Genomic DNA, 110,628 nt, shown 5'->3' on the forward strand with positions numbered 1-110,628 from the left:
ATGAGATAAGTATACAGTATCAGAATCCTGTATGAAAACCAGAACTAAATGTGCAGCTGACACAATGACAGGGTCATTATGGATTTCTTAGGATAATAATGATAAGATTTTGCAATAATATTTTAAACTGCTTTTGGGAACACACCAAACTGATGCTTATCATTAGCACAATTCTTTCAGAGTTTGAAGAGTGTTTTATCACCTCCCCTACTGTGATTTTGCAACTCTGATATCCATTTCTAAAAAGCATTTCGAATGTGGTAGCTGAATTAGTAAATGTTTTGCTTCCAGCTTTAGAATGTTAATCATGGAGCCTGTGGAGATATATATTTTTATATTTATGTATATGTATGTATGTATGCACAGTAATCATCATACTTTTAGATCTCTAGTTGTCACACCAGGGTCTTATGTTAAAGTTTTCTGATTACATATAGTTGTAACTAATTCTAGGCAATTTATTGTGAGGATACAAAGATTTCTCATGGAAACCAAGGAAGGCACCACACAGATGTCCTGGAAGCTGCTCTCTCCCTCTCTTGTCTCTTTGCTACTCTTTAGGTATGGGCTTTATTCTTCCCTTCCTCTCAAAACCAAATTCTTCCTTTTCATGGTGGAAAGTCTCCATGGTGGAAACTGATGCCAGCCGCATGTTCCAAGCTTACACCTCCACTCCTCAGGAGAACAGCCAGACTCTGGGCTCTCAGAACTACAGATACCCTTGGGAAGCAGCCCATTGGGCCAGCGTGGATCTTGTGCCTGACCGTGAACCAATCAGTGCAACAAAGGCAGAGTCACATTATGCAAATGTATTTGCCCCCACGCAAATATGAGAAAGAAAGGAGGGGAGACAGTTCACAGAAACAAATGGACTGGGAGAGTTATCCATAACGAGTCTACCATGGTATACCCATCTGGCCATATTCCAGAAAATAATTGCTAAGCTGTGGCCGAAGAGTGATATGATTAATTGAGACAACAAAGCAGAAGTTGGAGTGAGGGGGATTAAGGGAGAGACGTCTCATCTGGTTCTGCCAGGCTGCCAAGGAATCAAATAATTTCCAAATTTCAAATTTCTGTCGATGTTGGCCTTACCTCTTTGCATCCCATTTTCAATACAGCAGCCAGAGTGATTGATTCTCTTAAAACATATGTCAAATCATGTCACTCCTCCACTTAAAACGCTCAAATGGTTTCTCCTCTCACTCAGAGTGGGAGCCTCTACCATCTTGCTCACAACCACCTTCCTGACCGTATACCTTTCCCCATCCCCTTTGTTCATCCCTCCAGCCATTTCCAAGTTTAAAATTGTCAACAAGTGCCTGCCCGATCAATCAACAGACACACCTCTATCTCAGGACCTTTGCCCTGGCTTTTGCATTTGACTGGAATGTTCTTTACCCTCAACTTTCTCAGATCATTTCTTAAAATGCCACTCTATCAGTGAGACCTTGCCTGACCATTCTTTCAAAAATTGATTCCCAGGACTAACTGTCTCCCTTCCTGTATTTCCCTTGGTAACACCATCTTAGATAATGAAGTTTATAGTCTACTTATTTATTTTGTTTATGGCTATCTTCTCCCATCAGGATATAAGTTCCATGAGGGTTTTCGGTTTTGCTTTCTTCCCCGCTGTCTGCTCAGCTACAGGAACATGGGAGGTATTCAGTAAATATTTGTTGTTCAAATGTATTAATGCATATTTTATAGACACTGTCTAATAATAAGGACAAAAAAGGGAATGCATGTTTTTGAACAGCTGTGGGCCAGCTACTATAGCACATGCTTCTAATGCCTTAAGAGAAATCTAAGATCAAATCAATGAATAAGGGATTTTTCCCACCCTACACTTGTGACTATAGAGGCCCCTAACATGAAGTAGCACGTCCAAGCGAGGTGTCAGAAATGGGGTGTAAACCTATGCCAGTTTGACTGGAGTTTTCCAAAAACACGTTTTCTTTCCATACTTTTTGTGACTAATCTGCCTCTTCCTTCTCCTCTTCTTCTGCTTTCTCTTCTTCCTTTATATTTTCTGCTCCTCTTTTTCCTCTACTTTTCCATCATTTTTGTCTTCTGCAAAATACTTCCTCCTCCCTCGGACAATGTGGTGTTTGCTTTCAACTTTATGAAAAAGCCAAAGTTCCTTCCTTTGCATCTTTTCAGAATTACTCCAACTAATTCTAAGTTGTTGGAAAAAAGTAACATCAACAACAACGTGCCTTTGACATTTCCTGCCTCCCCAGACCTGTTCTCACTTGTCTCTCTATGTGCAAATCTTAGTCTAGTTGAAATGGAAGTTCACTGGGAGCAACCAGAACCCAACCTTCCTTTCTGCCTAATTCCCTGGTGACTCACTAACACATTACTTTGTTTCATATACAAATCAGCAAGATAATACAGCTGTCTGAAGGAAGAATGTACCATCTGAAATACCATTGAAATACCAGGTTAGATTAGATAATATCTTTCTTTTTTCTAAAACTTAAAAAAAAAAAGTTTACAGTTGATGTACAATATTATATGTTACAGGTGTATGACATAGTTATTCACAATTTTTAATATATATATTCCATTTAGAGTTATTACAAAATGTTGGCTATATTCCCTATATTGTACAATATATCCTTGTAGCTTATTTTATACCTAATAGTTTGTACCTCTTAATCCCCTACCCATATATTGCCCCTCCTCCCTTCCTTCTCCCACTGGTAACCACTAGTTTGTTCTCTAATCTGTGAGTCTGCTTGTTTTTTGTTATATTCACTAGTTTGTTGTAATTTAAACTCCACATATAAGTGATATTATCTAGTATTTGTCTTTCTCTATCTAACTTATTTCACTTACATAATACCCTCCATTTGTTGCTGCAAATGGCAAAATTTCATTCTTTTTTATGGCTGAGTAATAACATTTAGACACACATCTAGACATACATATTGCATCTATAACACATGCAGTGGAAGTATAAGAGAATAGTCTTTAAATTATTTGATAGACTGATGCCATTTGAAGTGTTAATAAAAGTTTGAGAGTTTAAAAATCACTATAGAACCTAATTTTCAGTTAATTATTTTTTAACATTCCTGAAATATATTTATTTGAAAATGATGTATTTGAGGTTTGACAACTACAGCTGGAGGAGGTATGTTCATAAGTAAATTAAATTAAAGCACTTCAGCTATGATGAAGTGGTCTTATGATTTATTACAAGGTGTTATATATTGAATAACAGTATTTTAACACATCTCTTTGCATCAACAGAGGTCAATAAAGTTCTGTTGTGCTCATATGCACTGATTAATTAGAAATTGACTCAGGTTTATTTGCTTTGCTTAATTCATCATGCCCAGAGCAATTTCATATTTCAGGATACAGTAAAGATGCTGAATAGTGCAGCTCAAAAACTCGGTTCCACTCTTGAAGACAGAGTAGTAGCTATGTAAAAGAAATATTTAATAGAACAGTGAGCAGAAAAGAGTTAAAGCTTTTCTCTAGTCCCCTGTGTTAGTCCAGTTCAGAAAAGTCTTCCCTTTCATTTCACACTCTGAAAGTGAAAACAAGAGTTGCCTTCTTTAGATGGCATCAAATGTTGTTTTGAATGTTTAGTGTTTCTCACAAAAGCAGGATTCCTGAAAGGTTTAGGAGCAGAGTGAGCTGCAAATAGGGATAGAGTCACCATCTGAAACTGTCATTAGGGTCATTCAATCTCCCCCCATATCTAGGCTCAGTTGTCCTGGGTTAACTGTTGATAGGCAGTTCTCATCTGTAGGGGCAAGATAGCGGCCAGCTGTTCCAAGTTTATCACCTACTAACACAAAAATATTCTAGAATTGTGTCTCATTGCCTTTGAGCCTTTTGCGTTAGGTCATGTGCCCACTCTTGATACGTGGGAAGGTTCTCTTTCCCACCAGAACCACGTGGTCTGAGAGTGAACAAAGTATAACTGCAGTGTTGTTATCTTCAAAAGGGGAAGGAGCTCTGAGTCACCAAAAACCATAGACCTCTGCCTTACTACCTGTAACTCTATGACAGGGAGAGATGGAGAGGATCACCTTGCTTCCTGCTCAGAGAGAAGGCCTTATCTCTTGCTAAGCAGACAGAAATTTTGACTTCTCAGCACACTGACCTACACACACACAGAGGTAGAGAGAGGATAAAAAGAAAAAGAAAGTAAAATCTAAGAAATAGTAATGGCATCAAACTTCAAGAAATATAATAAAATGTGGAGAAAATCTGTAAAGATCAGTGTAAGTTTCCAAAAGAACATATTAACTGGCTAGAAAACTGCTAAAAACTTGCGAATCCCTAGTGAGATGATTAAAGTTAGATTTATGCCTAAATAATGACTTTAGCTTTATATGTATATGCCCAAGTTAAATGTTCATAACTTGCACTATATAATTTTTTCACATGAATTCTTTGAAAGTCAATTTAACTGGTCTTAAATTTCAGTAAAAGATTCCATTCAAGCAATATTAAACCAAAAATATTGAACCTACAGAGTCCCAGTTGTCACTCAGAAGTCACTCTTCTGGGATTCATGAAGAGATCGACTTTGAGTATATTGCTAGCACCAGTTGTGTGTATCTATATTTTTGGTATATTTCTTCCTGTGTTCCTCCCATTTTCTCGGTGAGACTAGAAAAATACTAGAGTGGCAAGAATTAGCCCAGACAGAATTAAAATGGTTAAACTAAACAAGCTCTAATAGAGAGATTTGATGGGAAGAAGTACAGATTTAGAGACTTCTAAACTCTCCAAATATTTCAGTGTTTGTACACATCATGGCTGATTGCACATGGTGCTGAAGTGTGGTGATTCCATTGATTATTAAAAGCACTGAGACTACAACCATGGCTCTTGGAAATCTGATAATTCTACCATTGGCAGTCTTCCTCAGCCTTAAAACAAAATTAGGAAGGAAAAAAAAAAGAAAAGAAAAAACAAATGATCTCTTCTTCTGACCTCTTACCCTAATTCCCAGCTGTTTCTTACTTCTCTGGGGCTGTCCACAGTTTCTTCTTCTTCCAGTTTTGACCTTTAGCATCCTTGTCAATAAAAGCAAAACCCTATCCCAACTAGTTTCTTATTTCCTTAGAATCAACATCAAATGGGAAATAAGCAAAAGGAATAAACTTCACAAGAGAATTTGCATTTCAGAGTTCAATTAACTCAATGAGCTCTCCCAATGGTGGCATCTGCAAAGGAGCTACTTTTGAGTTAGAATGTTTGTTCTATCCCCCAACTATGCATCAGGAAATAAAACACATAGAGTTGGCCAGCATCTAGTCCCTTTGCCAGAGACTTACATCCCAAGGAACTCAGTAACTGAAAGGTCCTTTGAATAGAGTGTGTGCTGATTTTTCACAGTGCATAAGAGAGGTCACTGAAACTGCAAACTATGAATTCCACAAGTTCTGTTTAACTCATGGTTCTAAGTAATTGTGACATTTTTCCTAGCATTATTTATTCCAGATATTGGGTCTGATTGACTTTCCAAAATGGAGATCTTAGCCACTTAGCAGAAAAGGTTAATTTTAATTCCACCTTTGAGGTTGAAGAAAAGTAGATCATCTGGGTCAGAGCTATAAGAAATTTTTCAATTCTTATTTATGGTGATATCCATAATATCCTTAAAATACTATTATGAACTAAAAGAGCACATCAACATTGAAATGTTTTATTTTTATATTCATACCAAGGACATTAATTTACACTGTTAATTTTTTAAGTATCAAAATTATAAATTTAGGTATATTATGGAATGCTTTCATTCAAACCGATCAATATTTTTCTAAATCAGTATATAAATACTGTTTAAATAACAATTATTTCTTTTTAAATTATAGGCAAACAAACTACTGGAACACTGCCTAGTTGTTATTGCCCCAATAGTTTATAAATGATAGATGTTTGAAAAGTAATAAAAATTCCATGGTGCTTCATAAATATGTATGTATACATATTCATTTGATCATATTATTACCCAAATATAGTTTTCAGATGTCCTATCTTGAAATTTTTTTCCTGTTTTCCAACAGCAAGTAATGTTTCATGTTTGAACTAAGTAGCTTTAGCAATAATGTTTTACATGTGAACTAAATAAGTTGTTGTAAATGAGTAGTGTTAGAAAAAACATACACTACAAGGGGCCTTTCATATCTTTCAGATGGATTTTTAGATCAAACATCTCTGTAATGTAATTATCATATCAGAAGAACTGGCCATGTTCAAATTGAAATTAACTTCTGCTTGCTTCCTATTTCATTAGCAGAATTGAAATGAAACAATCTGTTACTAGGATATTTTTATATTCACACTCCAATCCCACCCTGGTCTATTCTACATTTACGAAGATTTTGCTTTTACATTTGAACAATGGACTATTTTGATTAAGTTTGAGCTCAGTTGCTATAAGTTCTTAAAAGTAAATTGTCTAGTTTTAATTGACCATCAGTTCATTCAAAGTGGCAGATTTCTTAGGTCTTTTTTGACATAGCTTAACATGAGTCAAACTTATTGATGGAAAATTAATGAAGTAGAGGAATGAACTATTGACATTCTGTGTTTGTCAGAAAAGGAAAAATAGTATTTAAAGATAACTTTGTTAAAGAAACACACACTATTTGTTGATATTATAAAGTATTCTCTAAGTGCTTATTTCTATAGATGAATATATTAATGGATGAAGTATGGCATATTTTAAAAAGAAAAAAAAAGACATTAGGTATATAAACCAGACAGTTGTAAAAGTGAAACTTAGTTACGGTGTTTAAAAACAGAATCCAAGAAACATTAATAACATTTCTAAAAGAGTGAGTACATTTGTGAAAAATTATTCCTTCCAAATACTCTGAATGATCTGGGCCCCTGCCATGACCATACCTGAATTTATTTTGGATGTTGACTACATAAAGACCATCAGTAATTTAATCTTGCATGGTGCCAGAAGACAAGCACATTAAGATTGTCTTGTATATTAAAATATAGAGGTAAAAATTAAAAATTCAATAAACACCTAGATGTTTTCAAAGAGCCAGATAATTAGCATATATTCTTAACAGATGTAATTTTCAACAAAGAAAAAAAAAATTCAGTTTTTCTTGAAGATGTTTTTTATGTAATATGTCCACAGTCTTAAAACATTATCTAGAGATGACTGCAACATTTATTATGGCAGAATAGCTATTTGTAGTATTTTTTTTTTTTAGTTTTGAAGGAAGCATATAAGAATTTAGAAACTCATTTGTGACTAATCATTTGTCATTTGGATTTTAGAATTCTATATAAGTTTTTTTTAATCCCTCTCATTATTTTATAGCCTTATCTCATAATAAAGGGGGATCTAAATCATCAAAAAAAACCAAAAAACAAAAAAACAAAAAGAAACCTCAACTCTATATGGACCAAGAACATCAGATTCACAAACTAACTTTCCTTGTTCTCCCTAAAAATTGATTCCTGTACATGGCTATTTATGTCATCAAAGATGCAGAAGTAAGGCCAATGAATAACAATCAAAGCCCCTTGATTCAATTGTGCAAACTGAGCAAAGGTAAGAGATAGGAACTTAGATGAACACTTGTGTTAATGAGCAAAAAATATATTTATGTTTGTAAGATAGTGGATAAATGGAATATATCCTAGTTTTCTAAATAATCCTTCATTTGTTTCCTCTAGTTATTACTGTAATAGATATTACTATATTCATTTATATTCAAAGCAGGAAATAATTTTTCCTTCCATACTCCAATAGATAACACTCTCTGATAATAAGGAATTCATGAAACCCTCTGCTAGATTACTACCAGAAGAAAATTTGCTCTACAAATTTCTAACAAAAAGTAGGTTTTCTTAGGTTCTGGTAAGAGTCATAAAAGGTAAAATATTTGGATATGTGGGGTTTGTAAAACTGTCATCAGTGTCAATAGCATAATAGTTGTCTTTTTTAATAGCAACATAACAGTAAATTTCTGATATTGTGTGAAAATCAAGACTGTCTCAACTCCTGATATAAATACTTGGTAAATTAATGGACATTGAAATATCCTTGGGTCTTTGAGCAAAAACTCAGCAGAAAAAATAGGAGAATACCTTGGATTTAATATTTCAACTCTACTACTTAACAGACTTTGACAGAAGCCATTTGACCTGATTCCTCCTCATTTTCCTCCCTGGAGAATTCTCCACCATCAGGAAATGACGTCCTTTTTCAGGTGGTGTGCAACATAAAGAGAAAGGAACATAGATTAGTGATAGAGGAAAAGGACTCCCCTATAGTCTCACTGAATTTTGGGGGTCAATGGAAAGATAGATGTCCTAATTCTCATTTAGTTTTCCCAAGTTCTCAATTAAGGGTAATTTGGACTAGATGATCTCTATGGTCTGTTCCTTCTAATTTTTATTCCTTAACGTTTTGTGAAATATTTGAAATGACAACAGCAAGTGAGCAAATCAAATGTTGCCATAAAGTAATAAAGTCTTCCTTGTGTTGCATATTGGACGGAAAACACTGTCAGTGGTTCATAATGGATTCAGAAGATGGCGCACTGGAACAGTCCATTCAGTTACAGAATAGTTACCTCCTATATACTGCATCACAGGAATGCACCAATCTGAGATTCTGCTGTAGTTTTCATGGTTCACATAAAGATGGACAATCATTTTGATATTTATTAACTTTTTAATTTGAAAAGCTGGCAGAGGTATTAACGTTGGACTCCGGAGCCAGACTGCTTGGGTTCAAACCCTGGTTATACCACTTACTAGCTGGGTAAGAAATTAGACAAAATACTTAAACCTCTGTGCTTCAGTTTCTCTATCTGTAGGGAAATGATAAAAATAATACCTACATCAGGTAGCTGTTATGCGAATTAAATGAATTAATACACACAGAGTACTTAGCATAGAGCCTGGGGCCCAGGAAACACTATATAAGTGTTTGTCATCATTGCGCACGCTAACCTTCTAAGAACTCTCTATAAACTCTGAGGGCCGGATGAACACTTCGGCATATCTTTCTGAGTGCCCTTATCAGTGACATTTCAATAGGGCTGAATTTTCATTAAATAAAAAGTTGAGAATAATCAAAATGAGCTCCAGTGGCTGTATTAAAAGGCATGCTTTTTTCTCTTAGTTAAACTGGAATGGTGAAATGCCATTCAACTCTGATGTGAGCTCTGATAGAGTGAAACATCTTTACACTTTTCTAAGAAATGAGATCTGAACCTTATATGTAGGAGAATTCTCAGTCTGGAAATACCAAAGTAGTTTTACAACAAAGGTCACAAATCAATGTGTTTGATCCATACACTGTTGAAAAAATATTGGAATTACTTACTATTTTTTAATGAGAGTTCACATAAATATCTTGATTTCCCACTTCTTTTGAAAGAATCATAAACCTGGCAATATGTGCCATGATAATGACCAGCTGAGTTGAGCAGATGTAGCCCCCTTTGGAGTAGAGGAGTAGTTTCCAGAATGCCAGTCCCCAGCATTTCCTCATTCCCTTTGTTTTTCATACAGTGTCTAGACTGTCCCTCCAAATATGTTTGTGTTCTTGCTTCCTTCTTTTAGTGTAAAATAATGAAAAATATAAATAGAAACAAACGACCAGCAATCCGGTCACATAACACACAAATGATGATTTCCTTCGAATTACATGGCTGGCTACTCTACGCGTTTGTTGCTTTCTTGGCTATTCCACATTATTGCAGAGACTACGAGTCATATTTTTCAAAATGAGGCCCTCCGTTTCTCACTGCAGCACAACAGCAGGCTGATCTGTCTCCTGCCACCAGCTTCGCAAATGTCCCACCCTTATATCAGAGTAGAAGTTGAGCTTCAGAGTGATTTTTAAAGTTTTTTATTTTCCGCTTCAGGTTAACGTTACAGAATTTGTGATGCTACCATGATGTCACTCCCTTGTCACATGCCTGAGTTGATAACTTGGACGTATAGCCTCAAGACCCCTCATTCTGGGACGAACACCTCAAAATCTGGTTTTAAGTTCGACATTATTAATTAAATTTTTGCCGTTATTACTGTTCTTATCATCACCACCCAAATCGAGTCCTATCAACTTCTAATGGGAAAAATATGGATAGTGACTGATCAAACAATTGATAGATGAAACAGAGTAAGTTTGAGGAATGATCTTCTTTCCCAGATGTTTTAAACAATCAGAGACTAGTGCTCTGTGAAAATATGTTCTCCTCATACTTTCCCAATTTATGTCTACAGTTGGGAAAACTATAGTCAGGAAACAGTCATTCTAGCAGATCTGAAATTAAGACAGTAGCCATGTGACAGTTGTATTAACAGCTGTATCATGTGGTACTTGGTCCTGAGCAGGGTGTAGAGGCAGAGAATTTTCCAAAATATCAGAGTCTAAGATGACTCATTGCAATCCTTACCCCATTTCAGAAACAGGGATCTAGAGTTTTATCCATCTGATTCATTTCTGATGTGACTAATATCTAACTCTGTCAACAGCAAGAAAATATATTTCTAGCCCTATAAACGTATGTGCACAGTAATTATATAAACACGTGTAGGCATTTGAATGTGCAAGTGTGTGTACAGGCCTTTAAGAATTTGGAATTGTTTATCAGGATCCACAGCTTTTTTAAAATGCAAAACATTAATTCACTCCTTCTTTATTCAGAATATTTGGGTCTAATTTACTTTCTTCATTTATGGTAACAGACTAAAGAAACAACTATCCGTCTCTATTTTCCAATGACTGAAAACTGGAATCTAATAGGAAGCAAATTTTAAAATACTGCTCACTTCCTTACACTCTAGAGAGTCTCAACCCTGGCTGCCCAATAGACTCATTAAAGGAATGACTTGTAGTTTCTCTGTAAACCAAGAAGAGTTAAGATTTTTAGGTTTGTAGATATTAAAAAAAAAATCTCCATTTGCATAAAAGTATTTCTGCATTGACTTATTTTCTCTCTTTCTCAAATAATTCTCTCACCATCATCTTGTCTTGTGATTCTCAGTCCTGGCTGTGCAAAAGAGGTTCCTGGGAGTCATTATTTTCCTTCTTGTTTCAATATCAATGTCAGCCCTATCCTGGAAGATTCTGATTTAATTGATTAAGATAAAGCTGAGCATCTTGTTTAAAACTCCCTAGGAGGCTCTAATTATAATGTGCGAATCACTGGTCTATTCTATAATCTAACAATTGAATTCTCTTTCCATTTCTCTGTTCTTTCTGCCTGTCTTTCCCATTAATATTTCAGATTGAGAGTTTATCTCCCCTCTCTTATTGTTTAACAATTCATTTCCTATTTCCTAAGAACATTAGAAGCCCAGGAGACAACTTTCCAGCTCAGAGCAAGTGGAACATACAGGCAACCCTCCTCAAAGGCTGAGAGATGTTAAAAGAAGTTTCCAAGGAATCCAGGATTAAAGCATATTTCCCAATCTGGTCATAGAATCAGAGAGGTTTGGGGCTTGAAGGGACCTTATCTATTAGGCTGCAGAAGTCTTTTATTTTGCAGATGATGAAACAGAAGCGTGAACATGTAGAGATCAAAGAGCTAGTGATGGCAGAGCCCAGATGAGAACCAGGGTCATGGGGCAACCAGGCTTACTCTGACTCCACTCCATCCCAAAGCCACCCCTGTTATAAAAGAGCAGATGTGTCACTTCAGATAAGTATCAAGGCAGAGAAAAGTCCCAGTCTTTCCAAGCCAAACTACACTTGTGAAGTTTCTCTGTGTGTTAAGCACTCAAAGGAAGTAGGAAAAATATTGTCAGCATGGCAACATTTCAAAGTACTACTTACTATGAAGAGATAGATCTTGTAAGTTTTAGAACTTCTAAGTTGCTAACATTCTAAGTTAGATTATATTCTATGATCCAAACTTTAATATCAAAGAGTTCCTTGTTGTTTGAATACCAAATACTATTATTTATTTATGAAGCTATTGTTTTCAGTCATGGTATTAGATATTAATGTAGTATATCCCACAAGTCTTGTAAATTAAAAACATTTTTTAAAATATTCTTTTTTGAAGTGTATTATTGACATTCAAGAGATTACAAAAACATTGAAATCATCAAGAGGAGTGGAGATGAAGATGAAGATCAAAATGTACATATTTTTTCAAAGTTACATTTACTTACTCTAGGATTAGTTGCATAAGGAAGCATCTTTTGTTCAATTTCTCTGGCAGTTTTCATGTAAAAGTAAAGTAAAATAGCCATCTCCAGTTGGTTTCTACCTGCAAGTGATTTCTTATTTAAGGTTATGTTCAGCACTAGTTATAACAATTTAAAGGTTCTATAATGGTAGACTAATACTTATTTTTTTAAACCAAAATTGTGATTCACTTCCAAATTGGTGTTAGTTGATGAAGCTAGAATTGGGGAGAAAATATGATGTTTACATGTTTTATTTGGACCACTTAATTCATCATTAATGACAAAAAATGTCTCCTTTTCTAACTTAATGGCACTTTTTCTTTCTCTAACTATGCCTTTCTCAGACTTTTAGAGACACAAATAAATCTACTGGAATTTTCTTGATTGCTAACAGAACAAGTAAAGTCTGGTATTAATGATCTTTTAGGTCATGACATACAACTTCATATAAAAAAATGCTACACTAAATTTTCCCCAAGGGTATAATGTATGGATATTCTACCTTTAAATATATATTATGTTTCAGATTGATTTATGCATGAAAGTAATAATATCTTATGCTTTAATAGCACCTTTTATTCCTTTTTTCTTATTATAGGGGGAAGATATATTTGCAATATATATAGGAAAAAAACCCAGAAAATATAGACAATAGTTTTTAAGCAGAATAAATAACTATTATCTCACCACCCAGAAACAAGCAGTAAAAACATCAGTCAACAGAAACATGAACTATTGAGAACATTTCTTTCAGTGCCTCCTTTCATTCACTTTCTCTCATGCCCTCCCATCTATTTTATGCATTTATAGTATTTTGAATATTTCTTTTACTTAAAAAAGGCCATAAACTATCTTCTCCATACATATGGACATCTCATTCTCTTCGACTGCTGTTTAACACTCCACTGGGTGATTGTTAATATCATTTATTTTATGAATGGGTATGTGAGTTATTTCTAATTATTTGCTATTATAAACCATGTTACAAAGAACAGAATTCTATGTACATCTGTATCCACTGATTGAGTTGTTTCCTTAAGATATTTCCTAGATGTGGACTTGTGCATGAAAGAACGTGTACATTTTCAATTTGAGAGCAATTTATTTTATTTTTTATAGGTTTTTTAAAATATAAATTTATTTATTTATTTATTTTTGGCTGTATTGGGTCCTCGTTGCAGCAAGCGGGGGCCACTCTTCACTGCGGTGTGCGGGCTTCTCATTGCAGTCGCCTCTCTTGCTGCAGGGCATGGGCTCCAGGAGCACGGGCCTCAGTAGTTACAGCATGCGAGTTCAGTAGTTGTGGCTTGCGGGCTCCAGAGTGCAGGCTCAGCAGCTGTGGCTCACGGACCTAGTTGCTATGTGGCATGTGGGATCCTCCCAGACCAGAGATCGAACCAGTCTCCCCTGCATTGGCCAGCAAACTCCCAACCACTGCGCCACCAGGGAAGTCCCTTTTGAGAGCAATTCTAGATAGCAAAAAAAAAGTTTATATTTGCCAAGAGTGCACTAGAGTGCCTCTCTCTCTCCTCATTGCCAGGCCACACTGGGCAGTACTTCCTTTTTAATTTCAACAAGGAAAACTGTCTCATTTTAATTTGCATAGATTTGATTATCATGGAAACTGAGCATCTTTTGCGACTGTTTGCAATGCTTTTTTTGAGATTCACCTGTTTGTATTTTTTTTCCACTCTTCTACTGTTTATTCTTTACATCATCGATCTGAAACAGTGTTATAGATCACAGATTTTAAGACTATGGCCCCTGCTTACCTCCTTAGGGTCTTCTGTAATCTTATCAAGTACATGATATTGTTTAAATTTTGTTCTTTATTTTTTAAATAGAATTTATTTTTTTAATTTAATTTTATTTATTTTTTATACAGCGGGTTCTTATTATCTATTTTATACATATTAGTGTATACATGTCAATTCCAGTCTCCCAATTCATCCCACCACCACCCCTCCCCACTTTCCCCCCTAAATTTAGTTCTTGTTTTTTTTTTTACTGGTAGGCATTTTCTCTAGTTATTGTTCGGACTAATGCCCATTTTTAAACTGCTGTCTGTCCTCCTTAATTGTGTGATTATAGTCATCTCATGTATAATAAATAAAGTACTAAATCTGCAATGGCAAACCAGCAATCCATGGGCCAGATCCAGACCACTGACATATTTTTTTTTGGCTCATGGTGTGGCTTTATGTTTTTTAATGTTTTGTTTCTGCGTTTTAATTTGAATTGGTTTTCAACATTATAAAATTGATTTCCAAAATTTATAAAAACCATTACAAAACTGGTTCGCAACAATATAAACCACCCATTAAAAACCCAGATTCCTTTCCTCTCTTCGTAAATTGTCATCACTGGGCCCACATTGCTGTATCCCAGCTCACCACCATCCCCATGATGCCCTATTGATCCATGGCCAGCTTCACATTTACTGTTGTCCATCTGAGCCCATTGACCTTTGAGTGCGATTTCTAAATCTCAGAACTATTGACATATTGAGCCAGATGATTCTTTGTTGGGAATCGGAAGACTGTCCAGTGAATGTTAGGATGGTTAGATGCATCTCTGACTTTTACCTACTAGATGCCAGCAGTACACCCTCTACTACTCAGTGGTGACAACCAGAAATGTCTCTAGCTGTTGCCAACCTCTCCTGGGGAGAGGGGTCAAAAATAGCCACTCTGTGAGAACCACTGTCTTAGAGTTTGGGAGCTCTGATCTAGATTGGTTAAAGCCTGTAGAAGATTTGAACCTAGCCAGCATTTGTGTTGGTCACTTTGTGCTATCCCCTATGGAAACTGTCCCTCCTATGTTTTCAGTGTGGAGGAGGGCTACAGAAAACCAGGAGTGAGCCCGAAATTAGGACCTGTGAGTAGATGGAGATGGAACAGCTGATGGACTTTCCTTCAGAATATGTGTGGATCAGGAGCAATCAACAATTGGGTGTCCTGGTGCCCTTTTTCTTCCATTAAGTAAGGTACTTGACTGTGGGATTCTCTAAACGGCAAAGCCTCCATTTCTGTCAGTTGGCCAACCACAAGAGTAAAGCAGAAGTCCAAGTTATTAAAGGTGCAATGAAGCTTGGCCCTAGTAGAGTTCACAGAGTCTTTTTCTTTGCTCCAATGCCTTCTAATGGTATCACTGGAGAGTGTATTTTCTTCTAACGGTATCACTGGAGAGTGTATTTTCTTCTAACGGTATCACTGGAGAGTGTATTTTTCCTCCCAGCAATAATTATCAGTGGGAGGTAGAAAGGACATTTCCAGAGAGAGAACACTGAGATTTTACTCCTGGGCTGAACCAAGTTTCTTCCTTTGTTTCTTTGCTTTGGAAAACTGAAGGGAGCTGGTGTTGAGGGCAGTGTCCTTGTTCCCTTAGTCTTTCTGTTGGCCTTCACCCACTGACTTAGTCCTTGCCTTGCATCTGGTATGTGGTGACCCAAGATTGGACATTTTCCTGGAACTTGTTGAGAAAACCTCTGCATCTATGGCTAAGGCGGGTTCTTTCTTTTCTTGACTGGATGTATAGACTGGTCAACATGGGTCAGATATTCTCTCAGGACAAATCCATTATCTTTACATCCTCTTGACATTTTTCAAGTTTCTTGCTGAGGATTTTACCATTTTCTATTTTCCTAAACTGCTCCAGATATTTTATTTTTATTTTTTTTTTAAAAGAAATCTCCATTTTAATTTATTTATTTATTAATTTATTTATTTTTGGCTGTGTTGGGTCTTCATTTCTGTGCGAGGGCTTTCTCTAGTTGCAGCAAGTGGGGGGTCACTCTTCATCGCGGTGCGCGGGCCTCTCACTATCACGGCCCCTCTTGTTGCGGAGCACAGGCTCCAGATGCGCAGGCTCAGTAGTTGCGGCTTACAGGCCCAGCCGCTCCGTGGCATGTGGGATCTTCCCAGACCAGGGCTTGACCCCGTGTCCCCTGCACTGGCAGGCGGATTCTCAACCACTGCGCCACCAGGGAAGCCCACTCCAGATATTTTAAATCTTTAAATTCTTTAGTTATTTCAATGAAATATGGAGCAAAAGGAGTATAAACATGTAGGCTCAATTTACCTTCTTGAAACCAGGAGAAGTCAGAAGAAATTCCCTGGCAGAAATGAGGGACGTTGGGCTGCCAAAGAGTATAAGGTCTAAATGGACTGGTATCATTCTGCAAAACTTTAAGTAGCCTCCTGGACATAGCAAGAGGAATGGTCCAAGGGCTTCACATCAATGTCATTCCAGTCTAAAATCTATGTTGATGGAGCGTGCACAGATTGGAAAGGATACGCTGGAGGTGAGCAATCATGTGAGAAGTGATACCTTACCAATTCCTCAATGGCAATCTTTTGCTTACCAAAACATTTTGACTTAGGCTAACACCCATTTGTTCCCTCTTTCATTCATTTTTTTCCAGTTAGTATTTATTGAGTGCTTATGTTATATCTGGCATTGGAACTTAAATACATCAATGAAAAAAATACAATGTTTCTTCGCCTATAAATAAATAAATAACTTAGTTTCACAGAGTGATGATGCTTACCAGGAAAATAAAGGTAGTGAGTAGAGAAGTACAAAAATTGGGGAAGGGGCCATTACAGATAAGGCAATCAGGAGGTCCTTGGAGGGGTTGGTTTTTGAGCAGAGGTCTGAATAATATGGAGTAGCAAGCTATGCAAAGTTCAGGAGGAAGCTTATCCAAGGCAGAAGCAGGTTGAAGCTTGGCTGGTCAGAGAAAAAACAAACTGGCCAGTTTACAGTACAGGCAAGGATGAGATGAGAGAAGTCACACAAGTCCTTGCGAAAAAGAAAGGAGCTTGGATTTTTTTTTTTTTTTTTTTTTTTGCCTAAATGTAATAAGTAGCCAAGAACCTCGTATGGCCTTTCAAAAAGATCTCTCTGGTGGCTGTGGGGAGGGGGACAAGAGTGGGAGCAGTGAGACCAGATGGGAAATAATTTCAGTTGTGCAGGAGGCAGTGGTGATATGCAATGCATTAAGAGCAGCAGAGACAAATAGAAGTGAACAGATTTGGGGTGTTTTGGAATTAGTGTTGCCAGATTGGCTGTGGGAGCAGAACAAGAGAGAAGAATTAACGATGACTTCTTGGTTTTGAATTTAAACAACTGGGTGGATGAGGGAATTATTCACTAAAATGATGGTCAGGACAAGACTGGGAGTTCATTTTGGGATGGAGGAAATCAACGGCTCTAGAAGGCTGGGATTTCTGGTGGTGAAATCAATAATTTTGGAAGGTTTGAGCTTCTGGATATGACAGCATTAAACAAGCATGAAGAATGGTGGGATTAGACCCGATGAGGGGGGATGTGGGTAATCAGCCCTAATTATAGCTTCCTCTCCTAGACTGGGTGTCTTATGGGCTCTTTTTAATCAAAGTGTGGTCAACACCATCAATGGCCTGGGGGCTTGTTAGAAATGCAGAACCAGATAAACAATGAGGACCTACTGTATATCTGTATAGCAGAGGGAACTATATTCAACGTCTTGTGAAAACTTATAATGGAAAAGAATCTGAAAAGGAATATATATATATATATATATATATATACACACACACATATATATATATATATATATATATATATGAATCACTTGGCTATATACCTGAAACTAACATAACATTGTACATCAAATATACTTCAATTAAAAAAAAAGAAATGCAGAACCAAGAATCTCACCATAGTCTTATTAGTCAGAATCTGCATTTTAACATGATCTCTGTGAGATTCCTATGTACCTTAAAATATGACTGTTATTTTGAGTGGTGTTATAGGAAGGAAGGGGGAATTCTCATCAAGTGTCAGAGAGGTAGCAAGAGGAAAAACTTGGGTGGACAAGGGGGAAACTATGGCATTCATTCCCAGAAAAGGCTCTACGAGAAAGCACCATAGAAACATTTTTAATTCCGGATCCCTTTTCCTTCGGGTTCATGTTTTTTTCCCCACCAATGCATAATGGTAAAACGTTCTATTTGTCTTTTTCTCCACTTGTAGAAATTTATGTCTTTCTATTTGAAATTGTCAAGGTACTACCCTAGGTATATCTCCAAAGCACAAAACAATTTTCTCAACCTTAAATGGTAATGATTTGGAGTCCATATACTTGGAGAATCCATGAGTAGGTTTGCCTTTACCCAATGTGGTTGAAGATGTCCCTCTCTGAAAAGACTACAATCCGGTAGTGATGCCTTGGAAACCCTAGCATGAGATTGTGAGTTTAGAGATCATGTGTATCATGCCCTGAAAACGAAGGGCAGATCATTCTTAGAAAATATTAATAGAGTTGAATGTGATCTCAAGGTTGACTCACCATTCACTAAACAGGTACCTTTAGTGGTTGTTTGCCGCGTAAGTTTCCAAACTGAAGATCAGTTTCAAGAGATTGGGTTTCATGTTGAGTAATAAAAGTGCTTCAGAAACCATGTATTTTTTACCCCATTGGAAAATAAAATTTAGGTCCCCAAATGCATGGATCGAATAAGTAAACACTGCTCCATTAAAAGCATGCATTTCTTTCTCATAAGTTGAGACAAAGCAGTTACATATGAAATTGTGTTCTCATTTGTTTTTGTGGCTCAGTTGCACAGCATCTGATTTAGCTGCTTCTTCAGGATGAAAGTGAATGATGTATTCAGTCCACTGGATTTTCTTGCAAGCTGTGAGATTTCCTTCAGAGATATGAAACATTTTGCTGCTGCTTCCTTATTTGTTTCCGATGCCCACATCCTGTGCTCAGAGGAAAGTCACGTTTTTTGAGATAGTGTTGACAGCCAGTACAGATAAGCAATGTACTCAGCCTTAGGTCAAGGACCGGAAATCGTGCTGGTATCTGAGTCATCTGCTTAACTCAGAACTCGCCTCTTCTTAAAGAGATGAAGCCTGTTGTGACACGGAAACTATTGTGTGTTACCTTGTGGGGGGCATGTAAGACTTTGATTAGAGGAGCCGTCTCTCTTTTTATCTCCTTGTTTAGGTAGTCACTTTGATTTCAAGTGTATACAAGCATTGAGGATCCAAATAACAAATGAAAAAATTCAGCCTACCTAACACTCTTGGGTGCTTAAATGTATGCCTAATTCAAAAGTTATTATTACAGGAATTATCACAATGAAAATGATCATAATAATGATTCTCTAGTTCAGGCTCCTTCTTTTCTGTTAGGTCTGTTAGGTGTTAAAAAAGCATGTTTTCTTCTCATCAGTCACTTGAAATGTTTCTCACTTCTAAGGTGACCTACACATGGAGAATGTGTTAGGAATAAGATCGCATTTACCTGAATGGATCTGCAGAAAGATAAACACGTTTCTAAGACTCCTATCAAAGAGGGGAGAAGTTAGCAGGGACTGAAGCAGTGGCAGATGGGGCATGCTTTTATCACTACCAGGCAGCCTCTGGTTAGTCTGTGTATTTTCAAAAATATTTAAAGTTTGTTGACCTAAATGTTTCTAAAATTGCTTGCTTCGTACAATAGTGTAAAGAGCTGCTGGTTGTCTCTACTTGTAGGAGATACATTTTCTTCTTTAATAAAGGCATTAGACGTATGACTGCTCATACCAACGCAAAGTATCTGCAGATTGTAAATTCTTACAATAAAAGGCATGTGACTTTCATATAACCATATCTACGTACTTCATTTTGGATACCCTTTGCTGTTAGGCGCTATGAAGCAAATATGAGTTTCCCTGGAATCTGAGGGAACAATTGACAGCTAATACTGACCTGTGGCTTCTCTTTGGGTTGATTAGTTGAAGTTATTGCCTCTCATGGATCGCATAGAAAATTTCAAGTTCCATTTTGCAATCCTTACATCAAGAAATAGTCTTCATTTAACAACTTTTCTGCAGTCATCTGCTCCTGTTAGGAACTTGCCATTCTCCTTCTAGTTGCTAAGTCTAGGGAAAACAAGAAGTCACCAGGATTGTTTCTGCAATCAATGAATCAATGAGTGGTGGTAAATCCAATCTTCATCAGTTCCTCAAAGCCATACCAATTAAACCTATCATCTACAAAAAAAAACTAGCCTTCTCATTTTGCACACTCATTGGGGAATTTGTATAATATCTCACTCCACCTGAACACAAATTGATCAAGTTTATGAAGGCATACTAGTCCCCTACTCTCCTTCAACACCTCTTTGCAGGAATTCTCAAGTTACCCTTCTGAGTGTCCTTTTTTTTTTTTTTTTTTGGCTGCGCCATGCAGTCTGTGGGATCTTAGTTCCCCCGACTAGGGATTGAACCTGGGCCCTCGGCAGTGAAAGTGCAGAGTCCTAACCACTGGACCGCCAGGAAATTCTCTTGAGTGTCTTTATAATAGGTCTTAATATGTAACATGTAATCCTTCTCATGCTAGAAGCTTATCTTGCTCTCAGGGACCTTACAATCTGGTAGGGGAGAAAACACAAATAAATAAGAAACAATTCGGGTGTTACATGATCAATCAATTCAACATAGGTTTTGTTATCAGCTGTATTTTTCAGAGGAAACTATTTGAGAAGGTGGGACCTGATCTGATGCTGTAGGAATAATACATGAAGGATTTGAACTAGTCAAGGTGATGGGTTTGGTATCCATGAGGGGAAGGAGACCTAAACAAAGATACTGAAGTGGAAAGGAATTTGCTCTAACAAACTGTGAGGAAATTTATCCCACTTATGTGAAGAATTTACGTGAGAAATTACTAGATAAGAAATATCAGATTATGAAAGTGAGGCAGAAATGTACGTTTAATGCTGTAAGAATTAACAAACCAAATTTTGAGAAATGGCGGGACATGATTAAAAAACCCACACTTACACATTAAGCTAACTGAAAGAAACCATACTAAAAAGGTTATATACTGTATGATTCCATTTATTTGACATTCTTTTTTTTTTTTTTAATTTTATTTATTTATTTATTTATTTATTTTAGCTGTGTTGGGTCTTCGTTTCTGTGCAAGGGCTTCCTCTAGTTGCGGCAAGCGGGGGCCACTCTTCATCGCGGTGCATGGGCCTCTCACTATCGCGGCCTCTCTTGTTGCGGAGCACAAGCTCCAGACGCGCGGGCTCAGTAGTTGTGGCTCACGGGCCTAGTTGCTCCGTGGCATGTGGGATCTTCCCAGACAGGGCTCGAACCCGTGTCCCCTGCATTGGCAGGCAGACTCTCAACCACTGCGCCAGCAGGGAAGCCCATATTTGACATTCTTGAAAAGGCAAAACTATAGGGACAAAAACCAAATCAGTAATTGCTAGGATGTTGAGGTCAGGTAGCGTGGAGGGTTTTTTTGAAAAGATGGAACTGTTCTGTCTGACAGTGGTGGTGACTAAATGACATTTACCAAATACATTTACCAAAACTTGCAGAATTACACACCCAAAATGGTGAATCTTACTGTCTCTATATTATACTCTTAAAAAATAGAAAAAACCTTATTTAAGGACAAATGTGGGTTGAAAATGATAATGAATGTTGACAGGAGCAAATAGAAGAAAGAATTGTTAAAATTAATGACAATATATTAATCAAAAACTTTGAAATTTTCAAACCTATGAAAGAAGATAACATACTTGGAATATAAATACATGTCTGAGGACTATATACATGTAATTTTATAAAACCTTTCGGATGTATAACGGCATAGTTAGATTAGCTTTCAGGATGTTTTGTTAGTTGCTATCAAGCTGGGATGGTTAAGAGAATAGGAAACATGAGTCTCTAACGTTATGTTTGATCTGTTACAGACTAGAAAAAAATAACATTCAAAAAATTAAAGGATCACATCAATACTGACCTGCTCAATATCAGAAATAAGCATTCTAGGTCTCTTATAAGCAAACAAGAGTAGGTCTGAGCAAATTTGACTTGACTAGAAGATGGTCAATTCTGAATTGCTGAACCACTTTCTGAGGTTTAGTTAAATTAACTGGAATTTAGTTTTCATTTAACTGCACTTGTCCTGCTTTGAGATAGAGTCCATCATGTGCAGTGTCAGTATTCAGAAAAAAAAAAAAAAAGTTTCCAAACATTGATGGGCACTGACTTTGAAGATAATCTTCTTTCATGAGGGTTAAACTTATCATGTAGGAGTGGGCAACAGAAGAGTTGGGCAGGCTTTGTATAAGCCCTCATCTTTTTGCCCTAAGAACATAACCTCCCCAGAAACTTGCAGCTTCACAGGGGTGACCACAATAACTTGACTCATACCACTCACCCCAAGCCTTTGACAAAACCAGCTAGTTTCTTGACTCTGTCAATATGCATACCATTTGACAGCCAGCTATGGAAACAAGCTTATCTTATTCCTGGTGAATGCGTGTCAGTAGTGATACCTTTGTGGGATTTAAGTACCACCTGCAATGTCTTGTTAGTGATGTACTGGTTTTGTTCTTGAACACTCAGTGGGGAACAGACCAAGTTTCCCAAGCCCTTCATCTACACTTGCATTCCCAGATGAGTTCTGAAAATGGGGTAACTCCATGCTGCACTGCAGAGCACACACTGTGAAAACCACCCATGTCTGACCTAAGGGGAAAAAAGAGTTCAGAAAATAAATAAGAACTTAAAATTCATCTTATTATTTCATCACCTCAAGGGATATCATCTCTCTCTGAACATAGACATACATGGTACTAAGCCTGGGTCTTTTAGATCTTTTTCTTGTCCCCAGTCTTCTTGTATCTTTAAAAATTGGAGTTAATTTGGCACTATCTACATGTTAAACATTGATAAAAAGTAGTAAAAAGCCAGAGGAGCTTCCATTATAATGAAAGTAAGGTATCCTGTAAGAATAAACAAAATTGGTTACATATCATGCCATTATGAATATTTAAAATTTGTTTATTGTTCACTACTTAAGGTACTATACTTTCCTTGTACTCATCTGAATAAATTCAATAATGCTGTGGTAACAAACAAGTCCCCATCTCTGAGCAGTTTATTCCTTATTCACATATGATCTAGGCGACCCTTCTGGGCAGCTGTCCTCCGTGTGTTTTTCCAGCATCCCAGGCTGCTGTGGTCTCATGGCATCTCCAACTCAACTCATGCTTCTGTGGTCCCTGAGGCAGAGTGGGCACCAGCTCAGAAATGTTTCCTCCTGAAAGTGGCACACATCACATCACCTCTGTCTATATTTCCCTGACCCAAACCAATCACATAGCCAAAGCAGACCTCAAAGAGCAAGAAAGTGCCACTCTTCACCAACACTGAAGTAGAGAAGAACTAGCTAGTGGGAAACATCAGAAATTTCTACCAGTCATCAACAAGTAAAGATGCCACAAATCAACGTATTCAAACAAAGCCAGTATACTAGTGAATGTGTTTTAAAAATATATTAATTTATGATTGATCAAGCAGTTCTTTACTGAATAAACCAAACCAATTTATTTTTTCCAATCTATGGTCAAAAATGTAAAATGATTATCATGTGTACATAAACACATGTACATAACTTAAAAAGCTTCCAATTTTCAATTAGAATACCCAGTTAAATACTCCCACCTCACTAAAGTAACACAATTAATATGAAATATTAATTAAAATAACAGAAAAAATATGAAAAGTAATCACAATATCTAGCCGTGCTGAAAAATGAGATGGGCGTTTACTAGACCAGGAACTATAACAAATTGCTAAGAGAAAGCAAAAGAAAGTCCACGATGCTAAAAGGAGGCCACTGTGAAAAGATGCAACCCAGGGTCCACAGAAAAAACTTTTCCTAAGGAAAGATAGTTATTAGAGCAATTAATACGTGATCAAGTCTTTCGAATGAAATTTTCCCAATTAGACAATAAACATTGGTTTAAGGCACTGCAGTTTGGAGTGATTTATTATATTGCATTATTGCAGTAAAAGCTTAACCAGTGCGAAAGTCAAAACCAAGGGTTTGGAGTCAAACATGCTTAGAAACACTTTTGTGAAATAGACAGCAGTTGATTATATAAAATAATTATTCACTTCAGTACAACACCACATTGAGCATCTACCTACATGCCATATAAGACACTACTAAAAATGAAGTATAAATATTATTAAATAGATCCCACATTAAGATTAATTTTTTTGGAACATTGGGCTATCTTTCTTTAATTGCTTTGTAGAGTACACTCATGCCCATTTGTGTACAGATAATCCTATTTTGGATGACACTGATTTTGAAAAAGCTTAAAGAGTTAGGTTTTCCTATTAATTAAGAATCTAAATAATCATAATTTTATTTTTCTCACTGTCCAGCTTTTCAACATTTGTGTAAGGTGAAGTTTTAAGAATATTGATCTGAAAGTATTATTGAAAATATACCATGTGAGAACAAATAAACATCTTCAAAATATAAAATAGAAGAAGCAGTGCTTATAAGGCACCCCACACTGAGGGAGTCAGAGTAAGAGGAAAGGAGTTAAATAAAAAGATGACGGTGTCTCTTTTTTTTTTTTTTAATTTTATTTATTTATTTATGGCTGTGTTGGTTCTTCGTTTCTGTGCAAGGGCTTTCTCTAGTTGCGGCAAGTGGGGGCCACTCTTCATCGCGGTGCGCGGGCCTCTCACTATCACGGCCTCTCTTGTTGCAGAGCACAGGCTCCAGACGCGCAGGCTCAGTAGTTGTGGCACATGGGCCTAGTTGCTCCACGACATGTGGGATCTTCCCAGACCAGGGCTCGAACCCGTGTGCCCTGCATTGGCAGGCAGACTCTCCACCACTGCGCCACCAGGGAAGCCCGGTGGTGTCTCTTTTAAGGGGTTACTATTTAAGCCTAGTTTTATGTTTCTGTTCTTTTTTTTAGACAGCTTTATTGATGTTTCACTGACATAAAATAAACTGTACATAATTAAAGTATACAATTTGATAATTTGACACACGAGTATATGTACTAATGAACCTTCACCACAGTCAGGACACTGAATAGATCCACCATGTTTAATGTGTCCTCCTGCCCATTTGTAATCCCTTCCTCTTTCCCCACTCACTTTTGGTAAGATTAAACTTTGGGGTTCCATTATAAGGCCTCTCACTTAGTAGGCGCCACATAAATTTGGTTGAACAGAACTTTATTCTAGGAAATACTGTGCTTTCTCATTTTTATTATCAGAAATATCTATCAAAGTATTTTCAGGCATGCAACTCTCTGGAAGAGTTATTGTTATTATTCTTATTTCTTTATATAAAAGGGGAAACAAAGGATTAGAGAAGTTATGCAACTTATTCGAACTAATACAGTTTTGAAATTCAGACTCAGAACCTCACAAAATTTGTAGATGCTCACTAAACACCTGTTGAATAAATATCTTAAAAAGTCTGCAAAACTTTGTGAGCCCCCTGAACCCCTGCAGTTGTAAATTTCTAAAGACCAGGAATATGGCTGTCATATAAATTTTACTGTTAAGGAATCTTTGTATCCCCAGCATCTAGTCCATTGTTTTTATATAGTCAGTGCTCAGCGACGGTGACCTGCAACTAATGCATTTCCTATGAAACAATGAATAATTATTCATATAAGAATAATTCATATAATTATTCAATATTCATATAAGAATCTAGATTGATTTATTGCTTTTCAGTTAGCCTTCCTGTGCTTCATCACCCACCTGAATCACTCAGAAATAGCTACTTCCTAAGCTTTGGGTGGGAGAGGAGATTCTCTGTATAGTGATGTTCACTCAATCCTTATATATCAGCTTCATACCACGTGTCTCCAACGAATCCTTCACCCTCCCCTGTGTCCCCCATGCAGGGACTTAGAGGGTTCCCGCCACTCTGCTAAGGCAGTGAGCACACTTCCATCTGCTTGCTAACGTCAAAATATCTGTTGCCCATTTCTCTTGTTCTTGTCCTTATGCATTAATACCTTTCTAATTCCTTCATTGCCATTTTATGGCGTTTTGGGATGGAGAGAAGATAAACTTGTATTCAACAGGACTTCGGGATCTAGAAAACATTTAGATTAATGGTTGGCAAACATAAATGAACTGAAGACATGAGTTGCAGTGTTCACTTTTTTGCTATACATGATGATATTTCACTATCTATAGAATGAGTGAATTAAACTAGATGAAGACTTACAGATGTTCTGGGAAGAATACTTCCAGGAGACGTGAAATAGGAGTTTATGAGTAAAGAAAGTTTATTGCCAAATTACTTAGGATAAGACAGGCTTAATAAGATTGAAGAATTTTTTGCTGCAGACACTTCAATGTGTTTGCACTCATTGTGAATTTAAAGAGGCAGTAGCAGAAGCAGTGTTTCCCAAAGTAGTCTGACTAAGGAACGCTTCTTACACATGCACACAATTAATACCTCTCCTATATAGTGTTCCTTGGAAGAGAGTTTAGAAAATTCTGACCTAGATGATTGCTTTCAAATTTTGAGTTTCTGTGACTCCAAATTAAGTAACAAGGACATTTTAGGAATTACATTTGTTAATAACTTTCTTATTTCTAATGATTTAAAGATAAAATGAAGAAGGATTTTGTGTAAGGAAAAAATACATACAAATATGTGTGCATATATACACAAGTAGACACACATATATACATATGTATATGTATACATACATATATAAATATACAAAATAATGGCAAATAAAACCAATAACTTAAGACTTTTTTTTTAACCACTTCTTGATGCAAATGATAATTCTAAGCCTCAGCACAGGGAATAGAATGAATAAAGAAGCATAGTTCCTTTGTCATCCTCTGCAATTATGGCCTTAATTGACATAATTCAGAGAAGAAACCGGATGTCATGGCATAGAAATATATTATTACCCTTTTCTCATGTTGCTGTCAGTGGTGGCTTTTTTCTCTGGGGCTCTATGGTCCTTGTCTATCACTGTGGTGAGGAATGCCCCAGCCCTTGAAAGGGTTTTCTTTACTCCTTTCTCTATTCCATCTGCTTATTGAAAAAGAAATAATAAGATAGGAGTTTCTTGTCTCTTCTCTTGTCTATTTGAAGCAGCGGTAAGAGAAAAAATTTTAAATGTAGTATGCCTTGCTATGTGCTGGACATCACATTAAAACTTTTATGCATTTTATTTCATAATTAAAATCACCATAAAGGATAGATATTGTTATGTTAATTCACCTCAAATCAACTTTTGGAAGGGGGGTAGAAATATCCATATTTGAACATCTCCAGTGTATAAAAAAGAAATGGAACAATAAGGTAAGGTAACTCATCTGTTTCAACACAATTGGTGATTGGTAGGGTCAGAAATGGAATTTGGGCCTGTCAGACTCTGACAGTTGGGCTCCTTCAATTCTAAGCACCCCACATAGTGCACCCATGATTTTAACAAAAATTGACCTCTACTGTGTATATTGTTTTCAATTGCTTGGTTCATATGTATTGTGAATCTATTTTCATCTATTACACATTCTTTTACAGTAACATTTTAACGGATTCAGTCTTGCATCAAATGGATAAACAAGAATGTATTATGGTCTACTGTTGGGGACAACAAACTTTCTTTGTAAAGGGTCAGATGTTAAGTGTTTTAGGCTCATGGGTTACTTGGCAACTACTTTGTCACAGCAACTAATCAACTTTGACATTGTAACGGGAAAGCAGTTATAAACCCAGATTTATGATCCAGATTTATTTACTATAACTACTCTTCTTGAAAAAATCCCGTATATGAACATTAAGAAGCTTGTGCATGCATATAGTGGTCAATTAATATTTGAAAAGAAAGTCAAGAATACTCAGTAGAGAAAAGACAGTCTTTTCAATAAATGGTGTTGGGAAAACTGGATATTCACATGCAAAAGAATGAAACTGGACTCCTACCTTTCTCCACTCACAAAAATTTACTCAAAATGGATTAAAGACTTAAATGTAAGACCTGAAACTGTAAAACTCCTAGAAGAAAACAGGTAAAAAGCTCTTTGACATTGGTCTTGGCAATGATTTTATGGATATTACATCCGAAGCACAAGCCGCAAAAGCAAAATAAACAGGTAGGACTACATCAAACTAAAAGGAAAGTGATCAATAAAATGAAAAGGCAACCTACAGAATGGGAGAAAATATTTGCAAACCACATATCTGATAAGGGATTAATATCCAAAATATATAAAGAGCTTATACAAATCAATAGCAAGAAAACCAAATAATTCAATTTATAAATGGGCAAAGGACCTGAATAGACATTTTTCCAAAGAAGATATTCAAATGGCCAACAGGTACACGAAAAACTGCTCAACATCACTAATCCTCAGGGAAATGCAAATCAAAACCATGAGATATCATCTTACACCCATTAGAATGGCTAGTATCAAAAAGCCAAGAGATAACAGGAGTTGGGGAGGATGTGGAGAAAAGGGAAGCCTCGTGCTCTGTTGGTGAGAAGGCAAACTGGTGCAGTCACTATGGAAAACAGAGAGTTCCTCAATAAATTAAAAATAGAACTACCATATGATCCAGCAATTCCACTTCTGGGTATATAACCAAAGGAAATGAAATCACTATCGTGAAGAGATATCTGCACCTCCTTGTTCATTGCAGCATTATTTACAATAGCCAAGACATGGAAACTATCCAAGTATCCATCGATGCAAGAATGGATAAAGAAAATGTGATGCACACACACACACAATGGAATGTTATTCAGCCATGAAAGAAGGAAATTCTGCCATTTGCAACAACATGGATGAAACTTGAGGGCATTATGCTTAGTGAAATAAGTCAGACAGAGAAAGACACTTTTGATTCCACTTAAATGTGGAATCTATAAACACCGAACTCATAGAAACAGCAGATTGTCAGGGGCAGGAGGTGGAGGGGGAGAAAATGGTAAAGGTGGCCAAAGGGTACAAATTTCCAGTTATAAGATGAATCAGTTTCTGGGGATGTAGTGTAAGATAATGTACTGTACGTGAATATAGTTAACAATACTGTATTGTATATTTGAAAGTTGTCTAAGAGAGATTTTAAAAGTTCTCTCCTCACAAACACACACAAAATTGTAATTATGTGAAGTAATTGCTGTATTAACTAACCTTATTGTTGTAATCAGTTTGTAACATATGCATGTATAAAATCATTACATCGTAACCTTAAACGTACACAATGTTATATGTCAATTACATCTCAATAAAGCTAGAAGAAAAGAAGCTCATGGAAATACCTTTGGTTAACTCGAGGGCATAGGACGAAATGGAATAAGGGAATTTATGGCTTTTCTTTATGTGTTTTTACATTGTTTCACCAGTTACAATGAGGAAATTCTATTTTTAAAAAAATTAAATTTCAAACAGTGATTCCACTTCAGTGATCCAGAGCATATTACCCTCTGGCTACTTTTTATTTTTAACAATCACAAGATACACTTCTTGGGTGAGCTACATCTACTCCCTCCTACTGCATACCATAAAAAGACAGGGATTGTTAAGCAATATAATGCAATTTTTTATTTTCCCAACATAGGATTGACATTAATAGAACAACAACCAAACCAAAATATTAATATTCTGAAACCAAATTCATCTTTTTACTAGACATATTCCAACATTTAACTGAGTTAACTTATTCCTTTACCTGAGGATATACAATACAAATTATTTATATTGAAGGATACTGAATGAGGTTATGGTGATCCAGTTTAAATGTTTAAATGTCTGTGAGTTGGGGCTGCAGAAATGTAGCTGTTATTATTTTGTGTTTACATTTGATTTCATCAGTTTTTATTAACCTTTATTTCACATACACCCACCCCCCCACCCAAGGAGCATTTTCAGTTATTTTTCCCCCTAATTGCCCCCCACACCATGAAATATTAATACCACAGTTATACTGTATATCTGTTTATGTGCTGTATGTATATCTACGTTTTATACATAAAAAGAGTAAAATTATTTCACTCTCCAAGAATGAATTTCATCCACTTACGGGTAATATTGTTCCCATTGAAAATGCATGGATTAAACCTACTTCATTTCTTTTCCAAGAATTGGACTGATGGTCCATGAAGTAGAACTTCAGGGACGTGATGACTGTTTAGTAGCGAAGACCCCACACTGCTTCTTAGGAGCCTCCTTTGGTTTAACCTGGAGCAGAAATAGGGAACTCTTCTATCATACACACACCCATGCCAAGCTTCTCAGCTTTCATAACAAGGTGTCACTCTTTCCCTCATTGGCTAAAGCCCATGGATTCTCATTTAACCAGCAGTATAATGGTTGCTGTCTATGTACTCCTGAGGAGATATAGTCTGAAATCCACTTGCCTCAGGACTTATCAAAATCTATGTACTGAGGATACAGTCTATCAATTCCGTACTCTCAAAATCAATTCCTCAATTAGATTAAACCTGCAAAGAATGCCATTTTGTGAGCCCCTAATTTGCCCAAAGAACTACTTACTTACTTTTAGTGAATGAAAATCTACTATTAATACCATGCTTCTACACTAATGGCCATTTTAAGAAATCATCCCACACAATTCATTATGGTATTTTACTATCAGAAAGTTCCAGAAGTCGTAGCTCATTACATAGGATGACTCCTCTTTACAAGCATGGGAGCAGAGATCTTAATACTATGAATGGACAGGTGTCTCTTGAGCAACACATTTGTTTTTTTATGGACATAATGAATTATATTAACTTCATGGTCTCTAACAAATATAACAAATGTTAGAGAAGGTATTTTTCTATCCTAGTCTAACTTCTGACTTCATCCGTCCATATTCTCTTTTTCACCTTAATCTGATTTCAATTTTCACTTGCTGTTAATTTATATTTTAAGATAATTTTATGGTTGAACAAAATGCATGCAGAAATGTGTACAAATTGCACATATGAGCCTGAGTAAACTTCACAGAACAAATGTGTCTATGTAACCAGCACACAAATGAAGAAATTGAACATCACCAGAATCCCTCTCCTGTCTCTTCTCAGTCAGTACCCCCAAACCCGAAAAGATAATCACTGTCTTGACTGCAAACACTATTGATTAATTTTGCCTGACTTTGAAGTTTATATGTATGAAATCCTATAGAGCATATGGTTTAGTGTCTGGATTTTCTCATTCAGTATTTTGCCTGTGCAATTCGCTAATGTCACAGGTAGAAATACTTTATCCCCATTGATGTGTAATATTCCATTTTATGAATACACCTAAGTTTAATTTTTATCTTATTATTAATGGACATTTAGGTTGTTTTCAGTCTGCAGCTACTACAAATAGCTCTTGTAAAAGACTTCTGGTGAACATACTACAAAGTTCTACAAATCATATATTTAAAATGAGCCATATCTCTGCTCAAGTTCAGTTTTCCAAAATAGTCAAACCAAGTTACACTCCCACTAGCAGTAAATAAACATTTCATTTGCTTCACGCCTTCACCAACACCTGGTATTTTGTTTTATTCATCCTAGTAGATGCATAGTTCTATTTCATTATGGTTTAATTTGCATTTCTCTGATGACTAATGAGGGTGAGCAACTTTTCATGCTTACTGGATATCTGGATTTTCTCTTTTTGTAAAGTGCCTTTTCAACTTTATTACCCATTTTTCTATTAGGTTATTGATTTCAATTTTATTTTTCTTACTGGATTTAATGTAGTTATAAAAAAACTATCATCTTCCTAAAACTAATTTGGGTATAAACAGACACAAATAAGTGAAAAAAATGAAGCAGGTGTCAAATCCAAACTAACCATAAGCAAAGCATTTGGGGCATAGGACTTGACAGTTTAGTACTAATAAACTGTAGAGGAGGCTTGAAGGGTTAATAGCACGATTTTTATGCAGAAAGGACATAGCATATCCATCCTAAGTCTGATGTTATTGTCAAAGGATCCTCCATGATCCTTTATGCTGATCAAGGTTTAGTTGTCACTGAAGAACTTCATGAAACTTATGCTGAATAAGTTAAGAACCATTGGAATTGGGCAGTCACATATGAGAGGTACAGTTAGTAACAACATTCTTATGCCCAGTATACTGCAGAATTTCATTGTGTAAATTACTATTCATTTAAAAATATTTATGTGCTAAAGGATAAATCGGCAGCAGTTACCTTTTTGGGGTTAAAATGATAACTTTAAAAAATATAGTCTAAATTTTCGACTATAGATTAGTCACAGTGTATAAAAAGTCACAGTGTATAAAATTAGTCATAGTGCTAAGCTATGGCTTTAGGAAAATTAATCAACCTAGAACTAGGAACTCTTTAGTTATAAAAGGACATTATAGTTTTAATTTAATGGATAAATCAATTAAGCTAAGGTATACAATAGAATGCTTCATATTTTCAGGAAATATGAAAACATTTTTTTAATGGTCAAAAACAACACTGAGGACTCAAGAAAATAGTTATGATTATTACATGGGTCCAAGAACAAACCATATTATACTTAATTTAATACCACCTACCAAAATTGTTAAAAAATTACAACATTTCAAAGAAAGAAATTTAATAAGAACTGTTGAACAAAAGTATTTGTTAAAACTCAAACCTTTCCCTCTTACCAGTAGCACAATAATCATGAGAGCTATTCAGTCAAACAATGCAATTTAAAAATTATAGGTAGATATTAATTGAATGAAGAAACATGCATTAAACAGGGACCCCCTAAAAAGACAAAGTGGAGACTAAAGGGTTTTATTTTGAGGATCAGTAAATAAATAGATGAGATAATTATTCTAGCAATGGAATCCAAAAATATGAATTTCAATTTTCAAGGTTAAAGCACATAAATGCTTGACTTCTGGGACAACGTCAGGGAATTTGATATTCTACTTAGTATTTTTAATTTATCAACTAAGTAAATCTTGTCTTTTTAAATACAAAAAAATTTTTGTCTTAGTGTTTGTATTTATTAAATTTGAATATATAATCCTTTGCTTTCTTCAACTGGTTTATTGACTATAATTTAATTGTTTTTGTGAAAACACAAATTCAGCCGTATAAATGAAACTATTTATGGTTTCTATTAATAGGGTAAAGCACTATTATAACATGCAGAGGTGTAAGTAGCAAGCCCTTTTAGAGTTACTGTGGAGAAACACATTTGGTAGTTACATGTCTTAGCTAAAAACCGTCATTTGTGCCAGCAAGAGTCCTAGGAGGGTATTAAGGGACTACAAATGCTTTATGGTCCCCTAGGACCAAATTGAAAGCAAAAAGCCAATGTCAAATCAAAAATAACTTACATACAATAATAGTTGGAACTACGTGAATCATGGGGTCATGGAGTTATGGGGTCAGGAACTGTATTCAACTTTGAGATACTTTACAAATTTCCAGTGTTATCAAAAGGCTTTATTTGTGCTATTTTTCAATCTGTAAATATAGTTATCCCCAAACAACTGAGGAATGGCCATGTGTGGAGCTATATACTAAATTTTTCCTCTAACTTATTGGGTGTTTATTGATAATTGAATGAATTATTTAAGCAAACATTTCATTTTAATTTAATTCCTAACTTTAAAACAGAGAAGCTTGAAGGATAACATTTTTGTCTTTACAGTGATAGTCTCAAGGAGGAAGAAGAGATTAGAAAACTTGCAATCACTTGCCATTAGTTGGAGAAAGCAGATTCCAAATTGTGATGACCAATGTTAAAAGATCTTAGATCATTAAATGCAAGTTGGGCCGTGCATTTCTGATTGTTACAGATCCAGTTTTGTCACTGATAGGATGAGTCAAGGCTGAGGGTTCCCAGCAGTAGCCAAGGCATTTCTGTGATTTATTTATCTTAGGTTAAATAGTAGGAGAGGGAGTTGCCAATATGTTTACCTTTAGTTGTGACATAAGGTCATAATAACTAAAATGAGAGAGTCAAAGTCTCTCTTTCTAATTTTCATTGAAAAAAAAATGTACACATTTGTATCATGATGCCTCAAGGAGTTTCCTTAATTTGCTATGAACCCTTTTATTTCAAATCACGTTTACTTTGAGAGTCCGATATACAGTTCCTTGAATCATTTTCACAAATCTATTTTTCCAACTCTTAATATTTCAGTTATGAAAAGTAAGATTTGATGAAATACAAAGGACAGATGGACAAGAGACTCTTCTCTGCCCCACTGCCCCCCAACGGCTTTTTTTTTTTTTTGAAAACTTCCTAGCTAAGGATGTCAAGGTAGTGAACAGATTCATTTATTTATTGACTCATTCAACAAACATTCATTCTTTGGACACCTATACTGGTGTCAGACATGAAATTTTTATGAACAGAACAAATTATTTTAAACCCCTGTTTCTAACATGTAAGATCAAAGAAGAATCATCACAAATGTCTTTTGGCTAACTATGGAGTGAATGTCAAGCTTTTTGATTTAGAATTCTTGTTCTAAATCAAAGCAAGTTGTAACATTGCTTTTCCCAGGTTTGATATTTTATTGTCCCCGCTCCAGGGCATGCTGGCATAGAACTAGAGTTATAAGCCTAAAAGCATTCGATCATGTAATTAGAACACCACCATGGGAACCACTCAATGCTATTGCATCCGGACCCTGCATACTGCCACCCCTGTCATGAGTACCCGACCCCTTTGACTTTTATAGGGGACTCTCACCAAGACATGAATTGGAGAAGACCTCACAAACAAAAAAGGGGTTTGAAGGCCATATACCAAGAAGATGACTAATATTTACCACATTTTACAGGTGGAGAAATGCAAGAAAGTGAGAAGTTCTTATTAGCTGTTGTATCTTCATTCTGATCATGTGTTCTTTTACCAGTTCTTTTAAAACTGGTAAAGAGAGTCTTCTTTCCCGAGACTCACACTAAATATATGACTATAAAAATAAATTATTTATAATTTATTTAAAATAAGTTGAATAGTTCTAATGAAATATATATTTTATATGAAGTACACAGAGATTTTCTTCCATTCCTTCAATCTACAGTAGTAATAAAATATGTAGCTAAAAATTCCACAGAATGGGAACCTACTTAGTGGTTATGGCAGCAATGCATATTTCAGGAAATAATATATGGCTATGGTACTTAAAATTTTCATGTTATTTTGGAAATAGGACATTTAAATATATCTTAGAAATATAATAAAAATTATTATGGGTATATAAACTTTTACCATACTGATTACAAAAATAAATTAGATGATATTTCATGTAATTATAATGTAAGATTGTTCAATAAGACAGTCTTACTATTTCTTAAAAATATAGTTTTAAAAAGTAATCAGTTAGCATGGGATTCTTGGCTATCACCAAATCTTCATTTGCTAGTTGTTATTTTTGCAAATTATCTTTTAATATCATACATGATCAAACATAACCAACATCATTTCCCAAATTATACCTTAAAAAAGAGATGTTTATCTTATATGGATGTCATTATAGATCTCTTATAATGGAACATTCATGAAAGAACTTTAATTTGATCAAAAAAGTATTTTGGGAAAAAGACATACTTGCCTGAAATTACATCAATCAATGTTAGTTTGGATACGTGGACAAATTACCTGATAATTTGTTAAAAGGCAGACAAAAGAATTTAAGACAGATTTAATTATTCCTAAGTGTATGGCATCACAATCTGAAGTGTTTGCAGTTAAAAAGTAGCAAAAGTTGTAAAGAAGAACACTGTTTTTTGATAACATATTTTGGGAAAATGAAGGAATCACCATACAGTTGTTTACACTTATACAGTAGGCTCATATGACATTTTATTTTGTAGCTCACTATAAAGCTAGCATTAAGCATATATACGTATATACTTTACATGTGCTTGTAAACGACTATACTTATGTTCACACATGCAATTATATATGTAGATATATGACTATATTTATGTGTATGTATATATATAGTCATTACATTCTTTTCTACATTATAGAAAAGAATGCTTAGTTTTTATGAATATGAATTTATTAATATGAATTATTTTTAATTAATAATAAAATTATTAATTTTATTAATATGAATTTATTTCTCCTTAATCAATTTGATAAATTGATTTAAGTTTTATAATTGTAATTTTGTCCATAATTATAGCATTTTTTTGTTTTTTGTCTATATGCAAGCATTACTCATGAAACCATTTGTTCCTTTCCCACAGAATACTCCTTTAACATAAAAAGAGAGAATTAGACTAAGTTACATAATTTCCATATAAGATTCCAGTGTATGTCCATTTCACATTTTAAGAAATTGAGTCAAAATGAAATTAGAAGTGGGGAAGTTAAGACCTCACCATAGAATAGATGATGTACATATAATTATGTGAACAGGTCCACTTCGATGCCTAAAATAGGTCTTGGATATGCTACACATTTAAAGTAATTTGCCAGTAAAACTTCACTTAAGCATATATATTCCTTGATGTTATATCTTTAAAAGTAGTTAGGAAAACTAGCATGACCTGGGAGACCAGACTTGTGATTTTAAGCCATGCTGTGGGGTTTCCTCAAACTGGGGAGGGGTTGATTTTTATTTGTGATTGGACGACATCATATGAACTGCAAATCAGCAGAGGGTGGAAGCAAATCCGTGTGTGACTACCTGGCAAAGCTTTCACTGCAATCCCAGGAGTGGGGTGAGTTAGGAAACCTCTGATCTCATCAGCGTGGGGTTCAACTCAAGAGACAAGATGGCAATTTTTAAGAGTATTTTGAAGGATGAAAGGCAATATCTTACCCTAAAAGTTAAGTCAGTGGCTCATGTCACCTAGGACAAGAGAGAAGAAACCAAATGTATTTGTTCTTTAAAGCTTTAACATGCTCATTTTCTCAGAGTACCTTATGTTTTTCCTTCATGTTCTCCACTTTATCCCCCCCATGCCTGATATCCCCAAGTATCAGGCACATGTTACTTAATAAATGTTTGTTGAGTGAATAAATGACTGTGCAAACCTCTGAAATCTATCTTCAGTCTGCACCCTAAATTCACTTTCTCCATTGCTCATAGGTTATTATGCAAAAAATATGCAAATACTTTAATAATAAATTGTAATGTTTTCTCTATTGAACACATATCTTTTGTTTTCCTATGTATATTTTTAAACTAATATTATTTTTATTTTTATTAAGGTAAAATATCTCATAGTGTTCAAAAAAAGGGTCTTCAAATTCTTAAAAACTAGCACAGATTTCCTCTTAAGTCCCAGTTTCAATCCCCACAGGAAAACATTTGACTCTTTTTAGTGGATTTTTATTGTAATACTTACATGTGTATTTCTAAATGGTTTGCTTATCCTACTATTTCTTTATTTAGCAATTTCACACATTGTTTATTGACTGTGTTATAATAGTTGAGAATTTAATTGTCTTGCACATACATATACCGTCTTTCCCTATGCCCACCCTCCCTATGCAGTTATGTTGTAGTTTATGGTTACTCTCTTGTCAGTGTTACCATTATTCTGATTATATTCACATTTGAATGAAGTGCTATATTATTATTGTTTCTTTTCTCATAACCTTTTGTTTTTCCTGGAGTTATTAATATCATTTTTTCAATTTGTTTAGTATACTTTGTACCTACTGTAAATGTTTCATAAATGCTCCCAAATGATCTTTCAAACTGAAACAATCAGAATAGTCTAACTGCGGGACTTCTCTGGTTGTCCAGTGGTTAAGACCCCATGCTTCCACTGCAGGGGGCATGGCTTCATCCATGGTCTGGGAACTAAGATCCTACATGCCGTGCAGCACAGCCAAAAAAAAAAAGAATAGTCTAACTGCTTTAACAAACAACTCCTAAAAATCTCAGTGGCTTATCTCAGTGTAAGTTTATTTCTTGCTCGTATCACAGCCCAACGTGTGGCAGTTAGGGTTTCTATGCCACAAAATCATTCAGAGCCACAAATATCTTTCATCTCAGAACTTTAATGTCTTCTAGTGCCTCAGAGCTCTTCACTTAGTCTTTGTGTCTGGATGCTAATAAGGAAAGAAGGAAAGCATGGAGGATGTCATAGGTCATTTTATGGGAATGGCCTGGAAGTGGTGTACGTCACTGCTGTGCACACACCATTGGTTGGAACTCAGTTACATGCCTTCTTACTGGCTAAGGATTGAAATCCAGTGGGGTGCACAGGAAAAAGAGAATGTGGAATCGGATGAGCACTTCCAGTCTCCACTACACGGACGTTATCAAAAATTTTTCAAATGTACATGTACATTAAGTACTTATTTCCTTTTTCTTTTTTTTTTCCTGGAGACTTTCCCTCTGCAATCCAGCCTTCTGCTTCTCTCTAGTCCTGTTGTTCTGGAGAATTCACTTCACTGCCTCCTGTGTTGGACCTTCATTTCCTGGGTTCCATCTCTTCCTCTTTCTTGATTTATAAGCTTGGTTGGGGGACCTTTCCTTAGAAACAGTAAAGGAAATACATTTTTGAATCCTTATATGTCTAAAAATATCTTTAATCACACTTGGTTGACATTTTGTATGGGTACACAATTCTCATTTCAAAATAGTTTCATTTATAAATTGTGAAGGCATTTAAAGAATCTTCTGGATGTATTGCTCTTTTTTTTTTGGTTTATTTATTTATTTTTATTTTTTGCCACTGTCACGGTTTTTTTTATTATTGGAGTCTAGTTGCTTTACAATATTGTGTTAGTTTATACTATACAGCAAAGTGAATCAGCTATACGTATACATATATCCCCGCTTTTCTGGATTTCCTTTTCATTTAGGTCAGCACAGAGCACTAGAGTTTCCTGTGCTATACAGTAGGTTCTCATTAGTTATCTATTGTATACATAGCATCAAGATATAATGAAATTTTTCTTCTTTTCCTTTGTATGTGATCTGCTTTATGTTTCTGGAAGATGTCTTTTGCTCTTTATTCCTGGGCTTCTATTATTTCAGAATGATATGTCTTGGTGTGTTTAATTATTTAATTAAAAAATTTATTTTCCTGGACATTTCATCTTATAACCCATCTTTCAAATTTGTAAAATTTTGAGTATATTTTCAATTTCGAGAGGTTTTTTTTTTTAACTGTCTTTTTTTTTTTTTTTTTTTAAAGTATTGGAAACTGAGCAAGTCCGTGGGTAACAGATTTGGGGAGTACCTAATGGCAAAGGGAGCTATTTCTAGTTCATTTTGTGGTCCAGAGTTTTAGCCAACAATTTTTTTTTTAATTTTATTTATTTATTTATTTATTTATGGCTGTGTTGGGTCTTCGTTTCTGTGCGAGGGCTTTCTCTAGCTGCGGCAAGTGGGGGCCACTCTTCATCGCGGTGCGCGGGCCTCTCACTATCGCAGCCTCTCTTGTTGAGGAGCACAGGCTCCAGACGCGCAGGCTCAGTAGTTGTGGCTCACGGGCCTAGTTGCTCCGCGGCATGTGGGATCTTCCCAGCCCAGGGCTCGAACCCGTGTCCGCCGCATTGGCAGGCAGACTCTCAACCACTGCGCCACCAGGGAAGCCCCTTTTTTACTGTCTTGAAGGTACATTTCTTTTTAATTCATTTTCTATAGGAGCAGAGTAAAAATGCATGTGTTCAGTTCATCTTGCTAAACCACAATTTACTCTAGTTTACTTTCTCCAGAAAATAAACCTCCAGTCTCCTGGAGGCTGGGTTGAGCAGATGGAGGGATTTATGGTTGGTTGATTGCACGACAGTGGGGAAGGGAACATTGGGTCCAAGCATCCTGAATACAGACGTCTAACCAAACCCCTGTGTCCACCCCACCAGCTGGCCTCCTTCTCTGGTGGTATTTCCGCCTCCTAGGCGTGAGCTTCCCAGGTTACACAGGGAATTAATGCTTCTCATCCATCAGCCCCCCTCCAGGCATGCAGTGTCCAACTCATCCTCTTCCAGATCAGTTACCCTGCCTCCATCTGACGTAGGTTTTTCCAAATCATCCAATGCAGTTTATTGTGTCTCTTGATTTCTCTTCTCCCTTTTATTTGTCTTTATGGTTTCATAACATATAAAAATGTATTTATTCTTGTGTCAGAGGAGTTTGGGGAAGGGGAGATGAAACACATGTGATCAATTTACCATTTTTAACTAGAAGTCACCCATGTACATTTATATATCCGTTTACCTCAGTGCTGTGTTTATTCAGTGATAAAACTATTGACAGAAATTACGTCTATCAAATTTGTGCTATGTAAACTCCAGGTGCAGAAAGACATTTATTTTTTATTACAACACAGGATGCTGTCACCTTGTTTTCATGGTTTTCCAGGGTCTTTTATTCTGCTCTATCTCTGGTCAAAGTGGCCAAGAATCATTTTGCTCATATTCTCCCACTGCCGTCTCCTCCTTGGAACCCTCTGCCCACAGGGAAGGAAAAGTTCCACCCTCTCCAGCAGCTGAATAACATCACCATGTAGCACCCGTACCTCTGAGCCTTGGAACCAGAAACACAGGATTTCTGTGGCAGGTGACTCCAGGAGAGTTGTCCCTGCAAGAGTTAACCTTACGAGGCAGCTGACACACTTACTTATCCGGGGAAGGGAAGGGTGACAAAGAGAGCCGACGATAAACGTGTGTGTTAGACTTTAATCCAACAGGAACTTTGTCCATAAACAGAAGGGAGGCAGCACGGTGTCCTGACCACTGTGAGCTCTGCCTTCCAGACCAGCAGACCTGAGTTCTACATTCATGGACCTTTGTGATTCTCGGCACATTGCTGGGACTTCCTCTACCTCACTTTCTTCATTCTTAAAAATGGGGACAATAAAAAATAATAGACGCCTTGCCCCTTTCAAAGCAATATTGTGAAAATCAAATGAGATGATCTATGGACAATGGCATTATAAAAGCTGTGGAGTATGGGAAATAATAGCTACTAGGATTAATGTAAGTGAACACATAAACTAGGTGAAGAATACACATTACAATTTTATATCGTGTACAGAGAATCATTTTAAATTAATGTGCTATAAAAAGAGGAATAGGACTTCCCTGGTGGCGCAGTGGTTGAGAGTCTGCCTGCCGGTGCGGGGGACACGGGTTCGGGCCCTGGTCTGGGAGGATCCCACATCCCGCGGAGCAACTGGGCCCATGAGCCACAACTGCTGAGCCTGCGTGTCTGGAGCCTGTGCTCCGCAACGAGAGAGGCCGCGAGGGTGAGAGGCCCGCGCACCACGATGAGGAGTGGCCCCTGCTTGCCGCAACTGGAGACAGCCCTCGCACAGAAACAGGGACCCAACGCAGCCATAGATAAATAAATAAATAAATAAATAAATAAAGATTTGGAAGAGGAAGGAAGAAAAAAAAAAAGAGGAATAAAGTCAAAGTTGTTTATGTATTTCTTGTATCTCTCTCAGGCCCCATAGATACACACAGCAATAAAAATATTGCTGATGGTGCAAAATAGATTTACTATAAATGTATATTCCCAGCATATGTATTTTGAAAATCTACAACCCAAACCTCCAGTAATTTTTCACAGTAGATCAAAATAATTCTTATGAATCGGACCTTACTTTGGAGGAATGGAGTAGATAAGTGCTACCAAAATAATAAGTATAGCCAACATATATACTTTACTGTGCCAGGTGCTGTTCTATGCACTTTGCTGATATGAACTCATTTACTCACAATAACCCTATGAAGAAAGACATATTATTATCCCCATTTTCAAGATAAGAACATTGAGGCACAGAAAATAGAACTTCTCCCATATTTTCCTAGTAGAATAGACAGATTCCTGTGAAGCCAAATGTTTTCTCCAACACTCCTCTTCTCCACTGCTTTGCTATTGTTTGATTATTTGCATTTGGTTTTGGTTTTAGGTTCTTTCTTTTCACACCCCTCCCACAGCACTTCTCCAGGAAATGATCCATAGCTGATGTCAGTGCCTCTCAGATTGTCTCTAAGGCGCCTTGTCAGAACTGGGGCAAACAATTAACATTTTAGCAGTCACTTCATCGTTTACCAACATGACTGCAAGCAACATATTTGGAACTTTTTGATTTTCTTCACAGTGGAAAAAATCAGTTGCTATTATATGTCTTCAACCTTGGATTCTTACTGTTACCATCAGTCTGTACATCAGGGATGTCAGAGTCTGTCTGAAATGTGACGTCAAGAGAGCCAGCCAGGACCTTGGTTGTGGACAGATGAATCCGAAGTGTCTAGAACAGGGTCGGCCACATAGTAGGTACTTAATAAAGATTTGTTCAGTGAATGTATGTGCCCCTGATTTCTTCTGATCTCATAGACATGACCCCTATTTACTAACCTTCGTATCTCTGAAATGACTTTAGGAGGCAAAGATTAGGGCGGTGCATACTGATGAATGTATTCATATTAACAGATCCTAACTTTTAAAACACGGGTTTCCTTCTAAGCCCTTTTATTTCCAGAAGGCTTTGTTTGCTCTCCACTAGCAGTTCCTTGCTTTCTCTCTAGTTAATGAGACATCTCCCCGGAGGAGAGAAATGCAATGCATTGGAAGCAGTTCTCTCAGTGCCCAGGGCTCTGTGAAAAAGAGAAATCAAAGAAAACACGCAAAAATAAAGAACTGAAAATGAGCTGCCTGCTAGGGCTTGGAGCCCTGCAGTGAAAAGAAGTGAACCAGAAGCCGAGGGCCTTTGAGTCACCACCAAGATTAGCCTGAGGTGCGCTCCGCACGTCCGCTTTAGGACCGGGAGACACGCCTTCTTCTCACACAAACCTTCCAGATCCCTGGTCTCCGCGGACTCAGGGGTGGTGCTACAAGTCCTGCCACTTGCAGTCGTGACTGGCAGGGGCTGGGAACCGGCCGGCGTTGGACCGATCCAGCGCCACAGGTTGGAAAAATAGGAGCTGTCCCCAGGACTGTCGCCCTGGAAGGCAGATCTCGGGTCGTTGCTGGTGTCGGACTCCAGGAGTCCAAAGGCTTGGGAAAGGGGCAGGAAACCTCTGAAACCTGACACCTCTTGCCGCCGAGGAAACTTCGCAGGCTGGTGAGTTTGGGGAAGCCGGGCTGTTATTGCTGGAATGTGTTCCCACCAATTCGGGGTTTGCTGGGCGGCTCGCCTGCGGAAAGGTAGTGAGACAGGGATGAGGAGCCGCGGGCTCGCGGCGAGGGAGCCGGGTCTGGAGCCTGGTTTTGGTTGTGAGCGCAGTAGGCGGGCGGCTTCCACCGAGATCCAGGTGCAGACATGATGGGTACGCGGACGTCATCAAAAAACTAGCTGGTTGTCTTTCTTTACTTTGGCCCTTGCCTATCCAACAGCTGGTTGGGATTACAGAAGAACCTAGCACAGCAATGTCAATTTCCTTCCATCTGTATCTCCAAAAAACCCCAAAAACAAACAAACAAAAAAACAGAAACAATTCATCATCATAATGTGTTTAGAGTTTCATTGAAGGAGAAGTCATTTCGTGAGGCAAGCCAGGCAAGCGATAGGACATTTCTATGTCCGTCCGTAGGTGAAATAGCCTCAGAGACATCAAGAGTAATGTCTGTCTGCCAATTTTTTTTTTTTCCCCATGTTCCTTCTGAATTGTGATCCGGGTGTTGCAGTCCTAGAGGGTGTGTACATGTGTGTTTGTTCAAATGGTCACAATAAATTAGCTTCCAAGAGTTTTCCACTCAATACATTATCTCATTATCTGAAAACTACTAAAGCAGGTGAAATGTCCCTAAACAAAATCTAGAGGCTGTGTTCCTAGGAAAAGGCTGAGTTTGGTCAAAGTCATCACGCTTGTAATATGGATACTGCTTTTTATGTCAAGACCTAAAACGAAGAGTATATAAGATTCCGGTTGTGTACATGGCACATTACTAAATTAAGCCCAAGTTAATAACATGTGGTTTCAGAGTTCTTAGCAACAAAATTATTATTGAACGTAATAATAGCTATGAATTTTGATTGAGTCTGTTTCAAAGAGAAGTGTGTACTGTTCTTAAAATTGAGTTACATTCACGGTAATAGTATAAATATATATTTTTTATATGCATGGGTATAGAGTTCTAAATTTGGAAAGTTAACAGAAAAGTTAACTTCAGCATTATAGCCTCAGGAATTTAAGTTTATTGAATTTTTAAGCTACTATAAAGTCCAAATTGTAGTATGAAGTGAGAGCCATACTTGCCTTGTGCTGTTCCCCCTAAATACTTAATTTTCACAGTTTCCTATCATAATCCTCTACCCAGAGGGAATCAGTCCTTCTTGAAGGCAAGAAGGGATTCTCAGGAATGACCAAAACAAGGTAATCTCGGCAGATAGTTTAATATTAATGAGCCTTTTCTGCTTAAGAACCGACAATGGCCTCCCATAAAATGTTACCATCTTTGCTTTAGAAAGGAGAACAAAACATTGCAGATGAAACTGGATGGGCCTGTTCTCAAAGATGCCAAGAAGGAATAAAGGGAATCTGTCAAATGTAAGCAAACCACAACTCTCTCCTAGGCCTTTTCTGGAACAGGACTCTTTGACGACCTTACAGGGAGGGTAACCCTAATATAATTGATTTGCTCAGCTCCTTGGTGCACCATCTTATACTAAAATTATCTACTGGTTTCTGAATTGCTTTTCATTTATTTAGCTGTACTTCTGGAAAGGTGGAAGTCATCCAAAGCCCCAGGTGGTTCAGAACAGAAATCTGCTCATTTCCCACCCTCAGCCTGGGACATTTCTGGTTAGTTTTTTTTTCGTCTTTCAGGTCAGGAGAGCATGAAACATAGACCAACTATTCACATAAAGCTCAGCTCGCAATTAATCCAGTTGCCTGAGTTGATTCATCGAGGTAGGTTAACCAACAGTTCAGCTCTTAAGCAAGTTTTTGCAGTGTTGAGAGACAGGAAAACAATTACAGTAAAAACAGACAGGACAAACCAGGGGTTTCCCATGAAAGTTATGCCACTTTCTGGAGCTGGCGGCTAAAAGGGAACGATTTTTCACTCATTATTAGATGTAGTATGGAGCTGTTATTTATTATATAGTAGTAGGAAGTAGCAACACCACAAAGCATAATAAAAACCTATTGTAAACCCCATAAATGGAGTTCAGAGTATTACTTAATTTGTTTCACACCCTCTGCATTATTCATATTCTTTAAATATTAACCTTCTCTCATAGGCCCTCCTTAAATGAAGGAAACTTGTCTGGATTATCAGTAAGGAGAATAAAATGCTGTGTAACACATAGCCAAAAAATCTTCAATAAGTTGTATTTTCTAACTAAACAACTGCTGAATGCAGTGAGGAAAAGAACTTAAGTTTCTTGTTCATTTATTCAACAAATATTTATTAATAGTGTCAAGCCCTATTCTGGGCTGTGTGTGGACAGAGGTGGACCAAATGGACCAAAATGCCTGACCCCAGAGAGCTTGCCTTTTACTTTAGAGAATAAACGAGATGAGCAAGTTGGATCCATGCTACATCAGAGATAAGCGCTAAGGAGAGAATATAAAGCAGAGGAAGCACACAGAAAGTGGCAGCGGCATGGCCCAGGGAGTGTTGAAATTTTAGATCAGGTGCCCAGGGAAAGTGTCACTGAGAAGGTGACATTTCAAGGTTGCTCTGAAGGAAGCCAGGCAGTGTACCTTGTGGTTACGGGGAGGAAGAGCTGTCTAGACTGAAGGAACAACAAGCAGAGGTTTGCCTGGCATCTTCCAGGAGCAGCAAAGAAGCCTGTCTGTATGTCTGGGGGTGGGGCGATAATGGGGCAGGTCACAGAAGGCTTTTGAAAGTAAACATGTTGGCTTTTGATTTTTATTCGGAGTGAAAGAAGAAGACTATCATTTAGATATTGTCTATTGAAAAGAAGAGTTTGGAGAGTAGAAAGCAGGGGCTGAAGAGGGGCACAAGGTGAGGCTGGAGAGAAGTGGGAAGTCATTGCAAAGGCTCGATAAGATCTGAGAAGACTAAGAAGTCCACCCCATGACTTATTCATTGTAGAGATGGGTTGTACCGAGAAGAGGAACTAAGTGACCTTCAACCCCTCTTCCAAAACTGTGATCCTACAAACACAAGAAAAGACACAATTTGTTTGGTATTTGATATTTGTTTGGTATTTGGTATTTGATAGATATTCTAGATCACAAATTAAGAGATAATAGTGAAAGTTTAGTTAATACAGTTGTAAAAAATAATATCAAAGTAAAGTAAGTTGTAGCTGCCATACAAACCAAATGCCTAATATCCAGAAATGCAGGAACAACATTTTTTTAGTAGGTAAAAAGGACATCAAGACTCACTCACATAATCTGGGAGAAATTTTAGAGAAGGCAGATATAGATATCAAAAATTGGTGGGATTTAAATCAAACCTTTAAGAAGTGCATCATTAATCAAATTCTACTAGTGCTGAGCAGTATAGCTATGGGTATGGCATTCAGCCTCCTTAAGGCATGATTTTCTCCTGTGTAAAATAAAAGCAATAGATTGATTATTTTAATATCCCTGTTGTCTAGCTCTAGACCTGGGTAACCTACAACTCTTACTTCATGTTTAGATCCTTACCTTCCTTTTTTTCCTTGTTTCTTTCCTCTCTTTCATTTATGTACCTACTACCCATTTAGTTAGTTAGATAGATAGATATTCAGAGTTATAGATGTTTTTATGTGTGTGAGTATCAATATTCATAGATATAGAGGTATATATGTGTAAGTATATACACACAAATACACAGAGAGAAAAAGAGAAATACATAAACTCTATAAAAGAGGAAAAATTTCATTTTAAGAGGCTTAGGAAAAAAATACAAGATTTTATTTTAGTTTTCTTTCTGTAGCCCATAAATTTATTTTCAATTATAGTGAATTTGGGGTCAACCCAATCTGTTTTCTTGTTGCTCTCTTCTTAACTTTCTCAGAAAAATGAAACTGTGTGTTAAGTCTGACCTGAGGGATACACCAGAACAAAAATAATTAGACAAAGCAAAATGGGTTTGTATGATATTTGTCCAATCTAACTTAGGCAAGGTCCTCAGAGCCTGAGAAGTTCTTTAAAAGAGTTACTCAGTTCTCATGGACTATTATTCAAAATATACTGTTTTCATAAACAAAATGTACTGTTGATAAGTGTTTCTGGATATGTCAAAATGTTAAAAAATATAGAACGAAAGTAGATTTTTCAAAGAGGGAACAAAAAACAAAGCATCTCTTAGAGCTTAAAAAAAGTAGAAACCTTTTCCAAGATCAAGAGCTGCCTTATATTGACCCAAGGCACCTCCTTGGACTGACTTAGGCTTTGGATTTTCCAAAATTTTCTTCCAAATGCTGGGAAGCACAGGAGCAATGCACCTCATTTGCTAATTTCTTAATTTCTTGTGTGAACTAAAGATGAATACCACAAGTAAATATGTGGAAACTATTACTCCCAGTCTCTGCCCCTATCCCTCGCCGATTCAACCTTTGATCTTAATCATTCCAAGGTTGGCAATGCCAGTTATCAAAGGCTGCTTCTCAGGGTTTGGAAGTGAAAGCTTCTATTAGAAACAATAGAGAAAACAAACACTGCAAAACATATCTTAGGAAAAAGTCACTTTAGTGAAAATATCCTGGTATTTATAACTGAGGGGTAAAAACATACTGAAACAGGTTTAAATAAATAGGACATGATATGACAAAGATCTATTCTTTAATCTTAAGTTAGAAATGGGTTGCTAAGAAGATGTGGTATATAATATAAAATATATATATTATAAATGTATATATATATATTTATACACACATACAATGGAATGCTACTCAGCCATAAAAAGGAATGAAATTTTGCCATTTGCAGCAACATGGATGGACTTGGAGGGCATTACGCTAAGTGAACTAAGTCAGAAAAAGGTAAATACTGTATGGTATCACTTATACATGGAATCTAAAAAGTACAACAAACTAGTGAATATAACAAAAAGAAGCAGACTCACAGATATAGAGAACAAACTAGTGGTTACCAGTTGGGGGGGAGAGGCAAGGTAGGGTGGGGCAGTGGAAGGTACAAACTATTAGGTGTAAGACAAGCTCAAGGATGTATTGCATAATATGGGGAGTATAGCCAATATTTTGTAGTAACTGTAAATGGAAAGTAATCTTTAAAAATTGTATAAAAATTTAAAAATTAAAAAAAAAAAAAAGAAACGGGATGCTAGTTGCTGAAGACTACATGGTAGCAATAAAGTGTAATGAACAACTTTGGGTTTGCTTTTTTCTCAGGACCACACTAGGCCATCATCAGGTTCTAGTCATTTTGAAATTGACCTATTTAATTTCCCCAAATCCCCCTTGTTAGGTGATAATTTTGCACTTAGCTACTAGAAAACCCAAGGAAACAAAAGAGGAATGTATAACTCATTAGTAGGCTCCTGGATCTCTTCTTTATTTATTTATTTTGGGGGACTTTTTTTTTCAATTTTTATTAAAATATAGTTGATTTACAAAGTGCTGTTAGTTTCAGGTGTACAGCAAAGTGAAATATATATATATATATATATATATATATATATATATATATATATATATATATATATATGTATATGTATATATAGATAGATAGATATTCTTTCTTAGATTCTTTTCCATTATAGGTTATTACAAGACATTGAGTATACCTGCCTGTGCTATACAGTAGGTCCTTGTTGGTTATATATATAGTAGTGTGTATTTTTTTTAAATATAATTTTATTTATTTTTTTATACAGCAGGTTCTTATTAGTCATCAATTTTATACACATCAGTGTATACATGTCAATCCCAATCTCCCAATTCATCACACCACCACCCCCACCTGCCACTGCATTCCCCCCTTGGGGTCCATACGTTTGTTCTCTACATCTGTGTCTCAATTTCTGCCCTGCAAACTGGTTCATCTGTACCATTTTTCTAGTTTCCACATATATGCGTTAATATGCGATATTTGTTTTTCTCTTTCTGACTTACTTCACTCTGTATGACATTCTCTAGATTCATCCATGTCTCTACAAATGACCCAATTTCGTTCCTTTATATGGCTGAGTAATATTCCATTGTATATATGTACCACAACTTCTTTATCCATTCGTCTGTCGATGGGCATTTAGGTTGCTTCCATGACCTGGCTATTGTAAATAGTGCTGCAATGAACATTGGGGTGCATGTGTCTTTTTGAATTATGCTTTTCTCTGGGTATATGCCCAGTAGTGGGATTGCTGGGTCATATGGTAATTCTATTTTTAGTTCTTTAAGGAACCTCCATACTGTTCTCCATAGTGGCTGTATCAATTTACATTCCCACCAATGGTGCAAGAGGGTTCCCTTTTCTCCACACCCTCTCCAGCATTTGTTGTTTGTAGATCTTCTGATGATGCCCATTTTAACTGGTGTGAGGTGATACCTCATTGTAGTTTTGATTTGCATTTCTCTAATAATTAGTGATGTTGAGCAGCTTTTCATGTGCTTCTTGGTCATCTGTATATCCTCTTTGGAGAAATGTCTATTTAGGTCTTCTGCCCATTGTTGGATTGGGTTGTTTGTTTTTTTAATATTGAGCTGCATGAACTGTTTATATATTTTGGAGATTAATCCTTTGTCCGTTGATTCGTTTGCAAATATTTTCTCCCATTCTGAGGGTTGTCTTTTTGTCTTGTTTGTAGTTTCCCTTGTTTTTCAAAAGCTTTTAAGTTTCATTAGGTCCCATTTGTTTATTTTGTTTTTATTTCCATTACTCTAGGAGGTGGGTCAAAAAAGATCTTGCTGTGATTTACGTCAAAGAGTGTTCTTCTTATGTTTTCCTCTAAGAGTTTTATGGTGTCCGGTCTTACATTTAGGTCTCTAATCCATTTTGAGTTTATTTTTGTGTATGGTGTTAGGGAGTGTTCTAATTTCATTCTTTTACATGTAGCTGTCCAGTTTTCCCAGCACCACTTATTGAAGAGACTGTCTTTTCTCCATTGTATATCTTTGCCTCCTTTGTCATGGATTAGTTGACCAGAGGTGCGTGGGTTTATCTCTGGGCTTTCTATCCTGTTCCATTGATCTAAATTTCTGTTTTTGTGCCAGTACCGTATTGTCTTGATTACTTTAGCTTTGTAGTATAGTCTGAAGTCAGGGAGTCTGATTCCTCCAGCTCCGTTTTTTTCCCTCAGGACTGCTTTGGCTATTCGGGGTCTTTTGTGTCTCCATACAGATTTTAAGATTTTTTGTTCTAGTTCTGTAAAAAATGCCATTGGTAGTTTGATTGGGATTGCATTGAATCTATAGATTGCTTTGGGTAGTATAGTCATTTTCACAATATTGATTCTTCCAATCCAAGAACATGGTATATCTCTCCATCTGTTGGTATCATCTTTAATTTCTTTCAACAGTGTCTTATAGTTTTCTGCATACAGGTCTTTTGTCTCCCTAGGTAGGTTTATTCCTAGGTATTTTATTCTTTTTGTTGCAATGGTAAATGGGAGTGTTTCCTTAATTTCTCTATCAGAGTTTTCATCATTAGTGTATAGGAATGCAAGAGATTTCTGTGTATTAATTTTGTATCCTGCAAATTTACCAGATTCATTGATTAGCTCTAGTAGTTTTCTGCTGGCATCTTTAGGGTCCTCTATGTATAGTATCATGTCATCTGCAAACAGTGACAGTTTTACTTCTTCTTTTCCAATTTGTATTCCTTTTATTTCTTTTTCTTCTCTGCCGTGGCTAGGACTTCCAAAACTATGTTGAATAATAGTGGCAAGAGTGGACATTCTTGCCTTCTTCCTGATCTTAGAGGAAATGCTTTCAGTTTTTCACCATTGAGAATGATGTTTGCTGTGGGTTTGTCATATATGGCCTTTATTATGTTGAGGTAAGTTCACTCTATGCCCATTTTCTGGAGAGTTTTTATCATAAATGGGTTTTAAATTTTGTCAAAAGCTTTTTCTGCATCTATTGAGATGATCATATGGTTTTCATTCTTCAATTTGTTAATATGGTGTATCACATTGATTGATTTGTGTATATTGAAGAATCCTTGCACCCCTGGGATAAATCCCACTTGGTCATGGTGTATGATCCTTTTAATGTGTTGTTGGATTCTGTTTGCTAGTATTTTGTCGAGGATTTTTGCATCTATATTCATCAGTGATATTGGTCTGTAATTTTCTTTTTTTATAGTATCTTTGTCTGGTTTTGATATCACGGTGATGCTGTCCTCATAGAATGAGTTTGAGAGTGTTCCTTCCTCTGCAATTTTTTGGAAGAGTTTGAGAAGGATGGGTGTTAGCTCTTCTCTAAATGTTTGATAGAATTCACCTGTGAAGCCATCTGGTCCTGGACGTTTGCTGGGAGATTTTTAATCACGGTTTCAATTTCATTACTTGTGATTGGTCTGTTCATATTTTCTATTTCTTCCTGGGTCAGTCTTGGAAGGTTATACCTCTCTAAGAATTTGTCCATTTCTTCCAGGTTGTCCATTTTATTGGCATAGAGTTGTTTGTAGTAGTCTCTTAGGATGCTTTGTATTTCTGCAGTGTCTGTTGTGACTTCTTTTCCATTTCTAACTTTATTGATTTGAGTCCTCTTCCTCTTTTTCTTCATGAGTTTGGCTAATGGTTTATCAATTTTGTTTATCTTCTCAAAGAAGAAGCTTTTAGTTATATTGATCTTTGCTGTTGTTTTCTTTGTTTCTATTTCATTTATTTCTGCTCTGATCTTTATGATTTCTTTCCTTCTGCAAACTTTGGGTTTTGTTTGTTCTTTCTCTAGTTCCTTTAGGTGTAAGGTTAGATTGTTTATTTGAGATTTTTCTTGTTTCTTGAGGTAGGCTTGTATAGCTATAAACTTCCCTCTTAGAACTGCTTTTGCCACATCCCATAGGTTTTGGATTGTAGTGTTTTCATTGTCATTTGTCTCTAGGTATTTTTTGATTTCTTCTTTGATTTCTTTTTTTTTTTTTAATTAATGCCTTATTTATTTATTTATTTATTTATTTATTTATTTATTTATGGCTGTGCTGGGTCTTAGTTTCTGTGCAAGGGCCTTCTCCAGCTGCGGCAAGCGGGGGCCACTCTTCATCATGGTGCGCGGGCCGCTCACTATCGTGGCCTCTCTTGTTGTGGAGCACAAGCTTCAGATGCGGAGGCTCAGCAATTGTGGCTCACGGGCCTAGTCGCTCCACGGCATGTGGGATCCTCCCAGACCAGGGCTCGAACCCGTGTCCCCTGCATCGGCAGGCAGACTCTCAACCACTGCACCACCAGGGAAGCCCTCTTTTTTGATTTCTTCAGTGATCTCTTGGTTAATTAGCAACGTATTGTTTAGCCTCCGTGTGTTTCTTTTATTTACGTTATTTTTTCCCCTGTAATTGATTTCTAATCTCATAGCGTTGTGGTCAGAAAAGATACTTGATATGATTTCAATTTTCTTAAATTTACTGAGGCTTGATTTGTGAGCCAAGATGTGATCTATCCTGGAGAATGTTCCGTGCGCACTTGAGAAGAAAGTGTAATCTGCTGTTTTTGGATGGAATATCCTATAAATATCAGTTAAATCTATCTGGTCTATTGTGTCATTTAAGGCTTGTGTTTCCTTATTAATTTTCAGTTTGGATGATCTGTCCATTGGTGTAAGTGAGGTGTTAAAGTCCCCCACTATTATTGTGTTACTGTCGATTTCCTGTTTTATAGCTGTTAGCAGTTGCCTTATGTATTGAGGTGTTCCTATATTGGGTGCATATATATTTATTATTGTTATATCTTCTTCTTGGATTGATCCTTTGATCATTATGTAGTGTCCTTCCTTGTCTCTTGTAACATTCTTTATTTTAAAGTCTATTTTATCTGATATGAGTATTGCTACTCCAGCTTTCTTTTGATTTCCATTTGCATGGAATATCTTTTTCCATCCCCTCACTTTCCATCTGAATGTGTCCCTAGGTCTGAAGTGGGTCTCTTATAGACAGCATATAGATGGGTCTTGTGTGGCTTCTGGTTGGAGCATTTAATCCATTCACATTTAAAGTAATTATCGATATGCATGCTCCTATTACCATTTTCTTAATTGTTTTGGGTTTGTTTTTGTAGGTCCTTTTCTTCTCTAGTGTTTCCCACTTAGAGAAGTTCCTTTAGCATTTGTTGTAGAGCTGGTTTGGTGGTGCTGAATTATCTTAGCTTTTGCTTGTCTGTAAAGCTTTTGATTTCTCCATCGAATCTGAATGAGATCCTTGCCGGGTAGAGTAATCTTGGTTGTAGGTTCTTCCCTTTCATGACTTTAAGTATACCATGCCACTCCCTTCTGGCTTGTAGAGTTTCTGCTGAGAAATCAGCTGTTAACCTTATGGGAGTTCCCTTGTATGTTATTTGTCATTTTTCCCTTACTGCTTTCAATAATTTTTCTTTGTCTTTAATTTTTGCCAATTTGATTACTGTGTATCTCGGTGTGTTTCTCCTTGGGTTTATCCTGTATGGGACTCTCTGCGCTTCCTGGACTTGGGTGGCTATTTCCTTTCCCATGTTAGGGAAGTTTTCGACTATAATCTCTTCAAATATTTTCTCGGGTCCTTTCTCTCTGTCTTGTCCTTCTGGGACCCCTATATTGTGAATGTTGTTGCGCTTAATGTTGTCCCAGAGGTCTCTTAGGCTGTCTTCATTTGTTTTCATTCTTTTTTCTTTTTTCTGTTCCACAGCAGTGAATTTCACCATTCTGTCTTCCAGGTCACTTATCCGTTCTTCTGCCTCAGTTATTCTGCTATTGATTCCTTCTAGTATATTTTTCATTTCATTTATTGTGTTGTTCTTCTCTGTTTGTTTGTTCTTTAATTCTTCTAGATCCTTGTTAAACATTTCTTGCATCTCCTCGATCTTTGCTTCCATTCTTTACTCGAGGTCCAGGATCATGTTCACTATCATTATCCTGAATTCTTTTTCTGCAGGGTTTCCTATCTCCACTTCATTTAGTTGTTTTTCTGGGGTTTTATCTTGTTCCTTCATCTGGTGTATAGCCCCCTGCCTTTTCGTCTTATCTATCTTTCTGTGAATGTGGTTTTTGTTCCACAGGCTGCAGGATTGTAGTTTTTCTTGCTTCTGCTCTCTGCCCTCTGGTGGATGAGACTATCCTGGATAGCTTCTCAATTGAGGTGCCCTCTCCCCCAACCAGGAGTTTGCACATTTGGTGAGAAGTCATTCTGTTTAAGATCACAAAGAGTATACTTAGATAAAGGTGAGAGTGAGGTGAGAAATGGAATGTAGGGACACATGTCCCACATGTGTTTTTTCCTCTAACCGGGGTAGTTGCACCAACTGTGGGCTTGCTTTGCTCTGCAGACTTGAAGGAAGCCTGGCATGCATCTGTTTCCGGCACGAGTTGGGGAGGAGGTCTTTGAGTTGTATGGTGTGGTTTTCTCTGTAAAACAACTATATGACAATAACTGAGTTGCTATGAAGCTGAATTTCCTTTGAATTGTAATGTTCTTCTTTCTGGTTCCCAACAGCTTTGCTAATCAAGTGTGGTTTTCATGGTTCTGACTCATTACGGTTTTCACTCTTTCAAAGTATACTTTGACTTTTTAAGTCAACTGAAATGTGAGGCCCAGGGAACCGGAAACTCATTTCCTATCCTTTAATTCTTGGAAGGTGTTGGATTAGGGTGATTTTAGTGAAAAAAAAAACCTGAGGTATGGTGCGGTTTCTCTAGAGTAGTAATGTTGATTCTTAAAATCAGTATAGTAAAAATGCAGACACCTATGGGGATAGGCTTGGCACCTTGAGAACAGAAAACTAATTCAAAAGAGAAAAAGAAAAATTCAAATTCATAAATGTTAGCTATATATTTAAAGAAAGATGTCTGTTTCATCATAATATTTTATAACCAGCAGAAACGTTTTTATTTGTCTTATTTCTCAGGAATCATGTTTTTAAAAGTGCGTAGAAATTGAAATTGAAAGGTTAAAGAAATAGCTCAAAACTACTTTTAATTAGTCTTTTCTGCAATAACCATGTTATTGTGCATCATCACTTGACACAAAACATGAAAATAAAAAATCCAAGAATTATTGACATCCTTTGGAGAGCACAAATTCTACCTGCATCGTATAAACTTTAGAGAAAATGTCAAGTTAGTTATGTTAAAGTTGACAACATTATTAATTACAATAAAAAGATCTGCTCACCCTGTTAAAACTAATAATAGCAACTTAATTTCTGGTATAATTTTTACATATCTGAATTTTTTACTAGAAATATTCATTAAGTGCTGTTTTTGTGTCAGCAGCATATTTGGTGCTTTGGTTGTAAAGATGGATAAGACATAGCTTGTGCCCTTGGAGAACTTAGAATCTGGTGAGATAGATACATGAGCAGATAATTTGAGTGTAATCTGGTAAAGTTTAAGTTAGTGGTTTGAATGCAGTATTGTGGTAATAAAGAGGAAGATAAATCTAAGGGGGTTAAAACTGTAGAGAGATCAGTTAGAAGTGGGAAATACAAATGGTCTGAAATTAACTCAACGATTGTAAGGTTGGAGAAGTCAGATTAGAGAAATAATTAACTAGTTACATTGACTAGATTTTGGGAGAAAAGAGAAATTTTTATAGTCGCAACTGCTGGTTTTAAGGAGGCATTAGATGAATGAACAGTGGTCCCCCAAATTGAAATTAGGTGTAGAAAAGGTGAAGCACAGTGAAGGAGGAAGACATACTGCATTTGTGTACCTATAGTGATTCAATTGGATTTGTTCAGGAACATGGCTTCTGGAATCTAAAACTCCTAGGAGAGGTCAGGCTGGTAATAGTAATTGGGAAGTACTGGCCTGCAAGAGATCATGAAAATCCACAAGACCTAGTGCCATCGCTTAAGGAGAACCTGGAAAGAGGGAGGAGTAGTAGCCATAAGATAGGAGTAATGATTTTCTTCCTATTCTGTTAGCACTGATTCGCTTAGGCTAATAATGACATTTAAGCTCTGGAAGGACTTCGGGGAAATATAATGTTATATATAATTATGTTTATTATTATTATTATTATTAACTTGGGAGGATGTATTAAATATGCCTGTAGCTCTTAGTTGTGGATGCCATTTATCCCTTTCTGTGGGACAACCACTTTAAGCATTTCCTTTACCTAGAATTCTATTCACCCATATTTTCTCCCAGCCCCCCTTGTGAAAAATGACAAGTCATAGCTCAGTTAGGAGTGTGTTCTAGTACCATAGAACAAAAAACCTAATAGGTTACTAAAGTGATTGAATCTATTGATTTTGGCTCATTAATATCATGCTTTAATAACTGATGCCCAAACAGTATGAATTTAAGAACAAATTAACTGCCATTCTCTTTATTTTACTCAATAGCTTTTTTCTAGCTCTGCTGTGTCTGAATTTATGACACTTTTAACCTCAAGATCTGCTTACGAAAGCACGACAAAATGTATCTCGATGTTCTAAAAGAATTAAAGAATAATTATCTAGTAATGATTACTTTTGAAATTTCCAACCTATATAAAATATTGTTAAGTAATTGACTTGCAAATATATGTCTGACTGACCAAGTTTACGGAAAGTTATTCTCTCTCTCCCGCCTTCTCTTCCCCACCCCATCTCCATCCCCATGTTAATACTCTTTCCAGTTCATTGTTTGAAAAAGTTTGGGAAATATTTTATTACATTTAAGAACATTCCTTATACAACCATCTGGCTGCCTCTCACTCTCTATCAAAGTATTTCTGATTATTAGATTATCAACATGAGAACATTCCGCATGAGTACTTGTCCAATTGAGACGTTTCTCTCTGTTCCTTCTGGATTCAGGTGTTTAAAGTCTTCTTTGTTATGAATGCATCATTTCAGACATCTAGTTCTGAACAAATGTATTTTTCCATAAAAGCTTCTTGTAATATGCCAATAGCTCAGTTATTTGTGTTCTGATTATTATAGATGGAGAAGGAAAAATTCTAAACAACATTTTAATGACTCATCTATGAGTTAGACACATAATCCATGTCTACAAATATCCCAGTCAAGATTTCTAATTAAATCCATGTTGACTTTAGTCCTTTTTGTTCTCCAGCATTTGGTTACTTACATTATTTTTTTTTAACAATTTTTTTTTGTTTTTTTTTAATAATTTATTTTATTTATTTATTTACTTTTATTTTTGGTTGCGTTGGGTCTTCGTTGCTGTGCACGGGCTTTCTCTAGTTGCGGCGAGCGGGGGCTACTCTTTGTTGCGGTGTGCGGGCTTCTCACTGTGGTGGCTTCTCTTGTTGTGGAGCACAGGCTCTAGGCATGCGGGCTTCAGTAGTTGCGGGTCGTGGGCTCAGTAGTTGTGGCTCACGGGCTCTAGAGTGCAGGCTCAGTAGTTGTGGTGCACGGGCTTAGTTGCTCCGTGGCATGTGGGATCTTCCCGGATCAGGGCTCGAACCCGTGTCCCCTGCATTGGCAGGCGGATTCTTAACCACTGCCACCAGGGAAGCCCTACTTACATTATTTACTAAGCTATTATCCAACTGTGATTGTGAATCTTCTAGAATCTAGATTATCCCATTCTGTAAATTCATCAATATTTCATAGTCTATTGGGAAATATCAGTGTGTTTTTTTCTTGTATGAGGTTTGAATATAGGTAAGCTAATCTTAGGGACACAAATCTCTAGTTTTTGGCAATCCTACTTGTGTGGGAGTATAATAATAAATATGAAGAAAAGACAAATATCTTTACTGCAAAAAAATCCTTTGTATAACTTATGATGAACATTTGTAGATCACTATAAATTATGACTGTTTGACACGGTTGCCAAGGGTAAAAATTTGCACTGATGTTTAACCTTGGATTAAAGACTGACAGCAAGCATCCTCATTTTCAGCTTTGAAATATCATCACCCGAAGAATGCATTCATTGAATGCACCAATTTTCAAGTCTAGGCCATTGTGGAAGAAAATCAAAAGTTTGGTAATTTTTATTTTAATGGGTACAGCTTTACAAATTCTACTTTCTCTTACAACTGCTTCCTGTTTGGAATAATTTTTTGCACGTAACTTGTTGAGATTTCAGGACACTAATACAGGCTACATGCCAAAGTATGAAAAAGATGAAAGAAGGTTAAACAAACGTTTTTCACATTCTAGCCATAATCTTATGAGTCTAGTTTCTTTTAATATGATTGACAAAATTGGCCCCAGGCACATTTAAAGGCAAAATTGAACTGAGTGACCCAAGCAACAGGGACGTCTTCTCCAAATCACAGAGTCCCAATGAAAGGGGTATATATAGGCAGAAATAGAAGTTTTTATCTATTTAGGGCCTTTCTCTTGTCCTGATACTGAGAGCATATTTAAAATCCAGTACTAATTAAGAAAAGCCTAAGGAGTAGACTAGATCTTGAATAATATTTTTTGTTTGTTACAGCAAATATCACTTAATTCTGATTACTTTAAAAATATTCCTGTTTAACTGGATCTGAAATGAATTTATATTAGAATTAAATAGAGTGAATATTTTTATGATATCCATTCCAGGAGTGAGTTTCCAGAACTACATTTATACTATAGCCATGGTGTCTATGAGTAAATCTATAACATTCTTAACAATAGTAGGTTTTATCATGAAGCTTTATTAAGGAAGAAACAAAAGATGCTTTTCTGCAGACTTTTTGTAAACATGATATATCCTCAGCTTCTCCTATGTAATTGGAAATAATGAAGTTTTTTGTAAGGCCAAATATTCCCTACAGCCCCTAAACTCCTGTCTAGGCAAATAATTTTATTACATGTCTATTACATCATGGAGGGAAGACTGTCTCCTTGAATCTTTTTTCTTTGACATTTATTGAAGGTGGAGCAAGGAATTTTCTTTTTAGTACAAGTCATGGGTAAAATTGATGTCTCTCAGAACTTTATCTCAGAGCCCCCTTTTATCTCTTTTGATACTTTTCTACAGTGCTAGTACCAATTTGTTGCTCTCAAGCTGGGAAACCAATGACTTACTGACCAATCTTTTTGATGAATTAATTTCTGCTAAAGTAGCTATGACTGAAAACAGCTAATGAATCACTCTTCCTGGTAAACATGTTTGCTTTAGAACATGTAGCAAAAATCCAAAGGTATGCCTAATGTTAGAAGTTCCAGGCTTAAGAATAGAGTTGTAGGGGAACAATTTGGTGCAAAAAGAACTTTATCAGTAAAAGCTAATGTAGCCTATGTGGATGGTGACGCCCTGGCTGAGAATTTCTGGAGCAGTCACCATTTAAAATCTTCCATTACCAGGGCAGAATCTGGGTTAGATAGATATTCGAATCCCTAGTTCTGAAAATATGGTCCCTTTGTAGAAAGGCTGTCCTTTCAGTAGAGCCTCTTTTTTTTTAAACTTCTCACTATCCTCTCCAAGTGGGTACACATAGCTTTTTTTTTTTTTAATAGCTACTTTATTTATTTATTTATTTATTTATTTATTTATTTATTTTTAGCTGTGTTGGGTCTTCGTTTTGTGCGAGGGCTTTCTCTAGTTGCGGCAAGCGGGGGCCACTCTTCATCGCGGTACGCGGGCCTCTCACTATCGCGGCCCCTCCCGTTGCGGGGCACAGGCTCCAGACGCGCAGGCTCAGCAGTTGTGGCTCACGGGCCCAGTTGCTCCGCGGCATGTGGGATCCTCCCAGACCAGGGCTCGAACCCGTATCCCCTGCATTATCAGGCAGACTCTCAACCACTGCGCCACCAGGGAAGCCCCAGTAGAGCCTCTTAAGTCCATCCTCGGAAAGGTTCTTTCACAGAGTTTGAGACTTGATCACCAAAACTGTTCGAAACACTTAACTGTGTATCCTTGACAGTAAGTTCTTAGTTTCCTGTCTTCTGGGTGAACATGACAAGTATATGTAAATAAACTCAGTTGATAAACTGGCAGACATTCTGGTTAGTCTGCAGGTTAAATTAATAGTAACTGCCTGAGTATTTTTCCATCAGGAATGGTGGCATTTTTCTTAGGTAACCTCTGCCAACTGCTAATATAAGAGGTGGGCTCATAAAAAACTGTAGTTTCTCTGAATAGATTCAGATCCACAGTGGCAAACTAAATCTGTAGTTTCTCTAAATAGATTCAGATCCACAATGGCAAACTAAATAGCCAAACTTATAGACACAAAAGATCTCTTTTTTTTTTAATAGATCTTTATTGGAGTATAATTGCTTCACAATACTGTGTTAGTTTCTTTTGTACAACAAAGTGAATCAGCCATATGCATACATATAGTTGTTTGCATCTTGGTAATTTTAGAGTAATCCTTAACATCATTACTGCCCTCTGAGTTGCTACCTTCAGAAATGGATACCCATCTACTATGCAGTTCATTTTCTAGCCTGCCAGCCTAGAAAAAAACAGACTTATTACATAGAATAAAATGGTTCAAAACTGAGGATTTCAACAATTCACAGGAACCACAAAGAGATAACAGTTTGATTTTCCTTAGAGACAGAAACATACCTTATAGATCATAGTAAGCAAAATGGAGTCCAGTATTTGCCACATAAAAATATTTGGAAGCATTGTCAAGTAACAAGAAAGGTCAAATGTCAGATGGCAGAAGACCGCTATGGAAGAAATAGCCCTAAAGTAAAATTACTTAGTTCATCATGGGAAAATTTAGCCCTGGTTTTCTGTCTGTACTTGGCTTATTTCCAAACAATAATTAATTTTAAGTCAGTGAAATTTAGAAAACTGTCATGAAAGTGGTTGACCCTCTTGTTTGAAAGAAGTGATATGTAAGCAGTTTCTCATTTATTCCACTATATGGAAAACCTATGTCCGAAGACTACTGAAATTTTTGGAAATATATTATGGATTTTTCTTTGCAGAACTACTAGAACATGTAAACACACTGAAATAATTTCTAGTCTCTTTTCAAGGACTTGAGGTTTGTGAGCTATTCTTCACAAAGAGAGTTCTGTAAAGCTTTATGTTTGAAAGGAAATTTATAGATATTTTCAAACAATTTTTAAGCATAACACAGTTTATCGGGACATTATCAACTCCATCAAAGCTTAGATGATAATGTCAAAAAACCAAAGAAAATATCCATTGAGAACATGTCAATAGGCTAGGTAGAATTCCTTTTTCCTGTGGGTCAAAGCAGAATTCAAAACACTGACTGCAGTATATGTTAAAACACCGATTACCATTAGGTTTTATCTGTCTCTACTTCTAAGAGCAAAAAGCCTATTTAAAAATATTCTTAGTTCGGAGGGCTGCTGCAACCAAAAATTTCACCTTAGATTTTCTAGTTTCAGGCAAACATATCTTGAATTCATGCATTTATATTATTTTTTCATGAGCTGAAACTGTAAACTTCTATAAAGTCAGTCGCTGTCCTTCAAATTTACTTGTACCCTTGTCACTGGGCATTGTGTCAGCAAGTAATATAACCCGATGAGAGTTTGTGGTTAAACTTTTTCTGGTGATTGAGGTTCAGGAAGGCATTAAAAAAATTAGCACCTCGTACCGTTGATATTTGTTAAAGCTTTGTGGTAATAGTGTACCTATAATTTTACATTTTCAATAAAATTCATTATTTTGTTTTAGCAGTGGTAAACTACCCTATATTAAGAAGATGTTTCTGACAGGAGAACTTGCACTTGTGGTTTTAGAAATAGCGTCAGGGATGTATTTGCACTCATCTTTCCTGTTTCCTCTCCTGATGTCCCAAGGGACTAGGGGTTTGATATTAAACACATTAAACAACTGCCATGGCACCTGCTGACCAATAAGAATAACAGGAACATTTAAGCCACACTGCTATGTACCTGATGCATATCAGCTGGGCCGGGGGACCAATGTCAAACTATTATAAAATAAAGCAGAGCAAACTGGCTTATTTGGAAATAAAACACATTCAAACTTTTAGCTCAATCCACTTGATTCTAATGCTTTAAAATATTATATGATAACAAGATGATTACTTCTATTCTCGTGAAATATAAAATGTGAATGATAAAGTCTTCTTTGAAAGGTTTCTTCAAACTCTATAAAGTTTGGCCAAACTCTAGCTATACATTTTTCTCCCTTTTCAGATAATCAAGATTAAACTAATTTTTAAAAACATGAATATTAGAGAAACCATTCCTCATATACTGGAATCTGTATGCCAGTTGCTCATCCAAATAGATTTAGGACCATAGTCCAAATGAAGCACAGGAAGTATAAGTGCCCCAGAACTAGAAAAGCCCTTCCGTTACCCTGAGATGGCTTCAGTGAGCAGAGAAGGAGTTTCACAGTAATCAAGGTGGGGTCTGAAATAACAAGGGCGTGACTTCAAGAGCCAAGCCAAGTTCATGAATAAAGCACAGTGTACAATTATGGTTTATCTATATATCAATATCTTCTACAGACAATAACTTTGTGAAAAAGGCATTGAATTAGCCATCAACCATGACAAATAGCCATGAGTTAAAATATCTACAGAGCCCTGTGGTGCTAATAATCTCAATAATTTTTGCTGAATGAAAGATCCAAGAGGGTTAATTAGTGTCGGCTATAAGCCAAGTACTGGCAGAAAACCAGGCTGAATTTTCACTTCATGAGCTAATAAGTTTTAATTCAGAGCTACTTCTTGCATAGTTGATCCCTGGAGGACTTCACTAGGTGCAACATCCTAATTGAATGGACTGATCTGCTTTACTACTAGCCCTACAAAATTCACAAGAATCTTTTCCAATCTGCCTTTCTGCCAGTTTTTGCCTAGTGTGTGTCTTTATGTTGGTGTCACTGGGAAAATGGAGGTTTTGGGGAGGGAAGTGGCTGTTCCCGGTTTAATTCTGTTTCTCATCATCAACACTAGAAAGAGGGATCTTCCCTCTGAATCTGGTATTACAACTTTTACTAACAATTTGGCCAAAATTAACTAAGTACATATGAAGCTGCTTTTCCCTCAGACATTTTAGCATTGCAATACTTGGTCACATAGTCTGATACATGTTTCTAACTTTAGGGTAGGAATCTATTGGGGAAGAAAAGAGGTTCCTCTGAACTCCCCTAGGTAAGCAAGAAGTTCCCCTGAATTCCCCGAGGCAGGCAATAACGGATATAAAAAAAGGATCACTGCAATAGGAAAAAAGTAAAATTGTGAAATAGGTTAATGCAATCTCCTTTTTAGCCTCATCTTGTTTCTCCTATACTTTTCCCAGAGACCTGAGTCCCTTGTGGGACTCTCTCGTTGCTCCCTTTGCATCCGCTCCTCTTGTCTTTACCCTTCTCACGTTTCCACAGGATCATCAAACAGTACCTGTCCCTGGTTGCATTCCCTGAGGGCCCTCCTTTCTACTCAATCATTTAGTATCCTAATTGTTACTAATGCGCTAATTGGCCAAAATATAATAAGATGTTCACCTTGGGAAAGCATACAATCCATCCTCATGATTTACTGATTGTGTATTTGTGAATTTGCCTACTGGCTGAAATTCCTTTGTAACCCCCAAATCAATACTCATGTTGGTTTTGCAGGCGTTCACAGACACGCATGGAGTGGGGAAAATTTTGTGCAAGTTCCCAGCTGAGGTCAAACAAGTTGACACTCTCCCTTCTTATTTCAACTCTCATACAGTAAACAAGTATCCTTTTCGTGGTTTTTTAGAGCCACATTTTTTGCATTTTTGTGCTTTTAGATGGTAGTTTTTTCTGTTTAAAATGGCTCCCAAGGATATTGCCGAAGGGCTGTCTAATGTTCCTAAGCTCAAAAAACTGTGATGTGTCTTATGAAGAATATATGTGTGTTAGATAAACTTCATTCAGGCATGAGTTATGGCGCAGTTAGCTGAGTTCAATGTTTTTGAATCAACAATCTATATTAAATAAGATCTCTTTAAACAGAAATACACATAAAACAAGGTGATGTATTGATCACTTGGTGAAACTATTGTGACCAGAGGCTCACGGGAACGTCACCCTGTATTTTCCCTAGAAGTAATTCTTCAGTGTTTGCTAATTCAGCGTCGGCAGTGACTTTATAGAATAAAACTACCATAAATAACACGAATTGACTATGTTTACTTCTTCCCGTAAAAGGACTTGCAGTAGTTAAGGGCTAGTGATAAAAATGCAGTCAAGTAGCTAAAGGAAGAATAAAAAACAAGCAAAAACTGAGTCATGCAGTTCAGAATTAAAGAGAAGTAAAGTAGCTTATAAAAAGAGAAACTTGATGCTTATTGTATTTAAGCAAAAAAAACCTGAACTCTGATCTTCCAGGCAAAAAAGATAACGAGTACCACAGCTTTTCTTATCAGATTAAAGAAAGTGTATCAATTTATTGAGAGAAACTTTTTTTTTCTATTATTGTGTTCTAAGAGTAACTTTATGGCACAAGCACAGACTAGATAATGTTTATAATGGTAGTTTTATAAGTGATGTAGAAAAGGACCTTATGTGATTGCTTTCATATTGACAACAAAGCCCAAGGCACAAATACTATTTCATTGTCCTAGGAAGGATTTCGAAAGGGATCTGAAGGTTCTGTATATTGCTGGGACGCTGACATGGAATGCAGTGCTATCACAGGTATTATGCTGACATTTACATTCTAAAGAGCTTCAGATGAAATGATTGTAATAGTGGAGTTACCCAGTTCTCTGGTAAATTGGAGGAAGAGATAGCTTTGAGCAGGTGGCTGTTTTGGTGCCTCTAAAATCACTGTAGAACAAGGATATCTGCATTTGCCTATGGATTAGAGAGTCAACAGGGGGAGGCCAGAAGAATGAGGAAGGCTACGGCCTCCAACCCACGCCAGACAACTCCAATTAGGAACATGATGTTAACTAGAAATATCATGTTGATTATGAGCATGAATATACCTGAAACTGTCCCCTCCAAGCTTTGACTCTTTTAAATAGCAATGATCATTTTTATTTATTAATTAATACTACCACTGGTGCTAAGAATTTTCTGGTAAGATTTGGAGGAAGGTATAAATTATAGGCTCAAATAGTGAGCAAAGAAATGTTAAGAAAAAAATTCAGCAAAAGCTTATAAACTCATTTAAACCTCCCAACATATATTTCATGATTGTTGATGTCCCAGATCTTGAGCTTGATTTGTCCTGATTTGAGTATTAACCCAATTCTTGTCAGAATTTATAAAAATAGGTGTTTATGGCTGTTTCATAACCCTATATTATCAGCAATTTTTATATAGAGTTTTTTTATTGAGCGTTGGCCTTCATATTATTAAAATATTAAATGGGAAAAACTTATGGAACTTATTCATAAGTAAATGTATGAATATTGCCCCAGATTCTAGATGAGGAGACATTTAAGGAAGAACAGGCTACTGACCTACAGAGAAAAAAAAAAAAAGGCCTTCAGAAAACTGAGGGAAAAACATTTTTTTTTTTTTTTTTGGAAAAACATTTTTTAACCATTATGATTTATAAAAGATATAAACCGTTCAATTTCCCTATTTTTAAAATTAAGAGGAGCAAACAAAAAACTTGATTCAATTAGATGTAACAAATAGAATTAAATGGAGATGCGATTTGATTTGTTGGAAACTATATGAGTTTTTATGCAGATTAATTCTTGGTAATGCCTTACCAGAATGTGAAACATTCTGGAAAATATCTAAAATCAAATATGTGTAAATATGTTAAAAAGTAAATAAATTTCATGGTGCTGGGTGGGGTGGTAAAAAATAGGGAGATGGAGGGGTATCTGTTTCCATGGAGTAAAAGTAATGTAAAATTCTCAATTACTCATGGCCTTTGAGACACAATCTTTGATGGTGTAGATCTAGCATTTTATACATATCCTTTAATTTTGTTCTTTCAAAGAAAATGCTCACTTTTTAAGAAATAAAGAAGAAAATAAATAGAATGTTCAGATGATGGCACAAACATTGCTCTGTAAAGATGGCGACCAACACTGACAAATGGAACCATTGCTCAGCCAACAGCACCTCTGGGGCATAGTCTTAAATGTTCAGTCCAGAGTTGATTTTTTAAAAGCCTGAATTTGGAATTGTAAAACTGGCTGCTCAGAAGAGTAAATGTGTGATGGGAGAAAGCACAAAGTTTGAACATGGGGAAGTCAAATCTTGCCGAAACCTCAGCTGCCCTGCTCTGGTTGCACTTGGGCTGGAGAGGACGATTACCTGCCTCACCACCACTCCCATCCCAATATCTGACAAAAATCCTGACAACTATTTAAGGAGTCTGTGGCTCTCCTCTCAATGGAATGATAGTTTTTGGTCAACTGTTTTTAAAACTACTGATTTTTTAAAGACTAGATATTAGCTTTCAATTATCATACCCAACAGATAAACCCCTTCATCCTACTCACCACACCCAGCAATATAAAGAGGACAGATCATTGGGAAATGTACAGAAGGTGTAGATAAGAACAGATTTTGGAGAAGTCTTTCTAGTCATTCATGTTAGAAAGCAAAATATTCCTGTGTCTGATAAGCTGCGAAGATAGTACAGGTTTGATAAGTGAAGTGATGTTCTGCTTCTCCCTGGCAAATATTTACTCATACTTTTTAGACATTAAATCTGCTAAAGGTAGGCTCCAGTTAGAAACTTAATTTAACTAGTTAAATCCTTTGTCATTTAGCAAAGTACCCTCTCCATACATAGACCATCCATCATGTTTTGTATTAAGACCCCTAACTCCAAAGGACAATTATCAAACTCCGAGAATATCCCATTTTGTACCTTGTCCAAAACCAACTGAATCTGGGTCAGCCATATTACAGAAATAGCTTCCCTTCAAAAAAGAATTTAACAGTTTATCTAAAAAGTAGACTCCCAATTGCACTCTAAATATGGTTACATTTGCATAAATGTCATTTATAAAAATGGCTGTCTTGGAACAGAAGGACCTCATAAAGTGAAATATACCTGCATATTAACTTAGAAACAAACACGATACTTGCCCGTGTGTCCGTTTTCATAGCTCAGTAACTGATGTTAGCATATGAGAGTGCTCATTCATTGCTCTTCCTTTCTGCATCAATTTTCATGCCCAGGTACAAATGTCCTGACTTTAGGAATTCATATTCTTGAAGACAGTACAGTGATGTCTTGTGTTTAAAAGCAACAGGCTGTGCATACTGAAAAACCTGGATTCAAACCCCAGGCCTGACAGTCGTTAAATGTGTGGTTCTGGGCAAGTCCACTAATGTGTCTGTTTTTCAGCATTTTCATTTGGAAAACCCCCAAAGATTATTGTGAGGATTAAATTAAATTAACATAATAGCAACTCAACAGGAGATTGCTAATATTAATTCCCGTTATAGCCTGGCAACTCAGCAAGTGGTTGTTAATATTCTACTTACATCTAACTACCGGAGTATAATAGAATAAAATATTGGGGCCAATTTCAGTCAGTTTTATTTTCTAAGTGTATCACGTGTATTAGTTTTGTCTCCCTATAATGAGTCTTCACTCCTTTTAGAACTTATTTACTTTTAAATTTTATAATTTTATTTGTTTTAAAAATATGTAATACATTCATATGTTTCAAAATTCCAAAGGCACAAAAACTAAACAGTGAAAAGTATCTTTCCCTTCCTTGCCTCGTGTCTGGGTTTCCTCCCCAGAAGCAAATCTTCCAGATCCATTTTATGCATATCTAATTAAACAATTGGATTCACATACTCTTTTTTCTCTCTTTTTTTTTGCACAAAATTAGCATAGTATTTAGCTTTGCCAAATGAAATACATGACATCCAGTTAAATGTGCAATATTTGAGACACACACTAAAAAATTAACTGGTGTTGTATCTGAAATTCAAATTTAACAGAGTGTCCTGAATTTTATTTGCTAACTCTGGCATCCCTAAATCACTATTCACATTGTTTGGCATCTTGTTTGTCTACTTTTGGTTTTTTATTTTTTTCATGTTAGAATCACCTGGAATGGTTTTAAAACTTCCTGTATCCAAGTCATACACTCCAGACCAATTTCGTCAGAATCTCTAATGGTTGTACTTGGGCAACAGAATTTCTTTCAGTGATTGTCTTTAATTAAGGAATAATTTACACACAAAAAATGCACCCATTTTAAGTGTACAGTTCAATGAGCATTGACAAATACACACACCTGTTTTTACTTAACAATATATTTTGGCAATCACCCAAAAATGATTTCTTAAAGTGTAAATGCTTTAGAGCAAGCATTGTATTTTATGCTACTTTTCTTCCTTAGCACTTGAGCACTCATAACGTGTTTCAGATAAATGCAGGTTGATTAGCCACGAAGTCCTTAATTGCAGTCATTATTTAGGTTTAATGCACAAAATGAGAAATGTTATTAATGAGTGTTTGCAACGCTAATTACAAAGACACACAGAAATTGCAAAGAAATGGTTTCCCCGCAGTGCTTTATACAAAGAGATCAGCTCCACCTACTCGCTGTCTCCCCACTGGCTAAATGGTGAGACAGGGGCTTTACATATACTGTATGATGGCGCCCCCCGCCCCACCCCCACCCCCCCGCCCTTACACAGGTGGGATCTGAGACCCAGGTTAAATAAAATAGAAGCCAGGTAGCTAGTAATTAGAGGAGCTGGGATTTGAACCATGACTGACCTAAAAGTCTTGCTCAGGTCACATCCCAATCTGGCCTAATTTTGAGATTCCAGCTCTCTTAACACTATTCAAAAACTCCTATTTTTAATTTGGAAAAAGATCTAGAGCAGCAGTTTCTGTTTCTCAGTGGATGACTATCTCAGCTAAAATACCTTCTTGAGAGAACCAGCCGGAGAGAAACCAAACAGGAAAAATTCCTTCAGGCTCGAGGCTCTTTCATGGCTATTAAATCCTTTAAGGTCGTTCTGGATTTTGTGTTTTTTGGTTCACCTGCCTTGTATCACCTGAGCGTGATGGACTTATGAAAAAAGAGTTGAACAGACATAATGACAAGTTGTGAATTAGAGGGAAAGGAAGCAGTGTCTTTTGCTAATGAACCTTATCTTTCTGATCAAATTGGGTGTATGTCATATCCATGTCTGGATGTGTGACTAAATGAAGGAATTGAATTAAAACACTGCCAGTGTATATCTTGTCCTGCACATGGCGAGTATTTTCTTTCTCTTCCTTTCTGGTCATGTTTTATGAAATGCATGAAGTAGAGACAGACCAAAAACAATTCTAGTTTCTGCAGCAGAGAACACAATGGGAATATCTGTTTCAAGGTCATTTCCTGATAATGACATCTTCCAGTAAACTTGAGACGTAGATTCAGAGAGGAGAGAAGAAACTGAATTCTATTCCTGGCTTAGCTGCTTTCATCTGTCTCCATATTTACGGCACTTTTTTGTGGGAGGGGGGGAATGAATCTATTTATTTCAAAGGTTATAACAGTGTTGTGAGACGGAGGAGTTAAAAGATGAGGAAAACACGCCAAATAAGACGCATATGGAACTGATTATACAATGAACAGTTAGGTCATATCACGCCACCAGTCTCTGCATTGGAGATTGATGTTGGGAAATTCCATCACAGTACAGATTTTGGCACTTAATTTTCTTCATTTATTCCTTCATTTTAAAAAATTATTTATTTTTGGCTGCGTTGGGTCTTCGTTGCTGCGCGTGGGCTTTCTCCAGTTGCAGCGAGGTGGGGGGGCTACTCTTCATTGCGGTGCACAGGCTTCTGCTTGCAGTGGCTTCTCTTGTTGCGGAGCACGGGCTCTAGGTGCACAGGCTTCAGTAGTTGTGGTGCGCGGGCTCAGTAGTTGTGGCTCATGGGCTCTAGAGCACATGCTCAGTAGTTGTGGTGCACGGGCTTAGTTGCTCTGCGGCATGTGGGATCTTCCCGGACCAGGGATCAAACCCGTGTCCCCTGCATTGGCAGGCGGATTCTTAACCACTGGGCCACCAAGGAAGTCCCTGTTCTTTCAATTTCAATTGAAGCAAATCTTGCACACTATAATGTGGAGAGATCATGAATAGACACAGATTAATGACTATTTCAATATATAAAAATGTAACCAATGTCCAAATCAAGATAGAAAAATCCTAATTCCCCAGAAGGTCCCCTCATGTATACTGTACAACCACCACTGCCTCCACCATTGCCCCACTCTCATTTCCTTCTTACTCCCCTCTCTTGTACAACCGTTCTGATCTCCATCACTACAGATGAGTGTTGCCTGATCTTAAACTCCACATAACGTAAATGATGGAAGGGTTCTGTGACAGGCCCCCTCTCCTCATGCTCGTTCATGAAGATTCACCCATTTTATTGCCTGTAACAGTAGATTTTTCTCCTCCCTGGTGATTTAGTTTCCATTACATGAATACACTACAATGTCTATATGTACTTCAATATTGGTGGACTTTTATTGTTTCCAGTTTGGATACAGTTTATTTGTGGGCTAGCACAAGGGCCTCTGTATTAACTCTTGTTCATTATCTCTTGAGGGGATGTAAATACTTACATCAGGAAGAAAGGAGGAGAAACTTTAAATACAGTTCTGAATTTTTGAAGACACGCAAAAAACACACAGGACAATACAGACACTTTTGAAATTCTCTTGCATGTAGCCGATGTTCAGTAAATGTTTGCTGAACTGTCTTGACGTTCTTTTTTAAACCTGAGGGTTTACTATGTTCTGGGTATTTTGACAATGTGGAGACAACAGTGGGGCGGAATCTGAAAGCATAGTTATCATGGAATCAGAGACCATAAAGCTGCAATGGGATCTTAAATTCTTTTAATTTTGACAACTTCAATTCACCTAGAAGCATCTTTAGAAGTTCAACTAAACTTGAAATCTTAACATTCAGCAAAAAGTAGATGAGAAAGAACTCTTTAAGGCCCAGTGAATTTCAGAGAAAACTTGATGCTTGGCAGTCTGTAGCAAGTGTGGATTTGCTTTAAAAAAAAAAAAAAAAAGACATCCATGAAACCACAGTTTGAGTTATTCCAGTAGTTTGGAATTGGGTCTCAGCCCAGAATCCAAAGGATAATGCTGTGACAGCATCAAAAGAAATTGTAAGTAGTTTTCTCCAAAGACTACGAAAGAAGAAAAAAAAAAATGGAAACCAGATCAACTTCTTAATTTTTACTAATTCTCTTAGTGTTTTTTTTTAAATTTTATTATTTTTTTAAATTTTATTTATTTATTTTGGCTGTGTTGGGTCTTCGTTGCTGTGCGTGGGCTTTCTCTAGTTGTTACTCTTTGTTGAGGTGCACGGGCTTCTCATTGCGGTGGCTTCTCTTGCTGCAGAGCACGGGTTCTAGGCACGTGGGCTTCAGTAGTTGCAGTATGTGGGCTCAGTAGTTGTAGCGCATGGGCTTAGTTGCTCTGCGGCATGTGGGATCTTCCCGGACCGGGGATTGAACCCGTGTCCCCTGCATTGGCAGGCGGATTCTCAACCACTGTGCCACCAGGGAAGCCCCTCTCTTAGTGTTTTGTTAATTTTATGAAGTGGCCTGAAGTTTCCTGACTCTTTTTCAGAAGTATCACAATGGGTGCTTTGCCATAAAGTGGGTTCTCTTCATGTGTATTACCGTTAGTGCACCTTCTTTTCGTTGAGGGACTAGCCTTTATAAGCTCAGAATGATATATAGCTCTTGCTGGAAGTTTATAAAATCTCTTTTGTCCAGGCCAGGCCTATCGTTATCTCACATCTAACATTTTCACCTCTCTTTCTTCAGGCCACTTGCATTTGAATTTTTGGTAGCCTTTTGCCTGTGGCTTCTTTTGCTTCTGGAATCACATAATGCGAGTATGTCTTTATAAATTCTAGCTGTGAACGATTTGGTGTCTCCCCTCGACTCCTCACCATTTTACTGCATCTTTTGTCAACACACAGCTTTAGACTTAGTATATTAGTAAAAGTTCAGATTATTATAGATTTAATTAAATGCCACCAGTAAAGGGCAGAGTGGTTTTCCCAAGTTAATTATTTACAATAGCTTTTAGAATCTGAAGAGCTCAACAAATGTGGGCTGAGACCATTTACAATACAGATATTTAGGATGTGTTATGACATCTTTACGGCCAACTAGGAGCAAAATTCCAAGTGGGGAGTGATAGGGCCTTGGCTTTGTCCCCCGTCCCCCATCGTTTTTAGTGTCCCTCCATCTGCCCGTGGACCTTATTCTACTAAGTTTCTCTACTTTCCCATTCAGGAATTTCATTAATACAAATATGTCGTGTTCTGATCTTGTCCACCTTTTCATTATCCATTCAACAAAGTATGTTACATCTTTTTTTACCAGGTACACTGCTGATGAAAACTTGCATTGATGACAGTGGGAGGTAATGAGTTTAATGAGTTAACTTAGTCAACACTAAGAAGGGAGCTAGTTAATATTATTACTTCCTTGGTGACTTCTTGCCCTAATACAGTTAACATTACTTCTTTCACTAGACCCGTGAATGTCTGTTTCACCCTGATTTCATGAGGATTTCAGTCACTGTGGCTGGGCAGATGCTGGGGTCCAGGACAGTCTGAGTATACCTCAAAAAACAAAAACAAAAACAAAAACAAAACTGTCCACAGAGGCCACTTGTAGAGAACAACTATGGAAAAAAGATATGGGAACGCACAAGATACAGTCTGCATTTGCATCACACAAGGGAAGATCAACCATAAACCTTATTTTAAAAATATGTGGAGGTTGAAAAATAAAACAGATAAATTAAGTAAAAAGTTTCCTAATCGTCCATAAGATGTCTATAATACAGGTTCTGAGGGTTTCAATGTAGCTGAAATTTGTCCACAGGCAGGCCTGCCTCCAGAGTCTAGTCCCTTACTGAGCAATTAATTTATTCTCTTTCCAAGAATCAAGTCCAAAGTAAAAACAGTGGCTCAGTAGCAAGCTTCATTCTTCAGTTTGCATATAATATGAGTTATTTGCATGCTATGGTGATAATGTTTTCTTGAATTTTCCTGAAATACTAGCCATTTTTATACATTTAAAACATGGTCTTGCTTTTACTTGAAGTACAGACTACTTTTATCATATATCCTCAGAGGTGGATATCCAAGATAGTGCGTTGCTCCATTAAGAACCTTGCATATGGGATGGTAGAAATGAGGGCTTGAGCCAATGATTCTCTTGCATGAGATCCTGTGATATTGTGATTTGTAAGAAATATATATATTTGGTCATTCAGATGATCAAAATATATTTCTCATATATATTTGATGTTCATCCACAGTTCCTGGCCCACAACTCCCCAAACCCTTGAAATTTCCTAAGTGATAAGAACAATGGGACATTTTTTATTTGAATATTTGGTCTCTTGTCCTCAGCTCCTGTGCTTCAGAGCCATAAGGGCAAAATGGGTGTCTTGTTATTCATAACAAACTCCTTTCCACCACAACTGAGTTTATGTGAATGAGGTGACTTTTGGAAAGCACCTAAGGATGGTGCTGGATACCAAGGGGACCAACCATGAATAGGGGGTTAGAACTTTCAGTGTCTCCCTTGATTTGGGGGGACGGGGTAAGGGCTGGAGGTTGAATCAATCACCAATGGCCAATGAGTTAGTCAATCATGTCCAAGTAATGAAGCCTCCTTAAAAACCCAAAAGAAGGAGGTTTGGAGAGCTTCCAGGATAGGGAATCATAATGAGCCCACATGCCACCATGCCTGGCCCCAAGCTCCATGAAGACAGAAGCTCCTTTGTTCAGGACCTCACCATATGTATCTCTTAATCTGGTTGTTGATTTGTATCCTTTAATATCCTTTGTAATAAATCACTAATCTAGTGAATGCGTGGGTTTCTTGAGTTCTTTGAGCTACTCTAGCAAGTTAACTGAACTCCAAGAGGGGACTGTGGGAACCTCTGATTTATAGCCAGTTGGTCAGAAGTTCAGGTAACAACCTGGGTGTGGGATTGGCATCCTGAGTAGGAGGGGGTCTTTGGAACCTCCGATTTGTAGCTGGTTGGTCAGAAGCAAAGGGCTTGTGATTGGCATCTGAAGTGGAGGGCAGCCTTGTGGGGCTCAGCCATTTACCTGTGGAATCTGATGGGTAGATAGTGTCAGAATTGAGTTGAGTTGAGTTGAGTTGATTTCTCAGACACCTGCTCATGTCTGAGAATTGCTTGTTGGTGTGGGGAAGGCTTCATGCACATAGACACACACGTTGGAATTAGGTCCAGGAACCCAAAGGAGATTCCCTCTTCAGTAATCTACCCTTGGAGCACTTAAATAAGACCCTTCCCAGCACCTCATCAAAATCCCCCATCACTTATTTTTCCTGGACATGGTTTTGAGAATCAAGGAAGCAGAGGTAGGTATTAAGCCTTTTACCCTCTTAACAATAGGTATTAATAGAGTTGGAAACTATACATTCACCCATCAGAGTCTTTAGTTCTGTAGCTTTATACTCAACTTATAAGTTTTAGATTGGTTTCTTCTTAAGATACAAGGTAACTTTGTTGGTAAAGATACATTTTCTTATACAGAGTATTCAGGTTTTTTAGTGCACAACCTGAAGCTCTCCAAGACCAGCAGTCTTTATAACAGAACTACACTAAACTAGATCTAACAGGGCATATATTAGTGCATCCAGCAAATATTTGTTGATGCCTATTTTTAGCTAGACCTCAAAGTGCACAAGGCCTGTAAGAATTCCGCCCCCCCCCCAAGAGCTTGCATTCTAGAGGGGAAAGTGAGTGATAATAAACAAGAAGACAGATATCTGTGGGGCAGAAGTGCCATTCAACAAATTGAAACAGGGTGATGCCATAGAAAGTGAATGGGAGCCTTCTACATTTGGGGGCCCTGCAAGATCTCTCTGACAAAGCAACATTTAAACTGAGAACTGAATGATAGTAAGGAGACAGCTTGTGAAAACCAGCAGGGGGAATCGCCAGTGCAAAGGTCCTAAGACAGGATGAAACTTGGCTCCTTCAAGGAAAAGAGAATTGGTAGAGAAAAGTCAGAGGCAGGTCATGCGGCACTTTGTAAGGCAGAAGAAAGACTTCGGATTTTTAGATTCAGTTTGATGCAATGCCATTGGCAAATCTTAAGTGGAACAGTGACATGGCCTGTATTACATGTTTAAAAGATAACTCTGCCTGTTCTGTGGAGGATAGATGGGGGCAAGGCAGAACTGGAGGCATGAACACAAGTTTGGAGGCTCTTATTAGTTTCAGTGATCATACAGTTTGTTCAGATTAATATCCTTCTGAGAGTGAAAGGGGAGACTATTAATAGAATAGCGGGGAAAAACTGGGCCCTGCTGAGCATACCAGGACCTGTGGTTGCTGTAGCTCTTACAGTTGTCCTGGGAGCGTGAGAGTAGCAGAACCTGTTAGGTAACTTCATTTGATCCCCACAGAAAACTCTCTGTGCCCAGCGCACAGTAGGTGCCCAATAAATGTCTGTTGAGTGAGTGAGTAAATGACCGAATCTGGGAGAGATTAGTATCCTTTCCTTATAAGTGTTGCTGTGCTACAAGTATATTGTGAAGTCTCATTTTGATTATAAAAACCACACTCTTTTTTCAATTTTTTTACATAATACCTCATTGTTGTTGCTCTTTAAATGTTTCTAAACCATCTCACACGTACTTCCATTTTCTTCATCTCCTCCTCTCTCCTGGGTTTAGTGTCCTACATACAGAGGTTCTGTAAATGTATTTGCTGCCGTAGTTTTATCAAAGGCAGGAATCCGAGAGGCATTGACAGTCTAAGCATCCCCAGGCAACTTTTTGATCTTTTCTTTGAAGCATCCTGTGCCATTTTTAATGCCCAATCTCAGAAGGCCTCCACCTGGGCAATCTGTCAGGGTTCGTTTAACAAGGCTGATGGTACGTGGTGCCCTAACATTCCACTCGCTCCTTTGACAGGGAACCCCCTCCTCCGTCCTCGTCTGCTCCTCCAGGAAATTAGTACCACCTTTTTCCCAGGTAAAGAAACCTAGGAATCATGTCCATAAGACCACCTCCCGCTCTTTACAGGTAGAGATGCTTTTGCATGCCGTATAACTTGCACCAAATTCTCAACATGAAATATTATCTTGCTCTCGTACTTTGATTTATGGACATAGAAAAAATTCAAACTGTTTTATTGTATAAAATTTGTATTATAAATTGTATATATTTCTGGCTTACTCCATTAATATTCAAAGCAGACATATCTTCTGACAAGGTCAAGTTAAATAGAGGACTGACTTTACAGAGTGTATACACAGTCGTAATGATTCCATGCTTGATGTGCCTGCATGCATGTGTGTGTGTGTGTGTGTGCGCGCATGTGTGTATGCTTGAGCGTCTGTGTGCATATGTGCTCATTACAACCCTGACCATCCTTTATAATCAATACCTGATGTAACCCAGTCAGTACTGTTATGCTGGAGAAAAAATATTCCAGCTTGTATTCTTATACTCATTCCTCATATTTTATCCTACGTATTTGAGATAGACTATATCATTTGCTGACATTTGTGATTATCCAATGATGACACCTTACCTCTAGCTGGATTTATAAAACTAGTTTCTGTTGCAGATCCTAGGGATATTCAACTCCTTCAGATGACGTTGGAAGATTTCAAGGTGTATACTATGATAGTCCCACCCTTTGCTTAATTAGGGGAAAGACAAGGACCTTAGTATTAACCTCTGTGCGTCATTATGTAAATATGAACTAGAAGATTAGCTGCTGAGTAACATTATCAGAGTAGAGGAGAGCCAATTTTATCCTAAAATATAAACCCCCAAATAGTCACCCACGTTGGTGTGTATATTCACCTTAATATATTCAACAGAAATATTTAGAAAGAACAAATGTGGAACTTCTCTGTTTTGCTATCCTATGTAACTAGAAGTTATACTCCTGAAATTTAATATGCAAGCATTTAACTTTCATAATTTTGCCTCTTATTGTAATAATAGAATCTACCAAAATGGGCACAGATTTCAGCAGGAAAACCTTTAGTTTAACTATAACAGAAGCCCCCGCTTGCAGTTAAAGTTACTGGAACTGTAAGAAACAAGACAGTGAAAGCAAGATATTTGAATTTTCCTTTTTAAAAACTTGATGGAAATTATATAAGAAGAACATTCTTTGATGTGGCAGAAATTGATTGATTGCCAAGGATTTCTTCAAGACACAGACCTTCTATAAACTAGAAAGTGTCAGATATAGCAAATGTATTCTTCATGTCAGATAGCTTACTGTGATTTTTTTCCACTAAAATGCTAACATTTATCTTTCAGTATTTTGACTTACTATAGTAAATTATGATATTTGTCCTTTTGGCCAAAAATACCAGAAAGTAAAATGTAAATCTTTAATGAACAATGTAATCATGTTTTTCCTTGGGCAGGAGTGGATATCAGGAAGGTGATTTTGCAGAAATGAGATACGATGTAAGCCAGTCTGTGTTCTCCCAGCCTCCCATGAGCTTTCCTCTCATTTTAGGTCAAATCTGGAAAATACAGACCAAGCTAATTTCATAAGAGCTGTCTTATCACAAATGCTAGGTTATTAAAAGTCCAACCCTCCACCCTTATTTCTTTGCTAAAACCATGATCCTTTTACAGTGAGAACACTTACTATGGCTAGGAGCTATGGAGAGGGTAAGTTTCCACACGGAAGTCCCTTTTTCGGTTTAAGGAAAAGTTAACCAAAGGCATAATGCAAAATTCTGAGGAGCAACCTTTTCATAAGTGTCGTTTCAGCAAACCACTCACACTTTTGAACATTTCATACCTTTTCTCAGCCCCAATTGTTATTAACCAAAAAATGTTCACCTACTGTAAAGTTAAAGAATATTGTAGAAAGGAGAAGCACAGGGCCCTGTTAGGACTCTCTATGTTGTCAGAACCTTAGCGGGCTCTGAGCAAGGCACTAAATAAGCTGCCTTCTGCTGTGTTCTGATTAGTCTTTAAAATGCACCAAACAGCAGGAAAAGGAGGGCATTGCTATAAATGTCTTTGTGCCAATGATGACTTTTCTTTTCCCACCAGTAACAGCTGGGGGTGAAAGTTATCCAATTCAAAATTATAAATATTTGATATCGGAAAACGCTAGGTGAGTTTAAGACATGGTTAGTTGATTAGGTTACCGCCAAGAAGTAAACAATAGACTCATTAAAGTTGTAATTAGTCACTGTTGACATATTGTATTTTTAATCAGAGCTCCATCAGGGGATAAAGTGGCCGAAATAATCTAGTGCTTTGTTAAAGAGAAGTAAGACCGGCTTTTAAAAATGCAGCCATGCCTTTTCCTTGGGATTTCTACACCACCTTTGTTCTGAGAAATTTGGTGACTTCATGTTAGGCTATAAAGTGACCCATGTTAGTTGATTAATCATTTTGTGTTTTGTTACATTGTGTCATCAATCAAAACATTTTTTAAGGTTCTCTGCTTCTTGGCAAGTCCAGAGTGAAGGGGAATTCATGGTGACTGAATGCATCAAGCCAGGTATTTTTACCTATTTACAGCTGCAGATAAAGACCCTAAGAATAAGGGGTTAAGTAATTTGCCCGTGGCCACATGGTTGGCAAATAGCTAAAACTGAACTTGTAAACAAGGGCTATGGACCCCAACCCTTACCGTTACACCTCTTACAGTCAACACTTGATCCTGCACATCCCACCGCATCAGCCAAGGCCCCCAGAAAGCTGCTTCTGCTTCCATCTGAGCCACGTTTCCTGTAGCCAGGGCTCCACGGTGCACATGATGCTTCCAGGACCAGTGCGTGTTCTCCTCATCCCAATCCCTCTCTCTCCCCTTTCCCCGTCAAACTCCAGCTCTCATCCCACCTCCTCTATGAAGCCCACCGGATTACTTCCGGCCCCACCTGCATATCCCTCTTTATGAGTTTTTCTCTCTCCTCTGAACACCTATCAGACTTCGAGCCCTAGATTTTCCGCTGTAGACCTCATCTCAAATAACTTATCAGAGGAAAGGACTGAACATTTGTTCATTTTTCTCCCCAACCACATAAGGGTTAAGAACCACGTGGAATAGCTTTTTAAAATTTTTCTATTCAGCCTCCCATCATATCTATTGCAGAAATAAAATTCCGATTTAGAAATTTCAATTAACATACGCATCTACATAATGTGGAAAGAGCCCTCGTGAGACAAATAAGCACTTTCTTTGGACTAACTCCATTCTTTGTAGATGCAATCTCTCTTTTCCCCGCATTTATTAAGCTAATAAAATGCATCTTGTTAAATATTGGCTAAAATAATGACCAGCCAACATTCTTTTCCTAAAGAGGCCTTGGACTTTTTATCTGTCTTATTCTTGTAATTGTATAGCTCTGGGAGTTATCTAGAATTATGTTTAAGTGAGAAAATTGTAATAATATGGCCCTCATCTTATTTTCATAGATATTTGCCTGTGAACTCCTAGATGCTATCTAATTTGGCTTCCTCACATGTCAGAGAGGCAGACTTTGTGGGCAGATATTTTGATTAGTATGTCCTTTCTCAGATATTGAAGCAAAGCAGTAGACGTGTGGCATGAGTTTCTCAAAGCAGCAGCCAGCTGGAAAATGAACCCAATCTGTAAGATTATTAGACCAAAGTCTGAAAACTTAGTAAAACATCTTATTCAACAAACATCTCTTTAACTTAAAATCATGTCTTTTTTAATGTGAAGACGTGGTTTAAGAGTAGAGGGTTCCACTTACATGTATACACTTAATGTCCTTTCATATATCACATAACGCTGCAGAGAAAAGAGATGGATTGACCGCTGACGTAGAGGATGACATGTCCTTGTCCTGATAAGGGAAAGGAACACTCCTGTGACTGGTGCTGGTTGGCCCATTGAGCAGAGGCCTACAGTGGGAAAGGACCATCTTTCCAACCAGCCACTATCTTAGGAAAAGAAATGTCTTTATGAATGTGGTCCACTCTGCTCTTCTATTAGCTATAGGATGGGGCTGAGGTTACTTCCAGATTAGAAATCACTCATTGGCAGTGAGGAGTCTCTGGGCTAGGAGGTAGGGCAGTGGTTCTCAAAAGTGGCTGCATATTGGAACCATCTGGAGAGCATCAAAAACTACTAACACTTTTGTCTCACCATCAGGATTCAGATTTACTTGGTTTGGGATGTGGCCTAGGCATCAGGGAATTTTAAATGCAGCCAAGTTTGAGAACCACTAAATTGGAAGAACCTATTTTCTGGTCTTGCTGATAGATTTCAGGAAGGCTTTGACCTCTTTGTGTATACTTACTAATCTGATTTATTGCATCACAAGATTTTCCAGCCTGGAAGAGATAAATCAATAATATGTCAAAGATTCTTTCAATACAAGGCTTTGCAGAATTTCAGGGATTTACTTTTTTTTTCTTGCTCCTGGCTGAAGTTCTGGAGACGAGAACCTAGGAAAGCATTTTAAAAAAAGTACGACTCCCTTAAAAAAAGTAAGTCATGCAGTCCATTTATGAAGCCAAATGGAAAAGCTTTCCGGGTCAAATGTTAAATCTTGCAAAATATTCTTGAAGCTTAATTTATTTAATCCAAATATTTATGTAACATCTCAGTGATATAGTGTATGTGTTTAGAGCAAGTAAAGTATTGATTTGGGGCTACTAATTTGTAGGGAAGCAAAATTTAGGATATGTGAGGGAACAAAAGTATGTAGCTGGGAAAGCATATTAAGGGCATTGTCATAATGGGTTTCAGCAAAATAAGGAATCCACTATCTGTATGCTGAGCTTTGCTGATGACAATCAGCAAGAGGAAATTGCTCTAAACTGTAACAGGATCATATTAGATGAACTGACTCCTTTCCTGACCATTGAGTTTTTCTATACTAGAATGAGTTGCTGAAAGGGGTTACAGGGTCTCAGGAATATACTTCCTTGAGTATATACTACAGGCCCTTTCCGTTAGGTTGTATGTAAGAGGGTATTGTTTGAATACACAGGACACTTACTAGGAAGTGGTTCCATTGTAAACAAGTATTAATTAACACCTGGCTAGAGGAGCTAAGCCTAATCAATTATTTTTAATATAAAATATAGTATTCTTACACTGTTAGGTCTTTCAAATAGTAGCTTTATTGAGATATAATACATATACCATAAAATCCACCCTTTTAAAATGTATAATTCAGTGGGTTTTGATATATTCACAAAGATGTGTCACCATTAATGTCTAAATCCAGAACATTTTCATCATTTCTTCAAAAAAACCTCATGCCCATTAGCCATCACTCGCCACTCTTCCTCTCTGCATCCCCTGACACATGCTAATTTACATTCTGTCTCTACAGGTTTGCCTATTCTGGACACTTCATGTAAATAAAATCATAAAATATGTAGCCTTTCACTCCTGGCTTCTTTCACTTAGAATAATGTTTTCAAGGTCCATCTGTGTTGTAGCATGTATTTGTACTTCACTCCTCTTTATAGCTGAGTAATACTCCATTGTATGGATACATTCATCCACAGATGGACATTTGGGTTGTTTTCAATTTTTTGTGTGGATGCATGTTTTCCTTTCTTTTGGATATAGACGTAGGAGTAGAATTGATGGGTCTTAGGATCACTGTACATTTAACTATTTGAGAAAGTGCTAACCTGTTTTTCAATGTGGCTGCACCATTTCACATCCCCACCAGTAATATGGGAGGGGTCCATTTCTCCACATCTCCACTAGCACTTGATGTTGTCCCTATTTTTATTATAGCCACCTAGTGGGTAGAAAGTGGTATTTCATTGTGGTTTTGACTTGTACTTTTCTAATGATTGATGCTATCTTAGCATCTTTTCATGTGCTTATTGGCCATGCGTATAAAATCTTTGGAGAAATATATCTATTCAAATCCTCTGTCCATTTTTTTAAATTGGGTTGTTAGTCTTTTTATTATTGAGTTGTAAGAATTCTTTATATAGTTTGGATTCAAGTCTCAAATATGACTTGCAACTATTTTCATCCCAACTGGGGGTTGTATTTTCACTTGTCTCATGGTGTTTTTTGAAGAAAAAGGTTTGAAATTGTGATGAAATCCATTTATCTATTTTTTGTTACTGGTACTTATGGTGTTATATCTAATCACTGTCCAATTTAAGGTTATGAATATGTACTCCTATGTTTTGTTCTAGGAGTTTCATAGTTTTAGCTCTTACATTTAGGTCTATGATCCATTTTCTGTTAAATTTTATATATGGTATAAGGCAGCAGTCCAAATTCATTCTTTCGAATGTGACTGTCTAGTTGCCACAGCACCATTTGTTGAAAAAACTATTCCTTCCCCATTGAATTGTCTTGGTCCCCTTATCACAAACGACCATAAATGTATAAGTTTATTTCTAGACTCTCAATTTTATTCCATTGATCTATATGGCTACTCTGAGGCCAGTGCCACACTGTATTGATTACTATAACTTTGTAGTTAGTTTTGAAATTGAGAAGTATGAATCTTCCAAATTTGTTCTTCTTTGATCAAAATTATTTTGGCTATTCTGTGAATTTTAGGGTCGGCTTGTATTTTCTGCCAAAAGGCAGCTAGATTTTGATAGAGGTTGAGTTGAATCTGTATGTTATTGGGTTATGTTAAAGATTAAATGTGTTAATCCTTAGTACTTAGTCCTTAGAGTAAGTGACTGATATATAAGAAGGCAATATAACTCTTGTTAGATATCACCATGTTATCATTTGAATTGTCTCAAGTAATGCTTTCTGTCTGATACTTTTGTATTTCATACTGCAATTGTCTTCTGTGTGGCATTTTTCTCTTCATAGTCACAAATTGCTTTCCTTGGTAAAAATTATTATATTTATATGAAAATTATGTTAATTGGTAAAATCTATTAGAATTGCCTGAAAAAAAAAAAAAAAAAAAAAAAAAAGAATTGCCTGAGTGTAATTCTTACCTGTCTGGAGAAGCAGTCATAAAATCCTACATTGTAACATTGTAGAGAAGCATCTGTGAAGTTTCTCATTACTATTTTGGAATTTCATGAAGTCTTAAACTTAAGAATAATATCTACAAATACTCTTATTCCAATCCATAAAATAATTATTTTCCCATTGGCTTAATACTCTGTAAATTGGACTAGAAGCCAACTTCTGCCTATGTTTTCCTCTAGGAGTTATATAGTGTCTGGTCGCACATTTAGGTCTTTAATCCATTTTGAGCTTATTTTTGTGTATGGTGTTAAAGAATAATCTAATTTCTTTTTTTTTTTTTTTTTACATGTAGCTGTCCAGTTTTCCCAGCACCATTTGTTGAAGAGACTGTCTTTCCACCATTGTGTAGTCTTGCCTCCTTTGTCATAGATTAATTGGCCATAGGTGTGTGGGTTTATTTCTGGGCTTTCTATCCTGTGCCATTGATCTATATTTCTATTTCTGTGCCAGTAACATACTGTTTTGATGAATATAGCTTTGTAGCATAGTCTAAAGTCAGGGAGCCTGATCCCTCCAGCTCCATTTTTCTTTCTCATGATTGCTTTGGCTAGAAGCCAACTTATTCCTTTAAATCACCAATGTGAGCTGAAGGCTAATGTGTACATTTTAATTGAAAGTTTGTCTTTGATTCACTTGCTCATTGATTACAGTGCCATGTCAGCATCCACTGGGCTTCTTTTGGAGATTTTGGTGGGAAATGCCAAAACCATGTCTTAGAGTTGAGTAAGTTAATGTTAAAGCTTAAAACTATCTTGCGGTGGATATAGAAATACTGTAGGACAGTGCACTGAAAGACCCTCTCAGCTGTTTATCAGGATATCTAAGCAATGTTTAATGTGGTAATTATGTGGCTCTCTTTCAAAACTAGAATTTATGAGTTTGAAGTAAGTTATACAGGAGATCTGATATGAAATAGGTATCCTTTCCATGGCACTATCTTGGTTATAACAATGTCCATTTAGTTTTCTAAACCTTAAAAAATAAAGTGAAGTGAGATTCTCAAGATTCTAGAATTTGGTATCAGTGAGGGTTTTATCAAAAAAGCAGAATCACTGTAAGTGATACAGAACATGCAATTTATTAATCAGATTGGATTTTTCACAATTGTGGGAGCTGGCTTGGCAGTCTATGTAAGCCTATTGCTTTTCTGTATTGTGTTGTACCTGAAGTCATCCGAACCAGGGTCAGGAGAGAAAGATGGACATAAAGTCAGAGCAAGGTCAAACAGGACAATCCATGAGGACAAACTGGAATCCAGGAGGATGCCTGGAACTTGCCTGCATCTCTCACCACCTCTAACCTCAATGGTGCAGATGACCTGCCAAAGAGTCTGTGCCTTCTCTATGGCGCTGCACACACACCCAGCCTAGGATTCCGAGAAGCTAAACAAGGAGATCTTGTCAGAGCTAGAGAAACTGAACACCCAGTTCTTTCCTGTGCCAATAAGGTGAGGTGACAGATCAGTGACAAATTATGTGAGCTTCAAGGCCTGTGCCCTCAGTATGACCCTGGGCACACTTTGGGACTGCACACATTTAAGTTTCTAAGAAGACTGTGAAGTTTTCTTTTGTAAGAGGTATTTCAGTTTGTCAGCGTTTATAAATATAAGTACAAGCCTTCAGAGGTTTCTCTGAATCTGAAACAGCAACTTTGTAAAGTACTATTTTGTTCCTGTTGATAATTTACTCATCTGAAGCCAAAAGCCTGAATTGCTTTAACTGCCCTGAGATTTGAGTCATGTCTGCTAAACAGTGTTTTTAAGCACACATCAGTTAGGGGTTTGCTTTCTATCCAGGGGTACATGTGAGCTTCAGAGATAATGCTAGACCATTGCTCTCACGTCCTTTTCAGAATGATTCCATTTAGAACATCTGTCAATATCATGCCGCAACTGGGGACAAAATAGCTTTGTGTTTTGCTGCGTCCTGCTGAGTCGTAATGATCCAATGTTAGGGAAACACATGAAAAGCATTGATTCTGAATGGATCTATATTAGTGAACCAAATGATTTAAAAGCTCTTTCAATTCAGGTAAAAATTTCTCAGATCAGGGAGCAGCCTTATCCTGACCCTGATTGTGAGAATTATTGGCAAGCTGCAGTGTTCTCAGTAAGAATACTCATTGAGCAAATTTGGGTTTTAGCAATTTCAAGTCCAGAATTTCAAGGTCTGCTAGATCTTGACCCCAGAGTACTATGCCCCTTATGGATACAGAAAAACTGGAATAAAATTGGAGAAGTGTAAGAACTCATGAACAAGGAAAGTGTGGATATGATTTGAGTTTAGAAGGTAAAGAGTAGGGGTAGAGAGGACATTCTAAGGGAAATATTAATGATAGTAGAAAATAGGATTACTGGACTATGGGCTATAATATGAAAATTAAAATAAACTCTTGAGATAATAAGACTGGTACTTTCATTGATTTTCTAAAGCCTTCCACAAATAAGTACAATACAATTATACAGAATTAGAAATGTCAGGTGGAAAAATAAGTATCAAAACAGGGGATTTAAAAAATCATATGAGAGTAGTTTGTACAACTCTATAAAGTACATTTGAATTTCTAGATGAGATAACTTTTTCAGATATTAAACATTGTATACTTAACTGGTGCTGCATGAAGAGACAGTTAGACCAGGGGAACAGAAGAGAAGAATCCAGGAATAGACACAACTGTGTATGAAATTTTACTATATGATAGAGGTAGTATCTTAAATCAGTGATGAAAAGATTAATTTGTACGTAAGTTGTATTTGGACAGCTATCATGAGATAAGTTTGGATTAATTCTTCATAACATATTTATGGTAAATTCCAGGTGAGTTAGATTTTTAAATATAAGTTGAAACCATATAAGTAGCAGAAGAACACATAAGTGAATTACTTTATTATCTGGCATGGGAAAACCTTCTTGTCATTCAGAATTTGATTTCTCCTCCCCCAGACATCAACAATAACAATAAAAGTCTTTTGGGTGGCATAAATATCACAAGCAAAGAGACAAATGGGAAAAAGTATTTGCAACTTAAATAACAAGGTTTTAATGTCCCTAATACACAAAGAACTTCTAAAACTAGGAGAGATAAACCATTTTTAAAAACTGAACAAGAGATATGAGCCTTCCAGTCACACAAAAAAGGAATACAAATAACCCTTAAGCATATGAAAAGATGCTTGACCTTGATCATTGTAAAAGAAACACAGGCTAAAACAGTATTAAGATATGGCTTCAGACCTATCAAATAAGAAGCCAGATGTTTGACTATCTTCTCTATAGGTAAGCACAATGTAAATGGTAAGTTGAGAAATCTTCAGAGATATATATTTAATTATTCATGAAAAAAAATGTTATGATGCCTGGTATTTGCTTCAAAATAATCTGGTAAAGGGAGACTTTTGGATACATGAAACAAAGTTGGCCATGTATTGGTAATTTAGAAGCTGGGCCATCAGTATAAGGGTGTACACTACTATTCCCTCAAATTTTGTATATGTTTGAAAGTGCTCATAATAAAAAGTAAAGAGAAAAAGGGGGAAATTCATACAGTTTCAAAGGATACCATAAAATTAAGCTAAAGGGAAATTTTTACCTTATAGAAAAAATAATTTTAGAGAAATAAAATTATACATTGGCTTAGAAGTGCACTTAATATGTGAGAATAATGATATATCAATGGAGAAAAACCTATTTAAAGCTGACTTGTGTTGGAATTTTTACCCTTTATTTTCGGGGTGAGTAAGCTCAATGAATTCTTGGTCTATCTCTATTATATTATATCCCTTGACCATAAATTGAAACAAAATGAACACATTTAAAAATAGATTTGATTGCTCCAGTAAACACATTGGCCACCGTCAACAAATAAAAAGTTCAGTTAAGTTGATGTTGATTTATATTTGCAGTTTAGTTTGAATGTTCCATATAGGCTCACATCCATTAATTCTAAATAGCATTTAGGAAGTACCGAAATAAAAATTATCTTTGATAAACTTTGCTAACCGAACAAAATGCTATGGAATACACTGAAGAGAATGTTTTTTGTTTTTTTTTTTTAATTTACACCCTCCCCCCCAACTTCCGTCCTTCCAGAAAATGCCTTCTGTTCTGATGCACAGGCTACAGGCCCCTAGAGTACTTCAGCCGTCCATAATTTAACTGTAACCTCCTGGACATGGATGTGGTGGTAGGAAGCCGTATTTCAAGGTCAGTTAATGAGAACCACCTTTAGGCTATCATTCAGATAATGAAGTGCTTGCTATGAGAATCCCAGACCTCAAATGCTCTTACTGGAGCCCAACACAAACCAATCAAATAAAGATAAATGAGGAAATATTAAACATCTGTCCATTTTATGCTTGATAGTTTTATTTTATTGAAACCATCTACACTGAATGCAAAGTAGTATCAGTGATATTTTATTTGTCTACTATTTTAAGCTTTCTGAAGTACCTTAAGAATGGTTTTATGAATTTAATAAGGTCAAGTCACAAGGTCATAACTTGTCATGGCATCCTTAAGATTGTTACTTGGAGAACTAGCAAAGTTTGCATGGGTTAGTCCATCTGTGTAGTAGTCATCCACACATATCTGTAGCATTTGCTAAGCTCCCCACTAGACAAATCAGAGTGTATCCTCAGAGCCATGCAAAATATCATGCAAAACAGAAGGTGCCAATGAGTGTTAGATGGACAAATGGATGCTTTCATACGGGAGCCCGGTTCTCTGAGCTCTGACCTATTCAACTGACAAGTTTATATGCTCTCTGCCAGCACAAATCTCACTTTCAAAAATTATAGTCCCTCTGTACTTTCTCTTTTCCCAGGTTATTTGAAATTGCTCTTCTGAAGATATAAATATTCTACTTTGAGGAAGTTTTTATACTCTTGTGCAACTTAAAATAGAAAAATGAGCTCAGGAAGCCAGACCTGGAAAGTACCAAGGTCATTATTTAATCTAAACATTCACTTTACAGATGAGGAAGGAAGGAGAATCCAAGCTCTGAACTTGGAGAGACACCACTTCCACCAACTGCCCAAAGACAAATTTCATTAATCATGACATTTGCATGGCTCTGAGAATCTTAAATAGATTTATACACTAACATACGTATTGAGCTCCTCCTATATGCCAACCACTATACTGGGCTCTGTGGATCCAGCAGTGGACAAGGAAATTAAATTCCTGAGCTAATGGAATTTATGTTGAACAAGAATGAAACAGGGCTTCCCTGGTGGCACAGTGGTTGAGAATCTGCTTGCTAATGCAGGGGACACGGGTTCGAGCCCTGGTCTGGGAAGATCCCACATGCCGCGGAGCAGCTAGGCCCGTGAGCCACAGCTACTGAGCCTGCGCGTCTGGAGCCTGTGCTCCGCAACAAGAGAGGCCGCAATAGTGAGAGGCCCGCGCATCGCGATGAAGAATGGCCCCCGCTCGCCGCAACTAGAGAAAGCCCTCCCACAGAAACGAAGACCCAACACAGCCAAACATAAATAATAAATAAATAATAAATAAATTTTTAAAAATAGAAAAAGAAACCTGGAGGCAAACTATCTTGTACCCAGCTTAATATATCAATTTCTTTAAATAGTCTATTGAAGACACTAAATAAATGGTTTCCACAGTGCCAAGCTTTGCATTCATTTCAGGTGGAATTTATGTTCAATGCCACAAAATCTCCACCATCTTTCAGTTAAAGAAAAGACCCTGTGTAGGCTGCAGTAGAATTGATCCGTGTTAGCCAGGATTGTTGACTCTGGATTAGAGACTGATTGGGAGGCAACCCCAGGCAGTTTATGGACTGCAGATTGGCTACAGGTCAGAAATACATGGTAGGGCATGTAGTTGGCAAGTAGTGATAGTCTCATTTCTGTAAGTGACAATTAAACTCCCGTGCGATGGTCCTGAATCTCCTCTCGTACCTAATTCCTCCCTATGCTATAAGGTTAATTGCAAGTTCATCTTCCTCCACAAAATCTGCTCTGACCATTGCAGTCCATGAAGATTATTGTTTTGTTTGAACTAAAAGCACAACTATTTGACTCATTTATCAACTAATCATGTTCCATCTTGTAAAATTATGCTGTATTTTCTTTCATCCTTATTCAACTTTTAAGTATATGCATGCCTTGACAGAAACTAGATTATGGTTTACATTTTTGGAATTTTCATCTTTGGGTCTGATACTGTATATTGGAGGTATTTAACTAGATTTGCTCAAGACTTAGCCTTTTGTGACACTGTCACCAAAAATACTGCAAAAAGCATAATTAACTGTAGGCAACGTTTTAAAATGTGCTGATGTATCTTCTTGATTCTATTCTTTTCATTTTTCCAGGAAACCACAATATCCTCCAACTTTATCTTGTATTTAGGTAACCGGCTTCAATTTCTTCCCTCTGATTATCAAGGATTGTGTCCAGGGAAGAATTTTGCTTTAATTACTTAACTCTCTTAGAATATTTAAATTTCATCTGTTTTTTTCACAAGAGAATTAATAGTTTTATCCGATTTTACTGGTGAAATGACAGACTTTATCACCCTTCAGAGGAGTTTCACATGAGCAAGTTCGGAAGGGAAAGAGAGACTAAGGTAGAGTGATGGTGGTGATGATAGACCTTAGGTGGGGGAAACCTTACAACTTCGACAACAATCTCCTCTAGCAACCCATTTGGCTCAAAGACTAGAAGCAGCAACATCTTCAACCAAAAAGTCCTGGTGAGATATTTGGCACCAATCCAAACGCAGAACTACTCACTGCCAGGCAGTTGATCAATGCAGACGTTTTCTAAGAAGAATTTCACATCAGTAGTGGAGATATCTGTATCCCTGCATTAAGGAAGGCTGGTTGTTGATGGTTGCTATGCACCTCTTCCTGAGCAATGGTTATACTTTGTATAGATCTTAAAAAAGAAAAAGAGTACATTGACAGTCAGCAAACATCTACCCTGAGAGTCCTACTCAGTGAAGAAAGGATAAGAGAGGAACGCTTTAGTGCAAAAATATATATTGGCAGCTCTCAAAACCCCTGACCTCAAAAACCATTCATTAATTAAAGAAATATACATCCATCAACCATAATACATTTAGGAGGATTTAGCATCAATAGGGTTCAAATTTTAGAAAATTCTAATGTAAAAACATTGTAAATCTTCCAAATGATGTAATAATACTGGCTGGCTAACTACCTAATCATCATCTTCATCATTATTTATCCAAAGACATGGAACCTTCTAGTTTTGACCCTGTACCAAAATGACAATGTAAAAAATAAAGTTTTGTTTAAATTGATGAATATGTGCATCATTTTCTTACATGTAGAAAAACGATTAGAATTATGTAGCAGTTTTCAGATATGTCCATGGAGCAGCCTGTTGTTGACGTTTGATTTTGATCACCTCAGAACTCCTGAAGGGTACAATGTTTTCCTGATTGTAGAGGTGAGGAAATATTCCTCCTTCTCACATAGTAGGAGAGAAATGTTTCTATTCTAGGGACGTCTTCATAAGCCTTCCTCTATCCATCTGTATAACCCACAAATCAGAAAGTTGTACCAAATGGCAAATCATTTTGCTAACCTCAAGTGTGGAAAGTACATCAAGTATTTAGTGGGTGATGGTGTAATTCAAAGGTATGTGGTGGTAGTTTCCGTGTCATCACTGTTTTTGGCATTAGCCCTTGGCATCACCCATAGCCGTTGTAACAACAGAAGAAATTAAAACCAAGGCAGGAGAGGTTAGGGCAGTGGGTGAAATGGCAAGTGATGTTCCTTCAGGAGAATATTAGCAGAATTACCATAGTTATGCCTCTGAATAGCTCTTCCCTTTTTTCAAGGCCTAGAAAATATTCGGCAGATTTGCCAAATACAGCATATTTGCCCGTGGAGAACAGAGGGTTCAGTATTTCAGAACGTAAGATTTTAAAACATTGCTTTTGAAATGAGTTTAAATCAATGTTTTTAAAGGTTGTCATTTCAGCTGTGAAATTTTTTAAATTAAAAAGGAATATTTTGTATGCATATAATAGAAAGCTCATCCTGCAGGATTACATGCAGAATATTCCCCTAGGCTTTTCTCTTCCATCACTCATATATAATTTCAGTCTCCCTCTAAGCACACCTGCATCATCTGGGACAGTTTTTTCTATTCCCTGTGACTCTTTTTCCTAGCACCACACTCCTGTTCCCAAGAGACACTGGCTTAAAAAAAAAAAAAAAAAGCTATAAGTCTTTAAGTTCTACTATTGCTGTGGCAATAGCCATGGTGGGTATCACATAGCTTTTTGTTCCATATTACCTGACATGATATAAAAAGATAGGTACTAAGTGAAATCATAGAAGAGTCCTTACTCCTGAAGCTGCTCTGAACTAGTTAACTCACAGATTCACAGAATAGAGGCATTCCAATGTTTTACCCTTGAAAGCTAAATTTACGTTGCTTTGCAGGAAGGCAAAGGAAAACCAATTTTAATCATAAATACTTATTTTTCCTCCTACACAGGCCCACCAAGACCATCACTATGACCGATGGAGACTATGATTATCTGATCAAACTCCTGGCCCTTGGAGATTCGGGGGTGGGGAAGACGACATTTCTTTATCGCTACACAGACAATAAATTCAATCCCAAGTTCATCACGACAGTAGGGATAGACTTTCGGGAAAAACGTGTGGTGAGTTTTTAACCATACTGTTAACTGGTTGCTGATCCTCCTATATAAGATAAGGATTAAGAAGCTATGTTTATTGCATTGCAAGGTGACTGTCTTTTATCACATGAAATTCATAACCTGTCACTTTAATCCGATTTAAATATTATTTTTTACCGTCTCAATTATAAATAACATTTTGCTTAGAAAAAGTTGAGTGGCACTATCACTTGTCTCCAGAAGTACACAGGGCAACTAAAATCATTTATGGGTTTCTATAGTGTGTTTTCTATGAATTCTTAAGGAAACTTTCAAAACATGAATTAGTATCTAAAATCATTAACTCTTGATCTGAGTTCCTCAACAAAAACGAGCGTTCATTTCCCTATGCTTACAAAAAAAGTTAAAAGAATGATTGGCAAATAGCTGGAACATGAGCTTTGTGAGTTCTTGCTGTATTTTTATTTACGTGTAGACTCAGCCATCAATCACTAGCTTCTTACGAACAGAATGTGAGACCAATCCATGCTATTTTTCAAGATAAGGGATTTTAAGTGAGAATCACAACCACTTCCTTCTCCTATGCTAGACGCTAATGACAGGAATAAGGATATTGTGACATGTGAGACGTGTAACATAGGCACAGAAGCTAAGCCAGATTTACCGCCACCCAAGGTATTCTTGATTGCCAAGATGGCGGTGGCTTCCAGTTGATATCACAAATCCAAAAAAAAAAACAAAGAAAATGATGTTGAGAAGTTAAATCATGGTTCCTTATAATGTCCTGTACCTTATCTGAAAGTCCAGTAGTGTAGTCTTAGTAAACTTGCTCCCAGCCCTTCCAGGGTTTTTCCTGTGCCTTCTCCCCTCCCAATTCCCCGCCCCCAACCCCAATCTAGGTATAAATCTTTGCAAAGTTTTCCCTTTAAAACATCTTCACTAAGCCATAAGTAAAAGAACTGGATAAATATTAAAATTGCTATGCTTTGTTTAAATAAGAAGTCAAAAGGCCATCATTTAAAAAATTTAAACTTTTCTAAAAAGAGCCTTTGAAGGAACGACTAGTAAGGAAAGACTTGAAATATCCTATGTAAACTTAATGAGAAATTCCATGTGTTTTTCATTTTGAAAGTCCAGTTCACAGCAGAGGATATTCAGGTATTTGTAAAGCATTTTACTGTTTTAAAACTGCCTTCACATCTGCTATTTCATTTAAGTTTGCAGTAACTCTGTAAAGTAGGAGGAGATGATGGGTCTCAATTTGCTAAAGGAAAATAAGATTCTATGAACTTAAATGAAGAGTCTGTATTTGAACCTAGAACTTGGGTCCTAAATCTAATGTTTGCTGCCTCCATGAGGAAATGACAGAAGGTGTCTAATTTAAGTTTGCAGGATGCCTAAATTGTTTTGAAAACCATACTTATACTTGACATTTAAAAGTGAGAGTATATGTGATACTTCCGGGGAAAAAAACCAGAGCAAATATTTATTTTGCACTATGAACTTTGATTATAGTAATAAAGAAAAAATATGCTGAGTGAACCCAGAGAATCTGAATGCTGACAAAATCCAAAGCAGTATCAACTGATGACATTTGTATTTTTTCAGGTTTATAACACACAGGGACCAAATGGGTCAACAGGGAAAGCATTTAAGGTGCATCTTCAGCTTTGGGACACAGCAGGACAAGAGCGGTAACAGTGAATTACTTTGTTTCTAGCTACAAATATCTTAGGAAAACTTATTTTAATGTGAATGCTGTATGTGGTATGTGGACTTGTAAGGATATGCAACTCTCCTCCTGGTTTCAAAATAAACATTTGTATCAAAAAATAAAAATAAGTTATTTGTAGTTAATCGACCATAACTAGCACTGTGTATTTGGTACAGATTTTAAAAATCAGATTTTCAGAAATCTCTGTGAAAATTCTTATGCATTGTCTTTGTACTTTGTAATGGGGGAAAAAAAAAAACTTCTCCAGAATTTAATTAAATTGGGTGGGAAATTGACATTGTTACAAGTACTACTTGAAGAGGGAGTTGAAGAAAAGGGTGTTAATATCTTTCTCATCTCTTTCTGCCCTTACACACAGACTCTCATCCTGTGTCCTTTGACTGGCTTTAGAGATTTTGGTCTCACCGTCACCCTCCAGCTGGAATGTTTTACTCCCTTCCCACCTTCCCTGAGCCTCTCCTTTCACCAGGCCTGGCTCACATTACACCTGCTTGGCGGGGCTCTTCTGAACACCCCAAGTGAAACAAACTCCCTCTTTCTTGAACTTCTACATCTATTCTTCCATCCCTTAAATTACTCAATTAATTATATACCACCTTGGGGTAAGGTGAATCTTCTATTTTTATCTCTGACTGCTGGTCTTTGCTTCACTTGTGACCTTCTCACACCAACACAATTGTGAGCTTTATAAGGACAGAGGCCATACTTGGTTTTTCAGCCTCGTCTCTGGTACAACGTCCAAGTCAAGAGACACTCAGTAGACGGTAGTGTGGATTGTTTAGAGCTGGAGGTGCTATGCCATTATTTGATAAAATATATTTCTTTGAGATTCAAACTTCCGGAGTGCAAAAGACCCCAAGCTAGTGAAGCTTTTCAATATTAGATTAAACAAAAATTGGCAATAGATTGTCAGAGAAGATATTTAGAAGGCACATACCTCCCAATTCTACATCACATGTCTTACAATGTTTATGCTGGTAAACACTTCAGTCTTTGAAATGAATCCAAAACATTCTCACTTTCAGTGAGTGTAAACGCCAGGAGAGGTGCTGGGCCCTCTCTGTGAGCTTTTTTGACTGTGAATTCCATTTACACACATCCTTCAACACGGCTGGTTCTTCTGAAGTCATTCCTTACAAGAATCTCTGTTCATATGTCAGTTTTGTTGTCACAAAGATGTATGTTTTACAGACCGATTTAATGCATTTTTTGAAGAAGGAATATGAGAAAATGTGGTTCCCATATGTCTTCGCACACGATATGTCAGCCTAGCATGATGGCAGGCTTCTCTCATCTGTCTCCTTAAGACAGCTGCTCCAGGAGTGAAATAGGAAATACTAGGGACAGTCTTAGTACATCAAGGTTATTCATCCCTTGAGAATTTTGCATTCTGTATACAAAAGGTGCAGCTAAGCAGCAGGATAAACAATGCCTCACACCTCAACCCTGTGCCTGAGGACGCCTGGCATTATAACCCATGTAAGATAATGATTATTGCTAAAAGTCACATTATGGGAAGGAGGAAAAAAATCATACCCCTTATGTAAACCTAAAGGATGCAGGGCACAGACTTAGTTCTCAGTGAGGGAGGAAGAGCTATAATGTGCCCTGGGATCTGTTTTCTCATGGGGTCCTAGCTTTCCCCACCCTGGGGACACAGTGAGGTTGGTGGGTGAAGCTAGAAATCAATAAGCTTTCCCCTGGAGTAAACCCTGGAAAGTAAGGGGGTTAACAAGGGTCCTGGGCTGAGTGGTCCAGGGTATGAAGCTAGTCCAGAGCAAGAGTATTTTACCCATGTTGCTGTGGATGCAGAAGTGTTTGCTCCAATGAGATCTTATCCAGCAAGTATGTTTTAAAGTGACTGTCATGTGCTGTGGGCAATGAGAGGGGGATACGGCACAGTCTTATCCTCAAATGAGACACACACACACACACACACACACACACTCTTAAGGAGAGGACAGAGAGCAGACTGTTGTGGCTGAGTTAGCCACACTCTTGTGGTTTGAGCAGGAGACAGTTTTGTGAGTACAGCTAGTTCCCAAAGACAGAGAACGAACCCTTCAATAAAAGCCCTGTAATCTCTGAGCTTCTAGTGACGGGTAGGAACAAATCCACGGGAAGAAAACTGAGTAAAACTTTTGGTATTTCATAATCATCACAAGTATGTCCTACCAAAGGAATCTTATTTTGGAAATAAAAAGTCATTAAAATATCTCTTCCCCCTGCTTTGGTATTGAAAGTATTGTTCTCTATTGAAGTCATTTAACACTTTAATAATTTATATCCTTTGCTATGTTCTTTCTTTATTTCTTTATCTAAATTTGACAGACACTTAGTGAGCCAAAAATATGCTCAGGGCCATAGAAACACAATGCATAGCAAGTTAGAAACACAGCTCCTTTTTTCTTGGAGCTACCGGGGTAGAATTTGGACAAATAGACAATTGCAATAATAGCTTTAGGACAGTAACAGAAAAACAAAGAGTCGTTGTCAGGTGCACCAAGAGGGGTCCATAAGCCTCTTGGGGGTGTTGGGAAGTCAGCGTGGGGAGGTGATACTGTTATATATAAATATATATACTCATACACAATATATAAGTGAATCTTATCCAGGCTAAAAGGATAGAAGGCAAAGGAAGCATGAAGGCGAGGTTACCCACAGGAATAACAGCATGTGTGAAAGCCCAGGGGAGAGAGTGAACTTTCTAAGAACTAAAAGAAGATCAGCACGCCTGTGGGTAGTCAAGAGATGAGCTGGATAGATGAGCAAGGGTTAGTTCATGCAGAGCCTTGACGGATTGTTGAAAAGTTCAGTCATTATCGTAAGCAAAGTACCATCATTTAAATATTTTTAGCAGAGGATTTATATAATCAGTGGGAAGAAATCAGGGAAGGGGAGGATCCCATTCAACACTGGAGACAGGAAGCCTGTTGAGAAGGCTGTTGAAATTATCCAGGTGGAAGATAATGGGTCCAAAACTAGAGTAGTGGCAGGGTACGTGGACAGAAATGAGAAAGTCAGGAGATATTTGTTGATTGCTTGTATATAGCAGGTGAAGTAGAAAGGCTGTGGTGACCAAGGAGGATGGATGGTGATGTCATTGACAGAAAGTCAGGAGGAGCGGCCAGTTTGGTTTTAAACACATGAAGTTGAGGGTACCTTAGTTTCCTCCAAGTGGAAATATTAAACAAGAAATTGGGCACATGGTACGGAGGGCAGGAAAAATCTAGACCTATAAACTTGGGGTTCAACATATAGGTGATAATTGAGCCAGGGAAGTGAATGAGATTACCCAGTGAATATATGTAGAGGAAGAAGGGGTCAAGAATAGAACCCAGAGGAAACCCAAGGATCTACAAATAGGCCAAAATAGGAGATCAAAAATTAGGAGGACATTTAGGATAGGAAGTGATACGCTTCTCTGTTTCAAAGTCATGTGCCTTTCTAAAAATCAATTGCCAAATTCACTTCTTTATCAGTATAACCCAAACCTTCTCTGGACCTTATGTGTGATCTCTTGTTTTGCCCATTGCTGACACTGAAGTGGATCTCAGAGCATCTTCAACTTCCCTGAGGATGTTGGGGTAGAAGGGGTTGGAACAAGAGAAAGTCTTTACATCGCACATGGAGGAGTGCATTCTTCAAAATCCTCCATTAGAGATGAGACTTCTTGCTTTCTCTCCTCAACTACCAAGTCTCTCTGCCCTTCCCTCATTCCCCTAATCAACGTCCTCTTTTTCCTTTCTTCACTGTCTTCCTTCTCCTTAAGAGACATGCATGGCAGCCTAAAGCTCAGTTTTACCCCTAAAGAGTGCTTATAAAAGAGTTTTCTCACCAATGTTGTTCTTCCTTACAAAAGAACCCTAGTTCCAGCTGCTAACAAGTTGTGGTTTTCTGCATGTAATCACAGGCATCCATTTTCAGGCTACCATGTGCCAAGCTTCCTTCTGGGCACAGACAGGACATCTGAAAAGTATAAGTTAAAGTCCCAACTCTAAAGTGGCTTCTATTTTAATTGTGGGCCACGAGATGCCCGTGAGCCAATGAGAGAAAGATTCCAAGGGGCTGTGTAAGCAAGCGTGTGGTTGAAGGTTACAAACTCTTGCATGCATACCTGCTATGGAACATAAAGCCGGGACGTGATCTTAAACAAATCTACAAACAGATGTTCTCCCCGACCCTTCAGCAGTCTTTCTGCCCATTAGGTAGAATGATCCAGAGGGATGCCATGGAGAGTTCATATCTGAAAGGGAAATAATGGTGTTTGTATTGTCATCAGAATGTGCATGTGGACTGACTTCCAGAACTATCCACTGTGCTTTTTTGGCAGATTCCGGAGCCTCACCACTGCATTTTTCAGAGATGCCATGGGTTTCTTATTAACGTTTGACCTCACCAGTCAACAGAGCTTCTTAAATGTCAGAAACTGGATGAGTAAGTGGGACTGAGTAACTTCCATTGGCCACGCTGCTTCTCTGCCTCACAAGATGAAACCAGATTGGGGACCACAGATTAACTCTAAAAAATCACAGGTTTAGTGTTTCCTGTGTCACCTTCAAAGCAGTGGCTTTTATGTGGCTCATCCAAAGTGGCTTAAAATTGTGTTTTCCTTTGACGTCTTAGAAGAATCACCACCTGTACGTAAGGACTTTATTGTTGCAATTGACAGGCCATTAATTCCACTTATCCAGTAAGTCTTGAAGGATTTCTTAAAACTAAATGAGTGGTCACATCTACTCCATCTAGCCTGGTGGGGACACAGAAAAACAGCAGCGTTTTCTGAGGGGGCAACTGGTACCTACAGTGTGTGTGCCCTTGCACGTGGGTTAACTAAAGTGTTAATTGACTAATGGGTTAATTAGGTGAGAAATTGTTTCAGAGCAGAGTAGCCACATGAAAATACGGTAGTGTGTCTGTCAACAAGCTCACGTTGAAATTTCACTTCTTTTTTGAAAAGTGTTCAAATGTGAGGAAGACTGGTATAGAAAAATCTCCAGCCTTCATGGCAATTTAAACATAATATAAAGTTTCAAAGTAGCCTAATCAGTTATTAAAGCCAGATTGATATGTCAGCCCAGAAGTGTGGTATTTGATTTTTCCTTTATTTTTTAACTGATGTAGCACTAAAGACAGTATTTCATTTGCATGTTTTAAATTACAAATACCAGTTTTGATCCTAGTGGGACATTCCAGCAGTCGCATGGGGCTGGTGCTACTTGTCATTTCTAGATTTGTCAGGGCTGTCTGTGGCCAGAGTGATATTTTTTAAAAGACTAGATCATATTATTCCTCTGCTCAAAGTCCTTTAGGGATTTCCCATCTCACTTGGAATTCCTGTTTAATTCACTCTTACTCTGCCCCAGCTCACCGGCCTCCAGCTAAAGGTCTCTCCCCTGAAAAGCACAATCCTGCCTTGGGGACTTTGATTTCTGTTCGCCTCCGCCTTGATTTCTCTTTTCCCATTTATAGCGTGTGTTAGTTCTTTCATCTCCTTCAAGTTCTTGTTCAAACCTTATCTATCTCTTGGGAGAAGCTTTCCCTGACAGCCCCATCTAAAACAGTGCTCTTCATCACTCTGTATGCCCTCAGTACACTTTCTATTTCATTTGGTCACTGCCACCACCTGACATATATTATATTATATTATATTATATTATATTATATTATATTATATTATATTATATTATATTATATTATATTAATTATATTATATATATTGTATTTTATATATTATATTATATTTATTATGTTATATTATTTCTTTGTTTACTTGTGGTTTTGGTTCTTTCTACCACTAGAATGTAAGCTCTATAAAGGTGCAGACTTGGTCTGCTTTGTTCCGTTGCAATACCCCAGATCACCTGGCTGAGTGTCTGGCTGTGTAGATTCTCAAATATATACTTATCTTATTATTACATATTACATATAATTAATAATATATATAAATGCTTTAAATGCAAGTTCACTAACCGTGGGGAAAAATACCAACAAATTCTGACTTAATTGTTTCTCCAAATGAGTGTTTATCCTAGGATCTGTCTCCATTTTCTTTTGCTATTACATTTCTTTATCCAAATTTTGGTGTTATTATTCGATTGTGGGGAGATAAGGAGATAATAAGATTATTCAATTCTTTCAGAGACTGATTCGTTCATCATTTTTCAAGGTAGATGAGATGCTCCCTTATTACTAAAATTTCCAGGAGGATACAGTTGGGATTTAAGATAATTAATTGCCATATCTAATAAGGCTTTAATTTCTAACATCCAAATAATTGGTGTTATAGAGTAAGCCTTTGTCTTCTTCCTCTGACCTCAGCAAGGTTGCACATAGCTTGCCTTGAGGTAGACCGTAAAATAGTCCCGTACCCTTGAAAACATAGATTGACAAGTTTTTTATCATTTCCTCCCTCCCGCCCTTCCTTCTCCTTCTCCTCTCCTTCTCCTCCTTCTTCTTCTCCTCCTCCTCCTCCCCCCACCCACCCCCTTCTCTTTTAAACAGTGTCTCCTGGAGAAAAGAGAAAAACAAGTGACCTGTCTTAATATTGTTTCTACATGAATTTGTGGTGGTTCAAAAATGTTCTGCTCTTATGGATTATCACCTTGAACTTCAGGAAAGGGAAATGTAGCAGCCTCCTAAAGGAAAGAGCAAACTTGTGTACTTTAAGATCACGTTCTATTATCTCCACTTATATTTGAAGAACAAATGGAATGAAAAACAGTATGTTCATCTCAAAGGGCATTTCCCCAGATATAAAGGAGCACTGATAGGTATTCATACAAGTGCTTCATATACACTCTTATTAATCTTCACAACCTGCAACCTGTGAGGAATTATCTCCATTTTCTAGATGAGGAAACTGTGGCTGGGAAGAGTTAAGCAACTTGGCTAATATAACATAACTCGTAAGCAGCCAAGCTGCAGATGAACAATTAGATTAGGACTCTGAAGTATGAGCAGTCATTTGACATCACTTGTTTATAACTAACTTGCTGTTTCCATCTGTTTTCTTTCCAAGGCCAACTGCAAGCAAATGCTTATTGTGAAAATCCAGATATAGTATTAATTGGCAACAAGGCAGACCTGCCAGACCAGAGAGAAGTCAACGAACGGCAAGCCCGGGACCTGGCTGACAAATACGGGTAAGTCAGTCACGTGGAGATGTCCTCTAAACTTGCACACTGCTGCTTAGTAATGGGGTAGGGTCACGAGATTGATATTAGAAGGGATCCCTTTGATTCAGGAATGTCGCATGAATGAAAAAGATCTTCCAGAGGAATATATGTGATGTTTTTAATGAACTATTTCATAATAATAGCAGCTAACATTTGCTGAATGCTTATTATGTGCTAGCAACTGTTCCTAAGCTTTAACTCATCTAACCCCTCATAATCATGTATAGGAAATCTAGAGTTATCCCATTTTATATATGAGTAATTGAGACACAGAGAGATTGAGTAACTGATGGAAGGCCACATAGCTAGTAAGTAGTAGAGCTAGAATTCAACCCAGGCAGACTGAGATCAGAGTCTATGCTTTTCAACACTGTACTCTCCTGCCTCTCAATCAATCACTAAAAAACTCTAAGAAATAATACCTGACCTGGTCATAATATTGCAATCATTATCCTAGCTGAGCTTAAATGGCAGCTTTTAAAATTTTTTAAATATTCCATGTAATTATAAATTCACTCCCAAGGCAGAAATTGTCATTCTTTTTCAAATGTAAGCATCTTTGCCAAATCTGTCCATTTTTTACTGAAGGATTCTCCTTGAAAGCTTTATAAATGTACGTGTCTTTTTGACACTTTGGATTCCAAATAAATATAGACTGTATTCACATAAATATCCTATACAGTGCCTGCTTAAATTCTAAATCAGACTTCTAGATAACTGATTGGAGGGAAGTAATAGTTTTAATGGCAATATTGATCACTAGTTTAGGCATTTTTACCCTCTTAATTTTGAAGAATCAGTGATGATGCTTTGGCTTCAAGTCCCTGATCACCTCCTGTATCAGTTTCCTTGCCCATAAAACTTGTTACACCCATACTAAAAAGAAACCCACCAGCTTTCACTCACTGAGGAAAAACAAGGATGTTTTCCAACTCAGCCAGCAAAATCGTGATTATTTCACAATCTCTCAGCCAGCCATGTTTTTGCATGTGTGACTCATTGGCACATCTTGTTGTATCTTTTCTGGTTCCTTCCTCTTAAAAATATTTGTCATCTCTTCCATGCTAGCATACCATATTTTGAAACAAGTGCAGCGACTGGCCAGAATGTGGAAAAGGCTGTGGAAACCCTTCTGGACTTAATAATGAAACGAATGGAACAGTGTGTAGAGAAGACCCAAGTCCCTGACACTGTCAATGGTGGTAGTTCTGGGAAGCTGGATGGGGACAAACCAGCAGAGAAGAAGTGTGCCTGCTAAACTTTACCCTAGGAACTGATCATCCAGAACCCCACGCAAGCATCGCTTCCAAAAAGAGTGACAAACCACACAATTGTTGTTGAGTAGACCATGCATAATGGCATGTCTTTCTTTTTCTGCCAGAAAAATCTATTTTAAGAAGTCAGAGTTGTCAACAGTGTTCAAAAGAGTTGACCAGTTGTCCCTGAGGCCCCTCCAAACAAGATCAAAGATTTTCCATTGTCATCATACCATCATGGATGCTCAATTTGTTTTCCTTATAAAGAAGATGAGTATATAAGAGAGTATACAAGAAGAAATATCAGGGAGTTTTCAGTCAGAACCAAAGGTACCTTGTCACATTGGGGACAAGAATAATCTTCCAAAGGGATAACATAGAAAGATGACTTTTTTAAAAGGTTGGATTTACTTCTTATATAGAATCCGATTTGTACTTTTATAGGTTTGCATTGGGGGAAACATATTAGCTAAAAATGCATATACACAAAAAAGAATTCTAAGTGGTTCATTAAGAGTCGCATTACTATGTACATCCTATAAGCTGTGCTAGAATGACTACCTTATGAGAGGATGAATGTCAGACTGCTGAGAAAATGTAGGAGACTGTGTAATAATGCCATTTGTATATTCTTAATAAATGGCAGATAGACAAGAATAGGACTGTGAATGACAGAAGGCAAGAGAAATGCCCAGGGAGAAAAATGAAGGTATGGGAACATGGCATTTGGGCAACTGAAATTAAATGTATCTGTTACAGATGTCTGGGAGAGATACTTAGCCAAATTTCACTCAAGCCAATTAGAAGCTGACTTTATCAGTTGGAATTAAGAGAGTCTCCAGAGGTTTGCATTTCCAACAAAATTTTAGAAATTGGTGTAGTGTTCAGCTTCACATTTCACATTTCTTAGCAATCATGATAAAAAGCCACAAGGAGAAATTAAAGATCGCTGTTTATTAACTATCTCTTTATGCACTCAAGAAAAACTATTTAGCCTTAATTTTTTTAGATAAAATATGTTGGTGATATGAAATAAAAAGTGACTATTAATTCTAGGTTTCTGTCTGATTTACAAAGTACTGGAAACTCTAAATCACATTACTCTCCTCCAACCCACACCCACCCCTGGCTTTGAATCAATTGTAAAAATAGAGGAGTGTCACTTTGTAGATCAACAACTTCAGAATAATGATGGATCGATTTTATGGTCACTCTGAATTTTCATGTCATTTATCACATAAAAATTAATGATACATCATGCCATATTACAGTGTATTTAGCATCTGTTTTTATTTTGCCTAAGGCAAAACACCTATGCTTGAACTATACTGGGGGGTTGGCAGAGATGGAGGTGTATCTTATCTAAGCAAAAATTTTGTTAATGGCTTTATTTTTCACATAATGCTGTCTTTTCTTTCTAAAAATGATCACAAAGGTATTTTCCATTGGCCTGTTATTACTGCGTCTAAACATTGGCTTTTGATTTAGTTTCTGATAAACATAAGCCACTCCTATTACTATTATTTATGTACTTCAGTCAATTTTGTCAGTAACAAAGTCATCATACTTTAGGTTTTCTCTTTTTATTGTGAATATATGATTTTTCTACAGGATAGTTCCTCTTTGTAGAAAAATTTGCCAATTAAACTTCACTTTTCTAGACTCTCTGTATATTTTTTTTTAAGTTACAAACATAGGAAACTCTAAATCCCAGTCCCCCACCTTTAGCCTCCGTCTACCGACCTCCACTGGGTGTCAATCAGTTTTAGGAACACAGATCCAAGGGACTGTCTAGTTACAAGACCCAGAAATGTGCCATGAATCCAGGTAATTTGGAAGCTTTAATGGAGTTAGTCCTTAACAGATTAACAAATTCTTACTGTCAGCTGCCCAGGTCCTCTGATTTCTGCAGCACGATGCCAACTTCTAAGGTTGGTCATGAGTGGGTATTCGCTCCCAGGATGCTTTTCTCTGTGATGCTATTCATGACCTCAGTGCCTGTGCCAGGAGGATAGAAAGCTGTTAGCTATCGTCAACGATGTTTCTTCTGAAACGAATATGAGCAAAAACAATGTAACCATTGGTGTGGCAAAATTTGGTGAACTTTTGGGTCATTAGGTCGATTTCTCCTTTGGATTCAAATTATGATGCCCCCTGCATTTCCACAACAGGGAATACTTAGCCTTTCTAAAATCCAAAAAGCATTTTATTTTGGATATGTCTTTTTGTTTCTATTTATTTTCCAGTTACATGATTGATTTACTTATCCAAGATTCTGTCACTGTCAGTCATTTAACAAGCCTTTATTCAGGGTCTATTTTAAGATCATTATTTGATAGCCATAGCATGAAGCAGAGGGTGACGATGCTTATAATTAAAGAACTATTCCTATAAAAATAACAATTATTGGGTAATAATCTCAAGAGGAATGAAATTTAAAACAGACAAGAAAATTAATTTAAAATAGTATTCTAATTATAAATAAACACTTAATCTAAAAAAAATGTTTTCTCTGTCAAGTTTGACATAAGACCCTGAAGTCTATGTAACCATTATTAGTAACAATTACTCTTTCATTATTTCAGAATTAATTATTCTGTATGATTCATTTTACAATTTCAAATTGACTTGGGGTCATGAAGTATACAGACTGCTTTTAAAGAATTGCATACACCCTTTAATACACAGCAATATGTATTACTTATTTCGTCCCAAATGCTTTAGTTAACCATATCATATTTTGGAGAATTATTTAAAATGAACATGAAGTTCCTTTCTGATATAGAAACCATTTTGGAAGTGTTTACACTGGTTTAATGTTTACATTGCTCTAACACAGTGCCTCAGAGACCGCCTTGACCAAATTTGTCTCCAGCCCCATAGCTTATTTCCTATAATACCATGTTGTAGGAAGGCCTCACAGAGACACTAATGCAGCTAAAGGTATTCTGAGGTCTTCAGCAAAGGGTATGAGAATCTTATTCAAATCTGGAGATTATTACCACCATCTCCTGGTCACTTTTTGGGGAGTGGGCATTATTTGAGACTCTGTGATTAGGTACAAGGTTACCTTTTAATGTAAAAAAAAAAAAAAGTCCTTCGAAAAATGTATCAAATATAGTTGAGAGAACATGTTTGTCTTGGTGTGATGAGGGTAACAAGTCACAAATTGGCAGAAAAAAAATGCTAAATGCTGGGAATTGAGCTTGTGGGTCTCTACATAAGAATTTCAAAGCTCTGGCCAGTCCCACTCCAGCCAAGTTGCTATCATTTCCATATTATCAGCTATCACTCTGCAAAAAATTTGAAACCAGCGTTTTCTAAAGCAAATATTGTATCTGTTGTTTTTAACCAGATGGGACATTCTATGTACCAGTGGGTGTCTTTGTTATGCTTCTAGTATGTTATTCTCTGGCTATCTGTACAGATAGGAGGAACGGGGCAAGAGTTTTTATCAGGCGTTTCTTGTCTTCTTTATAAGAGAGAGAAACTTGACCATAGAGAAGGACTCACTACACTAAAAGATAGTCTAATAACAGCTGAAATATTCTTTAAAGTGTAAATTTTGTCCACTGGGAATCAACAAATTTGACGAAGCTCATATACATTCTCACCAATGGAGTGGGTGCATCGGTTAGAAGGCGAAGCAATATGTGTAATGAGATACAGTGTATAACTAGGTGTAGCATATAACCTGGAACTAAAAATTTGAGGGAGAATCCTCATCCATAAGGAATTTTCGAGATTAAAACTCTAATTGTAAAGAGATAATATTGAAGTTTCTGGTGTCCTAAGATACTTAATAACTCTTTAAAAGGAAGATCTGGGAGCTCCATTAGCCAAAGTGATAGAAAAGTTGTCTTTCACCTTCTACTCCCAAGCTTTAAAGCATTAAAAGAAGTCTAGTGTATTTGAATATTTTAGGGAAAGCTTTATCATTTTTAAAGATTCCAAGATACTGTCTATATTTGAAAAGCTTGTCTAAGAATTCACCAAAAGCTGTATTTTCTTCTTGATCTTTGACCAAAGTGGTATAAGTTGATTTCTGGGGAGAGTGCTGAGATCTTAAATCTGGAAGGTAGATAGAGAGTATTCTCTGAGCTGAGTGCTGTCTCAATGCTTTATAAATCTATGGAGATACTCGTCTCATAAAGTAGAACTGATAAAAATAAAACATTGTTAGCTGAATAGGGAATTTTATAAACTTATTGCCTTGGAGTTCTTGGGTAGACACTCAACCACATTGACGTTGTTGAGCAAGAACTATAGAGATTAGAGATTAAAGTTGTCTAAATAGAGTTTCTAACTATGGCAGAACACGGAGAAGACCATACTTACAAGGTTGATTTTTAGGCAGGAAAAAAAAAAAAAAAAAGACAGTAACAGAAAGAGGTTTGTAACCAGATCTATGGCAAATATTTATCCATTATTTTTATCTACCAACGAGAGGTTTATGCCCTTAGAACTAAGCTAATAAAAATATTTAAACACTAAATATTTCATGATTGGCATCAAAATTTGGGAAAATTAGAAACATTTACTCTATCTGAATCAAATTTTCTCATAAATTGCACTTTAATTTTTTAAGAAGTAGCATCACAAAGATGCCTTTCTGCAGAGCTCTTTTTACCAACAGCCTATGGTTGAGATATTTTCTAAATTCATATTTAGAGAGAATAACAAGCAAACAAACAAAACCATGAGTACCAAAATAATGGAGTTATTTTAAAAGGGTGTTATCTTTTGAAGAAAAAGAGTACAAAGAAATTGTCTTTGAATTGAGTTATTTAAATCTGTTCCGAGTTCATTTTCTTTCCAACTGGTCGTGGAAGTCATGGCTATTATCCCTCAGTCAACTTAGTCATTAGCAAGTTCTGTAGGAGCCGCATGTCTGTTCTTAACCTAATGGATCCCTTATTTAACCAATGGCTGTTGTCCTTATGTCTGTTGGCACATCAAAATAGTATCTGTCCCTAGCAAAGTAATAACATATGCTTATCCTTACTCTCCTCTTCTTCAGGTTATCTTTTCAAATGTTCTTTGAGAGGAAGTCTAGTATTATAGAAAGGAAAGTGGCCAAAAAGAACAATTTGGGGGCCATGGGTATGTCATTAAATATGGCTTCTCCAAGTAGGAGGCTTATAAATCCTGCATGCCTCACAGGGTTCAAGTCGGGCCCAAAGGAGAACATATATAGAAACTGGTTTGTAAATTATGTTCCATTTCATAAGCTGACACTATTATCCCAAGCTAAGAATAATAAAATATCACAGTCATACTTTCACGACCATACTTTCACAAGTGTTATAGCAGGGACAAAACACTAATTTTAGTAGAGATGTTGGAAACTCGAAATGGGTAGTCGGCTCGCAGTCACTGTGTTTGATTGAAAATGTTTAATATATCTCAAGTTATTGAAAAACTATGAGTTCTATTTCATTTTGTAGGTCATCTGGTATTTCTTTCAGGAATCCAATTACATTCTAGATAGTATATTACAATCTGGTCAAAATCCTCCTTGTATAAATAGGGCTTCTGTGCCCATAGCCTTATAAAAGATACTGACTGTATCTGAAATTATTTGAGCAAAATAAGTTATCCCACTTAATGTGTTAAAAGTAGACAACGCTCTGGCATAATACTGAAGTGCTTCACTGTACCCCAATGGTCTACATTTAAGTGATATTATCCTCATTTTTAGGCTAAGCACGTTCGATTGTTTTGTCTGTCATTTACTCAGATCTCTGTTTTGTCTAGTGCCATGAATGTAAATTAAAACCTTAAACATGGAGTTTTTATTCTCTGTGCCCCTGAATAGACTGTGGTGCCTGACAGACACTTAGGTCAGTATTTTGTTGTACCAAAGTTCTAGTAGCTTCAGAAATCAGAGCATCCAATGATTTTGTGGTGTGTGGGTTTCAAAACTATGGTTGAGAACTGTATTCAGTGATTGTTTCTGCACACTTTTCAAATAAAAATGCATTTTTATCAATTATTTTGTATATTCAAAGCAATCTTATTTCTGTGCTGAAGTTGAAGGAATGGTGGATGGGGAACGTTAAATCACTATCAGTATGGGAATCGTATCCCATTAAAAGTGATATTTATCAAGAGCTAGGAAAGAAGTGATTTGGATTTGGCCAAGTGGTTTTTATCCATCTCTCTAAACTTTCTAATTTATTATTTGTTTAAAGGCTGGAATTTCCAAGGGACCTTTTCTAATAATTTTAAATGATACATTTATAAAATTAGCAGTTAGCATGTTACAGTAGTCCATGGTATGTCAACACCTCAGTGTATTATAACCTATTTCTTCACCATAATAAAATGCTCAGGCGGGTGGTAGTACCTCCTTTAGTTACAGACTGGTGACAGGACCGATGTTCAAGGCCAATTCAAGACCACAACCATACAGCTTCCTCCTAAATGTTCATTTGCAAAGGCTGCCTTGTTCCCGGAGTTGTTCTCCCTCCATATGTTACTTGGATAGGCTTTGCCAAGATAATGATGAGTTTTTAATTTAAAGATAAACAGCTCTCCCACTGCAAGCAAATAAATCCTTGGCACCATTCTCTCAACTTTACTCCATGGTAGCAGTAATGCTGTTTCACACAGGCAGAATCTTTTGCCTCCTGGTTTCATCTTAAATAATGCAAGACAAGTCAGTAGAGACTTGCTTTTCCTAATGGTTTATAGGGTGTAAAAGTAGTCATAACATGCCCCCTATTGAGGAAAAAATAAGACCACCTTGTAATGGTAGGATTTCTCTTTTTAAAACTGTATGTAAGGTATTTGTATGATCGCAGCTCTCTATACCAGGGAAAGTTTCATTTCTGATATGGATTACTACTTGTGGAGAAAGAATCGCTGTAATAAGAGTGTGAGCATTGCTCTTCTGTTAGAAACTCATTTAGGGGACTTGCATTATGGTTTAGGAGGCCAACACACTAATTATAATTTGACTGAGGCTATATTGTAAGTAATAGAAAAATTTTGTGATAGGAATCAGATTTTTGAAATTATCATCACTTTGGACCATTTCCGTAGGTCTCTGAGAGAAAGACTCTCTTAAAAAAGACTCTCCTTTTTAAACCTTTAACCAAAAGGTTTAAAAAAAAAAAAACCGGCAGATTTCAATCTCTTTGATTGATTCCCTAGAGAAACTTACATCATGAGTTCATTCACTCTCATATCAGAGTAGGGATCCAATCTATCAATGAACCAGAAAAAATGAACCAGAAGGAGCAACTTGGCATCATGTTAGTTAACACATTGGATTATGAATCCATATTACCCAGGCTCACGGGACCCCTTCTCCTCCCTTGACTTCCAAGAGCAGTTCTGCGTGAGTCCCCTAGGCCAACAGGGTAGGTCAAAACAAGACTTCTCAAATGAACCTTTTAAGGACAGTTTTCTCTTCACTGCCCCTTCCACAGAACATGAGCTTCTTCAGTATGTCAGGGAAACATGGGCAAAGGAGGGGATTGAGATACAGATTCCTGAAAATCATTAGCTTACCACCACTAGGAAGTCAAAAAAGAACTTGAAGGATAACTTACTAAACAAATAAAAGGGATGACTTGTACAATGGAAATGTGAAGGAATACGTTGCGTGGAAAATAATTTGGACAGCACTGGGGCTTATTCTTTACATGCCCGTCCAGCTGATGTCCTGGCTATTCCGGAATACACCTGTCCCTAGGGACTCATGCACTTGTGCTTGCCTCTGCCTGGACCCCTCTTCCACCAAAAAACATCTCCTCCCAGTCACTTCCCTAGCATTCTTCCTATCTTTGCTTAAATATTATCTTCAAAGAGAGGGGTCTTATTTAAAATCAGTTTCCTATTTAACTGACCAATCTATACACCGTTTAGTTTCAATGATCAGTCAAACAAAAATTGCTGCCACAGCCTTTCACCCCTGGTAACTCCCTATCCCTATGTTCTGCTTCACTTTTCTTCATAGTCCATAGGACTTCCCTGAGTTTATCTGTTCCTCATCATTGGAAGATATTTCCATGAAGGTAGAGATTTTCCCCTTTTCTTTCTTCCCTGCCAAATGTACCTCTTCCCTCTCCCCACTGCTGTCGCCTTGGCATCTAGAACAGTGCATGGCAAATAGAGAGCCCCAATAAATATTTGGTGAAAGAAGAAATGAATGAATCTTGTGTGAGAAACGAACTGGGTGGATTGTAGAATAACATAGTGTTACCTTAAAATTTTTTTACTCCTTTATTGAAGTAAATGTTTAAATTGTACAATTTATTGATTTTTTGTCATGAAACATACCCACGAAAATATGACCATTACCAACACACTGAACATGCTATTACTTCCCAATGTTTCCCTGTACTCCTTCACATTCTCTCCCTCTACTCCTGTCCCCAAATACTGATTTGCTCTCTGTCCCCATAAAATAATTCGGTATATCCTCTGTTTTTCTTCTGGATTTTTTCAAGTATAATAATTTGATATTTATCCATTGTTGTAATATTTGTGGTTTATTTTTATTGTTGAGTTATATTTCAATATGAAGGCAGGAAGGAAGAGATGTAGGAAAGGAATTATAATGTTTATGATATTTGTTTAAAGAATTTTTAGTTCTTGATAGATTGGATCCCTACTCTGATATTGATAAAGATTCTATAATTATTTTCAGATCAGAAGATGTCAGGTCATTAAAGAATTTTCAAAGTGAAACAGTATGAAAGAATTCGATAAAGTGTTTGTGTGTTCTTAATTTTATAATGCTACCATTTTTTCAAATTTAGAATAAAAACATAATAGATTACTTTCGCTGTTAATTTGGATTCACAGAAAATTAGGAGAAAAATTCAAGGAGCTATCTAAATATCTGCTCACTGACAAAAACTATTTATTATGGGTTATATTGTCATTAACAGTCAAATAACAACTACTTAATTCATTTATCCATAATAATTTTAATGTAAAAAGAAACAAAAACAAAACCCACAAAATATGGCATCAATTTTCTTTATTTTAAGGCATATCATAAGCAATTATAAAAATGGTATATATTATATATATATTATATATATTATATATATATATATTATAATGGTATATATTAT

The 110,628-nt window shown here is 36.9% G+C and overlaps 1 protein-coding gene across 1 annotated transcript; it reads left to right on the forward strand.

Annotated features, from left to right (window-relative positions):
- The first annotated feature begins 42,934 nt into the window (after window positions 1–42,934).
- RAB27B (RAB27B, member RAS oncogene family) lies at window positions 42,935–103,006 on the forward strand. The gene is made up of 6 exons (XM_068563118.1): window positions 42,935–42,982; window positions 91,220–91,391; window positions 92,976–93,061; window positions 97,436–97,539; window positions 100,124–100,247; window positions 101,349–103,006. The coding sequence occupies exons 2-6, from the start codon at window positions 91,239–91,241 to the stop codon at window positions 101,536–101,538; spliced, it is 657 nt and encodes a 218-aa protein (XP_068419219.1). The 5' UTR covers window positions 42,935–42,982; window positions 91,220–91,238; the 3' UTR covers window positions 101,539–103,006.
- Window positions 103,007–110,628: the final 7,622 nt, after the last annotated feature.

Source organism: Eschrichtius robustus, chromosome 14 (genome assembly GCF_028021215.1).
Source record: "Eschrichtius robustus isolate mEscRob2 chromosome 14, mEscRob2.pri, whole genome shotgun sequence".
Classification (NCBI taxonomy): Eukaryota; Metazoa; Chordata; class Mammalia; order Artiodactyla; family Eschrichtiidae; genus Eschrichtius; species Eschrichtius robustus.

Coding starts and splice junctions, on each gene's coding strand:
- RAB27B (XM_068563118.1), top strand. CDS start 91,239: ATGACCGATGGAGACTATGATTATCTGATCAAACTCCTGGCCCTTGGA. Junction 91,392..92,975: donor ACTTTCGGGAAAAACGTGTG/GTGAGTTTTTAA, acceptor GTATTTTTTCAG/GTTTATAACACACAGGGACC. Junction 100,248..101,348: donor GACCTGGCTGACAAATACGG/GTAAGTCAGTCA, acceptor CTTCCATGCTAG/CATACCATATTTTGAAACAA.